Source organism: Lepisma saccharinum, chromosome 27, assembly GCF_977018435.1.
Source record: "Lepisma saccharinum chromosome 27, izLepSacc3.1, whole genome shotgun sequence".
Classification (NCBI taxonomy): Eukaryota; Metazoa; Arthropoda; class Insecta; order Zygentoma; family Lepismatidae; genus Lepisma; species Lepisma saccharinum.
In genome coordinates this window covers 54259089-54381193 of record NC_139255.1, presented here as the reverse complement: position 1 = coordinate 54381193, position 122105 = coordinate 54259089, and the positions used below count along the sequence as shown (strand labels likewise).

Below are 122105 nucleotides of genomic sequence, written 5' to 3'. Positions count from 1 at the left end.
ATAAGAAATGAATGAATAACTAAACTAACTCCCTAGCCTTCTTAAACCCGAAGGTTCATGGCTGCAGCAACACAGGCCTTCCATCTGTCCCTATCTTGAGCAAGATCTATATACTCTTTTCCATCTCTACCGATTTCCCTTAGGTCCGTCTCAACGTTGTCCCTCCATCTTCGTCTTGGCCTTCCTACAGGTCTCTTACCATCAGGTTTCCCAACAAGAATCATGTGAACTCCTCTTTCCTCTCCCATTCGTGCCACATGGCCTGCCCACCTAAGTCTTCTTGATTTAATTATTCTAATAATATCTGGACATGAATACAAATTATGTAGTTCTAAATTATGTAACCTTCTCCACTCACCTGTCTCCTCATCCCTTTTAGGTCCAAAGATTTTCCTAAGGATCTTATTTTCAAATACTCTCAATTTATGTTCCTCTTTCAATGTAAGGGACCAAGTTTCACATCCATATAATACTACAGGCAAAATTACTGTTTTGTATATTTTAACTTTTAGTTTCTTAGATATTAAACGAGAAGACAAAAGTTTATGAAGAGAGAAGTAACATGCATTTCCTGAATTAAGCCTACTTTTTATTTCCTCTTTAATATAATTTTTATTTGTTAATATTACTCCTAAGTATTTGAATTTGGAAACTGGTTCAAATGAGTTGTTATCAATAATGAATGAATAAACTATTCAATAATACAGTATTTTGGAATAAATTATGAAAAAATATATAAAACAGCATTTTATATTAAATATTCCCAAATACAGAAAACCATTTGTAAGGGAACAGTGAAATGTGTTTTTAGTTCCACATACCCCACCACGAACAAAAAATTACTTTTTCTGGCATTTTGAGCATTTTTGCAAAATCCCCTGACTTTTCTGGTTCTATTTATTTAATTATATTTTTTACTCACTCACACTTGAGTTGATTAACAACACTTTCCATCATCGGCAATCATGATATTAACAGAACATTTATCACTAAAAATATTTACTAAGGTTGTTAATGCATAACAGTTGCTTACCATTACATTTGCAGAGTCCAACAGTGAAGCCTTCTGAAAAGCCTCGTAGCCTTCTTGAAATGCATTCTGGGCAACGGCGATAAGGCCCTTATCAACAAGTTCTCGTATGTCAGGTTCCCTAGCCACGCACCCTGCTCGTCTGATCTCCCTCGCAGCGCTGAAGTGCACCTCTGCCCCGCTGACATCTCCCAGCTGGAGGTACAGGCGACCAAGGGCAGACTCGAGGGCTCGTTGGTGGACGGCGTCCTTCTCTATAAGGATCTCCAATATCTTCACTGCAAGTGTGTAGTCCTTTGAGAAGGAGAACAGAGAAGAAACTTTATTATGTGCTTCCAAGTACTACTCACTGAATTCTTTTCAATACAAGTATCCTCTTGGACAATAGTGTGTCTCAAAAGTCACACGCTATTGACTACAGGGCAAAATGTATAACTCGACCAGGCATTTACCTAGAACTATATTTCGCGAGAGGTCTGAATCAAGTGTGTCACATGTAATAATAATAAGAACAACAACAACAACAACAAAGTTTATAAATAAGAGGCTAATAAAATAAATAAGAAGCCATGGTAGATCAGTCGATAGGGTGTCTGACTACAAGGCATTGACTTAAGCTTTTGAGTCCCAAGGCCATTTTCACATGTCCCTTGGTCCCGAGCTGACTTTGAGCAAAATTCAGAGTTTCAATTAAATGAGAGTAGATCGGAGGCTAATTGCCCTAGAGAGATGAGTGATATACCGTTGTACGCAGAATGAACCAGAGATTCAGACTATATGAAATTTATGCAAATTTGGCGTATATGTGGCAGGGGGAGGGGGCTAACTCTCAAAATTCCAAACTTTTGAGGAAAAAATGGGGTCTGCCCCCTCCCCCCAAGGTAAAAGTACATGACAGTGTCGACATGCACATGGAAATGATCGCTGACATGTAAGGAACACAAAAATATTTGCATTATTATCATATGACCAATGTAACGTGAATTATACCCCCAAAAGGAATGGTCGGCACTGATTCAAGCTTCAAAATGCAGCGGTACCTTGAAATGACTTTAGCTCAGAGACTATTTGCCCTGGAGTTATGAACGATATACCGTTGTACGCAGAATGAATCCCAGATTCAGGCGATATATAATTTATGCACATTCAGCGTGCATATGGAGGGGGAAAGGGGAGAAATCCCCTGAAAAATACTTTTATTAAAAAAATGGGGTTTCCCCCCGCCCACCCAAAATAAGGATGTCAAAATGCACAAAATGCAAAATTTATTCAAATTAGGCATACATATGGAGGGGGAAGGGAGGAACCCCCCAAAAAATAAATTTTAAAAAATTATGTCACCACTCAAAAAATATCCTTGCACTTGGGCACAAAACGACACACACCTATGCACAACTTTCACGGACGAAAAACTAGAAAAATGAGCGCAGATTCTTGCAGCTGCTTGAAATTGTATTTTCAGACAATGCAGGGTAACCCCTGTTGCATCTTGTGGAACACTTGTGCTCAAAAACAAAGGTTTACTTCAGTAGGCCTCGAAATTCCATTCTCACAACGCAGATTCAACAACCAGTCTTCCCCCTCCCCCCACCCCAACCCCTGCTTGCGCCCGCACGGAAAACTTTCATTTTGACATTGGATACTGATAAACAAGCTTCCTTCGAATGCACTTAGCAGGAGGGAGTGAAAAGCATTGCTTTAGAACAACAAAGCCAGTCTTCCTTTGTCGGCAAAAATTTTTCCTTGAAAAGAGACGCAAAAGAGAAGTCCCTTTTCCAGCTTTTCCCCCTCCATTTTCATGAAGAAAAAAAAAGTGCAAGAAACATTTCTGTTAAATACATGTGTTAGAAACAATATTAAAAAAAAATCGAAATTCTAGCCAAAAATAGAAAAGTTATAACGTAAAAACTACGACCTTGACACAGCATCTCAATCGAGATGCTTGGGACCACGAGGGTTACATTTGGGTATCTCGACCGAGACACTTGGGACTCAAAAGGTTAAGAAAAAAGAATTTACCATGCCACAGTCTCACAAAGGTTCAGATTCAATTATCTATATATTTTATATGCACGTTCAATTTACATTACGAGCATACCTTTTGATATAGAGCACAGTTTGCAATGGAATAGAGAACTCTTAATTCGCGTGAAGCCCACAACTTCTTGGATTCACTTCGGTCGATCTGGCTCAGTTCAATTTGGCTTCCATCTTCACACAAACCATCTTCTAAATTCTGCACTACCTTTGATAAGATATGAAAAAAATATATTAGCTCAGAGGTGCAAGTATTCAAGAAAAACAAAAATTTCACTTTTGATAATCAGCTGAAGCTTTGCCAATTTTGTTCATTAAATTTTGTGAATTGCTTAAACTTAGACTGCATTTAACAAAATGCAATTTGAAAGTCTTACATAAGTGTAGTTCTTCTTGCCAGCATCCATGACAAAGTGGATACCATAGCGTTCAATAAAGCCAAGGTTTCTAGGTTTGAGTACTGGGCAAGCATGAATATTTCACTGTCTATCTTTCTCCACTGCCACGACATTATCCAGAATTATAATTGATTCATTGAATTGATTTATTTAACTTCACTTTCCAGTCACTTTTGGCTAATTGCGAAGATGAGGATGAATGGTGATACGATGAAACGGATGAAAGGACAATCACGAGGACAGAATGCAACATGTCCTACAAGGATTATACTGCTGTGTGTCCAGACACGAGAGCCTTGTTAGTCTGCAAAATGCAGTACAGGGTGTACTACATAAAAGATGTGTTGGCATTTGGGTGTCTTCACCAGGGTGCGAAATCATTTAAGACTGGTGTGGGGGAGAAAATATTTATCTACAAACCCCCCTCCCCACAAGCATACAAAAACATACATAAATTATACGATATACATATTTATAAAGTCATTAAAAGTAAAAATAAATTACTAAATTAAAAATAAATAAATTTGTTACTTTTAAATATATTAGATACTATAAAGTAGCAAACTATGTCCTTTACTAACTCGTTAAAGATATTAATACATTACGAAATAGTTGAAGTGGTTTTATTATGTGGAAGTTTTTATTACGTTTTTGCTTTATGTTAATATAAATCAATTAGATTTCATAGTTATTATTGTTTTGCATTCTTGTTTTACTTTTACTGTGCATATTGATGTAGATTTGTTAATGATCTCTTGAGAGAGAAAAAGCATTCAACACTCACAACTACACTAATTTGTGTAGGTTTTCGATATTATTCTTAGTACAGTATATTTGAAATTAAAAATAATTGTTTATCTTTTGTTTGTTCTAACAAAAACTCTCCCCCGAAATTTTTTGGTGGTGGGGGGGGGGGTTTGAAGCCAAGATTGTTGATGGGGGAAATCCCCCCGGATTTTGCACCCTGATCTTCACTACAGGTCACCCCTTACACCAAGCAGAATTTTAATCTGCTACAATTTCTTTCAATTGTCGTCAGGCTTCAGAGTCAAAAGTAAAATTTTGGAGCTCTCAGATGCTCTGAAAGGAGAGAATGCCAGTAATTGTCATGCTTCCCGTATTTCACTGCATATTTGTAGCCATTGCACAATTGTCACATTCGTGCATCAGATAAAGAAAGCAATGACAGTGGCACCGAGTTTTCAGTCACAGAAGATTAAATTTTGTAAGCTCATATTTCACAACACTGATGTAAATTTACTCAAGTGTAAAATTTCAAATATAATGTAGAAATTAATAACAACTAATCAACAAACCTGAAAACTGTTCCCTCAACTGTCATGAAGAAATGTGTGTCAATTTCGACTATTCAACTTTAATGTACCAGGTGTCCCAGAAGTCTTTCCCTGATTACAAACATTATTCATATCCGCTATATGCAATGTAGAGATGCGAAAGTGGTGCCAAAATGTTGGAAAACTAACCAAGTTTATTTGTTGCAGGTTTCAGTAATGTGGCTGTAGTGTAGCAGTGTCAGTGCCAAGGAATCCGGAATTAATGCTCTTGACATCAGGTGGCATCTTTCCATACAATGTTTCTTGGACTTGACAGGATTTGCGAATGAAGATAACTTCCATTTTTTAAATACCAACTTATTGATGGCAGATATTCTAGACGAAAGAATTCTGTACATTTGAAAGTTCCTCTGCACTGTTATTGGTGACCGGGTCTCGTGATACCAGAGGACATGCTGATCTTTTTCCTGATTTGTGAACATTTCCGGTTTTCTGGGCACTGACACTGCTACACTACAGCCACGTTACTCAAACCTGCAACAAAAAAACTTGGTTAGTTTTCCAACATTTTGGCACCACTTTCACATCTCTACATTGCATATAGCAGATATGAATAAAGTTTGTAATCAGGGGAAGACTTCTGGGACACCCGGTATATTCACGAGTATCTCATGCATCTTAACCTTGCACCGAAGATAGTTTAATAATAAATATTCATGTAATGGTTGCACCCCACTTTTTTTTCAAACAAAATTTGGCATAAAATCTGAATGATTGTGGGGTGAAACGGGTATATAAGAAAAATGCTCCAGTATTGCAATGATGTGTTGAAATATACTCTAATGCCCTCAAATATGCATTTAGAACTTAGCTAAATTGGTCCAGGTACACTTAAATGAAGTTGTGTACTGGCATCTGTCCTTGAATTATTACGATACTAACCGTTGGCTGGAAAAGTTTTCAAAACGCGCAGGGTAAGATGTTATTACACCACCTACCTTCCGAACTGTCCCCAGCAGAGCATGCAGGCGATTCAGGGCTTCCTGGTGCTTCATCGTGTACTGCGGCAGTTCCGCCAGCACGAGGCGGAAGCTGAACGGAACCATTGAGCCTACCCTCCCTCCGTACAGTTCCGGGTAGAACTGGAAGTACAAATCTGGGCGATCCAAATCACCAAAGGGCTCTGCTTCGACTTCAGCCACAGAAAAGGACCGGAGCTTCACATGTAACGCAATACGTGTGAACCACAGCTGAAAGACAGTAAATACATATATATACATGCCCATTAATTTATTCCATTAAAATTATATTTTAAAAAAATTACACAAAGTAAAGTTTGCTAGACTGCTAAAATATTTTAAAATATTATTTTTCTTTCTCAAATATAAACAATAATTTTCAATTTTCATTTGCACTAATTCATGGGCATATCTTGGGACCTGACTTAGGGAAGGGGGGGAGGGGAGAATCAAAAAGTTTTCTATCCCATAAACAAAATGTGCAGGAGTATCTTGCAAAATAACTGTTACATTTGCGAAACCATAAAAAAAATATTCATTACTTGGCTCCTCAGTTCCCAGGAGGTTAACGTAAGTAGCTTTAACTTGTAAATTTTAAAAAACCTGAAAATTTTGCACTAATAAAACATGCAGATTATGAAAACACAAGATTGTATTCCCGTCCCTCCTTTTTCTGATTTTTGGTAAAATTTTAGAAGAACATTTTAGAAGCTCCATAAAACACAATGTTAAATAAAAAGCATTCAAACTTGTGAAAGTGTGAAGTTACAACATATGCTATGTACGTAAGGTTGCTTGCAATGTACCATAATACAAATAATTAAATAGTATGTAGTTTTACAAAAAACACATTTCGTGCAAACTTTTTATGAAATAATATCACACAATTTTTTTCCAACTTGTGTATCCCGTGAAAAGATCAAAATTTATGACCAGTCTGCTTTAATCTGAAACAATCTCTCAAGTGAAAGGAATAAAAAATGGGTACTAGATTAATGCACGATAAATAATAACATGTTGGTCATTGCTCACTTGTATAGAATGCGCTGTATGCTTGCTGGGGTGCCCGGCTCGACCAGCTCCTTGACCGTACATTGTTAGAAGCCGCCCTGTAAGGTTTATAGCTGCCCTGAAGCAGCCAGCCTGCAAAGAACAAATAGCTATGAAGTTGCCCATTTGAACATAATTGAAAAATAAATAGCAATTCTCAAAGAAAACTAAACTACTGATATTATGGGTGTAATTTTACTTCCAACAATAACGTAAGTGGAGCCTGAAGAACATACTCACCTCCTCATTCAGTGAGTATTCTGACTGGTTTTATCTTATTTAGCAAAAATTGTTGCCTTTGTGTTTCTTAATAAAGTACTGAACTGCAAAAGTAATTATTTATAGAAAAACCAAATGTGGAAAATTATTGGTAATTTTAATATAAAACTATATCGATATGGACAATTATCACCGTATATAACAGCATAATACAATAAATCTTACTTTTAAAGTATGGCTAGTCACGCTACGCTAATATTATTTGTTTCTTTGAATTGTGGTTTCAAGTCCACTCTTTGCACAGAAAGGCTAATTGGGATCCGAACCACTGTGGCATGTGCCTCCACCATGTATCGAACCTGGAAACCCTTGATTACAAGGTGACATTACCACTATGCCATTGGGGAAGCCAAAATACACTAATATTATTATAATATTAGTTCTGAGGAATCAGGACAAATCACCATAAAACAATACAAGCCATTGTAAAAGGAGCATTTATGGCTATTATTTTGTAATATACTATGACGGTATGTTCTTTGAAACATGGCTGTCTTGAAGCCTCTCATTGTCGCATGCTGTGAACATGTTCTCTACAGGCCCGTAGCCAGGCAGGGGCCAGGGGGGGCTCAGCCCCTGGCACTGCCATCAGCCCCCCTTTACATTAGGTAAACTATTTTGCATAATTTGTTTGCAGAGAAGAGTGAAAATGTAGACAACTCACAACTTTAAGAATACATCCACAGAATATGAACAGTATCTATTACATTCGCTCATTTTGTTTATGAGCAGAAGTAGCTGCAAGTATTTAGAATATTCTCTAGACTTCAGAAAGTTTTTTCATAGGGGAGCTTCTTTACCTGTACCTTCACTGTCCCTGTTGCAACCTCCCGTTTAGGCAGAAATCTGTGACTTTGATGTCATCATGCAAGTTCCCTCCGCATCTGCGTCAAAGATCAACAACAGCTCCCAAGTTTTTGGAAGGAAGGGGAGTTTAATTGCTTCGGCCGGGGGTGGAATATACTGTAGGCACTGTGATTAAATATTGTGCGTTTTTTGTGTGTGATATACATATCACAAGCAAAATTAACGAAATTGAAACAAACACCAAAAATAAAAATATCAGAGATTTATATAAAGGTGTAAATAAGTTTAGAAAGGGGTGGCAACCTAAAGTAAACTTGATAAAAGATAAAGACGGTGATTTTCTTTCTGACCCAAGCGATATTCTAAATAGATGGAAGAACTACTTTAATGACCTTTTAAATGTCCATGTAGGAGATAAATCAGAAGTGAATGAAGTACGCACTGCAGAACCTTTAGTTCCAGAACCTAACTTGACTGAAGTTAAAGATGCTATTAAAAGGCTAAAGAATAACAAAGCACCTGGCATTGATTTAATACCAGCTGAGTTAATTAAATATGGTGGAAATTCATTAATATGTCAAATTCATAAATTAATTTGTTTAATATGGAATAAAGAAGAAATCCCTCAACAGTGGAAAGAATCCATAATTGTTCCTGTGTTTAAAAAAGGTGATAAAATGAACTGCAATAATTACCGTGGAATTTCTCTACTCTCAACAACATATAAAATATTATCTAACATTCTTTTAACAAGACTAACCCCATATGCTAATGAAATTATAGGTGATTATCAATGTGGATTTAAACGCAACAGATCAACTACAGATCAAATTTTTCACATCAGACAGACACTTGAAAAAAAGTGGGAATATAATCAAAATGTCCATCAGCTATTCATTGATTTCAAAAAAGCATATGATTCGGTCAAAAGAGATAAATTATATAATATATTAGTAGAGTTTGGAATACCTAAGAAGCTTGTTAGTATGATCAAAATATGCACCAGTGAAACAGAAAGTAAAATTCGTGTGGGTATTAATATGTCTGACAAATTTACAATTCATGATGGGTTAAAACAAGGAGATGCATTATCTCCATTGCTCTTTAATTTTGCCTTAGAATATGCTGTTAGGAAGGTAAACGAAACTAAAGAAGGACTAAAATTAAATGGTGTGACTCAGTTGTTAGCATATGCAGATGATGTAGACTTACTGGGGGATGATGTGAATACAATTAAGAATAATGCTAAAATATTTTTCAAAACTGCTAAAGAGATAGGTTTGGAAGTTAACAAACATAAAACTAAATATATGCTTACAGGCCGAAACCAAGTGTTAGGTAATAATCAAAATATAATTATTGATAACAACTCGTTTGAAACAGTTTCCAAATTCAAATACTTAGGAGTAATATTAACAAATGAAAAATATATTAAAGAGGAAATAAAAAGTAGGCTTAATTCAGGAAATGCATGTTACTTCTCTCTTCATAAACTTTTGTCTTCTCGTTTAATATCTAAGAAACTAAAAGTTAAAATATACAAAACCGTAATTTTGCCTGTAGTATTATATGGGTGTGAAACTTGGTCCCTTACATTGAAAGAGGAACATAAATTGAGAGTATTTGAAAATAGGATCCTTAGGAAAATATTTGGACCTAAAAGGGATGAGGAGACAGGTGAGTGGAGAAGGTTACATAATTTAGAAGTACATAATTTGTATTCATGTCCAGATGTTATTAGAATAATTAAATCAAGAAGACTTAGGTGGGCAGGCCATGTGGCACGAATGGGAGAGGAAAGAGGAGTTTACAGGATTCTTGTTGGGAAACCTGATGGTAAGAGACCAGTAGGAAGGCCAAGACGAAGATGGAGGGACAACGTCGAGATGGACCTAAGGGAAATCGGTAGCGATGGAAAAGAGTATATAGATCTTGCTCAAGATAGGGACAGATGGAAGGCCTGTGTTGCTGCAGCCATGAACCTTCGGGTTTAAGAAGGCTAGAGAGTTAGTTAGTTAGTTAGTTAGATATACATATCTGTATCATCTAAAATAGTATGGGGTGTGTAAGGGATAATTTCAGTATCGGTCAATTAACACTTCGAGAGATGTTTTAAAAGATGTAGAAAAATGTAGTATTTGTGTTGTATATGATATTTATAAATGAATGAGTGCCCCCCTTACACAAACACACTTAATTTACCTTCATTTTATTTTTTTAAAAAATGGACTTGGTTTACAAAGCCCCCTGAGATGAATTCTAGCTATGGGCCTGGTTCTCTAGTTCTCATTATTACATGCTAAAGTAAAATATATCAGCAAAAAACAGTGGATGAAGAGTATTAACAAACACAGTTTGTTAATACAGTAACAATAGATATATTGTTTTGTGATTCAGTATGTCATACCTACATATGCGGCCTCTCTCCGATGGCGCAGTGGTACCGTTGTCGCCTTGTAATCAAGGGGTCCCTGGTTCGTTACCCTGTGGAGGCACAAGTGGTTCGGATCTCACTTTGAACTGTAGGTCCAGTCCCGATTAGCCTTACTGTGCATAAAGTGGACTTAAAACACCAAATTAATGGTAAACACAGATACTGCTCGTCCTGCGTGGAATAAACATGCTGTAAACATAGCTGCGGCATTCCAAGAAAACTGGTTCTGCTCCATGTAAATAACAAAATGAATCTTGAATTAATTATAGTTTTTAAATGCATTAAGGTTTAAATGTTTGTGAATGCATACAATTTGCATGTTTCACCAACTAAAGTTATTAGCATATGTAGCCTATATGCTTCACAGACAAATGAAGTCAAACTTTGCTACACTTTCAAAGCATCGAACACATAACACATTTTTCTTAATGCTTTTCAAGCATTCATACTCGCAGACATCACAAAGTATTCTATGAAATTAGTTCATTATGAATATTTTACTCCAATCTCATGTTTACAAGCTTACATTTTATGTTTCAATGCCACACACGTTGGAATGCCCCAGCTACTGCTCGTCCACTAAAGGTTACACAATGAAAAACAGTATGCAGTTATGCTTTCAGCATGTGGCAAGCTGTATTCCCAACAGACAACACAGATTATGTATTCTTGTCCTCTGCTTCCCTTTCAGCTGCGCTTATCTTAAAACTTATGTTGTTGTTGAGTTGGTTTATTAAGTCCACTTTATGCACAGTAAGGCTAATCGGGACTGGACCTAGTTTAAAATGGGATCCGAAGCACTATGTGCCTCTACCAGGTATCAAACCTGGGACCCCTTGATTACAAGGCGACGACACTACCATCTCGCCATCGGGAAGGCCTCTTAAAACTTAGGAGACACGTGCAGCTAGTGCCAAAGTTAAAACACGACACTCGGTTTGCACAACTTATTTTCAATCAGGATGGTTTAAAGTCCCAAATTACTTCAGCCTAACTTTCTGCTGTAACTCAGATTCATCCCCAATGATTAATATCTTGGTTATTCTGGAAGCAAATATAAGTAAAAAGGTACCTGTATCAACTCCCTCAGACCTCGGTCATCCTGTGTGACATCATTCACTGTGAGAACTTTTCTTTTACTGGCTTCGGCTTCTCCGAGATAATGGCTGACAACCTCGTGGACAGTATCAACCTACACGACAGTAGTAATTTAGTAGAAAAGTATGTTATAATGGTTTCAAAAGTTTAAAAAAAATCACAAATTACATGACACATTACAATTTGATTTCAAACTTTGAAAAAAAAATCATTAAAACTACAAAATGTGTCTTATTCTCCAGCTTTTTTCATATAATTAGCTTTAGGATATGGGTAATTGCTCATTATACAGGGTAATTCAAAATGAATGATGCAACTTTACACAGTTATTATGACGCAACTATTTATGATAGAAAATCAGACAAGGCCTCAATATAAAGAAAAACTATGGAAGTTTTCTTCTTGCTAAGTGGAATTATGCTGCCTTGCCGCTGTTCCACCAGGATCGCCAGTGTTGCAAAGTGGCTAGTGACCAGCAGAAGGTAGATTGTGTGTTGGAGCCATCAAGAACCGATTCACTCACAATGGTACAAAGACATTTCCACATGCATTTTGGTAGTAATGCATATGTTTCACCCTTGCCAAAGTTACAACTGTGAATTGTTAGTGTCTTCGAAACCACGGACAATAACTTGCTGTCTCGTGCATAGCATGTACTTGATTACCGTTTGGACGTTTACCGCATTACACGTGGTTCCCATGTTGAATCTTTCTAATGCGAGTCATGTGAGTAAAACTTCCACAGTTTTTCTTCATGTTGATGCCTTGCCTGATTTTCTATCATAAATAGTAATGTCATAATAACTGTGTGAATTTGCAAGATTCATTTTGAATTACCCTGTATATTATGCAAACTATTAAAACAAAAGGTTTGGGCAGCATTTTTGCAGAGACTGTATGAAACCCTCTGTAAAATTATCAGTGATTTAGTTCACCACTCACCATCTCATATCTTCACTATGTTAAAACTTGATGTAAAACTATAAAGTGGTCCATAAATCAGTTGACAGTAGTTGTTATTCTCCTTTTCATTCACTAGCATAGTTGCCACGACTAGAGCAGTAGCTTTTTGAAGCTACAACTCACTAAGAACATAACCTCAAATAGTCAATGAAGATATGAATAACTGCTGGTGTCAACTGACTTATGGGTCACCCTGTACATGAAAAGCTGAGTACTGACCATCTCCTCTTCCAGCACGACACCAGGCATCGTAAGAAGATCCCTCTCCGGAAAGTACGTTCCCGGAGGACTCGTGGCCATAGCAATCAAAGCTTGGCGCGTCTGTTCGGAAGGGATCCATGCATCACGACGTCGATCAGATTCGTTCAGATGAACAGACTTGGAGAAAACATCCTCGCTCGGTGAAGGGGTTAAGTATGAATCCGGGGTAAAGTCGGGGGAAGTCACCATGCTGCTGCAACTGCTACCTCCCATCTGTTGCTGCGTAAGGTCCACGCCAAGAGACGACTGAACCGGCGACACGACGCTCGACGAAGGAGCGAATGGGCTGTGACCTGAACTTATCATGTCGAAGAAAGCTTTGCTTGAGTCGCTACTATCGCTGGAAATCTCGGAGAAGATTTTACAAACAACAGGTTCTTCCTTTGAGTCTGATTTTGTGTACACGACGGACGGGACTGCCGAAGAGGCACTCCGGTCTACTTCATCCTGACTAGCTTTAACGATTGCACTGGAGATTTCAACGCTCTGCGGCTGATCCGCAGGCAACACCTTGCTCATCGAACTTTCAATGCTGCCGACTTCAGTTACGGCCGGATTATCCATACCTTTGAACAAATTCTGAGCCGACGAGGGATTTCTTATACTGGTCATCATTGCCGAATTGCTTGCTTGCGGAGGAACGATTTGGTCAAATATATTATCTGATGCATTGCTGCTACCGAAATAAGCACTCAGAGATGGTTCTTTGCCTTTTATGGTTTCAGGTTCCAATTTCACTTTGCCAAGGTCTTGCGTGATGTGCAAAATACCCGAATCTCCGCAACCTGCTCCACTCTGGTCCACTACCAATGTGATGTTCTGCAGTGCTGAACTCGATATGCCTTGCGAACTCTTCACAGCTTCTGCTGGCTTTCCCTCCATCGTTCACAGACCATGAATCTGAGAAAAGAGAAAACCCACGGTGAGATGGAATCTAAGGGAGGTTTCAAACCAAAGTGACAAGCGACACGCGGATTTCACACCGAAGCAACAAGTGCTTCTTCAATCTAAACCAAACTATTCACGCATGAGCAATATGTGCAGCTTGTTGTGCCACTTTGGCTTGAAACATTGCATTTATTTCTTAAGGATGTTTTTGAACAGACACGTGTCACTTCGGTCTAAAATCTGTCTAAGAGACATTCCACAGCAGCATCCACATACAAATAGATTCCGAAGTAACGAAAGGTAATGTACATGTACATAGCTTTCGTCCCTCATTTCTCAACAATCTAAAAGGACAACTTCTATATGTCGGAACCAAATCGGGGAGTAATAAAATTAATTTGCTCCATTTTCCTTTCTTCAACCATTCAAAATGGCTTTCTAAAGTTAAGTCGAAATTACTGAATGCATTACCAAATCAAATCAATCAGTCATATTCATCATAGTGATACAAATGGATACTTAACTGTAACAGATGCAAAATAATCTAACATAGTTTATTTTATTTCATCTGTGACGTTTCGCAAGCTACACATACAACAACACAGCCTCACACGGTTAGTTAATCTACACTTCTTAGGAATGAATGTGTGTCCTTATTTGCTCCTAGGTAAACTGGTTTTTCCTTGCAGTTGTTTCAGCTGGCTGTTTCCCCCCCTCCCTTCCATCCTGTAACCTATTCTTCTTGTCTTCCCTCCCCTCCTCCTTCTGTTGGCTCTGACCTGATGGAGGGAAGGTGGAGAAACAGCCAGCTATGATACCTGCAGGAAGAACCAGTTTACCTAGGAGGAAATAAGACACACATTCATTCCTTAGAAGTGTAGAGTGACTTTGTGAGGTTGTTATTGTACAGTAGCGTACGCAGGATTTCATCAAGGGGGGTGTTATTTCGAAAACTTTCTACAAATTCACATTACCATTGTTTTATTATATTTTAATTAATTAATAATAATAAATTAATTAATAATCCTTATAATTAATTAATTAGTTTAATTACTACTAATGCAGCTGCTATTTATGAATTAAATTTCTTTTGTTTCTTTGTTACAAAATAATTGTCTAGTCAACAGTTATTTGTATATGATAAGTGAGATATTTTAAGTGTGAAGAAAATCCATAAAAACAAGCAAATATATTAAATTTATTGAAATAATTGAAATATGAAACTCATTCAAGCATCCGCGCTGGTCTAGTCTGACAATGTCGTGGGAGATTCGGGTTATATTCCCGGAATTGGTTGGAATTTATCCAGCCTTGTCTCCGCACCCAGCCTCATAGCAATGGGTACCTGAGAGCAACCCTGGGGAATGAAGGCTGCCGGAGCATGGTGCTGATCACATCACCTGCAAAATAGTTCGAGATCGAGAATCTTTGGGGCCCACCACACCACTACGTGTGCCTTCATGGCACGGTGCTATATGCACGGCGGAACTTACATTACCTTTACCTATGGAACTCGCCCAGGATGATGATTAAGCGCGAGAATACATGTTGCTAAATTCCACTGAGTCTATGTTTAAGTTGAAAAGTAAGTTTATAGACATTCCAACACATTCATCACTTCTAGGTGATTCACAAAGCACTTCTTCAACATTATTTAATGATGTGGATGTAGACTCAGCATCACTTGAGAGTTCACAAGTGGATGTGAAATCAGTACCGGGAAGAACGTTTACAATAAGGTCGGCACACTGCGACGAAGGAAGGAATTTTCACAATTCTTGCGAGAGTCACTGCGTGACTTTTGCAAAAAAAACTGCAAAATTGAACTTTACGGCCGCTTAGATTGTGTTTGGAATGTTGTGCTTTTCTTCATGCTGCATGGGAATAATAATTCAAATTATTATTATTACTGTCGCAGATCTTTGACTAGCCATTTTTAATTTGTGATAAATTAGCCATTTTTAATTTTTTCTACAGCATTTTCCATAATATTTCAAAAGCTCAAGGGGGGGGGTTAAACCCGGTAACCCCCCACCCCCTTGTGTACGCCACTGTTATTGTATGTATATCTTAGTATAGCTTGAAAAAGTTCTGGGAAACCAGAATGAAATGATAAAATAAAATAAAAACCACTAAAAATAACCGTGTTAGATTATTTTGCATGTATAAAAAGTGGTTATGCGAACCTTTAAGAAGAACATAGATTAAGTGTAACAATCGCAGCAACGAGGATGAGTAAATAATCAGATGAAACTGATGAAGGGGTAGTGACAAGAACTTCAGTGCAAGATCTTAGGTCAACAACTTAACATGCTCGGCTAATGAAACAGCTACAAAGAACCAAAACACCCTTTACAACTGCATGTTTCACAATGACTTCAGTAAAACTGGTGCATTGGTCTCCCTCTAAAGTAAACTCTAAAACAGAAGTCGTATTTAGGCCCAAAGCATATTACATACTGCGTGTCAATCTAGGCTTTTAGCAACAAAACATTGATACTTCCAAAAAGCTTCAGTGCAAATAGGGAGCAATAAGCTGTATACAAATCTGTCATAGAGGTTGTTTCCAGTATATACTACAATTCTAGGTTGTTCGGGGAAAAGCACTCAAGTCGAAAAATGCAATTTATTATTTTTGTTATGTTTTACCCATTCGCCGGCTTAAACTGCTTGGCTGCGATGAGGAATGGGATAATTTACATTCACTGCCCTTTACCAATATTTAATAGAGACTATACAAGCGAGTGGGGAGATGACCACGCACGAGCCAGTAAGATAACTAAACACTGATAATGATAAACCCAAAGTGGCACCACTGTATCTGGTTTCCTTGTGGTTCCTCAGCTGAGTGACAGCATGGTGCTGTGTCGGTCCATCGAAGGTGTCCTCAGTGGATTTGCCTAAACCTTTTAAGTGGACCGACTTATAGTAGCGCCATACTTTCTGAAACCTCGGAAAATACAGGCTTCCCGGTAACGTAGCCTAGCGACATCAGCACCACTGCTCCTATTCCAGGATTTCAAATGCTGTGATGGACCTATAACACTCGCACTTCGACCTCTCGATCAAGACACCTCTCATCACCCAGGCACTGCTGGCATTTTTGAGTATACAGCATTTTATTCCGGTTCGTCACATTTTAATACCAAACATTATGGACACGATATACATGTTGGGTCGTCACTGTTTAGAATATTTGAACATGTCCAATATAAAATTATACTAATAATATTTTCATTAATTCATTCAGTGTGACTTAAATGAGCAATAGAAAATTACAGTTTGTGACTTATGTGCCTTTTCCCAAAGACCCTGTGAATCCCCCTTTAATGCAGGAAAATTGCAAAAACAGAAAAAGTATTACCTCCATCAGAATTGCATCTTATCCTTTATGTTAGTTATCAGCCAACTCCATCATTACTGTGTTTCATTAATGCATAACCAAGCTGCTGTTCCCCCGAATCTGTAACAGGATAAAAGATTCATATGGGCAACTACAAGCTGTAAGAAGGGCACTAACATATAAATTAATTATCTTTAAAAGACAAAATCATAATAAATATATCTAAGTATTTGTATATTGGGTATTTTGCATCGCTTTGCTACCACTTTTGACCTTCATCCATTTCATCATTTCACCATTCGTCCCCATCTTTGCCAAAAGTGGCAGAAAAGTGAAACAAAATTACTCAAATCAATCCAAGCACAAGGAAAATAACAGTGCAAGTAATTTCACAAGTAATTTAAAGATAATGGGGAAACAAGGTGAAATGGGCATCAATATGTCAATATCCAAACTAGTTTTTGAAATGTGACTAAGAGGGATGGTTGTCGCAAGCAGCACGACAGGGAGCCGAACCATGTCAGCCTTAGATACCCAAAGGCTGAGTGGGCAGAAGAGTTACTGGCCTGTCTTCTCGACTCGGCCCTTCCATGCCGAGTAGCTATTTACAAGGATAGTGGCTGCAACTGTTTGGTGCTCTTTTGACAGAATAAACCCATGGTTACAGTTGTTTGGTGAGTAAAAATAAGTTCTAGAACCGTTTACATATGTTTATTCTTTGTATGTGAAATCAGTACAATATTTTCAATAGTTCTTCGTTGTACGTATAAATTCTTTATTTTCAACTTTCCTTCTCCTACACTAAATCCATCAAGTGAGGCCTCACATGCCCATCGTTTCTTTTGTCTGTTCCTATAATCGACACCGCATAAATTCCACACACACTCATGTTCACAGTTCTGTACCATAAAGCTATGTTCATGAGCTTGGACCGCCTCCTATTGTTAATTTGGTTGATTTAAAAATATATATAATTAATAAGTGAACTCACAATGTTGCCTCTATTCTACCACCACAGATTCTATTCTGTCCTCAGAAAGTGTTTACATTGATGGAGTGGTCTGTCAAGTTCACGTGCGAGTGAAATGGTGGAGGAAGCAAATCGGTCATGTAGCTGTCCTCTTTGGACATCCACTCTACTGTCCTGACTACTGGCTCTAGTGCTCCCTACAGTTGTTTACACGAGGGGAGTAGCTCGCTTTGTCCTACACACTCCAGCTACTCTCCTGTAGTTTTCTTCATTCTCACATTGGTAGTCATACAGGCATTACAAGAAGTGAAACATGGTGGCTGGAATGTAGCGTGCTGCCCTCAACTGGCATAGTCTAACAGACAGAAGCAGCACTCCCACAGTGGCATCACCATGTGACAGACCTTTTCTTCAGGGGCGGAGCAAGGGAATTCTTGCACACCCCTTAATTTTCTTCCGCACCACCTACGTTCAACTGAAAACACTAACCCTTAATGTGTCATATGTCATGTCGTCATATTGAGCACCGAATGTTAGATACTTGGTTTTATTTGGTGTTTTAAGTCCACTTTATGCACAGTAAGGCTAATCGGGACTGGACCTACAGCTTAAAGTGGGATCCAAACCACTATGTGCCTCCACCGGGTATCGAACCCAGGACCCCTTGATTACAAGGCAACGACGCTACCAGTGCACCATCGGGGAGGCCTGAATGTTAGATACTGAAGTAAGACTGTTATTATTGTATGGAACAGGCAAGCACTGAAAGAGATGCCGATATACCTAGGCTGGTCATAAATACTGTTACAAACTTTCGGCGTGGACTGCAGCAGCGAAGATATAGTGCAAGCAATGCAAGCACTGCTTGCACTATTAAAATATTATTTAATGTTTTAGCCTTATTTAGCTTCCATCACAATCGATTTCATGGCCTCAAACTCCTTCAGCAGCCCGTTGCGAGCAGCAAATTCTCTGCTTGCGCCGCCGACACAGGGAATCCTATGCACCCAAAGGAACGTATGGGGAAGCGTGAAATCTCACAGAAAAGCTGATCTCCTTAGTGCTTCTCGAAAAGCAGAAGGAAAGATTGCCAGCAGATCAATAACCAATGTGTCTTTTCATAAGCACATAAGATCACAAGGATACTGATAATTAATAATGATAAAATAACTGAAGGAAACCATTATCATTACTCTAAATTCCATGTTGGTCACTTAAATTACAAATTATTTTGTATTTCGTAAATTTTAGAACGTGTCAAAAGTTTGACATTAGGGGTTGACGCAAAAGGTGGGAAGAGCAACCGCTTGTTTTTCCGGGAAGAGGAACGTCTGCACTTTGCGTCCAGCTCAAATTACATAACCAGTGTTGAGAGCTACAAGTTATTTACACGGTAATTCAAGTGAAATGTTTAACAAATTTTACAAGTGAATAAATTTATGGCTTTTGAATAGAAATTGGGGTGGAAAAAAAGTATCTGAAAAAGGGACTATCTTCTGATATTTGTAAACATCACAATTTAAATGGTATACATTGTACACATTAAGAACAAAGAAACATTTTGTTTCATTATGGCACTTTATTACATAAACATTGTATACATGCTCTTTCTGTTATAATGATTCTGATTCCACAGCGTAATTTCTATCTCCCCAAACTAATATATCTTCTCTCGAGTGAGTAAAAAAATTAAGGAAATAGGTTGGTATCACTTTCTGTTGCTTCAGAGCTTTTCAAAGCTTTGTATTTGGGGCGAGAATCTGTGAGGAAGTGAGTGTTTGTGTTCTGAATTAATCGAAACGAACCAGAATTTGGGAGCGGTTGATACGGCAAAGTGCTGGTGCTTTACTGTTTGTTTGAGTTGGGTTATTAAGTTCACTTTTTGCACAGATAGGTTAATCAGGACTAGGCCTACAGTTTAATATGGGATCCGAACTATGGTTGAATGTGCCTCAACCGGGCAATGAACCCTGGACCCCTTGACTACAAGGAGACATTACCACTACACCATCGGGGAACCCAAAGAGGTGAGTGTACTATTTAGCACAGGCAATAAATATGATATACAATGTGAGTATATAGAAGAAGAATAAAATATAATACTTCAGTATTCTTACTTCAAATTTATGTATGATAACATCTCACAATGAGCCATGAAAATATATATGTAAAAGTATTTCCACTGTCTTACCTATTACTAACTTCTGAAACTGTAAGATAAATTTACATGAATTCAACATAATATGTAATTACTGGAAATATTAAAACATTATAATAGTGTGTTGTTCCATGTAGAACATGTATCATAGTCATATTGAAATAGTTTTAACAGGTACTGAATTTTATGTTTTGTGCTGCTCATGTAAATGCATATGGTACAATTATTCTTAGTTTTTAATTGTAATTGTAAATGGTTTGACCTGTTCAACATCATGTACATTTGTACACATTATGATCTAACGGAAAATAAATAAATAAATATACAATTTAGCAGTCACGAATGTAATAAATTAAAACAAATTACTAATAAAATACACTATTATTTTTTGTTTCAGGCTCATGAGTCTAAAAGTAAACTTTTCATAATGCACAAACCATCTACATCACAACGTATAAGGGAAATTGTAAACTTCCACAATTAGCGTACAAAATACTTAAGTACGGTTTGATTAGTTGTCGTTTCGATACTTTGGTACCACTAACGATGTTCATATTAGTTTCCCCCTAGCAGAAGAAAACTTGCGTTCATTTTTCTCCACATGATGCAGGTCAGCATATGCGATGAGCATATTCTCGTTTGTTTTGAATTGTCGGTTTCAAATAAATATATGACAGATTTTATAGTATAAATTAAAATTAGGAATTAGTTAGTCTAGTGGCATTTTTAAACAAAAAGGTTCCATTTTCAGTACAATGAGAAACTGTTTTGTTGTTTACCCTCCGCAGTGATTGCAACAATCCATCATTGGTATCACTTGATGAAATTTTGAACGTTCACGTGAAGCACAATAATGATGAAACATATACTTGTTTAATTTTTAGTCCATTATTTTAATAGGTATAATTTTAATTATTGAAGTATATATTTATAGTTAAGTTTCTATGTAGTCGTTACCGTTTTGCCGTCAGTTCAATAATAAAAACATGGTGTATATACAATATAAAATGCGGTATTGAAAATTAACGACATCTGACGGTACAGAAATGGAACTAAACAACGTGTCGTCAGCTAGTGATTGGGAAAGGAAATTGACTTGCAAAATTGAAGAAAATGGTACACGTGTGACAAGTTAACTGGCTAGTCTGGAACTGGAAGATAGTTCTAATCAAGAACTGGAACCAGTCACTGTGAGAGTACGTAAGGTTTCAGTGAAGTTGGATATTAATTAAAAATGTTGGTGTTTGTGTAGAAGTACTAAGGTGAGGAAAGTAACTTTTTTTTTTGTACTGTAGTCTATGTATTCGATGTAAGAAGAAAATTGCACTTAAAATCTTAAAAATTTCCGGACGTCAAAAACCAATTTTTTTTCTACATTTGCACTTTGATTTTTTAAAATATTTTGTTCCTTTTTTTTTTTGCCATTTTTAGGGACTACTTGCAAATATATGGAAATTCCTATAACTTACTTACATCCTATCCAGAAAAAGAACTCTGTGTCGTGTATTGCCTTTTAATTTTTACCACTGTATTGTAATGATTCCATGATTGTCATATTTCTTCCCGACTGCATATATAATGACATTGCAGTAATGGCGACAGTGTCAAATTCTCAGTTCTTTGCACTATCAGCATGCAAGATGTAAGTATTTGTTCACTGATGTAAGAATAATTACATTTATCCCAGGCGCGGTTGGCCCTATAGTGCACAGGATCAGTGAACCCCCAGTAATATACGATAATCACCTCGAGAATGAACAATAAACAATATCTTAACATTTTCAAATTTTTTCGCTAAAATTTCTACACAATAAGTCATGTATTTGTGTCCGTAATACAGCGATCTCTTTTGCTGAGAAGAAGAAACCGTGAATCGGCCGCCCTGATACAGACCCTCAGTTAAACCCCCACAGGACAGCTCATGCCATTGTGAAAGCTTCGTGCAGGAGCAGAAGCTCAAGGAGGGAAAGGGGCAAAATACATGGAACAGGATACTGGTGAACCTATGTCTCCAACCAACGGTCATGCGCAATTCGTTCTCTCGCAGAAGCTGCGGGACAAGGCTCCGTTCTCTCTGCTTCCTCCCTTCCAGTGTTGGGTTCAAGTTTGAAGCGCACACATTACATATTCAATCTTCTCTTTGTATCATTTTAGCACCAAACTTCTTGGAATAAATGCAAGATTGTGGCAGAGATGCATGAGTGGAAACAAATAAAAGCTGGAATTAAAATAAAGGAGATACATTACCAAAATAGCTCGTGCATGCATTCAGAGGTTTTTCCTTAAAGGTGGAAACACTTCAGGTTCGCGAAAGAGAGAGAATGGCACGAAGACGTGACTCAGTGTCAATGTCTTGAGTTTGTTAGTTTTGAAGTTCTTGGATCCTTGTTGGAAAGTATTAAATGATGGTGCGAGTGAAGCGAGAGATGGACTTTACCTAGGTTATGTCATTTGATGCAGTGTAGGCATTGCTGTCCGCACAGGTAAGAAATGACCGATAGAAATGCACATAATTAACGTAAACAAACTTCCTTGTCCACTGAAAAAAAATGCGTGTGCTGGTCGACCAGCCCCAAATTTGAACAAAGTTGTCGCTCAGGTTCGATTTCTAGTATGTACATTCCATTTCCCTTTAATACATGTAGGACCAGTTCTGATTAGTCTGCATGGACGTCCGGAAGGGGAAAAGTGGGCCGCCCCCATGGAAATTGAATGTCAAGCAAAAATTATATATTACACGCATATAATTTAATTTCAGTCACAGTAATTTATAGTAATTATTATAAAAGCGTTGCATAACTTCAGACTGAAGGAGTGTTTTTGCCCCTCCTGGGAAAAAAATATATTCCTTGCCCCTACTTGAGGATGTCCATGATATTCCAAAAAACATAACTTTTTTCATAAAGGCCCAATTTATTGTAGTTTCAGCCCTAAATTTATTTGCACACCCCTACTACAAAACCTTATACTCCCAGATGAAAAAATTCTGGACAAATCTTTTAAGCCCTCCCCCCATCCTTTTGTTAGACGAAGGAAGTCTATTTGCGGAAACTGAATATGTGTCACAAGACTTCAGTGAACCCCCCAGGTAAATAATGCACGAGCCGCGCCTGATTTATCCTAATGGAAGTGCTCAACCTGAGGAATGCAATCTCTCAGTCAAGAGAATGTTGTGGAATGTCATGTTGGATGCTACATTCACTTGTGCAAGGCTTTGGAGCTGTTCTGCTTCACGCTAAGGTAGCAGATGCATTTTACTTCACAGTAGCACATTTCCGCCAGCTAAAACTGGAAACGTTCATAAAGAACATAATCTTCATAAACCATGCATTCATTTTCTTGATGGGGTACAGAAGGTCAAAGCTACCCGCAGTCACATTTAACCCCTAATGATGTGCACCTATGAAACTAACAAGCATGTATGTATTGTTATTTTCCATTTTTATATTTGGTAATCATTTACAACATGCAGGTTGACTACCTGTTGTAACTTTATAGTTTTACTATTCTACACTTCACCCAATCCAGCCACTGGGGTTTGCACCTCTGGGCACCATGATGCTACTGTCAGGAAGTTGAAAGACTCAAAGAAAATAATAACCTGCCCTTAATGGGTACGATTGCTTATCAATGTCCTCTCCTTGTGAATAAATCTTACATAGTTGCAAAATTATTGACAATTGAAAGGAAACTTCAGTAGACAAGTTGCTGAATAACACTCAACTAATGAAATTATAGAAGAAACAAAAGAATGACACTATAGAAATAAAGTGGTGATGCATGGATGTCTGAAGAGTTTTTTGTCCAGGGAGAGGCAAGAAATATAAGCTTCTGGTGGCTGGGGGGCAAAGTAAGCATACCTCCCCTCCAGAATAGATATTCTCCTCAAAAGACATTGCTTCAGTTTCAAGTTATCATGTTCCTGCAATTACATAAGTGACATATATTATTGTGACTAAATGAAATTATGTGTGTGAAATATATATACTTTTAGGTTGACATTCTTGTGCCCCCTTGCCTCCCTTCGACACCCATGTGGTGAAGGATGGGCGTAAAAATTTGTTAGGCAGAGTGTTAGGAAACAACATGCTACAGTTAATCTTAAAATAATCCAAATTGAGGTTTCACACCTTGCACTGGGTGAAAAACAGTATGGGAAAAACATGCCAATTAAAGCTTACCAAACAGTCAGTATATGCAAATAGCATGAGTCGAGAAAAAAATTCCGTGCAGAATCATGATAGATTATAAAGAATGTGTTATACATTTTTTGAATATATTGTACTGTATAAAATATAAATGTGGACTTATTTGATACGAACACTGAACTAGGGACAGCCACAAAATCCAGATAACGGATATGCGGATTTCAAATTATCCGTTATCTGGATAGTACAGTTTTAATGAAGGCTTTGTATTAAATACATACAGTGAAATACGAACATGACAAACGTAAGAATATGTTGATAGCCCGTAAAATGGGCAAACTGAAAACTGTCTGGATAATGCACACATTCGGATATCTGGATATTTTGAATAATCCATAGGCTATATCCGATGTCGGGATATCTGAAATCCTGCTAGAGAATTATCCAATAACTGGATTATTTTCTTCTGGATTTGGCCATCCCAACACTGAACATGTAATATTGTACTATGCAGCAATTGCTATAAAATATTAATATTTTCCTTTCCAGATAAATTGGACCTCTGTGAGAGAAGGCAGCAGCTATGAGCGACTTAGGGGAATGGTTCAAGAGCCTCCCCATCTTCACAAGATGGTGGCTGGGCCTCACGGTGATGCTATCCCTTCTCGGAAGATTTGGACTAGTCAAGCCCATATTGCTTATGCTCTTTTATGAGCCGTTTATTCACCAGTTTCAGGTGAGTGGGTGGTGTTGTGAATATGTGTTGACTGAAGTTGGCCAAAAAGGGCATGCGCCGCGAAACCAACTACAGTGCACAAATATCTTCCTTTTAGTTCTAATATACGAGAAGGATAATTTAATAAAAACATTTTGTGCTTTAAAATGTGGTAAAATGCCACTGCACCTACTTCACTTGCCATGGTAGTTTGTTTGTAACGAATTTTCCAGGAGAAAGTAACTTAGTTACTTTACAAGTACTGGGCCTGTAACAGAGTTAAATTTTCAAAGAGTAACAGGAACTCTATTACTTGTATGAAGTAAATTTCCATTGTACATGCTGTGAATATGACAATTAACATATTTGGAAATCTGCCCGACCCTGTGGCCAAGTGGTTAGCACATTGCGCTGCGACGCCAAGGGTCCCAGGCAGGGCTCAAAAAATTCTGGTCGCTAGGTTGCCATGGCGACTAAAAATGTCAGCGTGGCGACTGTGGTCTTATGCTGTAATATGTACGAAATTTTGATGATTCTAAGTTCAAATTGCAGTACAGCGTAAGTTAACAAATGATTTTTTTTTTTTTTAACTCAACATTCTGAACATTCCAGTGTTTGAGTAATAATTTTTTACTCTTTGTCCCCCAACACCCCATTTCCTGTTTTCTCGAATGATTTAGCGATGTTTTGAATACCGTGATACTCAGCTTCATATACAGTGTGTTTCAAAAGTTGCACAACCAAAACTTTGGAAATGTATATCATGAAAACCCTAAGAAATATTTACACCGGGTTTTCTGCATTATAAAGTCTCATCCATTGAGATATTTTCCAATGCTTAAAATTATGTTTTCTCCATACAGAAAATTTAGATAAATTAATAACTGGCGGAAGGCAGCATTAACATTTTTCCAGAAATGCACTTTTGAATGAGAAAAATACGTAAGAAATTATTGAAGGGTCATAATTAGATGACTGATGCCATGTCAGTCTATCATTTGTGACCAATATTGCTCATGTGCAACATTTGATTGATTTTTTTTTGGCGATTTTATGGGTTGAGTGAAAAAGTGCCATTTTTTAGATATTATATTGCATTGCTAGCAGGTCGAAATATTGTCAATAAACGCACGCCACATGTGCCTAAGTATTGGCTATACATTTACGTGAAAAATCATAAGATTTTGTGCCGAAATTAGACTCTTGAGAAAATCCTAGTCTGCCTCTGGTTACACTGAATTCTCTTCGCTTACTTTCGACGCTACTATGCCTGTTCTTTTAATTCATTCAGCATGGTGTATTCTTTGGAGCAGCGCGTGTGCATTGCTGAAGAGTATTTTACTACTCATTCTTACACTCATGTGCAAGAGGTTTTCCAAGAAAAATCCCCTGCTTCTGCTGTACCTAACAAAGCAACTGTTTTATGACTAGTCAAAAAAATTGTTAAGAGTTGGTATTATTATTATTGAAGATTAGGCTCACACAAGAGATGTACTACGTAGAAATTTTCAGCGAAAAATGCAGGATCGACCAGGACCCGAACCTGGGTCTCTGGCATACCGTAGAGATGTTAATGCATTTTTCGCTGAAATTTCTACGTAGTACATTTCCTGTGTGTGCCTGATCTTCAACAATTAACACCTCTTCGCTGGGAGGAACCAGGCAACGTCGAAGTCTACTGTGTTTCAAAGGCCTCAGATCCCGTTGCGGTAGCACTGGCAGAGAAGATTCCAGCAGGTATTACAGCAACAGCAAAAAATCAGGCGAGGCCAGGCCGGCTCAGTGGTTAGAGCAACGGCACGGTATTTCAGAGCCCAGTGTTAGAATCCTGGTCGAACCTGCATTTTTCGCTGAAATTTTCTACGTTGGTATATATTGTTGAAAACCAATTCTCAGATGTTTTGAGCAAATTAACAATATTTTTTAAAATAATGTAATTGCTTTTATTTGGATACATGCTAACATAAATTTATTAACCCAGTGATAGCGTACATGATTAGTGTAGTGTAGAAAACCTGGTGTAAATACCTCTTACGGTTATCATGGTATACATTTTCAAAGTTTGGGTTGTGCGACTTTTGAAACACACTGTAGTATGCACAATTGCTAGTAGGTAGTTTCCTGGCACCTGATTTTTGGAGCTGGCGCCTAGCTTTGAAGAACATTTTTCGAGCACTGGTCCGAGGTTCGAATCCTGCTCAGGCTTGGTTGTTTGTGAATGTCCATTCATCATTTTTTATCATTTCATGACTCATCCCCATCTTCGCAAATTAGCCAAGAGGCACAAAACGTGAAGTAAAATAAACTAAATTAATCGATCAATCAATATTTGAGAATCCCAATGTGATATTTAAATGATCATGAGTAAAAAGCAAAAAAAAAATAAAACATTATGTTCCTTACACCCAGGGTCTCCTCGATGGTGTAGTGGTAACATTTTCATCTTGGAGGTGCCAGGGTCAATACCCAGTGGAAGCACACACTATAGAGCGACCACAAACAAAAGGAACCTTCCACGAAAAGTCTCCGTGTACCTCTCCCTTCTTCCGTTCAACTCAGGCCAAAAGGAAACATGCCCCACTCTGCCCCTCCACGTGGGAGTACAATGCACAGGAGTTGCAAGTCTGCCCAGGATTTTTTGCTTGTGGTTCCACTATAATTTGGATCCCACTTTAAACTGCACTTTAAATACAGTCCCGATTATCCTTTCTGTGCATAAACTTAACACTAGGTTTGAAAGTTCTTCAACCAGGGATAATGTCCTCTTAGCCGACCTCCATGGCATACTGCTTAGCACAGTATGCTATGATGCCAAGCATCCCGCATTCAAATCCCATCAGTGTTCTGTGTTACTTTATCAGTTTCGTCATATCATCACTCATCCTCATTGTCGCAATTAGCTTAAAGTGGGCAAAAAGAGATGTAAAATAAACTAAGTCAATCAATCACTGTCGTCATGTATCCAATCAAAAAAATATACTATAAACCAGGGTAAAAGAGGTTGAAAACTTACAGATGGTGTAAAATGTTATTTTACAAAGCATATTTCCTAACTTGTTCAGGTATTTTGGCATTCATTTGACAAGGCTTGGGGGCCTCGAGCCCCCCCCCCCCCAATGTTAACGATGTGGGAGAAGAGCCCCCCAAATAATTTTGCTTAAGAGGATCTAATGTATTATTTTGCTTCTCTTTTAAAGTGTACTCTGTATTGTGCCACATGAACTTAACTTTAAATACACATTTGAAATGTTCTAGACCATCAACTTCGTCGGGGGGGTTATGACCGGAGACAGCAAAACACATGACTTATTACTATATACTAAGTATATAATTATCAGTATTGTCAACGTTTTTACTAAAAAGAGTTTCAAAAGAACAAGGTGATATAACAATTATACCAGTATTTTGTTTAGTGAATTCTGAACAATTTGAGGTTATAAACACGACTTTCAGGCAATATTAATATGTACAATATTTAGTTATTCTCGAAATCTCTTCCCCTAGTTAACAGAAAAAGGTGAAAATAATTCTAAAGTCTTTGAGTGTATTTAACACTGGCTTGCAGTAAAGGACGCAAGGAAAGCTTAAGAAAAGTCTGTATTGCGAAAGCGGGAACGGCTATGATCAAATGCATTATTACTAAAGCACGGTGGTAAAGGTAAAGTGTTCCCCTGTGCATTGCACCACGCCATGAAGGTGTATAGGGGGTGTGGGGGTAACGCCCCTGACCGCCTTTACCCCCCCAGGGTTTCCATCAGGTACACATGTTATTCAATGCTGGGTGGGCGGCGGGGTCGCTTCCACCGTTAGAAAAGTTCCCGGATTTGAACCGGCCGGGGATCGAACCCGGGACCTATAGCATGGTAGTCAGACGCGTTACCGACTGAGCCACCGGGCCACTAAAGCATGGTGGACACATTTCAATGAAAGGCAATTTGCCGCTATTTGTTGTGCTTATTGGCAGAGGACCGCAACACTAGGTAGGCAGGATGGGGTTCATTGTATGAGAGAGCATAAGTTCTCGAAGTCGAAAATGTTTTATATAAAAAAATAATCACACTGAACAAATTACAACTTTGTCAGCAATATGTAAAAAAGCCACAATGGCAATCACACTGTACGAATTATAACTTTGACAGGGATATAAAGAATAGCCATATTGGCAATCGCATTGTATAAAACAGATCAATAGCAGTATGGAGTGATTCTATGGCTGGCCTAATGGAAGCCGTGGTTTGTAAGTAGTTCGTTGCATGTAAAAACTGATTGTTTTCTGACGAATTTCACGCATGTTTGCATGTGAAACATAATAAAAACTTGAAATCACTAACAACAGACTTGTTTTTGGAAATTTGCATGAGTTAGCATATGTTATTTTAAACCTGAAAGGTACAAACCCAAGTAAGGAAGTTGGTCCCCTGCTATTCTCCAGCTGCAACTAGCGAGGATGGATAGGTGGTAAAAATATTAAAATCGCTTCCACCATTTATACCATGCTGACCGAGGACCGACTTTTGTTCATTGAATGATATCTACAAGAACGTACTGGCACTACTGGTAAAAAAAAAAGAGAGAGAGGTAAAGTGCTCCCCTGTGCTTAGCACCACACCATGAAGGTGTGGGGGTAACGCCCCACACTTTCTTGATCCGGTCGTGAGTGAGGGTGATGTGATCAGCATCACGCCCCTGACCGCCTTTACCCCCCAGGGTTTCCCCCAGGTACCCATGTTATTAGACGCTGGGTGGGCACCGGAGCCGCTTCCAACGTTAGAAAAGTTCCCGGATTTGAACCGGCCGGGGATCGAACCCGGGACCTTGAGCATGGTAGACGCGTTATCAACTGAGCCACCGCTACACGAAGACGTAATTTTTATTTTTAAAAAAGTGATGGAGTGAGTTATTCATTCATTTATTTCAGTGATCAGAGCACCCCCCCCCCCCCCCAATAATTTTGACAAGTCGGCTACGGTCTCTTTGTAATGAAGTTCCGGGTTCGATACCAGTGGAGGCACATAGTGGTTCGGATCCCACTTTAAACTGAAGGCCCAGTCCCGATTACCCTTACTGTGCATAAAGTGGACTTAAAACACGAGATCAATCAATCATTTTACATATACAGAAAATAAATAATATTTTTGAATGTGAAATAAGTTTGGTGTGTAGTATGTTTCTGACATATCATTTTCCAATCTTATGTAGCTCGCATTTCACTATAATATTCATATTTTGAGCCAATGCACCCCAAAGCAAAGGAATTGTACTTTGTAACAAAGTCGGTTGAAAAAGGTCAATATTTCATGAACAAACAAAAAGCTTGTAATGGGGATTCCACTAGCAAATGGCATTACATAATGCATAGTTCAGTTGAGATGCAAACATGGTAATTGAACGATATTTTCTTTCTGTTTTCAGATTTGGCGCCCAGTAACAGCGTTATTCTACTACCCCATTACACCATCCACAGGATTTCATTTTTTGATCAATCTGTACTTTTTATATAATTACTCGTTAAGACTTGAAACAGGTGAGTATTAATAATAATTGATAATTTACTTTTTTATATATTTATGAAATAGATAAAATGTATTTCATAAATATGGTTTCTAAGCACAAAAGTAACTTTTTGAGCTATATTTCATGACATTTTGGGCTCAAAAGTAGAAATTGCCATTGTAACTGTGTACAGTACAACATAGAAGTAAATTTTTACATTATTACAGGAAATTTACATAATGCAAGTAAAATGTGAATTCAAAATGCATATAATTAGAGTTTGTCCAGTAAACAATATCACTTATTTTATTTTATGTCTTGAATTTTGTTTTTATGAGCAAGTAATTTGTAGCTTGTTTCTGATAGATAACAGATCTGTACGAAATATTTAAAGGGCATACAGACAGGTAGATGTCTTATATTCCTTTTTGGGAATGTCTGGAGTAAGAGAACGCAAACGTGTACTTGGCGCACGTTGAAGGGTGTGTGCCTCGCCCAATGAACATGTGGAGGGGAGGGGCACGTGCGGGAGGGGGCGACTCGACTTCTCATTCGCGGTCCAGTAGTTCTGTAGTAAACATGTCAGCTCGCTTAAGAAGAGTGTCGCATAGTGTTGACTGTGTTCGAGAACCTATTTGCATGAGGTAAAACAGTAAATGAATGTGATTTTGAGACAGCTGCCCTAATGGGAATTGGGAAATCCACTGTTTATAATATCCGGAAGGAAGCAAGACAATTGCGAGAAAAGTATGGAACATCCCTGTTGGAAACACGGGCAAGAAGCATCCAAAACAAACTCAACAATTTGCAGACTTCGATGAGTTGGCGCTAGAGGCATTATGAAGGCTCATTCACAGGGAATTTTGGATTTTTAGGGTGGCAGTTGTGCAAAAAAAAATAATAATAAAAAAAAAATACATGGGTAAACAAGTAAGTTATGTACCGTTTACAGGCCAACTACTGGCGTTCTTGCATTGCATTCTTAAGAAGACAATAAATGCGCGATATTATTTGTTATTTGTGTAATACACTGGTCATTGTTGAGAATAAAAGAAGAAATTGGCAGCAGAAAGCATTTTGCTTTACGGCCGTTATACCGTGCAGCACTTTGTTGCTTTCATCTACACCCTTCCCCACCTAGTCTAGCCCCGCCCACAAGCTTTCCCCTCTGCACGTCGCTACTCCAGACATTCCGGAAAAGTTGTATAGTTATCCAAGAGCATTGATTTCATAGCCAGTGCTCGGAAAGTCAATGAGGAATCACATTTTCTCCTGAACCTTGGCCACAGTGTTAAAGATAATTGTTGTTTGTTTTTGTTTACGTTGACTAGAACTCTTTTTTTTTTATTTTTGTGGCATTTATTTATATTAATAAAAATATATGAAAACGTAAATTACTTACGCTCAGTGAGTATCATCCGTCGAAAAATGAGACGTTTTGGGGGTCTTACCGCCCCCTTCTTTAGGCTTTCCTTAGGCACGAATCACCACCATGCCACGTCAAGTTGTATCAAAGAAGGAAAAGGGTGCAGGTTGAAGTGGTAAAGCAAATTTTGATAAAACGTGTCTTGCTAAACCTTATCCCTTACAATCTTGCTTTAACCCCACCCCCACTAAAACATATAAAAGCAGTTAAAACTATAAAATTCCTGTCCCCCCACACGGCCGTGTAGCCAACGGCTGTTACTTCCTTATTTTTCGGCGGATGATACTCACTGTGTGACCGCCTACCAATTCTCGTAGCACTTCTGGCAAGTAGAGAATCTCAGGAGACCAGCTTCCTTACTGGGATTTTTACCTTTCAGGCTTAAACCACATACGCTTACTTGTGCAAAATGTCAAGAACAAGTCCGGGGTTAGTAATTTCAGGTTTTTATTAACTTTCACATGCAAACATGCTTGAAATTTATTAGAAGACAATCCGATTGACATGCATCGCAAAAACTTACAAGCACGGCTTCCATTAATCTCAGCCACAGAATATCTCCTTGCTATTACTCTGTTTTATATACAATGTGATTGCCAATATGGCTTTTCTTTACATCGCTGTCAAAGTTATAATTCATACAGCGTGATTGCCATTGTGGCTTTTTTACACATTGCTGGCAAAGTTGTAATTTGTACAGCGTGATTATTTTTTTATATACAACATTTTCGACTTGAGAACTTATGATCTGTCGTAACTAGTCGTAAGTAATTTAGGTTTTTATATATTTTTATCAATATAGAAATATTTTAACATTTGCTAAAAGTGAGTAATTCGCACAATGCAAAATTTGAATTTGTTTGGTAATTTTATTAGTGTTTTCGTGCAGGTTTTTTTTGCATTTAGTCATTGTTGAGGTTTCATAACTTTGTTTCTCCACAGTTGTTATCACTGTTTACTTGTATTAACTACCTTCAAAATCCTACATCGCAAATTCCATCCTTTACTTTGACTCTGGTGTGGTGGGGACACGTCCAGAATCAGGCATGCTGATAGCACAGTTCACATGCATTTTTTTTACACAGTTAGAATTCTCATAATGCCTACGTTGTTAGGTTAGCAGCGTAGGATTACTGCTGTTGGCAGCCTATTTTTGTAACATGTTAGCAGCTGGGTGTGCCTCTCACTTTACCAACTTTGACTCCAGTTCAAAGAAGAAGACCATAGATAGGATGGAATGTAACATTGCAGATAGATTATAATTAGGAGTACAATATTTTCAGTAATTTGACCCACCAAAAATATGGTTAGATATTTAAGTGAAAAACTAGTATTCGAATCTGTGTCTCCGGCATACCATGCCATTGCTCAACCAGCTCAGCTACCATTTTTCACTAGTACCTGTGTGTAATTGTCTATTGTCAGTGTTACCCCAATGGATTCTGATATCGACAATGTCTTTTGCCACCCAGAAGGTGGAGGCATATCAAACAATGATTTGGATTCTGCTTAAACTGTAGGTCCAGTCCTGATTATCTTACCAGAGCCAGTACATGTACATGTCAGCATTTTGACATTGCTCTGAACGGCCATGTAATCTTGCATTCCAATATTGTCTTGCCTATTTAAGACACTGCAAGTTCCTTGTTAAGCATTATCCACGATTAACACATTTCGTTTTGAATTTCAGGTATTTTTGATGGAAGACCAGCAGATTATCTTTTTATGCTCAGTTTCAACTGGATATGTTGTGTGATAATTGGCATAATTGCTGAATTTCCTGTAAGTATTCACATTGACTATTTGAAGAATGATTTTATATAAATTTGTGACTAGCATTTGTCTTATTTTATTTAGTTAGTTACTAGTAATGAGGTATTGCCCTTTTTTTTCTGTGCACTCTTTTGTTTTATATAAATCCTAGCTTAATACAGTCGAGACCAATTATTTTAATTTAATATTTGAAGGGCTCTGGAGTAAAAATGGTGACATTTTGGTCATTAGTGAGTTACAAAGGAAAAAGAGCAACACTTCAATTTTGCATTAGACTCATTGCAACCTCCTGTAAGTGGCAAACAGAACACAAAAACTATTTATCTGCAGTATACCTTTAATAACGTTTCTGCATAAGAAACTCAGTAATGCCAAAGTGTCGCCATGTTTTACCCCCGTGCCCTTCATTTAAAAGTTTGTTTGCTCAGGATCCACACTGCACTTAATTTGAAAAGGAAAACTTGAAACTTATTCATGTTAAGAAAACATTTACTGGATACAAATCTGAATTTTCCAACTGGTCTTCAAACAAAGTTCTAGTGATGTTTTACAATCAAATTCTCTTAGCTGTCACAATTTGCAAGCTTCTTGATCAGCTAACTCACAATCTCGTTACTGAGGGTGAAAACTGGCAGAAAAAGTGATGGAAAATTAGAAAAATGCAAATAAAGCACTGATACTTTTTTGAGCTTTTTATATTTATTTTTCTTACTTCTAACCAAAGCAAGTATTTGTATTTTTATGAGTCATCGTCATCATCCTTCGCAGTTTCCTGCCTCTGGCTGGGTCGGTATAGTAGTCAAGACCCTCCATTTTTTCCTGGTCTTCTACCACTCCTCTCTTTCCACGGTGTTCCAATCTTGCGCTCTTCTCCTAACACTCTCCGCTATCTGCTCTTTCCGCAGACATCTTTGTCTCCCACTTGGCCTTATTCCCACCCCTTGTGCATTGTAAGCTCTTACTGGTAGTTTTTCTGCATCCATCCTCTTCATGTGTCCGAATCATCTCATCTGTGCCTGATCTATCCTGTCCTGAAGCTTCACCACCCCCACGGTCTGTCGAATCTCCTCATTCCTTATTCTATCCCTTCTAGTCTTCCCCAATATACTCCTTAAAAATTTCATCTCCATCTTTCTTTTGTCTCTCTCTCTCTCTCTCTCTCTCTCTCTCTCTCTCTCTCTCTCTCTCTCTCTCTCTCTCTCTCTCTCTCACACTCTCACTCTCACTCTCACATACACACACACTCACAGGGCAGAGTGGTTAGCACATCGCACTACCTCACCAGGGGTCCCGGGTTCGAATTCCAGCCTGGGCATGGATGTTTTTAAGTGTCCATTCACCAATTTCATCATATCATCACTCATCCCCATCTTCGCAAATTAGCCAAACGTGGCACAAAAAGCAAAGCAAAATAAAGCAAATCAATCAATCTCTGTCATTCTTCAAGTCTGCTCCGTACATAATTATTGGCACATAGTATGTGTTATATATTACCTTCTTTCATTTCATAGGTACATCCCTGTTCCATATTAATGTTCGAATGCTTTGATATAGCCCACCACCCATTTGTCACCTTCTGTTTACCTCCTCATCTATTCTTCCACTTCTCTCAATTATGCTTTCTAGATGACTGATTAGATTAAATTGATGAAGAACACAGGTAGATGTGTGTTCTGTAGGATGTAATACAGGGCTACTATAAATGATTCATCAGATTTCAAAACATTATATTTTCCAAAGTATTACACACAATAATAATTGATATATGAAAGAGAACTAAAGGTTGCCAATAATTCAGGTACTCATGTTTTCTGCAAAGCTGTTTTAGGTAATTTCTGTTAATTTCGGTAGCCACTGCCACCATCCTCATTAGAATTCAAAACAGCTTCGCAGAAAATGTGATTACCTGAATTATCTATTACCACGTCTCTCATTTGCATAGTATGAAAAAGGTTACCAAGTTTCATGTGACACACACCAGGTGGCAGCATGAGTGCAGTGCTGTTACAAAATGGCAACAATGCAGGAAAAGAGTGTTGTAATATGCGAGGTGTTCATCTCCTACTGCAGTGCAGCATGAAGTCAGAAGAGAATACCAAAAAGAACCGTCCCCTCTCCCCCCCACTGCTAACAGCACTGGTAGAGCTCAGGGAATGCATCAGTTCTGCTGTAGTGATCATTAACAGGGAAGTGCTACAAAAGGTATGGACTGAACTCTGCTACTGCTTGGACGTGTGTTGTGTGACCCCGATGTGGCACACACACACAACATTTGTAGTATGTCAGGAAAACATGGTGAGTTCACAGTTCTTTTCATGTAAACCTGTGGTGCAAATAGCCCATAAGGTCCAGTGCCTGCCTACCTACAGCCTCACTCCCATTGGAGGTGGTTGATCATCCACCTGGTTGCAGGGTGACATCTGGTGGTTGTTGTAGTTTCCACGCCCGGGTTACGTAGCTCCTCAATTTCCTCACGATGGTGGCTCGGTCCCATGTACTGGCTGAAATCTCAGGAGAGGTTACGAGGGTCACTATTTATATTTTGAGCCTTGGCAACACTGATTGAAGTTAGGCGCGATTTGACGTTTGGAAGGAATCGTCTGGCATTATTGACCATAGCGTACTTCAAATGTTTTGTCAATAGCTTCATTTGTGTTGTTTATGTTGCCTTGGAGATTGCGCGACAACAATAAAATGGAATTAACTCGTGAACATTTTCGTGCGATGATTTTTTACGATTTTCGACGTGGATTATCAAGACAAGAGTGCATCGATCAACTTACTTCCACGTTTGGCGATGAAGCCCCATCCTTTGCCACTGTGAAACGCTGGTATAACGAATTTAATCGTGGCCGCCATTCGCTCACCGACGAGATTCGCGAAGGTCGTCCAAAATCAGTTGTTGTTCAAGAAAACATTGATGCTGTGCAAAACCTAATACTGCAAGATCGTCGTGTGACATACTGTGAGATTGAGGCAACCATAGGCATTAGTTCCACCAGCATATATAAAATATTACATGATCATTTAGCTGTGAGAAAGGTATGTTCTCGTTGGATCCCACACAATTTGACAAAAACTCAAAAAGACGCTCGCGTCAAATGGTGCAAACAAATGCTCAATAAATACAATCGTGGTGCTTCAAAAGACGTATATAAGATTGTAACAGGTGACGAATCGTGGATATATGCATATGAGCCGCAACGTAAACAGCAGTCGACTGTGTGGGTGTTTCAAGATGAACCCAATCCAACAAAAGTTGTTTGCACTCGAAGCACATCGAAACAAATGGTTGCCTGTTTTTTCAGGAAAACTGTGCCTTTGGAGGAACATAGAACGGTCACCTCTGAATGGTACACATCAATTTGTTTGCCAGAGGTCTTCGGTCAAATACGGAAAACAAACAAACGCCGTCGGATCATTCTTCATCAAGACAATGCCAGCTGTCGCACATCTCGTCTAACGACCGACTTTATGAACAGTCAAAAAATCGAATTGATGGGTCATCCGCCGTACAGTCCTGATTTGGCACCCAATGACTTCTTCTTGTTTCCGAATGTCAAGAATAAATTGCGTGGACAACGATTTTCGTCGGCGGAAGACGCCGTTGATGCGTTCAAAAACCATATTATGGAGGTGTCTCAAGAAGATTGGAAAAACTGCTTTGACAAATGTTTCGAACGAATGCAAAAGTGTATTGACCATAAAGGAGAATACTTCGAAAAAATAAAGCAGTTTTCAATGCCAAATTCCTGTTTTTTCATTGTTAGGCTCAAAATATAAATAGTGACCCTCGTATTATGCTTCCCTCAGGAGACTCAAACCTGTGTGCATCCCATAACCGGAGTCCGAAGCTTGCACCTTAGAACACATGGCCACGGTGCAGGACGTTCTCTTCATGTAACAATCATTACTATACTTGTAATACTTTTGAAAATACAGTGTTCTGAAATCCCATGAATCATTTATAGTAGCCCTGTACATTGTATTCTTAGCCGTCGAAAAAATGCAATTGTAATACATTGAAATGTTGAGCAATTAAGAAAGTTCAGCCAGTGAAAAGAAAACAGTTCTTAATATTATTTATATTTCTAGAGATGATGCAGGATTTCCAGCTTAAAAGTATAATAAAATTAAAAATAATAATTTGAACATTGTGATCATATTTTCTGGCAGTAATTTTTCTACACATAAAATAACATAAAATATTTTTTGTATATATACCAAATACACTTCAACATGAGCACCGTGAGTGGTATGACAGACATCTAACCTGTATTGAATCTTGGCCCAGATACCTTAAAGCATTGAAGGTATCACATTCTCGATAACAGCACAAATGCCATGATGTAGATTAGGAAAATCACATGGTCTAGTTGTTTTGTCATACTTGGTGTTTACCTGATTTTTATTGTTCAAAGATTAAAATGTATTTGGTTGCCTTCATGTTTACCCCTTTTTTGTTTTGCAGCTTTTGATGGATGCCATGGTGATGAGCGTTCTGTACGTCTGGTGCCAGCTGCACAGAAATGTGATCGTTAATTTCTGGTTTGGATCTCAATTCAAAGCCATGTATTTACCTTGGGTGCTGTTTGCATTCAACCTTATCATCTCTGGGAGGTGAGTAGTATGCAGATTCATGCTCCATGTATGGTATGCCCTTTATGATAAAAAATTTGAAAGTAAGAAATGAAATATGTTAATATTTTCCTGATAGTAGTGTACCATTTTAGGCTGATTGCTAGAGACCGGATTTTAAAGAGAAAATTTTTGCTCTGAAAAGGACCAAAAAAAAAGGTAATATTATTGCCAAAAAAGGACTAGTTTTTTTGCATTCCACTAAAAATACTAATTTAAATGAAGGCACAATACTGTATATATACAATACATATATAAAAAGGCAGTGGCGGCAATTCGGGGATGGGCAAGGGGTCAGTTGTACCTGGCTTCGTCATTTCACTGACACTCAATACTGTCGTCACTGTCACACAGTTAGGTTAAAATTATACTAAAAGACTTCACAATAAAAGTCTAAATCTGGCAGATATATACACTTTCAACCAAACAGGTGTCCCGCTTACAAAGCGTCGTAAGCCTGGATCGCATTGTTTCAGCAATCGCTGCTACACTCATGGAAGGAAGGTAAGGTAGAAGGTGCTTGTTCTTTCTTTCCTCTAAGCTGCACCAAATAGACAATCATTGAATGTTTTGTTCAGGAAAAAAAACAGTCGTACAAAATATTTGATATCTTGTGAATAATGGGACCAAGGAAGATGTTTTTTTAAAAAGGGGGAAAAGGAATGTGAGCTGAAAAAATATTCAATAAAGGGACCAGGAAGGAAAATGTTTTAAAAAAGGGAAGTCAAAACCATGTAATCTTATTTTCTTGTAGATTACGGTTGTTACAAGCATAAGAAAACAGTTTTCGTTGTGACGTTTCAGGAGAACACATGCTCCCTTCATCAGACATTTAATTTTATTTTGACTAAATATACAGTTATAACAATGGTTAGCAATTTTTTAAACAAAAAGAATCTGTTATATAATGGATGTTGTTAATGTTACATTGTTGTAATATAGCAACCTAACTGTAAAAATAAATGTTTGATGAAGGGAGTGTGTATTCCCCTGAAACTTCACAACGAAAAACTGTTTTCTTATGTTTGTAATAACCGTAAACTACAGGAAAATAATTCTACAATGCAAGCAATGCGTACATACAAGAAAATCCATGTAATCTTGTTGATGGAAGATAATTATATCAACACTGTTTATTTATTCCAAGATCTGTGTTGAAAAATTAAAAAAAGGATTCTCTTTAAAATCTGGTCTCAATTGGTTATGCTGTATCTCATTGGGTATAGTCTTTGTCACATCCATGATAATAAAATTCTACAAACCGATGAATTTGTTTGGTATCAAGTGCAAGACTTTGGCTGTCACAGAGTTAGTTTAATGGTGTGAACAAATAAACATTTAAAACTACATTTTTGTACTCTTAAAATTTACTGTTTATTATAATTTTTTTTATTATTTTTATTTCAGAGGTGTAATGGATTTAGTGGGAATCTTAGTGGGCCACTTATACTTTTTCTTAATGTTCAAATATCCACAGGAGTTCGGAGGTACACAGTTCCTTCAAACACCAGGTTTTTTGTAAGTATCCGAGTGATTGTGTGTGTGTGAACTTATGCTGTATCATCTTACCTAGTCAGCAACTTTTTTTAGTATTTGCCAGTGGGTTAAAAGACTATTTAGAGATGTCATCTTAGCATAGACAGAGTTGTAAGGTTCCGAAGTTCAAGTCCAGGTGTATCCTTCATTATTTCATCCTATTGGTTACGTTTGTATTACTCACTATCTATAAACAAAAATACGTTAGAGTATTGAATTTCGTCTACTTACGTAAGTGAGTATATATTCGTTGTAAACTACGTTTCGGAAGCTTTACTGCTTCCTTCTTCAGGTGGTCGTATTTTAGGCTCGGAACATCAAGCCAAGTCGGAGATGTGTCAAACGAGGATGCTAGGTAAAAGGATGGGGTTAAAAATACTTCATGTCGCTCAACACTTGCAAATTTAAAACTACCTTTGTTAAAAATCCGTAAAACTCACGAAAAAACATGTTAAAATTGCCAACACTGTATGCTTGAGTGGCCGTTGAAAGCCCTAGTTCCCTGCCAAGGTGAAGCGCGTGAGCAGCTGGCGCCGTGCTACGGAGGGACCACTCGTAGGAGAGGAAGTTCCCCACAACTCCGTAGCGTAGTGATGAGATGAACATGACAGAAAAGAAGAGAAACGTAAAATCAAATAAAAAATGAAGGGAGATGTTTTCATGCATTTGCGTTGACATTGAGGGGTTTCATATTTGTAAACCACCCTCATTTTTTTTTGTGTTTGTGAATGCTATCTTTTTATGACAAAAGGATCGTTGGTTTGATTTTCTGTGGCTGCACATTTCATTGGTTCAGAACTCACTCGAACCCAACTGTACTGCTAATACTTCATCCATCTTTACCCATTATAACTTATTACACAATACAACTTACCCACATTTCTAATGGTTGTTGATTTGCAATATTTACACTCATTGCAATTTATTCTCAGAATTAATAGTATACGACAATGTCGTGAATGTATTTTGATGTGTAAATCAATGGATATAAATGTTACAGAGCTCCACAATCAAATAAAATACGGTTTTCAGTGATGTTCGCAGTTCTGTAGTGAAAACAGAGGTGATGGGCAACAAGCAATAAGTGACATACAATATGTGGATTTCACACAAAAGTACAGGTTTGAATCCCAGCGTGGGCATGGGTGTTCTTTGAGTATGTATCTTTTCATCCTCATCTTCGCGATTTGCCAAAAGTTGCAGAAAAGAGAAGTCAAATACACCAAGTCAATCAACACTAAGGTGGCAACCAATAGACAGAGGTGACATAATATACACTGTTGATTGATTGATTTGGTGTTTTAAGTCCACTTTATGCACAGTAAGGTTAATCGGGATGGGACCTACAGTTTAAAGTGGGATTCAAACCACTACGTGCCTCCATCGGGGAAGCCCTGTACACTGTTAAGAACAGCCACGTCTGAGTAACATGCAAGTGACACATGTTGTATGTTATGTGTTGCCTCAGTCTGAAAGCTGCCTTATATGCACAGCAACATTTTCCACCATGTTTGTACCATGAATATAAAAAAAGATTTCATCTAATGAAAAGGAAAATGAAGCGGTGTTATATCTAGAAAGAACTTGGATGAGTGACTGTCTAGTCTACCGAATCAAAACATTTCAATTACTGTTAATTAAAAGTTTACTACATAAAACTCGTCATGTTCGAAGTAAATTAAATTAGGACTATTGCTTCTACTAACTAGTCCTAAGGCAATACGGGACAATAGAAATATAACTGTACAATGTTTCAAGATTCCCATTCGTTCGAAAAGGAATGTAAGAGACAAAAATGAAAATTGCAAACAAGGCATGCAGTTAAGGCCACAAGACGAACTAGATGGCAGGACAACAAAGTTGTTGAAACTTCGAAATAACATAACCCGCCATGATAAGTCTTGATTTTGCAAGAATGTGCAAAAAAATATTGTTAAACACAAAGAAGATACTTAATGCTGCCAAGGGAATCGTGCATTGCTGAAACTTCTGTCAAATTATGTGACATTACCAATGTATAGGGAGACAAATTTATGGTAAATAAAAACTGAGGAGAGCGGTAAATAAAATGTTAGATCAGCGGTATATACCAGCGGTGGAAAAAAATAATTGGCACACACTTTTTCATCATGAGAGGAAACAACATACAAAAGAGCTATAAATTGATAAACTACTTCATTTTTATATACTGTACACATACACAAGTACTTAGCTGTCCAACCAAAAAGAAAACGTCAACACAAAATCACTTCATTTCTAAATTACATATTCAGGGGAAGAAAGGAATGCCACTTGACAGGGAGCGAAATTTTCGAACTGAGATTATGTGAATGGGAAATCCCCAATTTGCAGCATCTTCCTGATGTGATTGAAAGATAAAACGTTCTTCAGCTGCAAGTGGTAGGAAACTATAGGCAAACGTTTCGTTACAAATCGACAGTTTGCGCGCACAACCTCGATTGCCGGTTTTTGCATGTTTTCTACTTAATTTGATGATATTTCACGGTTATTTCGCGAAAAAGCATTCATTTCGTGGAAAAGCACACATTTCACATTACTTCGCAAATAAAACTCATGCATATTTAATCATTGGGGGTGTAGTTACGTGCAGAATGTTCAAAATTGCATCTTTTTTTCACATTTTGCGATTTCGCGCATCGCGAAAATTCAATGTCCCTACTAATGTAATATGCAAAATATTTTTCATGAGGGTGTATTGTTGGAGGATCTTTTAGGGGTGGTCATGGGGGGCTGTTAAGTTGCAGATGCCTGTACTGATAAGAATGCCTAAATCGTACACCATGCATATAAATAGGGTGTTAATTATGAACTCGAAAACTTAACCCCTTTGAGGAACTTGTGTGAATACTACAGTTAGTATTATTATTAAGAACAGGTTAGATTTTTTGGTGCTTTTGGCAGGTATAGGCACATCAGTATAATAGTTTAAACAGTAATTGATATAAATATTTAGTAATCTAATGCAAAATTGTGCCATTTTGTTACGCCCTACTTCCATAATGTGAATGTTTAAGATGCTTAAGTGTAAAGTTTATTTTCAAAGGAAAACCCATTGCGTTCACCTAGTTTACTTCATGAGACATTTGTCATTCTCAAATTGCATTGGTAGAACATCAGTATTAGTGTTTTTAGTGATCAACAGGAACCATTCCATAAACATTCCCTTTGTGCAAGTACACTTGGAGCTATCGAGAAATAATCACCTTTCTTTGGACTGTACAAGGTAACACCTCACTTGCTGAAAAGACCGGGGATATCATGGTAGTAAACACGAAAAGAAGTCCACAAAAATCTGGTCCCGCTTTCGGAAATGTGACACTTTTGCTGAGCAGTGTAGTAGTTTTTCTTTCTTTTTTTTTTTTCTTCAGACTGGAGACTAATAACTAGGGAACGGAACTTTATGTGCTAAAAAACTTAGAAATATTTATTTGTTTATGTGTCATCAATGTTGAAAATATGTGACAAAAATAAAAAAAAGCATTTGGTAACAAAAACAAAATATTACGTGCATTTTAAACACCTGAAATCAGTTTCTAAATGCTTACCTCTTAGTGAGCTATTTCTTGGAAGAGTTGCAGTGGATCACCATAGTCTCTTCCAAATTCTCCATTGTAAATCTGTGACAATTATCTCTAAAAAGCATCTTATATTGCGAGAAAGATCGCTCCACGTCACAAGAAACAATTCTTGCATATTTGAAGCACGAAATGTCACTAATGCTGAAGTTTTCCAAAGCTTCCTCCTCTTCCTCTACGTCATTGAAAACCTTGGTTTTTCCCAAAAAATTCTGTACATTTAGACATTAGCACTTGAGGGTTAGATCCAGTGGAGGTAATATTTTCCCCCAATAGGATCGTAGGCGAGAAATCTGCCAGCGAGCATGTTCAAAGACAAAACAAACCTAACACTTGATATGAGAGAGGTGCGGAGAATAAACATTTTTCCGTCGAGGATTTCGAGGTAGCTGAAGTCACTGAGCGATTTTATGTATTTAAAATGAAAATTCGCAAAATATGTATATACATGCGGAAAACTGGAAAATATGTGTTTTTATGTAAAATAAAATTTGCTGTGTTGACATATAAGGCTATGATCAGAATTTTGGCAAAAACGAGGGTCTCTATCTTATTGCAGAAAAAAACATTTATTTACCTAAAGTTCCGTTCCCTACTAATAACTCCGCTGTTTTCTTATGCCTACTTGAAGAGGCCATGATCCAATACGAAAAATAGAAAAGGAGGTTATTTGTGCATGTTTTGGGTAGATCTAAGTGTTATTGTCCACTTATACCCAGTGTAAATACTAATGAGTGTCCTTTCCTGCAAAAGAAAAAGTTTCAAATTGTATGGTAACTATAGCATGTAGAGGTTAAAAAAATGTAATGCATAGAAATTTTTTTTTTTTGTATGTACACTTGCAGTGTAGAATTAGTTCTCTTGTAGTATACGGTTATTACAAGTATCAAAACAGTTTTTCGATGTGACGTTTCAGGAGAACACACGCTCCCTTCATCAGACATTTATTTTTAGTTTGAAAGCTACAAAATGGTTAAAAAAAATTTTACAAAAAAGGAATCAGGTATACAATGAATGTTGTCAATGTTACATTGTTGTAATATAGCAACTTAACTGTGAAACAGGCAGTCTGTTTTATTTTTACGATTCTTGTCAGGAAAGTAAAGATACAAATGAAAAATAAGATATACAAGAAATGTATTGCAGAGAACTACAGCTACACTGGATACACTGGTACAGAGGCTATTTCTCTACATATGTGCCACCATTGTCTAAACATTTGTTCAAACGCGGAACAAGTTTTTGTATCCCACAATCGTAAAAATACGCCGCCTGCATCTGGAACAAAGTTTTGACTTCTTCCCTGACCTCATTGTCTTTGTCAAAGTGTTTTCCACCAAGCTGCTTCTTTAGCTACAGGAACAGATGGTAACTTCATGAACAGTGTTCCTTGAAACGTCAGGAAACATCATACACAATTCTCTAATTTTCACCCGCCTGTTCACACGAACCTCTGCTTCAATGCGATTGCGAATGTCGTCAATGATCACGAACGACCTCCCGCTCCTCGCTTCATCATGAATATCACACCGACCTTCTGCAAAGGCACGGCACCTCTTCGCCACATTTTGCCGATTCATTACGTTCCCATACACAGTCACTATTTCTTGATGGATCTCCGATGGACACTTTCCTTGTGCCTGCAAAAACCTGATCACAGCGTGCACTTCACACCTGGCGAGATTCGGTACTGCAGCTACCATTTCCAACGCACCCTCGCACAAGACACAGTGCAGCAATGACGACTCACTCCCAATCCTCATCCTATGGATCAAGGTTACTGCCAGTGTTGCCAACTTTGGTACACATTTTTCCCCTAACGTGCAAATGTGCTTGTGTCTTTACTTTCCTGATAAGCCTCGTATTTCAGAAAATGAGTGTTGCTTATAAATAATGAACTTTTGAGCTGTTTCTTATTGTTGTATCCATGAATACTCATAGTGTAAAATCTAATTTCCTTCCCCTGATTCCCAGGTACCAATGGTTTCCCAATCGCCGCAGCGGCATCCATGGTTTTGGCCAGGCCCCGACACCTCGCAGAACGGAAGGTGGGGATGCAGGAGCAAGGGGTAACAGGCATGACTGGGGAAGAGGTAACGTTCTCGGGGGTCAGTGATGTGATTTTCACCAAAAAAAAGTTTATGAGAAAGAACTTGAGTTCATTTCTGCATACAGCCACTTCTCTTCCCCTTTTAGTTTGTCCAAGTTCTTTACAACACTTTACGAGCGAATCGTTTCAACAAAGCGACTTGCCAGATACATTCCTTTGTCTACTCATTTGGTTTGTTGAAACGGCATGATAAAATGGTAAAGAAAGCTGATCAGGATAAGAACAACTTTCAAGACAGTGTACAGTAAGGAAGAGCAACGATTACTGGTTCAAGAACTGTGACCAACAGTGACTTTAAATACAGACATTTTGTGGTGGTAAGTCTGTGAAAATGCATTACTTCTGAGTAGAACCTTTTTAGTTTCTGTGTGATTATTCTGCCATTGATGAACTTACATATTAATATGTATTTTCCCGCAACACATTTTCTCTTGTGTTTTTGTCTTAACATTATCATTCACTGCAGATTGTGTGTATATAGTTTACCTGAATTATTTCATATGAAGAACAGTACTACAAATGATGATTACATATATACTTGAAATTTTGTGTTTTTGTATTAAGAGTACCTTTATCTGATCAAACCAGTAATGCTAAAGCCATTCTGGACTTATGGCCGATGCCAGCAAAGTAAATTTTGAAAATGTCTCTTTTTCGAAAAACCACTGTTTTTAAATTCTGAAAAGTTACATCGGTTTAGAATTTCCTGTGGAGCATTCTCTTGAACCTTCGCATGCTTTGCATTTGCTGTTGTGTAGATATTCCTAATAGTTTTGTGGCTACGTATTTTCCATCACAGATAACTAGACAACAGAGAAATCAAGCGACATAAAGATTCAGAAGAAGGCTCTGAAAGGAATTGTAAACTATAGTGCCACAGTATTTGCTGGAGCACTAAATACGAGGACTATTTTTTTCTTCAACCTCTGATAGGGCATGAAATCAAAACCACAATAAATAGCAAAATGGGTTTATTGACAACTGTTACGTGCACTTATCATCTACTTTTCAAGTAATCGCCAAGAAGATTCAGACATTTATCGTACATATGCACCAGCTTTCCAATACCCTCTGCAAAAAAGGTGCCGCCTGTCTGTTGAGCCAGGTCTGCACAGTGTCCTGAAGCTCCTCATTGGTGTGGAAACGCTGTCCTACCAGCCACTTCTTCACCACTGGGAAAAGGTGGAAGTCACTCGCCAAAAGGTCTGGGATGTAGGGAGGGTGAACAAACACTTCCCAGTGGAATCGTTGAAGGTCTTGGTTTGATGCAGCAACATGTTGTCGGGCATTGTCATGAAGCAAGACAATACCTGAAGACAGCATGCCTCTCCGTTTGTATGAAGCCGCATTGATTGTGCTCCTCGGCTCCACAAAGTCAACCAGTAACACACCTCGCACTTGGCGGGAAAGTCTATTGTAGCAGACATCTCTACGCGCCAGTCGTTCAGCTTCAACTGAAGCGTTGGCCTTGCCAGTGGTGGTGGTAGTGGCAGGGGAGATACCAATCATGCCGCATGATGCCCCGCTTCCTAGCGCTTCACGGGCCACCTGGCGTTGCCATGGGAAGTTAAAAAAACATGGCCTCGTAGTTCGCACGGACAACACTAGAGAGCGTATAAAATTTAGAGCTGCTTCACTCGAGCAAATAATGGTGAAACAGACAAAACTAGCGCTATACACTCAAAACTTACATAGTCATCACCTCATGCTAAAATGTAGTTCAGTGTATCTTACCGATACACAGTCATAAATTGAATTAAGTAGATTATTATGGGCTGAAACTACCAAGGTGGATATTTCACATACATGTGTCTATGTTTATTGTCACATTAAAATGATGTTCCATTGTATATGCTCGAGGGTGGAAGACTTGTACGAGGGACCGAAAATGGTCCCATGCAATATTCTGTTGCAAACATATGTGATGTTTCAAACTTTGGAATATCACAACAGTTTTCTGAAAGGAGAGGAATTTTTGAAAATTACTCTGCTGGTGCAGGTCAAAGGTCCAGAACTTGTACTTATTTGAAGTGCAGATTCAGAAGTTAATACAAAACAAACTGTCATTTGAATGTGAGAGTAAGAAATTAATATCAAGTCCTACTTATTATCTGAACACTTCCTTCTTGTGGATACATTTAGATGTAATTCTTGCTTCTTTGCATTGTTTACAAACAAAGGCAAGGCAATTTGAGAATTGGGAGAAGAGGTACCGTCTTATAAATTGTGATACAGTTACGGACACTTCTGTGTTGTAACCAGTAGTGACATTACAACCTGGAAGTGGCCATGACTGTACAAACAGTGGCTAAGACAACATTAATGAAATTGTCCATCATTATATGTATTTCTTTCTTCTGCATACTATTATTATTATTATTATTATTATTAAAGGAGCGAGATTGTGGCAAAGATGGACCAGATATCCTCTGTTTCGTAGTGCTTGTGTTTCATTCTTAACCTTTAACTGGTGGGAGTCTCTCGGGACAGGAACATTTCGGACATGCTCTTTATGAACATGCACAGGGTATCTAAGAGTCATGTAAAAGTAAATAAAATCAAGTCAATAAAAAGTCAAATTATACGTGTGTGATTGATTGATTTAGTTTATTACTCTTTTCTGCCCCTTTTGGCTAATCGTGAAGATGAGGACGAATGGTGGTAATATAAGATGAATGAAGGGACATTCACAAATACATAGGGATGACAACACGAGCCCCACGTAAGATTATACTGACTGCGAGTCCAGATTCCAAAGCCTTGCTAATCTGCCCAATGCAGTTCACGGTGCATTAATAGATGAAGCAAGTCTAATTTAATTATTTTATTAAATACAGCTTCAGTTTTCATTTTAACCGGCCATTTGGTAGGGGTTTTTCATTCAATAAATATTTATTTTGTTATTTTCCTGTAGTTTACGGTTACTACAAGCATAAGAAAACAGTTTTTCTTTGTGGAAATGAAAATAAATGTCTGATGAAAGGAGCGTGTGTTCTCCTGAAACGTCACAAAGAAAAACTGTTTTCTTACACTTGTAATAACCGTAAACTACAGGAAAATAATTCTATAATGCAAGCAATGCGTACATACAAGAAAAACTATTTATTTTGTTAATTGATAATTTACAACTTTACCTAAGTAGGGGTCACATAATTAAAATTTTAAGGGGGAAAAAAAAGTCATGAGAAAGAGAACTAATTGTCTCCCAACAACTAAAACCACTCCTCTGGCTCAGATTCATTGATGACATTATTCCCTTCTGGACACACGGCGAACCCTCCCTCACCACCTTCCTAAACCAACTGAACAACTTCACCACCCTCAAATTCACCTCGCTCCATTCCAAAGGCCAAGTGATCTTCCTAGATGTGGATATCCATATCATGGGAGACCACTTGGAAACATACATACCAAACCAACCACCTCCAGCATCTTCAGTAGTACAGCTCTTGCTCCCACCACACCAAAAAAGCCATACCATTCTCCTTGGCCCTTAGAGGCAAACGCCTCAACTCATCCCGCCAAAACTACAACCTACGCCTGCATCAAGCCCTAATCAACCGGGGCTACCCCTCCACCCTCGTCAACAAACAACCAGGGCCACCTCCCATGCCAAACAACCCAAAACCAACAGTCCCGCTCTGATCATCCAATACCACCCTCACCTGAAAATCAAACATACCATCCACTCCCTCCTTCACAGTGATCCAGACACCAGAGATATCTTTCGGGACAAACCTAGGGTAGTCTTCTGACATCTCCCCAACCTCAAGAACATCTTGCTCCATAATACACCCACTGGTCCCATCCCCCCACCACCCCTACCCATGCAGTTTCAAATGTAGTTTTCAAGAAATGGCATGTTAATTGCTACCACTAGTTTTCTTTAAACCAGATGTCCACTAAAGGTTAGATGTCACTCAATGAATAGGGTCCCGGGTTCGAATCCCGCTCGGGCTTGGTTGTTTGTGAATGTCCATTCATCAATTTCATCACTCATCCCAATCTACGCAAATTAACCAAGAGGCACAAAACGTGAAGTAAAATAAACTAAATCAATCATTCACTGAATGAATAAATGTGAACAGTTTCCTAATATCTTTGCCAATAGATCCTTAAAAAAAAAAAAACACCTAGCATGCTATACTGTGGTATTTCATTGATGTATCTCTCCCCTCCGACATGAAAGAAATGTAATCCTGAGTCATGAAACTAGGGATTATAAGGATAATAAGTGGATTTACTTAGACTGGCAACAATATAACCCCCTTAAGCCAATATTTTAAATACACTTCCTGCTCAAATAGACCAATCAGGATGCAGATTATTATATACTGCTGGACAAAAAAAACCGGACACTTGCATTTTTTGTGATAACGCAATGGGTCGATAAAAGCTCTGGTACAAGGGCTAACTAAATGTTGCAGAAACTGAATTAAGTACGAATGCATAAACAAAGTCCGAGCCTATGAATGGTGCATATGGTACTACATGATCTGCCGAACATTCTGTAATATACCTGCGAGCTGTTATTGCAATTCAGATGTCAAATATTAAAGTGTCCGGTTTTCATTGTCCAGCAGTATATATTAAGCGCACACAAAACGGGAAACTAATTTTTAAATACAGATTGTTACTAATTAAAACACATTTACAAGAAATTCATTAATTTATTCAAACTTAGAAAATACATTTAAAAAAGACTTAAGAAGAAAACAATACTTTCCAAACCATTTGACAATAAGAATAAAGCATAAAATGCATGCTTTGATTGATATGCACTATTATCAGTCACCTTGGAAGTCTTACAAAATAGCTTCATGCCAAATCACTTTGGTATCAAAGTAAATGCACTATATAGTAACAAAGGTAATTTTGCATTGACTCCCCTTACTAAGTTCATTACATCTTGTTTTCTGACTATAAGGGAGTTATACATGATCAAGAAGTACTTTGGTCTATTAGCAATATTACATTATGACATTAAAAACGTAAAATTTTATGTATAGAATATACAGATTTTTGGTGTGCTGTGCAATAAGTTTATACAGTGTAAAGCTTTGGAAAGACACTAATCAGCAACTTCTTCTGCATTCAAGTCATCATCTGCTTCGTCTTCATAGTCATCATCAGCTGTAGCCTCCTGGAAGTATACGAAAACCATTAACTTGTAAATGTGTGTCATGAAAAACGTTGTGCAGCATATGTACCCTCCCTATAGCATCACTGAATCAGTCAAACTTACAACCACCTTAAACAAAAGCTGCATCCAGCATTATGTAGATGAACATAAGGGTTTCACATAATCCCGAAGGGGAAATATGAGGAGATATAGGTCATTGTTTCTGGAATAGAAAATCACTCAGGTAAGCTTGTAGGCAGTCGAGTGATGCGCCATCGTGCTGAAAAAATTTCAATTTTTTCTTTTGCTGTAGTGCAAATTTCAAGCTGCTTGCCTCCATGGCAGAGTGGTTATCACTGTGCTATGACACCAGGAGTCCCAGGTTCGAATCCTAGTTTGTACATGGATGTACTTTGTTAGTGCCCCTGCCCCTTCATCAATTGCAGAAAGTGTGTTTTACATAAATCAGAAACTAATGAAGATACAAATAAACTGGTGGCAATGACAGATAAACTCAAAAAAGTACACTTCTTGTTTGTTCATTTTGTTCCATGGAGAATGTCAAGACAATGGATTATTTCACACTTCGGGTCATCATGTCAACATCCACAGTAGATATCGCGTTGTTTATTCTGGCTTTAGTTTCATCAGTTTTGTAAGGTTCATTGTGTTTTGAACGAGAAGATGAATTTGACGTGGTGGTCCAATTCCTTGGTTAACGAGATCACCCGACAAAATCCCATTAAACTTTTTTTTCTTTGGAGATATGTGGCAGAATTTTTAGGAAGCAAAAGTGATGAACACATGAACTGAAAGCCAGAATAAACAACACATAGTGACTGTGGATGTCAACATACTGACCCGAATGTGTGAAAAGATAAATTGTCTTGAAATTCTCCATGCAACAAAAGGAACACACACAGAAGACGTGTACTGATACAGGCCAAATTTTTTTTTTAGTTTATCTATTAGAGGCATGCAAATTTAGTTTTTGACAAAAATACAAAATATGAAACAACATGCTGTAATGTTTATTTTTCATGTTTCTGAAAGGTGTGAGGTGCATTTCTCTACCCTGTTTTGTCACAAAATGCGAAATTAACTGCAAAATGTAAAATATACTCTTAAACACAAAATTTACCATTTATATGCAGACGCGACACTTTCTGAAGTATCCTGTGAGTTATGCAATTGATTAATTCTGCTGTAAATATTTGAGAAGCAAAAATGCATCCCTTTACACAGGAATAGACTTAATACTCTGGTAACTACATAAATGTGCTATTAGAAATTTTAAGATAATGGGAGTCTAATACCAGCATCTGTGGACAGTGCATCCTGATGATTTCCTGTAGAATAGAATTAAGAAAAATTCAAACCAAATCACATTCTTCTTGGACCAGTAAAATACGTACTGCAATAAGCACAACATTCAGGAAGTTACATATATTCATGCATGTCTCTTCTCCACAGCACTGAATCTCAGAGTTGGTGTGCTTATAATCACATTGATTCAGAATGTCATAGCCGATGTTTGGATTTAATCATCGATTCATGTGCTGTGATTAAGAACTGTGTCAAGATTTACTCAAATTGTTAACAAGTTGCATGTTGTGCTGTAACACACTAGTTCCATGAATGGTTTTTAATAAAGTAACATAATCTTTGACTTGAGAAACTAATTTTAGTTGTACTGTACTCTTCAACTTTAATATTCAAGAAAACTGTGCAATACACTTCAAATTGCTGGTTTCTTCATGAATTTATGCTGCCTTTGCATGCTGTAAACACAGTTTGCTATCACTGTGCATTACTATTTGCAGGTGCACATTTCTTTTTACTATTTAACTTGTATTGAAAACACTTTATTGTCAAATCATTTAGCATAGTGAATAGCATTCCCCAGGCTCGTAGCCAGAATATTTTGGGGGGGGGGGGGGGGGTGACTGATCCGTCTTCAGCAGCTGCCATCTAAAGATGAAAAAAATAGGGGTAGAAACCCCCAAAGACGAATTTCTCATTGATTTATTTGGTACCCATATTCCCAAAAGCTTTGTATGCACACCTGAATTGTTGCAACATAAAACTTGAATGCTTATTTTATTTGTATTGATATACAAGTGTGGACATGTCACCTATCTTGAAGAATTGTTATCCCTCAAATTATTTCAGCCCATAAATTACGAATGTTAAGTAATAAATACCACTTACTTGATATTGCTGGTACTCTGATACAAGGTCGTTCATGTTGGATTCAGCTTCTGTGAATTCCATCTCATCCATGCCTTCGCCTGTGTACCAATGCAAGAAAGCTTTCCTCCTGAACATGGCAGTGAATTGCTCAGAGATTCGCTTGAACAGTTCCTGAATGGCAGTGGAGTTTCCAATGAACGTGGACGACATCTTAAGACCCCGTGGTGGAATGTCGCACACGGCCGTCTTCACATTATTAGGTATCCATTCTACAAAGTAGCTGCTGTTCTTGTTCTGTATGTTAAGCATTTGTTCGTCGACTTCTTTCATAGACATGCGACCTCTGAAAATTGCAGCGACGGTCAGGTAGCGTCCGTGTCGTGGGTCGCAAGCGGCCATCATGTTCTTCGCATCGAACATCTGCTGTGTGAGCTCTGGCACCGTGAGGGCTCTGTACTGCTGGCTGCCACGGGACGTCAGAGGAGCGAAGCCAGGCATGAAGAAGTGGAGACGGGGAAAGGGAACCATGTTGACTGCGAGTTTGCGGAGATCGGCATTCAGTTGACCTGGAAATCGGAGGCAGGTGGTTACTCCTGACATTGTGAATGAGACTAGATGGTTTAAATCGCCGTACGATGGGTTTGAAAGCTTGAGTGTCCTGAAGCAAATATCATACAAGGCTTCATTGTCGATGCAGTATGTTTCGTCTGTGTTCTCGACAAGCTGGTGAACGGAGAGTGTGGCATTGTATGGTTCCACAACAGTGTCCGATACCTTAAAAACAAAAAAATGTAATCATGTATAACTATAGGAAACAAGTTCTTTTGTAGACAATATTAAATTCTGTAAAACATTTACTTTCATTCTTTTCAATTATCATTGTGAAATAGGTAATAATTTTATTTTATTCATATCTTCAGAATAACTGCATCAGCATTCATTATGTTGTAAGTAAACTGTCAAATAGCTCGCATAAATTTTCAAAAAGTAATAAAAATGCAGATATATTTTGATATGTATGAAAATATCAAAATAAAAATTGTGTACGTAATGAAAAATATCGTAATTGTTAATATAATTAGTACACGTAGATAAGAGTAAGTTAAGTTATAAATATTAATTGAAAACTGTTTAAAGACAATACTATTACAGTTATTAGCATTACAAGTATTTTAAATATTACTACACTGACTACTGTCCCTATAAATATGATCATTGATTTGTTTTCCCGTAGAAAAATAAGGAAGGAAAGATCTGATTTTTACATTTTCTCCACATTAGAAATTCAGCCTTCATAGGCTTCTTTTTTTATTCTCGATTTCATGCATTTTGCAAGTTTTCACCTTAGGCCCCTGAAAGAAGGTATCAGAAACCAAAAGTACTTCAAAAGATTTCCCAAAGCTTATTCAACCTTACCTTATGATTTGACGCACATAGGAGATGTACTGTGTAAAAGTTTCAGCGAAAAATGCAAGCTCGAACAGGACTCAAATCTGGGAGTCTGGCATACCATGCTCAGTAGCTCAATTGATAGAGCAATGGTGCAGTATGCCCGAGAACGAGATTCGAGTCCTGGTAGGACCTACATTTTTCACTGAAATTCCTACATTATTCAACCGTCCTTATACTTTTATTGAAAGTTACGAAAGATTTGATTTTTTTTTTATTTGATTTAGTTTATTTTACTTCACGTTTTGTGCCTCTTGGCTAATTTGCGAAAATGGGGATGAGTGATGAAATGATGAAATTTCACAAACAACCAAGCCCGACCGGGATTTGAACCCGGGACCCTTGGCGTCGCAGGGCGATGTGCTAACCACTCGGCCACAGGGTCGGGCGAAAGTTACAAAAGAAAAAGCACCACATAATTCCACTGTCGACTGACGGTAATTTACCTTGGGAGATGGCATCACTGAGTATGTGTTCATAATTCTGTCCGGGTATTCTTCTCTGATTTTGGATATAAGCAGTGTGCCCATGCCAGATCCAGTACCACCACCAAGGGAATGAGCCAACTGAAAACCTTGCAAACAGTCACAATTTTCACACTCTTTCCTCACGACATCCAACACAGCGTCCACTAACTCTGCACCTTCCGTGTAGTGTCCTTTCGCCCAATTATTTCCTGCTCCACTCTGTCCAAAAACAAAATTGTCTGGCCTAAACAATTTGCCGAAAGGTCCCGATCTGACTGAATCCATGGTGCCAGGCTCGAGATCCAATAGTATAGCACGTGGGACATATTTGTTACCTGAAATTCAAAATATCGTCAGTTACTACATGTACAATTTTCATGAATTCTAAAACAAAAAAAATGTTCCTCTCCCCCCTCCTTTTTATGAAATGACTGGTCATGTCACTGCCTGAAACTTCCATGAAACATCTCGAAATTAACTCCTATAATATCCCTTGGCATAACAGGCCGTAAGGCCTAGGGCCTACCTCGGGGTGACACGTGGTTAGCACGACGAACCCCCAGTTGTTGTAGGTTTCCATGCAGGCCCGTAGCTAGAATTGATCTCCAGAGGGGTTTTGTAAATCAATTCCATTTTTCAAAAATTTAGCAATATTAAATGATGGTAAATTGTGGGTGGGGGAGGGGTCATCACGTTACATAAAATTTATAAATATCACACAAATACTACATTTTTCTATATCTTTTAAAATATATTTTGAAGTGTTAATTGACTGGTACTGAAATAATTCCTTACACACTCGACACTCCATACTGCTTTAGATGTTACAGATATTTATATCACACAAAAAAATGCACAATATTCAATCACAGTGCCTACAGTACATTCCACCCCCGGCTGAAGCAATGATACTCCCCTTCGTCCCCAGAACTTGGTGAGCTGTTGACCTTTGATGCAGATGCGAAGAAAATTTGCATCATGACATAAAAGTCGCAGATTTCTGTCTAAATAGAGGCGGCAACAGGGGCAGTGAAAGTATAGATGAAGAAGGTCCCGCATAAAAGAACTTGCAAAGTCTAGATACTCTTCTAAATACTTGCAGCTACTTGTGCTCATAAACAAGACGAGCGAATGTAATACTAATACCTGCTGTTCATGTTCTGTAGATTTATCCTTAAAGTTGTGAGCTGTCTAAATTTTCACTGCAAACAAATTATACAAAATAGTTTTACCCATGTCAAGGGGGCTGATGGCAGTAACGGGCCTGTTTCCATGACTGTGTTATGCTAATCATTTGTAATTCTCCAATCTCCTCATGATGGTGGGTACCCAACGGTCCCTTACACTGGCCGAAATCTCAGGAGAAAAGGTTTCACGCTTCATCTCAGAACTCGAACCTGCTTGCGTCCCATAGCCCGAGACCAAAGCCTGATGCCTTAGACCCCACAAGACATTCTAAAATCTATTCTGGATGAGTATACTCTTTGTCGGTTCTGGCAATTTTTAATTTTTTTTAAACAAAGTTTAAAGCACTATTTGATACATCATGCTTCCAACAGAATTATGCAAATGTGTACCCAAGTCAGTGTTCAAAATGGAAGTTCCTAGCCAGGGGATGGTTTGTCGAGATTGGGGAAAGGTAGGGGGTGCTTTATGAATTAATATGGAGACAATGCAGTAAGCGGGGAAGAGAGAGAGAGATATAGAAAAATAGAGAGAGAAAAATCTATTTGTCTTTTTTTCTTTGTACCCGAGATAGATATATTCTCTCACCCTCTCCCCTCCTCTGTCTCCTTCTTCCAAAGGAGAGAGAGAGTGTATGCCTATGCAAATTATCCTAGATGGGAGGGGAAATGATTTATAAAAATCATCTTAATCCCCACTGTGAACACTAGTCCAAATGCAAGTGGAGTACGTTATGTTTTTTCTGACCTGCCTAATTTATTTTCATTCCCCGATATTTGTAAAATAATTAAATCAAGGACTTTAGTGGGTGTGTCATGCAACATACAGAGGAGAGGGGAAGGTTTACAGGATCTGTTGGGAAACCGAATGGTAAGAGACTTTTAAGGCCACGACAAATATGGAATGACATTGTTAATATTTACATGAAGGAAATTGATAAGGATGGCCTGAATTTGATGGATCTTACAAAGAAACTAGGGATGCATGTAAGACTTGTGTTGCTACAACCAGTGGCGAAGCATGCTGTCTCTGGAAGGGTAGGCACAGGACGGAGCAGGGATTGGGGGGAGGGGAAGATGTGATTTTTTTTAACAGTAGTATGCTAAAATATAGCCCCTAGAAAATAAAAGATAACATATTGCCTGAATCTCGTCTACTACTATTTGGAAAAGTCAGGATAGTGATTTAAAGGATAATGTAGTGATTAACGCTCTCGCCTTATAATCAAGAAGTAGAAGGTTCGATTCCTCCTGGAGGCATTGGTTCAGATTCTACTTTAATCTAGTCTCGATTAGATATCTGAGAATAAAGGTGCTTCTGTCTCGAAGGTCAGAAAACAGTGACAATGGGACTCGATGTTCTGACCACGCGTCACCCAATGAAAAATCCGTTCTGTCAGGCCCTAGCCATCTTACATTTGTTAGATTAAAGCTGCTCGTAAAAATTATTTGCTACTTCAATAACAGTATTGTAAATGTTTCTCGCATTACAGAAATGGTTGGTTCACTTGATCGTCACTTAGCGTTTATTTCTTATTAATGCTGACCTCTGCGGCGGATTGGTTATAACAGCATGCTACGACAAGGGCCTCAGGTTTGAATCCCTACCTGGGCATACGTGTTCTTTGTGAGTGTCCCTTCATCAATGTCATCATATTATCGCTCATTCTCATCTTCCCAATTAGCCAAAAATGGCAGAAAGCCAAGTAAAATAAACTAAATCTATCAATCAATTATTTCTTTTTAACTCTTTTATGCATATAATTCTTCCTCAAGAGGCGACTTTTTAAAAAAATTATAATATGATTTAGAAAATGATGAAATGCTAAATGAGAACACGGACACCTTTCTGTGTAACACACCGACCAGAAAATGTCAGTAACATGGATTTTCTCTATACGTTTGCATTGTACATACTTTGCTCATTTTAAAAGTAGCGCGTTTTCAGTTATGTCACTAATCATGAAAGGAAATTTCGCCTCAATATCCCTTTCCTCAAAGAAATAAAATACTTTCCCTCTCTGAATCGAGATTGGTGTGTGGCACATTCAGCAGCTAACACTTCGCGAAAAGCGGTTCCTCAAAAGAGCTGAAAGCAACAAACTTAACACTGGTATGCATTATTTGCAGTTAGAATTCTAATAATTCTAATAATGCCTGCTTTGATAGGTTAGGAGGCCAGGCTACATGTTAGCAGCTGGGTGTGCTCCGCTCACGGCACAGCTCTGAATCTTCCATGGAAACGCTGCTTCTCAACAAGCTCTGTAAACTGCCTGCTTCGTCACGCACTCGTACATGATCGGCACTCTTTGGAAGTCAGGGAAAGAGGGTGAGAGAGAGGCCGGCCTCTCAGGTTACATTACAGGCGAACGCACCCCTGAAATTATGCTTTCCCGCACGAATCACATAGGTTGTTATGGGACCAGCTGAGGCACTCTCAGGCGGGTCTCGCTGAATGTGCAGATATGGTTCCAGGCAGGGTTGCAAACTTGCAGTAATTATCGGAAGACCTAGAATTTCAGTTTTCTTTTATTAAGCGTCGTTTAATGAAATTTATAAGTAATAAAATAATCCGTAATAGACAAATATATTAGGGTAGGCCCGGCATCCGGTCCTCATAGGATGCTTTGCCACTGGCTACAACAATAACATTTGGTATTAGGAGTGCCAGTGTGTTAGTTAAATAATTTTTGTGTACAATGGAATAAAGTATATTTGTTTCACCAACCTCACACTTTTAAAACCATAAATATGTAGCTAGAGCAAGGTGATTTATGATCAAGAATATGAATGTCTGATTTATCATAAAATTTGGCCTCGAGTGAATCGTAAAACCTGTTCATTGATTCTAATGAATCAGCGTGACAAAATGCTGGTATTGTTTGCATGTTTTATAGTCTGTGAATGGCATACCTAATTCATTTGCTGTGTACTCCAAGAACAGAAATCAGTGCTACATGTGAATGTGGAAAACTTTCTATAGAAACTAAGCAAATTTTAATTTTGTGTTCAATATGAACATAAGCTTGAACTTCTGCTACAAGCACATGTCTGCATCTGTACATGTTGTTATTCAATTTGAATGTCTTGTGTTAGCATCAACCAAAGCTAACCTCCACCTTCATGTGCCCTTGAAACAAGTTTACATCCTACAGAATCGTCCACAACTACGTTAATTTCTTCCATATATTGTAGCTACTTTTCTTTTGATTTTTTCCCCCTGTGCATCAATGAGGGCCATTTAATGTTGCACAGATTTGAGTAAAAATTCTTTTGGAAGAACTGAGATGTGTTAATAAGCTCATTTTAAATATTTTAATATTTACATTTTATTTCTGATAGATTGATTTGAGATAATTTGGAGTTGCACTATCTTTCTATATGCATCTGCCTCTCTCTTAATTTTGCCTCCTCCCGCCCCCCATGGAATATGGGGGAAAATATATCTGTAACAAAAAATGGAATCAAATGTCTTTAGATGAACACTACCACAATTAACTTACCCAACTTCAAGAGAAGAATAAAAAAATTATACCAAATATGTTATTTTCATGTGATGGATCATGGGGGAGGGGAATAAGTATGATGACCACTCCTTCCATCAGGCTCACCCAACATATTCTCACCTCACTTTTCATATATTTTTTTGTAACAATTTGAAAACGACAAACTATTTACAAATTGCTAACACTGCTTGCTGGCTATGCTCTTCTAGTGAAAATAGTCACGACTGTAATTTACACTTACTCTAGCACAACTTTGGGGTTGTGGATGCAGAACATGAACCTCAGGTTCCAGAAGGTTAAAAAAATTCCCCTAACCTAATTTTTAATAAGCATGGAAATTTGGAGAGCGGGCAAGTGCCTTTCTTGTCCCCGCCAAGTTACGCCTATGTTTACACTGACATGTAAGAAGTGTTGCTCACTAGCAAGTGGGTTTATCCGACCAGTTTTGATTTATGTGTTAATTCCAACAGGAATATGCATCCCCTTCATCTGAATTATTGAAGGGGACGCATCCCCTTCATCTGAATTATTGAAGGGGACGCATCCCCTCCTGTCCCCCTCTAACGATGTTCGTGTACCACAACCACCTTGTCTCTCCACGGGTCTCCCTTATCGCACAACACTTCTGCAACCATGCGTTCTGACATCACTATAGACTGATTTTATTTTAAGGCTAAATACCCAAGCTGTTAGGTTAGTTTTAGCAAGGTTCTTAGAAGTTTAGTTTAGTTCTGTTAGCATAAATAATAAATTTGCAGTTTATTTATGCTAATAGAACCAAACCTCATCTGACGTCAGAACGCAAGGTTGCAGAAGTGTTGTGCGATAAGGGAGGACCCAGTTTCCACTGGGGATAAATTCATGTCAACGACTTACAAGTTTTTTCTTTTTATATACAGCAAATTTTGCAGAAAATGGAATTCGATCGATATTATTCAGCTACTTTTGAGCCGAATTCTCTTCCATTTCATCCAATGTGTCTTGCTTTCTTACTTTGTGATAGTGAATAGTTGTCTTAACGAGTTTACTAATGGTGAAAATGAGTATATCAATATTACGTTGTATAAATGATAAAGTACAATTCGTCGACCCTAGATTATACTTGTCTCACTTTCCGCCAGAATGTGGAATAGGCCCTGCTTGCTTAGGGCCGGTTGCACCATCTCCGCTTAACGTCTTATCCCCCACTTAACACCATTTTGCGGTTGTTCAATGTCCGCCTAACGTTACCTAGCACTTAAAGTCCCGTGTAACGTAAGTATCGGTCGGGGCTCCGCCTAACGCGTTAAGTGCCAGGTAAACATGGAAAAGCAGTACACTGTGCAGCCAACAGATACGTGCATCACTTAGTATAATCTGTGTTTACACTTTTATAGTTGATAAAATGGCAAAGTCTCGATCAGCTGTTGCAAATTGCGAAAGTTTGTTGCATGTTTTGCATTACCAAATAACAGCAAAAAAAGGCGGATTTGTTAATTATCCCAGGAACGGCAATAAATAAAGCAACGTTTGTAAATATATGTGTAGAAATGAATATTAGATGGTCATTTTCGTGTGTTTTCCGAAAATGTTGTATATTGATATTAGCATTAGCAGTTTCACTGTAATTTCGTATGTAGGATTTGAGTGCATGCGGGTACAGAAAATAAAACCAGGTTAAAGTAATGCGTTTGATGCTTGCAAAATTGTATAAAAATGCCGTTCCAAATAAATGAATGTGTGTTTGCTGTAACAATTTTTTTCAACCAAACGCAATACACGAAATGTACACCATGCATCAGTTGCTTTTTCGCAATCCTGGTAATTTGTAATCTTTAAGATTAAAACGCGTGTAATATTATTAGAGTCACTTCCGTCGCCATTGGTGTGTATGTAACATTGCAAATAAACAGTAATGTGTTGTTTCCGAATAACAACTGGCAAAGAATGCAGGTATAATATTTAGCAGTAGCTACTCTTACCGTCCAGTTCATACATATGTACGTACAAGGAACAATTTCCGAATGGTGGTGTGTTTTTTACAAACACACACATTTACAATAATAACCTTGCAAGAAACTACATACCTAGTAGTACATAAGACGTAATACCAATCTTTTAAGAAACGTATACATTGTATATGTGTGATTTTGTATGTTAACTTCCAAAATTGGCAAAAAAAAAGTTTACTGTTAACATTCTTACGATGTTGCCATGCATGTACAAGGAACAATTTCCTACTGGTTTTGTACCTAACCTAACCAACCCTACCCTAATATTCATGGGAGAGCATAAGACGTAAATTCCAAAGTTTTTTTTTCGGTATTTACTACTTAGAGGAAACGTTTTATACGAAGTAACATATTTTTTCATTACATTGTGCGAGATTTTGTACTTTAACTTTAAAACTGGCAAAGAATAATAATAATAGAGACAGGTACAGCAGTATCTTTACGGCGTTGATACGTATATACAAGGAACAATTTCCGAATGGTGTTGCGTTTCGTAGATACAAAGAAAATGCACCATTGTAATAAACCTTGCACGAATCTACATGCCTGAAGATGCATAAAACGTGCACTCAAGTTTTTTTTTTTTTTAACATTCATATGCAATACACATGATCTTGTATTTGATTTTTCAAAATAACTGGCCTAAAAAGACGAGAAGCTAGGGGCAGCATTAGCACCTTTGGAAATACATGCTAACAACACCAAACCTGGCCTGCCTAACCTATCCACGTAGGCATATAATAGCATAAATAAGCATGTAAATAGGTTTGGCAAATTATAATTTGTTTATTTAAGCTATTATATACATACGTGGATAGGTTAGGCAGGCCATGTTTGGTGTTCTTAGCATGTATTACCCAATGTGCTAATACTGTCCCTATCTGCTCGTCTAAAAAGGAACACAGCTTGTACGTATATACAATGTATATTTTCCTGGTGAATATTACTGTTTTTTGTAAAGAAATATATACGTTCTTGCATTGCACTAGCATATAACGTTGCACGAAACTACCTATCTGAAAGTATATACAGCCTGGAGTTTCTTATTTTTTCTTAATAAGAACAAAACATGCGTACATACAGTACTACGGTACTTTACATTACTATTTGATTCTTCCTTTTGTGCTAAGATGATAGTAATTCCCAAAATGTACCTTGTACATGGAACCGTTGATTAACGAATTTTTTTTGTGCTATTCGAATTTGTTTTGAATACAAAAATTTAATTTTCATCTGCATCGTTAACCAACTTTCACAAAAGCTGCATTATAAATAAAGAAACCTATAAGATGGTCAACGTTGATAATACTAATACTCGCTATTCGCTAAAGAAGGGGTTACGGATTGATAAATTATTAACAGAAACGAATGATAAATTAGTAAGAGCAGAATAGAAGATTGCTCTTCTCATTCCGTATATTTACACAAACTCAGATATGTCAGCCTTGCACTAAAAATTGAATAAATGTAACTTGCATTTGTTACGACTTCGTAAAATTTTGGTCACTGTTTAGTAGTGTTTAATATTTTTTAAAAAGTGACCGTATGTCTTACTGAAAGATAAGACGAGGAATATTCTTTTTTGCATTATGTTAATTGGAGTACGTGAAAAATAAATTGAAAATTTTGTAAGCTTCCCACTACTTCGAAAGATTACGGGTTATATCGTATCATATAACATACATTTGATATTATATGAGAGTACGACACATGCATTACCTACTTCTATCAGCTGTTTCATTTTATTGCAATAAATATTTAGTTTTTTAAACATATTTCAGTTGAAAAAGCATGCATTTGGAATTGACAAGCAGATATTAGCACGTAATAAACAAACAAAACGCAATCGAAAACACAACTTTCTCCAGTTTCTGTTGCCAGGTCGTACGGCAAGCAGGAGAAAGTTCCACCTTACAAGGCCGAGGATAAAAATGCTTGGTGCAACCCACCGCCGCCTAAATCTCCCGCCTGTCGTTATCCAACACTTTGTAAAGTGGCAGATTAAGTGGCGATGGTGCAACCGGCCCTTAATCCCTTCAAATGTCGGTGAATGAAGAAGTGAAATCCCTGCAAGTTTTGTGCGATTAGTATTGTATGTAAGTAAATTTATTAGTATTATCTGTAGAACATTTAGATTTATGTAATTAGTTGACAATGAAATAAAGGTAGATGTGAATAGTTCATGACATTGTTAGCATCAATACTGCCATTACTTATTTCTCATATCAGAAATTAATTGTTCTCTCATAATTACACAACGATTTTTTTTACTTGTAAAAAATTCCAAAGCTGGTCGAGCAGTCTGCACCCCGCCTACTGTCCCCGAAAAAAAAATGGAAACTTTTGTGGGGTTCAGAGAGAGGTTTCAGGAGGATCCGGGCTCTCCCTCAACGAAGTCCCTGATTTTTTTGTACATTGAGCTGCATATTAGATGTGACCACACCTCAGAAAATATTACCCCGGCCCCAAGAGATCCGTCACTATTATTCAAGACTGGGGGCCGCGGGTTCGATTCCCGGGTTGGGGGAGGTAAAGTCGACCAGAGTGTGGTGCTGATCACATCACCTCCAAAACGACCGTGATCGAAGAATGTGTGGGGCCCTACCTCTCCTTATATATGCTTCATGGGCATGGTGCAAAGTCCACGGGGACCTTTACCTACTTTATTATTCAAGCCTAGGAGACAGGCCCGTAGCCAGAATTTTATTTCGGGGGGGGGGTCATCCGTCTCCATATAAAGGCAAAAAAATGGGGGGGTAGAATCAATGAAGATGAATTTTTAATACATTACAATTTGTTATACAATTTTTTTAATCCTGCTAAGGAAGTTAAATTAATTACCACTATTCACTATTTAAATTAGATATTTTAATAATTTCGGAGTAGCTTGAGTCCCCCGACTACGTGCCTGCTAGCAAGTGCCGTGGGACACAGGCAACCACCTTTCTCCCAATCTCTACGCGTATAACATACGACGTAAAATTTATGCTAAAAATAGTTTCTCATACCCAAACGTTGCCTCCACTGACAATTCCAAATATGAGCATACGAACAAGCCCTGGCACTTTAAATTTTAAAAATTACAATGGAGCAATGCACTCTCTGAAGGGCACTAGTATGTTGATATCAGTGACATCCTTAAAGTTGCTCCAACCTTGCTTAACCTTCACCAAATGATGTACAAAAATCTCAACACCCACTTCATTTCTGCAGTGGTATTCTCGTAGGAGGGTTCACAAGTCATTCTCCTTTTTATCTTCAACCTTATTTGGAGAAGCAAGTACGTCCTGCTGTTAGGAGCTGAGAAAGACGCCTGTCAAGACAACTCGATGTTAAAACCTAACCTGCTGGTGCAAATAGTCTGCACAAAGTAAATTAGAAATAGTAACTTACTGAGTAAAAAAGCTCACCTGAAGCTTCGTTATAATATACGCTGATTCTTTCCAGTTGAAGGTCCGATGTACCGTGGTATGTGCCAGTAGGGTCGATACCATGTTCGTCTGAAATTACCTCCCAGAACTGCAAAGAAAAAAAAATCATGATTGCAACTCAAATGATTCTATGCTAGCTATAATTGTAAGAAAATGAACAATATGAAAGAATAAAGCAGAACACGTTCTTGAACATTGGCGTGTCACATTATATCCAGAATTTTTTATATCAGCAATTTTTATGCAAAAGGATCAGGATATCGAATGATAAAAACAGTCACAGCCTATCTTCCAAAAGCATGTTCAGTGGTCTACTTCTGATCTTCACTGATGTGTCCTCTCACCACTTTCATATATTCATCGCTCATTCTCGTTGTCGTTCAAATAATATATCTAGAGTAGATTTGATTTGATTTGTTGTTTTAAGTCCACTTTATGCACAGTAAAGCTAATCGGGACTGGACCTACAGTTTAAAGTGGGTTCCGAACCACTTGTGCCTCCACCGGGTATCGAACCCGGGACCCCTTGATTACAAGGCGACAACGATACCACTGCGCCATCGGGGAGGCCATATCTAGAGTAGAGTACGATCATGGACGTCCATTGATTTTTTTTCAGGGAGGGGCAAGGAAGATTTTTTTCAGGGGAAGGGGGCAATCGAGACACATTTCCCCAATAATAATATTGTCCCCTAAAGAAACATTGCTTCAGTATGTTCCTGCAATGCCCTTGCAATAATTAACATGCATTTTATGTGACTGAAATGAAATATGTACTTTTTGGTTGACGTTCGTCTTCCAGGTGGGGAAGCGGCGTGAGTTCATTTGCCGTCGTCCACAGGCATGAATACTTCTTCTCCACTCCCAGTTTGTGCACAACCGGGCCGTAGCTGGGCTCGGCAACAAGTTTTTGCCGACACTGGGTACCATAAACCCATTTCTTAGCTAAATATGGACGCGACAAAAACATTCTTCGCACTTTAAATCCCCTCGAGATGGTTGGTTGTTGCGTTCTAAATGAGGAAAGCACGTCGGGCAGATCTATTCGTGGAAATGCAACCCTCTTGACTGGGTTGACAAAAAAAACTTGAAAGGCCTGTTGCGTTTAGTCACGTCGAGTGTCTGGTGTTGGAAGGATGGAGTGCATGCCCTTAACACTCTTGGGCTTTAACCCTCTTGCAACGTTCGATGTCTCAAACAGCAATGCCGCGGCAATCCTCAGGGATTAGTAATTTCGTCTAAACCAGGGGCGGGTGCCAAACCTTATTTTTTATTACATAAGCGTGGCTATCTGTTTTATTTGTGTAGACAATAATTAATTGAAGTTACTGCTGTATAACAATAAGTATCGTGTGGAAATTTAAGCTATTCTGTTATTTTGATGTCGTTATGTTAAATAAACCGTACAATAACACTAACACTTAACGGTATTTTAAAAGTAAGGCGATTATTTTTCGTCATTAAAACTGTAAATACAGCATGTATATAGCATGGTCATGTTTTTTTTATTGGAGGAAGATGTAAAGTAGAAGGTTCAGAATAGAAAGATGGGCGGGGTGGACAGTATAAGGGGGGGGCTTAAAAAATCTATTTCGTCCGGGTGGAAATTTACTTATATGTGCTTGACTTATTTTAAGTCGCTTTTCCTCCACTTTGGTCAATCACGACGTCATAATTAGCTGAGTGATAGGACAATCACAAACCCCACAAGGAATTTACTGGTTGGTCCAGGTGCCACTCTCCAGAGCCTAGTTTGCCTGCAAGAAAGCAGTTTTGGGAGAGTACCGTGTGCAAATGTTTTTAACTTTCAAGTGCTTTGTTAGAAAGTCGCCCGCCCCAGCATTGTTAAGCTTGGTTTACATTGGTCGAGTAGACGGAAGAGTAGCTGGACCGAGTAGGGTCAAGCGAGCTACTCTCCCTGTGTAAACAACTGGGAAGAGCACTGTTGCCAGTACTCGCTCCAGTAGTCAGGACAGTTCAGTGGCTGTCCACGGAGGACAGCGACTCGACCGAGTAAACGCTTTCTGAGGACAGTATAGAGTCTGTGTTGTGCGAGTGCCCAATGTTCATGGAATTTGTGTCGATTATAGGAACAAACAAAATAAACTACGGGCGTATGATGCTTTAGGTGTAGGAGATGAGACTATGTATTTGGCGTAGGAGAAGTAAAATTAAAAATAAGTAATTTACGTTGTACACAACCAAGAACGATCGAAAATAGAAAAATCAAGTAAATTGGTTTTCTAAAAAAACAACGCCAGGGGCACCGGGTTCGAATCCTGGTCTGCGCATGGGTGTTCTTCGTGAGTGTCCCTTCATCAATGTTATCATATCACACTCATCGCCGCGATCAGCCAAAAGTGGAAGAAAAGCGACGCTAAATAACATAAATCAAATAATATGCTAGATCAAAAAGATAGATTTTTCATCTGCAGGAGGGATCTTGCACCCACACCAAGTGGCAACACTGATCGGAACAAGAAACAAGCCTAAAACCCCAAATGCCACATCTTGTGAACACGTGCAGCTGCGTTGCGACAGACGGGGTAAATTGAAAATAAACTCCGGAAGCCTGAAGTATTTCTTCGTCTCCCCATAAAACATTCTTTTTACCTACTAAAGATAACACCATATCGTATTTCGTAATTTGATTTTTTTTACCACTCTTCCCCCTCTACCTCATGCTGCATCCGGAATTCGCGATTAAAATTACCACCTGAGCGCTAGTGTCGCTTCCAATATGGCCGCTCTAAGTAGGATAGATCTTTGTTTACATTCAGCAGTAGTACGTACAAAAGAGCAGCGTGTTGTCATGACTGGTATGGTAGAAAACGTTTAAATTACGTATTATTTTTAAATATTGCGAATGCGATGTGAATTCCAGGTACTCTAACAAACGTGAAGCTGTACTGAGAACGAAGCATTTAATTATGATAGGCAAAAATAACACGGAAAATGCAGACGAAACTATGTATACGCACTGGTTGTCCAAAGCAGTGCTGTATCATCTGCACGTCATGTAACTGGGGTTCTCGGAAATTATTTGAAAATAAAGGAATTGAAATTGACCTGTACTTGAAAAGCTGGGACAGGAGAAAATTGCGAACATATCGTTGCAGTTCTTTCTCGAAAGAGAAAGGCTGGTTTAATAATAATATTCACGATTTCATGACCAGGCTATACTCACTGAAAAAGGACATCGTACTGAATGAAACAGTAACATTAGCATATCCATTTTTTTTTCTGGTTACATTTGACATTAATTCATTCTCAAACTATTTTCATCTTCCCTCTTAATCGACTTGCACCTGTTCCAAATTTCACACATACGTAACACCGGTAATACATGGACGCATTGGTTAAGACGCTTCATGATTTTTCGGAAAAAAAAGCTTTATTTATAAAGTACAATTTAAAACTTTACTTTCATGGAAATATATTTATCTCTCGATAAATAAAGTAAGCAGACTCGTGCATTCTTCATAATTTCCTTGCCGAATTACAGTGTTATATCCCCCATACCAATCTTCTGTCAATTACGTTTTCCCTGATTTATTAACAAATTTCATTTTGTTGATTCCACGGGGTGGAAACACATGAAAACTTTTAATTTGTTCTGACCCATAAAACTATTTAGAGCAAAAAAAAACAAAAAAAAACCTGAACAGTAGACCTTACTTTCTCGCATATTCACCATGCTTTAAACGACTTCAACACAACGTATCCTACTTAGAGTACTTCCTGAAAATCCCGGCAGATGGCATATCGGTTAATTTTAATCGCGAATAGAGTCTGCCACACTCTTGCAAGGTGCTTGCCTACTAGACTTTTCACAGCCTGCCATACCATACGGCAGAATATGCGTTGTGTTCATGATGAGAGGAACATCCCTCTACAGAGCATCCCAATACTGAACTGAAACAATCATCCCTCACCTAACAAATGTCTGCCCTCAACCATGGCCGTCCGCAGGAATTTCTCCAGGGAGAGGCAAGAAAGGTATTATTTTTTCCAGGGGGGGGGCAAACAAGGCACACTTCCCTTAAAAATAGTGTTGTTTAAATTTGAATTTATGGTGTTCATGCGATAATTAAGACATATTATTGTGACTATGAAATTATGTGTGTGAAATACATAATTTTATGTTGACTTTCATTTTCCAGGGGGGCACGCCCCCCACCCTTGCCCCCCTTCCGGACGCCCATGCCCTCAACGCAATTAGGAAAAAAGTACTATGTCATTTGTACAGTGGGATGCAAAAGTATTGCCAAGGAAATTATCCATCACCACCAGGCCCGTATCTAGAAATATATTTCCAGGGTGGTGATCTGAACCAAGTGTCTAAATAATAATAATAATAGTTTAAATTGAAATAATTATAACTATATTAAATTAATGAAAAATAATTATAATTAACAATTGTATTAATTAAAATATTCAAATTAATTAATATTACATTATTATTACATGAATAGGTAACAAGACGGGTTAAGGAAATAGTGATGTAACAGCACGTATTCATTATCTACCTTACGTATAGGTATAAGGTCGGAAAAATTTGTAAAAATAAAACAAAAAACAACCGCCCTGGCAAGGAAATTAATGTCAAATAGATAAAGAATTTAATATTAATATAAACTAACACACACGTGGGCACACCGAACCTTCCTTGGGACATCACAGACAATTACTTTTTTCCACAATTTGATAATGAAAAATTTAACAAAATAATTCATTTACATTTTATATAATATGTATGTATACAGATCACAAGAGAATAAAAATTTACAAATTTGCATGCTTCTTAGTCCTATCCCATGTGTGTTTGTCCACTGATGATGCAAAACTAAGCATCAATCAACTACTGCAAGATATGACGTCACTTCCGTCTTCCAAAGGTTAAATGTGCAAGATATTGCAGTTGACTTGAACTTTTGTATGGTGACTATGGTTGGAATGAGTTGAAATTTCGCGGTCTTGGTTGTTGATGAAAAATACGGGAGAAATAGAATGTCAATACTTGAACTGAGATAGGATGACCAGACATACTCTTTTTAAGAGTATTATACTCTTTTAGAGGTTCATATACTCTATACTCTTTTCAATTTGCAAAAATCCCCAAATATACTCTTTTCCTTGCAATTTAATTTCATTCATTATTTTACGCTTAAAAATGCGTTAAAATCCACAAAAAGAAAAGAAACAATGATGGGTAAGTGGAGGTCAGTGTACAAATTTAGTACAGGCTGGGTCAGTTTTAAAAGTGATTGTGCCTCTTATAAAATTCTTGTTTACTTTGCCTGGTACAAATGTTGATTGTGTGTTATTAAAACTTATTGGCGAGAGGAAAAAGTACACTCCTGGTGTCAACACTTGAACAAGTAATGAAAGTGAAATCCAATGTGGACATGACCTGTGAAGAGTTGGGACTGGCAATAAAGGACAACTTGAACATACTCAAGAAAACAAAATCATCCCAGAAGTATGAATGATGGTGCCCATTGGTGAGGAAGTATTTGTAATTAGCTAATTACATTAGACCCATAAGTAATTTGAATCTGTAGTGTACGTCTATTTTATAGGGGCTATAATAGACGCAATAACAAATAGCCACCCTTATTTTCTTTTTCTGTTTTGTGCATGCGCACCTTCAACCTATAGACTGCTCTTTTTGGTCAACAAATATCTGGTCACCCTAAGCTGGGAGGATCCAAAGAAAATTAAATCTAATACGGGAGATTCAGGGAAACACGGGAGAGTTGGTCACCCTAATTTTTACACAGAAAACAAATAACTGTTTCATTTAGTTTCTTTCAGTACGCTACGTTCTCTTTCTTCCTGACACAGGAATTATTTTTTTGTGCTCTGTGCTGACAAGCCGAAGACAGATTGGTACCACAGTTTATTCTCAAGTGTTTCCAAATAAAGTTTTGTTATACAGCAAAGGAGTCACTGTGCTAAGTTAGGTTTTTAGGTAGACCCATAACAAATTAATGTTAAATAAATAAAGCAAGTTTAAAAACTAAATCTTTTCTGTGAACCGGAGCGCGTCCAGGTTGCATAAGAAAGAAACTGGTCGGCGCCCTGGGACGACTGCTCCACTGGATGTAGGTGATAATTACTTGCGTCGGCGAACGTTCTTGAATTCAAAAATTGTAGTTTGACGTCATCACATACTTTGGTCACGTGCTCAAAGACGAGCAGTTTAACGGTCGCCAGACTCTATTCCCTGCAATAGAGATCTCCTATTGGTGAAGACAAAGTCCTCCCGGCTGTTGGGCAGACGCGAGGGAATTGAGACTCTTCCCCTCCGCGGGAATGCCAAGGCCAAGGTCCAGGGTCACCCCACTGATCAATTTTCTCGAGGAGGTCAACATCCCACAGCAGTCACCACTGGCTTGCCTCAGCACCTCTTGGATAGAATCATGGACGGCAGTGTTGCCACAATATGAGCACAATGTCCCTTTCCAAGGGGCAAAATTTCCCTTTTTGGAACCAATTTTTCCCTTCACCTAAGCAAATTATATAATAATAATAATAATAATTAGTAGTAATCGTAGTAGCAGTATTGTTAGTGGTGGTGGTGGAAGCAGTAGTACTACGTCGTTAAGTATTCCGTTGAATTTGTTATTCGTTTGAAAAAAAATCGCATTTCAGTTTCATCACTGCCTGACCAGATGTCCCTGGTTTGAATCCTGGTCAGGTATCCATTTAATCGTTAATCCTCATCGTTACTATTTATCCAAAGATGCATAAAAGCAACGTACAATAAACTTAAAGGAGCAGAAACAAGTAGGAATAGCAAAATAAATAAACAACATAGAAATGTGTATATGAAATTCAAAATTAACAAACTGTAATAATGTTGTCAGATGACCTTAACATTTCCCTGCAATTGTGGTATTCTTAATCGAAATTCCCTTTTTCCCTTTTGGCTAAAATTTCGGTCCGAATTTCCCTCCAAAAGGGAAATTTCCCTTCATGTGGCAACACTGATGGACGGCCACATGATTTTTCCTAGAGAGGGGCAAGCAAGGTATTTTTTTCCTGTTGGGAGGGATAAGGAGGCATATTTTACCCCATAATAGTGGTGCCCCCTCAAAAACCACTATTTCAGTCTTAAATTATCATGTTTCTTCAACGAATTTATAATAATTAACAAATTACTGTGACTGAGGTGAAATTATGTGTGAAATATATAATTTTTAGGTGGACATTCATTTTTCAGGGGGCTGTGGCCCCCCCATTCCGGACGTACGTGTTTAGAATCGCACTATGTTATTTATTTGTTTGATTGATTTATTGATTTGGTTTATTTAACAAGATGACGAAAAAGCATAAACAGGAAGCAGACAACTTCAAAATATCCAGCAACTTCGATATTTTTCGTAAATTTCCCATTTCACCGAAAATTGGACCTGGATTCACCCCCTCTGCCAAGCGCGGCACAGAAATGGAACAAGCAGTTTTTCTCCCGCCAACGCTGTTTTCAGCGGTTGAACTGATCTTGCACTCTGTGTGTTTTTAAAGAGCCACTCGCCTACTTACAATCATGGAGGATACGCGGTCGCCGCAAGGGTGCGATAGAGAATGATCAGTGGCTTATATAAACCAGTCTTTAAGTTATTTAAATAATTTACATAAACCTTGTTTAGAAGCTTGTTTTAATAATCCCATATATTAAAAGTTAAATAAATGATAAAAGTTGGTTTACCGGCGGGAAACACGAAACATGGAGAACACGCCCCTGACATGCGTTGCGTAGGTACATCATGACGTGTATGTACACTATCTTTGTCATCTTGATTGATTGTCCACTTTATGCACAGTAAGGCTAATTGGGACGGGACGTGCAGTTTAAAGTGCGAACCACTAGGTGCCTACACCGGATATCAAACCCAGTCTTTATCATCTTAAATTTAAGGTGCGAAACTATACTTTTTTTTTTTGTTCGTGTAAAAAACTATACGTATTTCCGGATAGATGTAAATTGAACGTCAGCGGCGGCTGGTGGATCTGAGCTTTGGTGAAGAGCTCGTGGGGTGGCAAAAGGGCTAATGTAAACAACACTAAACCACCCTTCATATCTTTGTTTTTGCAACCAGAAAATGGAGTTTCAAACAAAACACACTAAAGTATAAATCATATTTCTCTTAAAAATGCAGGAAGGAAACGACACGTGTAACCATTAGGCACTCAGTTCAATTCCTCGAGGGCCAAGTGAAGTAGTTTGCTTTCTTTGTCGATAACTCTTCACTCGCGGTAAGGCTCAAGCAGCGACGTCACTGTTGTCATGGCAACCAAAGTAAACAACTACCCTTGTATGCATGAACATCACTTACCCAGTCGTAGTCATAGCCCTGCACTTCGAGATGAGTTGGTGCTGCAAAACTTGTTTTCGAGGGCACAAATACGTTGTTTTTTTAAAAAATATATACATGATAAGGATAATTTAATAACATTTTGTACATTGAAATGTGGTGAAGTATCACTCCGCCACCGTTGAATGCGAATCTCCTACAACATTCTTACATGCCGGAAACATTGTCGCATTTCTTCACGTAGGAGCTGTTGAATAGCCATTAGCTTGTAACGAATGACTCATGCGCCAATAGCTTTCGAACAATGGCTAATCTTTGTCATTCACTCCCCCCAAGCTATGCAATTTCCTTTCAAAGCAAGAAACAAACAGGATGGAAGTATATGGTTGTCACCAGTCAATACCATTGTTTCCTCAAGCACGTAGCAAATTGTTGCGTGAATCACCGTCGCCTAATATCCCCACAAGATTCCTTGAGACTTCAGTCAGTCTATGTGCCCAACGGGAAGACAATATTTGAAGCTAATCGCTGCTGCAAACGGGCAGAATTTTTATGTATTTCCTTATGGTATCATCTACACGTCCTTGGGCTGTTACAGTGTTGCCAACGGTACGGTCCCGACCGTAAATGTACGGTAATTTCATGTTCCATACGGTCCACACTCATACTGGAAGTACCGTCCTGGAGAAAATGTTACATGTATAGAAAATCCAATATTGACTTGCGATAAGGCATTTCTGATTCTGCGGTTATGAATGAAAATCTGATGGCCTCGCAAAGGTAAAAGAAAATGTTAAAAGTGAACATGGACAATCACAAAAGAACACTCGTGCCGGGGTGGTCAGTTTTTTTAATGGTTATTTTTTTTATCAGTCTGTACCTCGGTGAGGTACCTGACTGAAATTCGCTCCTCCACTTCTGGATCAGAACCACTATGTGCCTCCACCGGATATCGAACCCGGGACCCCTTGATTACAAGGCGACGACGTTACCACTGCGCCATCGGGGAGGGCCTGAAACCGAATTCTATAAGAAAGGGCCCGCCCTACAGCTTCTCTCGAGTCTGACAGCAGCAACTTCAATCGGGATTTGGGTTGATGGCTTCCACGAACTTCAATGCGTGTTGGCATGTGGAGGAAATTGGCACTAGGGGTAAAAAATGGTGTGTGAATATCAGAGAAAACATTTACCCAGAATCCGCAGGGCATTTAGAGAAACTTTTGTCAAGTACTTTCATTCCCCTTCGTCCAACAGACTTGTGTCGTGACAATCCCCACGGCAAATTCTTGCTCAAGGCATGCATAATTCTTGGAGCCACTTCTATCAGCCACAATTATCAATAGGAAGTTGCTGGCAAGCCTTTCCTTAACTAACTAACTAACTAACTCTCTAGCCTTCTTAAACCCGAAGGTTCATGGCTGCAGAAACACAGGCCTTCCATCTGTCCCTATCTTGAGCAAGATCTATGTACTCTTTTCCATCCCTACCGATTTCCCTTAGGTCCATCTCGACGTTGTCCCTCCATCTTCGTCTTGGCCTTCCTACTGGTCTCTTACCATCAGGTTTCCCAACAAGAATCCTGTAAACTCTTCTTTCCTCTCCCATTCGTGCCACATGGCCTGCCCACCTAAGTCTTCTTGATTTAATTATTCTAATAATATCTGGACATGAATACAAATTATGTAGTTCTAAATTATGTAACCTTCTCCACTCACCTGTCTCCTCATCCCTTTTAGGTCCAAAGATTTTCCTAAGGATCCTATTTTCAAATACTCTCAATTTATGTTCCTCTTTCAATGTAAGGGACCAAGTTTCACACCCATATAATACTACAGGCAAAATTACGGTTTTGTATATTTTAACTTTTAGTTTCTTAGATATTAAACGAGAAGACAAAAGTTTATGAAGAGAGAAGTAACATGCATTTCCTGAATTAAGCCTACTTTTTATTTCCTCTTTAATATAATTTTCATTTGTTAATATTACTCCTAAGTATTTGAATTTGGAAACTGTTTCAAACGAGTTGTTATCAATAATTAGATTTTGATTATTACCTAACACTTGGTTTCGGCCTGTAAGCATATATTTAGTTTTCTCTTTGTTAACTTCCAAACCTATCTCTTTAGCAGTTTTGAAAAATATTTTAGCATTATTCTTAATTGTATTTACATCATCCCCCAGAAAGTCTACATCATCTGCATATGCTAACAACTGAGTCACACCATTTAATTTTAGTCCTTCTTTAGTTTCGTTTACCTTCCTAACAGCATATTCTAAGGCAAAATTAAAGAGCAATGGAGATAATGCATCTCCTTGTTTTAACCCATCATGAATTGTAAATTTGTCAGACATATTAATACCCACACGAATTTTACTTTCTGTTTCACTGGTGCATATTTTTATCAAACTAACAAGCTTCTTAGGTATTCCAAACTCTACTAATATATTATATAATTTATCTCTTTTGACCGAATCATATGCTTTTTTGAAATCAATGAATAGCTGATGGACATTTTGATTATATTCCCACTTTTTTTCAAGTGTCTGTCTGATGTGAAAAATTTGATCTGTAGTTGATCTGTTACGTTTAAATCCACATTGATAATCACCTATAATTTCATTAGCATATGGGGTTAGTCTTGTTAAAAGAATGTTAGATAATATTTTATATGTTGTTGAGAGTAGAGAAATTCCACGGTAATTATTGCAGTTCATTTTATCACCTTTTTTAAACACAGGAACAATTATGGATTCTTTCCACTGTTGAGGGATTTCTTCTTTATTCCATATTAAACAAATTAATTTATGAATTTGACATATTAATGAATTCCCACCATATTTAATTAACTCAGCTGGTATTAAATCAATGCCAGGTGCTTTGTTATTCTTTAGCCTTTTAATAGCATCTTTAACTTCAGTCAAGTTAGGTTCTGGAACTAAAGGTTCTGCTGTGTGGACTTCATTCACTTCTGATTTATCTCCTACATGGACATTTAAAAGGTCATTAAAGTAGTTCTTCCATCTATTTAGAATATCGCTTGGGTCAGCAAGAAAATCACCGTCTTTATCTTTTATCAAGTTTACTTTAGGTTGCCACCCCTTTCTAAACTCATTTACACCTTTATATAAATCTCTGATATTTTTATTTTTGCTGTTTGTTTCAATTTCGTTAATTTTGCTTTTCAAGTAATCTCTTTTTTTTACTTCTAAACGTGCGGTTAACTTCTCGCTTTATTCTATTATAATTGTTTAGATTTGTATAATCAGAGTTATTTAACCACCTAAGTCTAGCCTGATTTCTTATTTCTATTAGATTATGACATTCATTATCAAACCATGGCTTACTTTTTCTCGGTTTATGGTATCCTATACTTTCTTTAGCTGCTGATTCTATTGCATTACGTATGTGCTCTCAATTCTTATTTACGTCTGTTTCATTTATATTTTCATCATCATTTAAATCCTGCAAAACATCAAATCTATTTGACAGTTTAATTTGGTAATCTTTCTTAATTCTTTCATCAGTAAACTTTCCTGTATCATATTTTAGAACTTTTAGATTTTGTTGCTTATGATTTATCACTGAGAGTCTTTCTCTTAATTTAGCAATTACTAAATAATGGTCACTGGCACAGTCAGCACCTCTATGTGTACGAACGTCAATTATACTAGTATGCCTTCTCTTATCAATGAGAATATGATCTATCTGATTATGAGTTTTACCATCTGGAGAAGACCAGGTATATTTATGAATATCTTTATGTTTAAAAGTGGTACTTTTCACAATTAAATTCTTTGAGGTTGCAAAAGTAATCAATCTTATACCATTATCATTACTTAATTCATGAAGACTTTCTTTACCAATCGTGGGTTTAAATGTCTCTTCTTTGCCAATCTGTGCATTACAGTCACCTAACAGAATTTTCATATCATACTGAGAAAATTTATCAAAGACCTGTTCTAACTCTGTATAAAAATCATCTTTAGTATTATCATCTTTATCTTCCGTTGGTGCATGTATGTTTATTAAAATAATTTTACACCACCTACCATGTAAAACTGCATATGATATCCTATCATTAATAAATTCTACTGTTTTAAGAGCCGAGATAATTCTATTATTTATGAAAAAGCCTGTTCCAAAATTATGATTTTCAGTACCACCATAGAAAAAAGTATAATTTTTAGTTTTACAATTCCCTTCTCCTGGCCACCTAACTTCCTGGACAGCTACTACATCTAATTTATACTTAACTATCTCATTAACTGTACACTGAAATGCCCCAGGCCGGTAAAGGCTCAGAACATTCCATGTGCCTAATTTAATATCCTTATTCCTAACATAGATCTTATCCTTAGTCCAGGGACCTCCCAAAGTAGTCCCCACCCGGAGATCCGAACGGGGGACTATTTTACCTCCGGAATATTTTACCTTGGGAACATCCATGGCCTTATATTGCTGATTCTTGACATGGATTTTTACAGTGCAGAATTAAAGAAGATTGGTTGATTTGGTGTTTTAAGTCCCCTTTATGCACAGTACGGCTAATCGTGGGACTTGACCTCCAGTTTAAAGTGGGATCCGAACCACTATGTGGTATCGAACCTGCCCCTTGGATACTTTTTGAAGGCAACGGTGTCGTTACCACTGCGGCATCGGGGAAGCCCTGACAGTAAAGAAAATGGGGGTGGGGGAACAAAGTGGAGTCTTTGTACAACTTCGTAACACCTGGATTCTGGTCTGGTTCTGGCTGAAGATGAATAGCGACTGGGATATGGTGGGAACGGAACGGCGGGCCTTCAAGAATGCTCTTTGTGGTGGCAAAGATCAGAGATGGTTCTGATTTCATCAAAGTAAAGAAATACTGAGAAACTGCTGTCAAGTTTGGACCTGTTCCAAGCTGTACTATGCAGGGTTTTCAGTCCTTGGAGACTTCCAAAAATTTACTAAAATGAAAAACAAAACTTTTTCATTTGTAACTGTATTTTGAGTATTTTTTACATCCTTCATGTCTCGAGGTTAACCGCGACGATGGCATTGTCGGCCTCCGTGAGTGAGTGGTCAGCGTCACGCACTACGAAGCCAGAGGTCCCAGGTTCGAACCCTGAAACCATTAATCTTCATCGTCACTAGATACAAAGGCGACGCAAAATAGCCGAAATAGAATGAAATATGGTGAATTGGTCACATAGATGAAGTAAATAAAGAAAGTAAAGTATTCCCCTGTGCTTTGCACCACGCCAAGAAGGCATATGGGGGTGTGGAGTTAGGGCTCCACACTTTCTTGATCACGGCCGAAGGTGGGAGTGACGTGATCAGCACCACGCCCCTGACCGCCTTTACCCCCTAGAGTTTCCTTCAGGTACTCACTTTATACGACGCTGGGTGGGCGCCGGAGCCGCGTGAACAGGTGGAAATAACCCAGGTTCTCCCCCGTCAGGGATCGAACCCGGGTCTCTCGCATGGTAGTCAGACGTCCTAACGACTTTTTTTATATAGATATATACAAAGTAATACCCCTAAGCGGTAGTATTTCCCGTTATTTCACTTCTTTCTCAAGTTTTACATTTCTCAGTCTTTCTCATTTGGACAAATACAATCCATGTCTTACCCGGGATTCGAACCCGGAACCTCTGGCGTCGCAGCGCAATGTAATAACCACTCTGCCACGGAGGTCGACAACAACTGAGCTACCGCCGCTGCTTACATATATGAAGCAAACGTCTATTTGTCATCCAGGACCCCTATTTTCGAGCACGCTACGTCGACCATTCAGCCACGAAATAGCATAACTATTACAGGGAGGTTATTTCAGTCGTTCACCGCCAGCGTGGCGGCCGGTCGTCGGACTCTTCATGCAACAGGTCCCGGCAAATTGCGTTCAGGAAGTCCGTAACAGAAACCGCTTGTTTTGTAATGTTTCCACTTTTCACAATTACAGTTACAATTACAATTGAAATAAGCACGTACCTTGTCGCAAGGATGCTGGAAAAGGTGTCCTCCCACATACAAATATTTCTGGCACCTTATTTCTGACATCTAATCTTAGATTAGACATCGCTACTTAACCTCAGTTGACAGAAAGGAAGACAGCATCCCGGCGCATAAAGCAAACCGAAAGCGTAAAATGATATTTAAAAGTAATAATAATGATGATCACTAACCTCCTGTGTTATAAGAGATGTTGAAAATGACCTACTTCAACAGCAATACAACACGTTTCTTAGGTTCAAGAGATCCTGTGTCTCGTAATTGCCTGACCACTTTTCTGCAAGAGTTCGTTTTCACGTAATTATCGTACATAAAAACTCTTTGTTCAAGACTATATTTGTTTAGCAGAATAACTAATGAATGAATAACAATTAACACACAATAAAGCACTAGCACGCCAACTCAATAACACAGTATAAACAACACACGTACTGATAAATGCAGACAGAAGTGAACATGAGCTTAGACTCTCTAGCTCTACGTCTGGTAGCCGACAGTGTTGCTAACCATTTTCCGGCAATGTCCCTAAAGACGTAGTCAAAATCTCCCTACAACTGACCAAATGCCCTTAAGATAAGTAAAGCGACTAAAAAAAACAACACCTCATTAGCATGCAAAACAGAAGATAAAATATACACATTTACTTACCAAATCTTTCTGCTCGGTGCTTCCACAATTAATGAAGGAGCGAATTTACAATACATGACCCCTCCCCGATTTTTGTAATATTTTGCATACTCACTAATTGAGGCCTCCTAATCACGAATTTGAAGTTAAAATTTGGGGGGTCACGTGTAGAAATTGCAAAATAAGTGACATTGAGTGGTCCGCGATCGGCACGATTGCTTATTATTTACCGGAAGATTTTGTGTTTCCAATACTTAAAAAACGAAATATACATTCCTGATATTACTACGACCCCAAATTTCAACTATGTTTGCCTATCCTAACCTAACCTAACCGTACCTGAATGGTTCGTGGGGCTATCCGTCAATGGTTTGTTGGGCTACCCGTGCATGTTTTTTTCGAGCCCAAATTTTAACTATGTTTGCCTAACCTAACTTAACCTAAACTTACCGAGAATGGTCAGTGGGGCTATTCCTGAATGGTTTTGCGGTAATTGTGATTACGAACCGATAAAAAATATTATTTTCGTAGCACTTTAACGGCAAACGTTCATCATCGAAGACGCCATTTTCGTATCCTGCAATTTTATGATTGATGTACTGTTGCCAAATTTACCTGTAATCAAATCAGTTCTTCTACATCGTGATTGTCGCTGTCACATGTAAGCACGTTCTTTGGGCAATATACTGAAATCCATAAGTTTATTAATTAGCCCACAGCCATCCTCCTGCACACTCCACCTAACAATCTGTACAACATTAACAACTTTTTTACTGTTCTCTTCCGCCATTCTTACACGATCCATGCTCTCCAAGTATGAAATCAACAGTGTGGCAACGCTGTAGACAGCGTAAGTAATTTTAATTTGTTCATATCAACAAATATGGCTACCATACTTGTATACGGAGAATCATTGCGAGAATTGAAAAGCTTATTTTACAACTTCTACACGTTAATGAACATTTTTTCCCCCTCACCCCAACATGTTAACTTGAGATAAATAATCACGAATAATTATTTCGTGAGTATAAGACGTAGCATAGAAATTACAGAAGGGTCCGGTATTGTAAATTCTTGCCTTAATGAATAATAGGGGTGTGCTGGACAGAATTTTTTGGGTCGGGACGGGATCGGGACGGTAATTTTTTTAAATCCCGACATTCGGGACTGAAAAATTTGCAATTTCCCGACCAAGTCGGAAAATTTTCTGGACGGGAAATGTTCGAAATTTCCCGAAGCACTGGAAATCTCGAATTTTACAAGTCATTTTCACTTTAAGTGATTGTTTTTGCATTTCTAGAATAAAAACTTACAACTTTCGATAAGTTCCAGAAACTTACAAGGCAGAAAACGTCGAGAATTAACGACTTTTTAAAGTAAAGAATCCAGCACACCCCTAATGAATAACGTTGAGTCGTTTACTGTTGATTATGTTATTTGAAGTCATACATGCTGCTGCTGTGAAGAGATAGATGTTGGTTGGTGATGCTGTATTTCCTGCATTCTTTAACAATTTTGGTCCCATTTTATTTTCCTTTTTTGTTTTTGTATCACTTAACATTGAAAATATTCTTTCCGTTTCCGCGTTAGAATGCGGCAATGTTAGCACTATTTTCGCGAGAGTGGAAATGTTTTCAAAAAGGAACTTGCCTTGAAAGTTTTTGGTAACCGATAACATGTTCCAAAATTCTGATGGAGATCTGTTAGTTAGTTCTTTTTTCTCCTCCTCGCTAAAGTATCCAGATAAACTAATTCATAAAATGTAATTTACCAAGATTGAAAAAAGTACCTACGTTTTCCCTCATTTGGCAAAATCTGTCCCTACGTTCCTACGCGGGCGAAATTTAGTGAAAAGTTCCTATGCGTAGGGACATGTCCCTACGGTTGGCATCACTGCCGACACGTGCAGTATGAAGCGCCCTCTCGCGGCTGACAACTCACCCAACCCCCGATAAGCTGCCGGCGCTGTCGCGACAACTGAGGATAAAGTAGCGATGACTAATCTAAGATTAGACGTCAGAAATAAGGTGCCAGAAATATTTGTAATTGCGAGGACACCTTTTCCAGCATCCTTGCGACAAGGTACGTGCTTATTTCAATTGTAATTGTAACTGTAATTGTGAAAAGTGGAAACATTACAAAACAAGCGGTTTCTGTTACGGACTTCCTGAACGCAATTTGCCGGGACCTGTTGCATGAAGAGTCCGACGACCGGCCGCCACGCTGGCGGTGAAAGACTGAAATAACCTCCCTAGTTTCCATTCAAATGTAGGAGAGTTTAGTAGAGGAACGAACAGTGGCGGAACTTGGGAGGTGGGGAGGGGGCAGTATGTGAACCTCAGATTCCAGAAGGCTAAAAGGAAAAAAACTATACAATGTAGTAAATTTCAATAAACCTGTAAATTTTAAGGGGCGAGTGTCCCCTTGCCACGCGCATGTGAGAACGAAGTGGAAGGAGAGAGAAAATAAAATAAAAAAACAGGGAATATATCCAAAAAATAGAATATAATAGAAAGAAAGTAGGAAGATACTAAGGCTGAAAAAATATAGAAGGAAAATAAAAAGGGAAGAAGACAAAAAGAAGGAAAGATTCGTAGGTATTTTTTTTTTTTTCATATTCCGGGGAGGTCAAATGAAACTTCTCCCCTTTTGATCATCCCTGTGGTTGCCCATGCATTTCATTGTACTTTTAAGGACCGTATTTGTGCTTCAAACTTTTTAAACTTTTAATACACGGGATAATTTATTCGTAGACCCTAGACGGACGATTGATTGAATGATTGATTTGCTTTATTTGCTTCGCTTTTTGTGCCACTTTTGGCTAATTGCGAAGATGAGGATGAGTAATGATATGATGAAATGACATTCACAAACATCCATGCCCGTTGACCAGGCCGGGATTCGAACCCGGGACCCCTGGCGTCGTAGCGCGATATGCCTAGACGGACGAACATGGCGGTCACTTGAACTTGCCGGTTAGTGTCTCTCAGTCAGAAGGACACTGCCATTGTTAAGGCTTACAACTTAACACCGTATCTTAAAAAGACAACTTTGCATCGCCAGTGGTGTGTCCAAGGGGGGGGGGGTTGGTGGAGGTTGTAACCCCCCTTTGGCTCAGTGTTCCTAAAGAAAAGAACATCAAATGCAGGAAAAGATGGCAAAATGAGGGCTGACTACTAACAAATTTATACCTAACCCCCTCCTTTCGAAAAGCATAGGCACGCCACTGTACATCGCGTATTTCCACCTGAAGTTTACCATTGCCTGGCTTGTCTGACAAAAAGACGAGTGGATACGAAATTCAGAAAGCAAAGGTAGTTTTAATTAAAGTTTACAAGTGTTATTAATACATGTAATTAGTGGAAGTGAAGTTCAATGATAAAACTGATAATAATAATGTTGGAATGGCCCAAAACAAAGGATAGCCTAGGGGACTAAATTTTAACCCCCCCCCCCCCCGAGCGCCTGGGGATTTGGCCTGAGCGTGGTGCCAACCACATCACCTTCACAACTAGCGGAAATAATGTATGTGGGCTGTGTGGGGACTTATCTCCGCACACCACATTTGTCTTATTGATGTTGAGACTTAAAATAAGCAGAATAACGAGGCTCTGGCGTCTGGACACACAACCAGTATACTCTGCGAGGGTCTTGCGTCGCCCTTATGCTTGTAATTGTCCCTTCACCCATCTCATCTGATCATTCGTCACTGTCCACACACCACCGACAACCCCCTAAAACACACCAACATTTCTGCAATACCTCCCCTAACATTTTTGGCTACAATGAAGAACACAGAGAATGTCTCCAATTTCGTTAATTTTTGGTATAGTAACTAAATTCGGCCTTCTAATCACGAATCTGTTGTTAAAATGCGGGGTCCCGTGAAAAAAGTGTACACTTACGTCTATATACGTTGCCACGAAACATGCACGGGTAGCCCCACAAACCATTCACGGATAGCCCCGCAAACCATTTCCGGTAAGGTTAGGTTAGGTTAGGCAAACTTCGTTAAAATTTTGTTCCTAAAACAATGCGATACAGCTGTAAAAAATCCACTAATATCGGCTTTTTTCCCTATTTTGACACATGACACCCGCATGTTAAGACCAGATTCGTGATTAGAAGGTCAAATTTAGTTAGTATACCAAATATTAACGAGTTGCTTTGGTTTGAGTTGCTGTTTTAAGTCCACTTTATGCACAGTAAGGCTAATCGGGACTGGACCTACAGTTTAAAGTGGGATCCGAACCACTTGTGCCTCCACCAGGTATCGAACCCGGGACCCCTTGATTACAAGGCAATGACGCTACTACTGCGCCATGGAGGAGGCCCCAAATATTAACGAAATTGGAGACATTCTCTATATTCTTCATTCACTCGACATTTTTCACAAAGGGTCTATCATGGCTCAAAATTTACGTTTACAAACCTCCCCCCCCCCCGAAAAACCTGGACAAATTTCTACATCCCCATCGTCGCGATTGGCTAAAAGTGGCAGAAAAGGCACGTTTGATTGATTTGGTCTATTTTACTTCGCTTTTCTGCCACTTTTGGCTAACCGCGAAAATGAAGATGAGTTATTGTATGATGAAATTGATGAAGGGACACCCACAAAGAACACCCATTCCCTGGCCAGGATTCGAACCTGGGGCTAAATCAATCAGTCAATGCACAGATAGGCTAATCGGGACTGGATCTACACAGTTCAAAGTGAGATGAGAACCAAGAAAGAAAACAGAACAGGACAGTTACTCCCACATGGTAGAATGCACTGATCGTAGGCGGACTGGTTCAACGAGATTGCCTTTATCGGAAATCCAGCTTACCTTGGCCCCGATTTGGTTACCGCACTGGCCGGCCTGAAGATGAACAATCTCCCTCATTGTGCGAAGGATGTGAAATGCTGTTGTCGGACCTCGAACACGAACCCTTGTACCTTCTCTCTCGGTCGACGGACGCCAACTGTTAACAACGTCAGAAGCAAACGACGATTCTCCCACTCCAGTTTCGAAGACCCCCTATTGGCTAAACAGGGAAACATTCTTCCATACAAGCGACGTGTCTAAGGTCCCCCTCCCCTCCAATCTCCTCCGCAGTGGTGCCAACTCGGAGAAAAATTCCTCGTGGACACGTAAGCGAAACCACGACCGGAAACTTTGTTGAGTAATGCCTATCGGATCGTAAAGCTCAAGCTGGCATCTCTTCCAGAAACGAGAAGTTTTCCATCCCATAAAAAATATGATTATTTGATAAATAAATGTTACATTTGCAAAATTACAAATATTACTATTTATTACTTTTCTCCTCGGGTCCCAAGAGATTAAAAAAATAATAAACCTGAAAATTTTGAGGGGGTCCAAGGGGTCCTGACCCCCTAACCGAAAGACTTACTAAGTACTAAAATTAAATCATGAAATTAATGAAATAATAAAATAACTAAAATTAAATAATGAGTATTTATTTCCGCCGAACTTATTGGAAGGCAAGAATCATACGACTTCGAATGAAAGTACCAAAGAAGATTTATGCAAGATTTATTACTACAGTAAACCCTCGTTAACACAAACTCGCTTAACCCTAGAACTCTACCGTGTTCCAATATTACACTGTAATTACCGCTACGTAAATTTTACGTACATGAAGGAATCTATTTTTAAAACAACCTCTACATCATGAAAACAAATTTCTATTCATTGTGAATATTATTTTGTTTATTTTTCCTTATATTGGAATTTTATTCATTTTAAAATGTATAAACATGGTTTTAATAAACATAGAATATTTTAAGAGAAGGTCTTGCTTGACAAGCCCATTCGTACATTAAGAATGAAAAGTTCGAACAATGAAAAGCAAACAATAATAATATTCATAACGCTGTAAATAAGGAACAAATGTAATTTTTAAGTCTTGCAAGAAAATAGTGCATGTTTTAAACTTTCGTTTTCAAAATCTAAGTATCCAAATCGAATTTACAAATGTCAAAATTACGTGAAAGATATTTCTGGTTTTACACAGATACGTAAAATTGACGTACAGTGCACAACATAACAAACCAAATCAAGATGATCAGAGCTTGCACCCTCCTTATGTGTTGCCTTATGTCCGACAGACAACTTGAGGCACTGTTAGACCGAAGGGTGAGTGGGTGGGAGGTAGGGGAGGAATTTGGGCGCAAAGCATACGTAAATTTTACGTACGGTAGTGTTCCACAAATTGGATTCCCACAGGAGCAGTACGTAATTGTCATCCTCCTTTTCTTGTAGTTGCAGAAAATGCAATACTTTCTGTTCCCTTGTGACGTGGCTGCTACTGTACTTGCCTCTTCCTTCCCCAGTACCTTCAAAAAGCATGAACTGAATTCATGAGAATAGTCCCTTTTCTGAGTTGCCCTGATTGTTGTAGAAGTTGTGAGTGTGAATAATGTATCCATTGATCGCTGCTATGTTGATCATATTATAGAAAAATGAGATATTATAGAAAAATTCACGCAAATCTTACGTGAATACAAATGGCGTTATTACTACATGCACGTCAAGATTACGTGCAAGATTTTTCTTCTGTTACTATCGCTACGTATTATTGACGTACAGAGTCCCACATAACGCACAAACTAAAGACGTTCACTGCTTCCGCCCTCCTTACCACAGTGCTGCCAGGTACCTGACAGAATGATAGAGGAATACCATAGGCGGAGGGGTGCGATGTGGGAGGTAGGGGAGGGAAATGAGCACGAAGCACACGTAAATTTTACGTACGGTAGTGTTCTAGGGTTAAGACGAACACTCGGTTAACATCAACAAAATGTTGGTCCCGGCAGGGATGCATTATATCTTATACTAAGTTTTATCGGTTAACGCGAATTACCAACTGTTTTTTAGTCCGTTGCGTCATTAGATCTCATTTAAAACGAACTTTCAAAGTTTTTCATAACTTTTTTCTGTCATTCCTCTGCTAGGTATGTAAGAAATCGCTCAACAATCTCTATCATCTTGTCAACAATCAACTTATACAATATTGTAACCAATAGATTCAGATCAACAATGTGTTCAAATGTGTTTTTCTATTCTTTAAAACGTAGCCAGTAGGAGTAACATCAAGTTGCAAGCAGACGGGAGTCATGGCCAAGAGGAAGCAGACAGCCATAAATCTGCAACAAAACTGAAAATCCCCGGTTAGCACGATTTTTTTAACACGAACTCTTGATGATTTTTCGGACCCTTGGGTGTACTGTATTTATCTTTAATATACGAGGGTCACTATTTATATTTTGAGCCTAACAATGAAAAAACAGGAATTTGGCATTGAAAACTGCTTTATTGTTTTTCGAAGTATTCTCCTTTATGGTCAATACACTTTTGCATTCGTTCGAACCATTTGTCAAAGCAGTTTTTCCAATCTTCTTGAGACACCTCCATAATGTGGTTTTTGAACGCATGAACGGCATCTTCCGCCGACGAAAATCGTTGTCCACGCAATTTATTCTTGACATTCGGGAACAAGAAGAAGTCATTGGGTGCCAAATCAGGACTGTACGGCGGATGACCCATCAATTCGATTTTTTGACTGTTCATAAAGTCGGTTGTTAGACGAGATGTGTGACAGCTGACAATAGATTCAGATCAACAATGTGCTCAAATATGTTTTTCTATTCTTTAAAACATAGCCAGTACGAGTAACATCAAGATTAAAACTTGGGTGCAATTGCTCGACAATCGCGTCAACAATGAGCTTATACGTATTTAACCAATAAATTCAGTTGTGTGTTCAGATGTGTTTTTCTATTCTTTTAGACGTAGCCCGTACGAGTAACATCAAATGCCTTTGGATCAAGGCATTATTGCTCTTATGAAGAGGTCTTATCGTATCTTGCGAAAGCGCAATATAAAGGAATTTTTCACCAGAAAATGACCTGCGAGTAGTTTTTTAAAAAGTTAATTACTGTAGTACTGTAGTAGTGTTTTCTATGACGACATACATAATACGTATTGTAAATGGTTAATGTGTAGAAAGAACTGGATCGCAACAATAAAATTTGAGTCCCCGGTTAGCACGAATTTTTTTAACACGAACTCTTGAATTTTCGGTCCCTTGGGATTCGTGTTAACGAGGGTTTACTGTACATATTAATTTTAATATGCATAAAATATTACCAGGAACTTAACTTTTCGTCAACTTGATATTCAATAAATATCCAATTCTTTATCTATTTGACTTCCTTGACACATCGTTTTTGTTTTTTTGTTCTTTTTACAAAATTTTGCCAACCTTGACTATACGTAAGCTGGATAATGAGTACCGTCGTTTTGCCTATTCATGTAATAAAAATATAATATTAATTTGAATATTTTAATTTAAACATTATTATTATTATTATTATTATTATTATTATTATTATTATTGAGGCACTTGGTCGGACCCCCGCCTAAAAGTACTTCTAGATACGCGCCTGGGGGCAAGTTTCCCGTTGCCCCCTTGATACTATGTTTCACACGTGATAAACCCGGCGAAATAGGAAGGCAAAAGGCACTAGAAATTTTAAGAAAGGGCATGTTAATTAATAATCATATAATAGTAAGGTTGCCATGTCCCCTTCTTTGCGCCTCCCGGATGGCTTGATGGTAATATCATCTCCTTACAATCAATGGGGCCAGGATTCGACATCCGACGGAGGCATATCAGTGGTTGGGATCCCATTTTAAACTGTAGGTCCAGTCCCGATTAAGCTTTCTGTGCAAAACGTGAACTTTGAAACAAAATTTCAAATCAAATCTCTCCTTTGTCAATACAGAAGCCGCCAGGTTGCGAAACCCTGGGGGGACGGAGGGAATTCCTCCCACAAACAATCTTGGCCTCAAATGCCCCCCACCAAAACAATCCGGGGGGGGGAGTCTTTGTTATAACAACAAAAGATAAACAATTAGTTTTGACTTCAAATATACTTTACTAAGGATAATATTGAAAAGAGATCATTAACAAATCTACACCAATAGCAATATATGCACAATAAAAAAAATAAGAATGTAAGACAAATATATAAGTACGAAATCTAATTTATTTATATTTATATTAATAGAAAGGGAAAAAATCATTGGATATCCACAATGTCCAGATCAGACCCATGGATATTATGGATATCCATTGGACATCCATTAGATATCCAGTTAGGGATATCTAATTCTGGATATTCATTGGACGTCCATGGGATATCCAGAACTGGATATCTAAAACTCATCCATGACACGTTCTTTAGTCAAAAGAACATGATTTAATTAAAAGAGCAAATAGTAAGTTCACATGAAAGACTCGAAAGCATTCGCGTGATGCCTCTCAGGGTATGGGGTAATATCTCTCTGCTAGTTCGTCAAATAAAAATCAAAGTTAAGTTTGCACTAAGAAAAAGGAAAGTCTATTTTACTTCTTTGCAAACTAAATACTTATATGCCTAACATATAATCCATTTTACTCAAAGAAATTAAACTTCTTATAATTCAACTTGATCACTCTATGCAAAAACCGAGCCTCAACTTCCAAAGTCAAGACAAAACACCATCGTAATTGCCATGACAACAGCTCTTAACAAGATAAGTATATACAGGTTAGTCACTATCCTGACATTATCAGTAATAAGTAAATTACAGAAATTAAGATTAAAGAACAATAAACATTTGTACAAGAGAAAAGATAATTAATAACAATATATATTAGTGCAATGGGAAAGGACGTGTCATCCAATTCTGAATATCCAATACAGACCTACAACTTGTCCAAAAATGGATATCCAATAATGGATATAAACAGGATGCGTCTCGGATATTAGAAAATGAACATATATATTCTTTCATACTTTATCGTAGAATTGAAGCAATAGTTACTCTAATTGATTACCGTTAACAAACTTATTTGTTACTTACTATTATTAGCGGTTGAAACTTTTTTATCTTAGAATCAGAAACGCTACAATACCATGGAGACTAAAATATAGTCAATACTCGCTTATAGCGTCACAAATTTCCAAGGGATATCCATAGGATATCAAATCAATGATATCCATTACACGTCCATGGGATCGCACTTTAAAACTGTAGGTCCAGTTCCGTTTAGCCTTTGTGTACATAAAGTGGACTTAAAAGCTCAAAAAAATAGATTACAATAGCGAATTGATATGTGTTCGACAACTGTGAATATAATCCATCCAGTCTACTGTAATATTCGGCGAGCTGCTGTCCAAAGATTTATCTTGTGGTTGGCAACCCTTGTTGCACCTTAGCAAAGGCAAACGAAGAGCTACTAGAACAGAAGTGAAAGAGGAAGATTAGTTGCTGCACGAGTTCACATTTCGTTTCGTCCCAGTTGTCACGCACCAGTAAATTATACCACCAAAAGGTGGATACACTGCTTCTCACAGACCACGGAACAAAAAATGCATTCCAAGAAACTGCCTGGTGAGGTTAGTGAGTGCTTCTGGTCTTCTTTTTTAGATTTTCTAGAAACGTTGGTTTCTTTTTCAGTCTATTTTTCCCCTTTTCACATGGCTTGTCTACTGTGGAGCAAAAACAGACGGCGAAATCTTTTAAATTCCTGTTGTGGTGATGAGAAGAGCGATTCTTTTTTGATGACTCGATTCTTGAATCGTCTACTTTTATGTGAATCTATAAAGTTCCTGAGATTCGAAACCACAGGGTCATCAGAATGCAGGCCCATAGCCAGGCAGGAGCCAGGGGGGGCTGAGCCCCTCTGGAACTACCGTCAGCCACCTTGACATTAGGTAAAACTATTTTGTGTAATTTGTTTGCAGAGTGAAAATGTAGACAGGAGATATTATTTTGCTCACAACTTTGGTGAAGGATAAATTCAGGGAGCATGAACAGCAGCTATTCCATTCGTTCATCTTATTTATAAGAAGTCTAGTAGCGGCAAGTATTTAGGAGATTCTCTTGTCTAGACTTCAGAAAGTTCCTTCACAGGGGAGCTTCTTTATCTGTACATTCGTTGCCCCTGTTGCAACCTCCCATTTATACAGAAATCTATGACTTTGATGTCATTATGCAAATTCCCTCCGCATCTGCGTCAAAGGTTAACAGCTCCCAAGTTTTAGGAATGAAGGGGAGTTCTATTGTTTAGGCCGGGGAGTGGAATGTACGCTAGGCACTATGATTGAATATTGTCCACCTGTGAACCCCCCCCCCTGCGAACCCTTGAGCCCCCCCTGGATATAAATTCTGGCTACGGCCCTGTCAGAATGTTCAATATTCTAGGAGGTGTGAAAATGATTTTTCGGGAGGGTGTTAAATAAACATAGTCAAGCCAGGATTTATTTTGGGGGTGGCAACTTTCAATAAAGTGTGTTGAAAAATTATATATATGGAAGGATATCAACCTGCAATGTACGTGTCATAACGCATATTATTTGTAATTTATGTAATCATAAAATACTGCCTTTGCAAAACCTTAAACTCACAGAACCGTAAATTTACGATATTTGTTCAGTTGTTCTCTTCACAGAATATGTGCAAAATCCAAAATGCATTGAAATTCGAGAGAAATGTTAAAAAATCCGCGCAAAATAATAAATTTTCACTATTTCGTGACTTAGTAGTGAGTGAAAAAAGTGTTTTAAAATTCCATTTTATCTGTTCCAATCAAGGTTCGATACCCGGGGCAGGCACGTATCTAGAAATATGTTTCGGGGGGGGGGTCCGAACCAAGTTTCCCAGGAAAATAATAATAATAACAATAATAATAATGTTTAAATTCAAATAATTATATTAAATCAAATTAATACTAATTACAATACATCAATTAATATTATATTATTATTACGCGAATAGGTAAAAAGACTGTATGAGAATTTAGATATAACAGCGCATATCCATTACGTAGCTTACCTGTAGTTAAGATCGGAATAATTTACATAAAAACAAGTGCATGACAATGAATTAATGTCAAATAGATGAGTGAATTAATGTCAAATAGATGAGTAATTGCATATTTATCGACTAACAAAAATGATGTTACATGTAGTTGGAGAAAAGTAAGTTTCTGATTAATATCTTATGCATATTATTTTGAGTAATAGTGTACATAAATCTTCTTTGTAATGCCATTCAAAGCCGTATGATCCCAATATAATCCTTGCCTTCTAAAAAGTTCAGAGGAAATTAATAACCATCGATTAAGCAACAAATGCTAATATTTTCATTACTTAATTTTAGTACTTCGTAAGTCTTTCAGGGGTCCGGACCCCTGAACCCCCCTAAATGCGTCCTTCCTGTCCTTCAAAGCCGTATGATCCCAATGTAATTCTTGTCTTACAATAAGTTCAGAGGAAATTATATAAAAACGGCTAGACGAATATTTTTTTCATTATTTAATTTTAATACTCGATAAATCTTTCGGGGGGGCGGACCACCTGAACCCCCCTAAATACGTTACATCTTCTTCTTCTTTTCCAAGGCTAGTTTTCGGACTTCTGGCATTGTTTTCCCTTTCTTCTTTCCTATCTTTTCCACATACTCTTCTTATTGAACCAGGGTGCGAAATCTTGGGGTGCCGGGGGATCCCCCCACCAACAATCTTGGCATCAAAAATCCCCCACCAAAAATTTCCGGGAGGAGAGATTTTGTTATAACAAGCAAAATATAAGCAATTACTTTTAATTTCAAATATACTGTACTAAGAATAATATCGAATACATACACAAATTAGTGTAGTTGTGAGTGTTCAATGCTTTTTCTCTCTCAAGAGATCATTAACAAATCTACATCAATACGCACAACAAAAGTAAAACAAGAATGCAAGACAAAAATAACTATAAAATGATAAAATCTAATTGATTTATATTACCATAAAGCAATAACTAAATAAGAACGTCTACATAATAAAACCACTTCAACTATTTCACAATTTATTAACATATTTAACCAGTGAGTAAAGGATTTGCTACTTCATGATATATATATAAATATATATATATATATATATATATATATATATATATATATATATATAAGTAACAAATTAATTTCTTTCTATGTAATTAATAATAATAATAATATATTTTTAATTTAGTAATTTATTTTTAATTTTAATAACATTATAAATGTGTAATTTATGAATATGTTTGTGGGGGGAGCTTGTAGATTGTAATGATGGGATCATTACTGGATCCTTTTTTATGTTATAAATTGTGTATGGCTATGTATTCCTGTACGTTTGGGTTCTTGGCCGTTGGGGAGCGGTAAGTTTCCTGTAACGGTTTAGGTCATTAGCGGGGCCTATAAAAAGTAAGGGCAGGGGAGCAGTGGGTCTCACATGTTTGGCGGAGTACAGCGATGTAAGAGGTATCTTCTTCTCTGGGGGGAGCGGCTGGGCGAGCTTTCTTTCCTTACTATGTGAACCGACGGGGATGTTAACTTTCTTTCTTTTAATACACACACTTGCTCTTTTCACATTATTCCAATAGTTTATTTCATGTGGGAAACCGGGTACACAACACACATACCTTCAGCCACCTTTTTTGGTACTGAGGGTTATATTTTTTTTTACTCGTGGAGCCAGTGGCTACGCGAGTCTACACACTCTCTTCGGGAAGGGGGGACAGGGTACACAGGAATGTAATTTTGTGAATAACGGCCAAGAATTAACTTCTGTAAATATATTATGAATAAACCTATATGTATCTAAAAGGAAATGGGCGTTTAGCTATAATTTGAAGAAGTACGTGTCTATTGCCTAAACTAGCATCCACAGAACTTCAGGTACTGCAAGTTTTGAACCTCGGGACAAGGATTCAAAAAATGTATGGTAGTGTATATTGTGTATGTTGCAGAGAATCAGCTTAAAAGCACAAAATATACCGTTACAAGATTAAGATCTTTCTCCTCCCCCCCCCCTTCCCCCCAGTCTTCAATGATTCCGTACCCTGCATTGAACTCTTGGCCGTTCTCTCCCCTCTTGCCTTCTGGTTGGCCCCCAGCACCTGTCTAGGCTTGCGATTCTCCTCCATTCTTGTAATGTGTCCAAACCATTGCAGTGCCTTTCTCTCTATTGTTTCCAATAGTGGCTTTTGCTTTAACTGATCTCTAATGATGGTATTTCTAACCCTATCTCTCGGGGAGGCACATAGTGGTTCGAATCCCCTTTAAACTGTAGGTCCAGTCCCGATTGGCCTATCTGAGGAAAATAAAGTTAAAATTAACTTTAGCTGTGGACTCGGAGCTCCCAATGTATTGTGCCCCCGATTCCCTTCTTTATTTACGCCCATGGTCCAATGTTAACAAAATAACCTTGTAAATTTTAACCTGAAACTTAGAGCAAGTGCCTCCCTTGTACCCGCCCCTATGCTTTGGGGTAATAACCATTGGTATAAATGGTGATACGAAGAAATGGATGACGGGACAATCACAAACATACATGAGACGCAATACGAACCCTACAGAGGATTGTACTGAATGTGGGTCCACACGCCAGAGCCTCGTTGCCCTGCAAGACTGCATTTACCGGGATATACTACGTGGAAGCAAGGTTGGCTTGTGGGTGCTTTCTCAAATGTCACCCCTTACACCAGGCCCGCACCCAAGATTTTTTGAGGGAGGGGCCAGATTCATGTTTATATATATATATATATATATATATATATATACACACACACACACACGTACGTACATACATACATACATACATACATACAGTGCCGGCTATCTGTGTGGACCTGGGGTCAGTTGCCACCGACTTTTTTCCCGTACTATGGCCATGGACGTCCGGAAGGGGGCCAAGGGGGGCCACGCCGCCCTCCCTGTAAAATGAATGTGTACCTAAAAATTATATATTTCACACATAATTCCATTTCAATCACAGTAAATTATGTTAATTATTATAAACTCGTTGAAGAAACATGATAATTTCAGATTGAAATAGTGTTTTTTGAGAGGGCATCACTATTTTGGAGGAAAATATGTGTCCTTTGCTCCCCCCCCCGGAAGAAATTACTTTGCTTGCCCCTCCCTGGAAAAAATCCTGCGGACGTCCATGACTATGGCCTCTTAATGCTTGTCTACCAAGAGAAAATAATTTTGCTTGCCCCCCCCCCCCTCCCTTTTCCCAGTTTTGGCATCCAATCGCCGGATAGTTCTGAGTTTCGCAAATTAAAAATCTTTTGAAATTTCCTTTATTTTCTTAAACCAGAACCATTGAACAGCCACAATAATTCTATGTTTAGAAAATAACGTATTTATAATTTAAATTATACACATTAGCAATTATTATTACAATAAAGGATTCTAAATGTATTAAACAAAAAAAAAGAGTGAAACACATTATTACCTGCCAAAACTGGGAGGCAAGGACAATTTACTTTCTCTTAGTAGACAAGTTTGAGCTTTTGTTCTAGGTCCACTTTTATGCACAGATAGACTAATTGGGACTGGACCTACAGTTTAAAGTGGGATACGAACCACACTATATGTGCCTCCACCTGGTCTGGGTAGACAAGGCTTAGCATTAAGAGGCCATAGTGCAGGAGCAAAAGTGGAAATAGTTGGGGGGCAACCACCCCCCATGACTCTCCAATCACCGCCACTGCTGGTAGCCTTGCATCAATGGTTATAAAACTAAAAGTACCCAATATTGCAGACTGCAGACTTGTGGATACTGCCCCTCTACACAACAAACACATTCATTTATGCAAGGACAAAATTCAAATTTTTACAAGTTTGAAAAATCGTCGATTTGATTTTCGTAGCATTTTTTAAGGTTCACATTTAGAAATTTCATGGCTCGAGGAGTGGGCCATGGCCTCTCCCCTGGGTACGGACGTGCCTTACACCCAGTGACGGCGCCAACCTGAAATACAAAATACACCATAGATACTACACTCATTACATTATCAAGTCGCTGGATATTCGTATAAATACTACACGTAACACTATTTCTATGTAAACAGTGTGACTAACTTGTTGCTAAAATGAGAAAATGAGCCACAGCAAGAAACTAAGATAAGATACGTCTGTTTTTAAATCCAAAGATTTTGCAAGCTCTTCAAAGGACAGAATAGACAGAGCACTCAACCTCTCGTCACCAATTAGATTTCGAAGGTTTGTCGCAAGCAACCGTTGATGGGGATATGAGCATTTCAATAACACAAAGCTTATAAAGTTCGTAAAAGGAAATTTTGAATGTTTCAATCATTGCAAGCAGCTGCTGAAGGTCTTTATTTTGGCTTCGATTCTGCCTCATAGTGTGCCATGATTCTAAACTGTCCAAATCACAACAGTAGGGAGCGTATAAAGATTGTAGCTTTTCATGCTTCAGAAAAGTGGCACTAACGTAATAAAGTAGTAATAAAGTTCCTCGAATGAGGAACTAACAAACAGAAAAGAACATTGACGGCTCTTTGGATGTTGAACGTTGTCCTACTTAAAAAAATCATTTTACGCATCTGTTAGATTTATTCAGCAATATAGCAATACGATTTATGGAATCTAATAATGTACACGTTTAGCTGCATATGCCAACAATTAAAGAACAATCACACAGCCACTGAATACGTCGGCCACCTACGAGGCAAATAACAGATCTCGTAACAAGTTTGGCTGGCACTCATGATTGGCCCATTACGTAGTATCAAATGGTAGCCACTGCTATCCAGGCATATCTGCATATACTCGTAATTTACTCGTTACGTTTTTTACGTAAATTACGCGTAATTTACTAGTCATTTACTTCGCGTAGAAAACCAGTTTTTTACGCAGATGTAAAAAACTAATTTTATTTTATTAGTTAGTAATTTTAAAAAAACTTTGATTATATTACATTTCATCACAAAAACATTATTTTCTGAAGATTTATTCAGTCACCTCGGGGCGTAAGGGGCGACTAAATGTCAACCTCACTTCTACGTAGTACACCCTGGACTGCATTTTGCAGACTAACGAGGCTCTGGCGACTGGCTCTATGGCCAGTATAGTTCTGTGTGTTGTCCTGTTTTTGTCCTTGTGTGTGCTGAGTGCCCCCCCCCCCTTTGCAGCCTCAGCTTTCAACCGAAGTCAGAATGTTTTAGTATTTTAGTTAACGATATTACAGTTATTTTAGTTATGGCACAATTATGTTCTTATATATGTTTTGGATAATGTAAGGGGCTGGACCGGTATAACGTAACGGGTCCTGACCCACCCAAAAATTCAAATTCAAATTATTCAGTCACCGACGCCCTCACCCTCAATAACAGATTTTTAAAAAATAAATCTGTTGTTTCACATATTTTAATGGATTGAGAAACCTGTTGATATAGGCTATAGGTCTTGCACATAACATAACGATTAACGACAATTTATTTGGATTGGATTTTAAAGTTTTAATAACAGCTTCAAATTCCTTTTCATGCGTATTGTACACTTGCATAGGCTAATTATGATGTGAATGCGAATATGGCAGTTTGTAAAACTCCAATACACATACAAATTCGGAAGGAAAGTTTTTTAAAGCCTTTTTTTTTTGTTTTCTACCACTGCCAAGTGACATACATAACAATAATCATCGTAAAAAGAACATGTTTTCTTTTAATGTTTATGTTTTATTCTAGGTTTTACGTACTTTACGTTTTTTTTACTTATTTTACGCGTAATTTACGTGTCATGTAGAAAATCTTTCTTTACGCGTAATTGCGCAACCATGTACTACACAGTGTCACAATTACAAATATGAATTTTCAAGCGTATCAAGGCTCACAATAACGGTTTTTACAGTCTGTTATGCTGAAAAACAGGTTTCCTTCCATTCCCTGATAACCCTGCGCTCGCGATAATCGAATGAGTCAACATTCAACAACATACCACTTCTGGCTTAACAAGGATGTGTTTGTTCACTTCCTGAACAATGTCTTTTTGATAACACAAAGGTTAGTTTTCAAGTTTACTAGATACAACAAGACTAAGAAGCAGACATTTTTTTTAGTGCAGCGCAAATCCATTCACCCTCACATTTTACCAAGATCATGACGAAATAAAGCTGCATGAAAATTTCGCCTAAATCAAATATTCGTTATTGCACCCAGTACTGTGTGGTTTATTTAAGATTTACCTAATATCGATTGCTTAAAATATAAAGTTATGTGCATTGGCGCCAACAGTGAGAGTCAAGAAGTTGCATGACCCTTCCTGGGATAAGAAAATCTGTTTATTTATTTATTGTTATTTTGCATCCCACTCTCCCCTTGTTGTGTTCTGATATCTGCATTTCCGTCTTCCCTATCGTGTTGACCATTTCCTCACTAGCTTTCTCTTTCATTCCCTCTCTCTCTCTTACTCAGTCGCTATTCTTTCTTTGTAACAGTCTTTCTTTTCGTACTTTCTTTCTTTGACTCTCGCATCCTTAATTATCTTCCTTTCTATAGTTTTCCCTCTCTTACACTACTTTCCTTCTCATGTTTCTCTCTCTATCGCTCCGTTCTTTCTTTCTCTATCTCTCTTTCGCTTCTTTACCTCTCTCTCTCTCTCTCAGGCTCTGTCCGAAAGGTACAAAGTATAGACTTGAAGTATGATCTTGGCGGAAGTGACGTCACCTTGTACAGTTCGAAAGCGCCAAGAACAGAAGTACGCAAGTGCATAGCTTGCAGTAGAGATGGTTGGTGACTAGGTCACGTGGTTTCCGCACTCGTTGTTCATGTGTTTAAAATCGCCGAGGTAGAAAGCCAGCGACACAGGTAGATATACGTTATGGCCAGCATGTTGTTGGTTATAGTTCTTCTAATGTGTGGAAATGTATGTGTACGAACATTTGAAAATGCAACGTGATTTCTATGGTGAAAAACAAGTATTTATAACGTGGGAAAAACAACGAGTACTCAGTTTTATTTACTGATCGTATTTGGCGCTGCAGTCGAAGTGCAATTCGAAAGACAACACTTCCAGTCCACGACTTGAAGACCGCACTCCAAGACCATACTCGGAGGATGCTCGCTTCAAGTACGGTCTTGCACCTTTCGGACATGGCCTGTCTCTCTCTCTCTCTCTCTCCTTCGCTACTTTATTTCCATTTTCTCTCTGTTCTCATTCAGTCTCTCGTTGTATTTGTCCTGTCTCTTCCTGATTTTTCTTTAAAGCATGAATATTTACAACAACCAGCATGTCACAAGGCTTGCAATATGTGTATTAGAGTACTGCATTGGACCCAGGTGCCTGCAGTCTCTTGTCCCTACTTGCTTTTTTGAAGCCAGTGGGCGGAGCTTAAGTTTGTCTGCGTAAGATGGCCGCATCTACTTCAACCAATGACTTAACAGACAGAAGAACATCGCATCGGCTGCTGCAAGCGCATGCGGAAGTATGCTCAAACTTCAAACGCAAACTCGAGGTCTGCTTTACACTTAAATACTACAAAACAAACTATAACTAGCGTTATTTGCTTATGGAATATTATTCCTTCAGGTTTTCTGTCGCCTCTGTTAATACAGCCGTGTGTTGAGCAGGCACCATTGCTTCCTAAATCTTATTCAAAAGTACACAAAATTCCATGCTTTCTTACGGCGTCTTCGAATGTTTTGGTCTGACTTCTCCAGTTCTGTCACGTGACCCGGCTTCAGGAAAATCGCGCTAGGCTTACTGCTCCCCCTTCATACCTCCATGATTGGACCGACCACTTTCGCTCGAAAATACTCGATCGAATCTCTCACGCCATTTCAATGGGACAAAAATCGTACAAATATTATGTGTAAAAATTCGTCGTGGTAGTTTCAGCCCATAATCATATATTCATTTTCATATATTGCTATGTATTGGTAAGATAGACAGTTTCAATTGCACTGAGTCTATCACCTCACGATCCATATTTGAAGCCCCACTACTACAGAAAAATTACGTTTACACGTGAACTACTGGGCTTCGAGCGTATGCCGATCGTTTGAATGTTCGAGCGTTATTCGCTCGAGCGAGGAAACAGTCTATTCCGTAAGCCATCTAGCGTCATCCGTGCGGACTATTAGACGATCGAGCAAAAAGGCCTCGATGCTTTTGTGTACGTTTTTTGTTAGTTTTACTTTTTGTAGCTCTTCATTCGAACGATGAACGAGGCAAGGTTCTTGGCTTCAAGTTTGCCTGGATAAAATCGAGGCCACAAGTTCAGACAAGAACAGCGGAGTTTTTGCAAATCGATCACAAGTTGCTTCGCGTGGGCTTGTCAAGGGCGGGGGAGAACTTCCTGGGTTTGTAAGACGCGACTGGCTCTAATCAGTGGCGTGTCCAGGGGCGGCGGGGGGTTGGTAGAGGTCATAACCCCCCCTTTGGCCCAAAATTCCTAAAAAAAAGAACATCAAAGGCAGGAAAAGATGGTAAAATGAGGACTGACTACTAAGAAAAGTACACGTAACCCCTCCCTTTCGAAAATCCTGGCACGCCCCTGGCTCTAATATTTATCGGGTAGAAAATAAGGAGGCCTGGACGTCTAATGGATTTCGGCTTGCGCAAGGAAGAACTTGCTCTTGCAATTTGTACGAACAGTATTGGCGGTTCGTTCCTTGTATGGGCGACTGGGAGGGGGGGGGGGTCGAAACGGCCGTCGTCTCTCTCCCCTTCCTAAAAAAATGCCATCGTGCATCCCACGTGATTTAGTCCTGAGAATTTGAATACATTTTGTGCAAAGCAACGTTTAAATCTTATCTGCAACGAAAGTTCAACGTTTTTGATAACATTCTGGCAAGACTAATATTTTATGAAATAGTCACAGATGATACCACACAGCAGGCCCGTACCCAAGGGGGTGGCAGGGGGGCCGCCTCGGGCCATAACAAATTTTAATTTGAACGTATAAGAACCTACAAAAATTACATTGATGATTTTTCGAATTTTGTATGAATTTCGATTTTGTCCTTGCACAAATGAATAGGTTGTTTCTGGACAGAGGCAGGCTCTAGAAGTCTGCAGTCTGCAATATTGAGCTATTTTAGTTCTACAACCATTGATGCAAGGCTATCACACGCTCCGATTTAGTCGGGAGAGTCCATTCCTTTTAATCCATTTGCCGACCTTTTCGCCTCGGTTCGGTCACAAATATTTCACATAATTAGAATAGAAGGGAATTTTCTATACTCTTTCCATTATGGAAGAAAGGTTCCTCAATGACTTCAATACAAAACCAACCATATAAGGGACATTTAGCTCTCCATCCGCAACGCAAAGTCTGTGATCCCTTTTCGCCACCACTGAGCAGAAGGAAAAAAAAACCTTTGTTTTCTTTTTCCGATATCAAGGTTTTTCTGCAACTGATGCCCATTCTGCCACTCAATGGGTTAGGGTTAATTAATATTATGTAAATAGGAAAATCCACTTCACAGCAGAATCGTTGCTAGATTTTTGGGGCAAAAAATTGCCTGAAGTACTTTCAACATATATTGTTATTTGTCCAAAACACTCAAGAAATTAAGTACAATATTATTTTCGAAATTCTGCCAATCGGGATTTACTGCAACTTTTCTTCTTTTCTACTTGTAATTGTCTACTGTACAGTGTGCAGAAGACATCAAGGCCAAAAAATTCGATGCTACGAATGGCATTTTCTATCCCACATGTATGCATCCCCATTTAATAGCTTCTTGGTTGCCACTGGCATTTATTTTTACTGTCGAATAAGATTCTAAAAGCGACAATAAACCATAGCAACAAATTTACGCCACCAGACACACTGCCAGGTTGAAATCACTTAGCCGTTCCCTTCAGATAATAAATTTACAGGGTTCGCACTGACTCCAAAGTCCTGGACAACTGGAGGAGTCAGAAAAACAAGGCTAGGACTGACTGAGGTCGTTGGAAACAAATTATTTTAAAAAAAAGCTTTCAAAACCTGGAAAAGTCAGGGGAATTAAATGATTTTTGCTTGGCAGAATTTGTAACCGGAAACACGTTTCGTTTTATCTTACAACAATCTTCCTCCTTGTGTAATATTGCTTATAAAAAGGTTTTTTCATTTATTTTCAAAAATGTTCAACAAACGTGATTCATTTGATTAACTTAGAAAGTTGAAGTGTAACTCTTATTTTTTAGCATGTTAAATCATTACACAGTTATGTAAAATACCTGGAAAAGTCAGGGACTTTGCAAAGTGGGTGTGAACCCTCATCTATCAACCCCACGCACATATGTTGCTTTTCGTAGGCTATTTGAATTGTTAGCATTATGCACACATGTATAGTCTACCCCTATCATACAATTTTATTTTTCGCTCTCTGACAGAAAGAAATGTCAGTGTCAACTGCAAATATTTGTCACGTTGTTGCATACATATAGGTTAGAAAATGCTATTCTTCAACATTTCGTAACAGAATGAGCAAATTTCATATATATATATAGAGAGATAGAGAGAGAGAGAGAGAGAGAGAGAGAGAGAGAGAGCATTCCCTGACATTCGCTACGATACTCGGCGGCAAGCGGCCCGGCGTCAGTGCATGTCTTTCCCGGTGAACGGGGTCCGCGACAGTCGCACGCTACAGTCTGCTTTTTTCGTTCTCCCTGCCTTCGCTCTCTTTCCCTTTCTGTTGACGTTGCAGACTGACGCCAGTATAATCCTCCCTCGGAAGTTGTGTTGTGTCCGTGTGTTGAAGATTGTGAAGATATGGCACCACAAAAGTTTACATTATAACAAAGGATTTATCTTGTCGAGTGTTACTTCGGAAAGAGGAATTGTGGAGAAGTGCGACGACGTCTTGCAACGAAATTTCTTGGTGTTCCCGTTCCACATAGAACCACTATATTAAACCTCGTAAAAAAGTTTATAGTAACAGGGTCAGTTCTGAATAAAAGTGGAAAGAAAAATGGGAAAATAAAGTATACAAAGACAATCCGCACACCATCCGTGAGTTAAAAGAGAGTATTGTACGAAAAATTGAGAGAATTACAGTAGACGAACTTGCACGTGTAAATGCAAATTTCCTTCGGAGGTGCCAGGAATGTGTTGCAGCAGAGGGACATTATTTTCAACACCTTCTGTAGTCAAGGTTAGTACACAATATGAAAACTGTAATTTTAATAGCCGACTTTACCGACTGTAGCGGACCCGTTCCCCGGGAAAGACAAGCGCTGATGCCGGGCCGCTTTCCCCCGAGTCTCGTAGCGAATGTACATACATAGGGTGTACCAAAAGTCCCCTTACCCCCCTTTGAATTGTAGACAAACCTGCAAAATGTTATTTTAAGAGCATGCTTATGATGAGAGGATGGTATACCATTAAATCAGACCAATGACCACCATCTACTCCGGAGGATCTGTGTGCACACCGCCATTTTCATGGCACAGTATTATTCGCCTCCAGGCGCGATGTGAAATCCTCTGTAACATAAGATGTCAGATCTGGATTTCGGGGTGGCCATTTTAAGAGAATTCCTCAATGATATGTTCAGAGAGAAATGGATTGGACGAGGATCGCCAAATTTACCAGCACCTCTAAAATTGCCACCCCGAAGTACAAATCTGACATCTTGTGATAATGCGCTATGGGGCACATCAAACAGAAAGTCGCTCATAATCGTTATCAGACAACTGAGGAACTTCAAGAAGCTGTTCGCAGTGCGTTTGCTTCCCTCACGCCAGCCAAGTTACGGAGGATTTCACATCGCACCTGGAGGCGAATAATACTGTGCCATGAAAATAGCTGTGTGCACACAGATCCTCCGGAGTAGACGGTGGTCATTGGTCTGATTTAATGGTATACCATCCTCTCATACGCATGCTGTTAAAATAACATTTTGCAGGTTTGTCTACAATTCAAAGGAGAGGGGGGGGGGTAATGGGACTTTTGGTACACCCTGTACAGTGTATAATATGAGAGAACATTTTTTTAAAATTCGCCTATGTGTCTGCTACCCCCCTCAAAAAAATCCTGTGTACGGGCCTGCCACACACCAACAGATGTACGTATTGAAAGATGTTTAGTAGTATCATCCCCAACATTTGTTTCAAAATTATTTTCTGTCGGAAGCTGGGAACCAACTGAATAAAAATCTTGGCTACGCCACTTGTTTTATGTGAAGAAAATTGTGTTAGATAATGTGTGTGTGTGAGATATATATATATATAGGCTAATCTGTACTGGCTGGACCTACAGTTTAAAGTGTCATTCGAACCACCATGTGCCTCCACTGCGTATCGAACCCGGGACTCCTTGATTACAAGGCGAGAACGTTGCCACTACGAGATCGATGAGGCTCACTTACGAAAATGATAAATTAAGTCAACAAAACACATATATGCCTCTAGATATAGGTGAACGATTTGATAGTTGTTATTTATCGTCGCTATTCTTCTACGTTTGGCTAATCGCGACGATAAGGCTGAGGTTGATGTGACAAAAATTGATGAAGGGACACTCAAAGAACACCCATTTCCGGGCAGGAATTCGACCCCGGCATCCCTGACGTCGCAGCGCGCAGTGCTAACCACTCAGTCCACGGAGGTCGGCAAGTAAATAGGCGAACAAGTATTCCGCGCGCTGGAACTTGAAGAAAAGGGAAGAAACGTGATCTCATCGTAGAAACGTGAGAACGAAACTCAAACATTCGTGTTTTTCTATGAGGGCCAGTGTGAATCAGCCCCTGCTGGGCGCCAAAGTGTGCGTCATAGGTTTTCAGACTCATTTGCAATCGACTTGTTGTCCAGGAGAAGGGGAATGGGGGTAGGGCTTGTGAAGTAAAGAACAACTTTCCTTAGTCACAGTAATGCGACGAAGTTATTTGGCTCTTATCAAAATGAAAGTTGTTTACCCTTATGAAGACAATCAATGACATATTCTACATGCTACCGCATTTACGGAAGGTGAACCAACTTTTTTCAATTTTGCTTTATATATACAGTAAACCCTCGTTAACACAAACTCGCTTAAGACGAACACTCTGTTAACATGAACAAAATGTTGGTCCCGGCAGGGATGCATTATATCTTATAGAAAGTTTTATCGGTTAACGCGAATTTCGGTTACCACGAATTACCAACTGTTTTTTAGTCCGTTGCGTCATCAAAGTTTTTCATAATTTATTTCTCTTGTTCCTCTGTCGTTCCTCTGCTAAGTATGTAAGAAATCTCTCAACAATCTCTATCATCTTGTCAACAATCAACTTATACAGTATTGTAACCAACAGATTCAGATCAACAATGTGTTCAAAAGCGTTTTTCTATTCTTTAAAACGTAGCCAGTAGGAGTAACATCAAGTTGCAAGCAGACGGAAGTCATGGCCAAGAGGAAGCAGACAGCCATAAATCTGCAACAAAACTGAAAATCTCCGTTTAGCACGATTTTTTTTAACACGAACTCTTGATTTTTCGGACCCTTGGGTGTACTGTATTTAGCTTTAATATATGGGAAATCGCTCGTTGTATATGATGTAGACTATTAAAACAAGCTTTTGCACTCGAATTTTATAAATTATACAAAGAACTTCAAGACTGGTTTATGAACGCCACTGGTCGTTCTTCATCGCACCCTTCTGATGACCGGGTTTCCTCCCCGATTGGACGCAGGGGAGGGGGTGAGGGAGCCGAAAAAAGTGGGCGTGTGGCTATTTTAAAACCACACCCTCACTACGTGGCCAGTTCCACTACTGAAACAGTGTTGACAGGAGAAAACTGCTTGTTCCTATCCTGTTTCTGTGCTGCGCTTGGCCGAAAATATCGATTGCCGGACAATTTGAAGTTGCCAGGCTTCTGTTTATGTTTTACTTGCATGCTATCATTCTGTTATGTTTCCATTTTATCTCATTTATCTAGTTAGAGGGTGTATAATAAATATTAGTTGTTGCGGTAAACCAGGTCAAATTCTCAGGTGAGGATATTTTTGTTAACCTCCTCATCCTGGGAACTCAGGAGCAAAGAAACGCAGAGAGAGGCAATGCGTATGCTAGGCCTGCTTTAAAGATTCACCGAAATCAATAATCAGAAAGCACTTTCCATTTACTTCAAGACATTTGTGTCCCCCATTCTAGAATATTGTTAACCAATCTGGAACATGGCTGCCCATTCTCATACCTCCAAGATCGAGCGTGTTCTCAGCTTTTTCCTCTCCATCGTTCGATATAGAGTGCCTGCCCTGAGACACCTGCCTAAGAGAGATCTGCTTGTAAATCTGCACATTAATACTCCAGAAACTCGTAGATACATTGCAGATATGAAGTTGCTATATAAGATCATAAATGGAAACTTAAGATGCAGCATCCCACTCCACGAACTCTCGCTCAGAGTGCCTAAGCCCCGCGACAGGTTAACCTTGCAGCAACTTTTCACATATATAGACCCAAACGTGCGCGCAGAAAATAGTTCCGCTGCAATACTGCGGATTTTCTCACTACCTGTGATATGAGCAGCTCGGCGGTTAAGGTGAGACTGGCACGTGGATGCTGAGTGCCGTTTTAGAGTGGATTGATACATAAAACCTGCTGCAAACTTAACCTGTCGCGGGGCTTAGACACAAAACGCGGAGCAAGGAGACTTTCCACTGCAACTCCCAGACTCTCACTCGTACAACGTTCATTATTCCATAGGCTACCGAATCAGTTCAATATAATCTCAAACCAAATAGATATATTCACCTCATATTCATTTCTTATCAGCAACATAGAAAAAATTGTACATAAGTAATGCTTTTGTGAAACTGATCTTTTTACCTTGGTACTTTTTCGGCTTGTTTTATTTTTGTTTATTTTATGTTATCCTTTCTTTTGTTTTTAATGTTAGTCTATTGATTTACTGTTGTTTCTTTCTGGTTTAAAATGACTTCTGCTGTACTGGAAATTTCAATAAATATATAAGTATCAGTTATTTAGAAAAATAATCATGGCCGCTAATTTTATAGAATGGGAAACTTTTCGATTCTGACTATCCACAAGATTGAGCCCCAAGTTCGATTCTGCACCCCCAAAGTTAGATCACAAGTCACGCCCATGGTGGTATTGATTTCGATTGATTGATTTTGTGTACTTTACTTCTGCCACTTTTGGCTAATCGCGAAGATGAGGATGAATGATGATATAGTGAAATTGATGAAAGGGACACTCACAAATACCCATGCCCACGGCGGGATTCGAACCCGTCCCCCCTGGCGTCTTAGCGCGCTATACTTACCACTCTGCCACAGAGGCCGCCGCCTGTGGTGGTATGATGCAGTGGCATGCCCAGGATTTTTTTCTGGTAGTCAGCCCTCATTTCGCCATCGTTTCCTACCTTTGATATATTTTTTTTTTAGGAGTACTGAGCCAAAGGGGGGTTATAACCCCTACCAACCCCCCTCCCTTGGGCACGGCACTGGTATGATGCATTAACTTAATGAAATGTAAGGTTGCGCTATTTTTGATTCAGTGATCTCAGTGTTTTTTATTGGTACAACATACCTACATTTTTCAATACTTAGCCAAGTCCGAAAAAGTGTTAACTTTGCACTGTAAAGACATATTACAAATTATTTTCCGTGACTCGCCGAGAGATGGCAGAGTGCCCAATTGTCGCCTCTTGGGGCCGCTATGCCAACAAATAATGAAAAAGTTTTCTGAATCACCCTGTTGTTGGATGTAACTGCGTTCTAACAATCGAATCGGTCAACTGAAGGACTGGCTACCGTCTTGAATAGCAGACTTTGTTCGCTGTTCTGTACGTTGTGTCATGGATTTGCCCCGTTGCGCACAATGTGGCATCTGCAGTGTTGCAAACCCGATATAACGAAATGTCTCTACCACCGCGCGCTGAAATTATAACCAAGAAATCGAATTTGACCGGAAGCAAGGACCAAAGTTTTGGGACGCCAGAACAACCGCAGAAGGGATTAACCACGAAAGTGAAATTTTCCCAGTTAATCCGATTGTCGGTTGTAGCTTATTTCGGTTTTCAATTTTGGTTTCTCGCTTAATCCGTTCCGCTGTGATTCCTTTCGCACTTATTTCATTTCACGCTTAAATCTTTCGCGTTTATTTCGTTCGGGCTCGTTCCTCTCGCCTTTCGCGGTTTGTCTGCAAGGATCTCTTTTTCTCCTTCTGTCTTTGTATCTTTTACGCTTCTCTTTTCTTAAACCTCTTTTTCCTTTGTTTCTCTGTCACTCTCTTTTTCCTGTTTGTTTATCTTCTCTCTTCTTTTGCATCTCCATTCATTCCTTAGTTTCTCTTTCTGTATCACATTTTCTTACATGTGTCTCTTTCTCCTGTTGACTTTTCTTTCTTCTTTCACACTTCTCATTCTCCCTTCTCTCTTTTCCCCGAATATTTATTTCTTTCTCTTCCATTGTTTCTGTATCACTGTCATTTGTCCTTTCTCTCTTTCTCCTGTTCATCTTTCTTCTTTTGTATCTCTTTTTCTCTGTTTTACTAACCTCTCACTCCGTTTGTTTCTGATTCGCTTTATTTCTATGCTATCTTATTTCTTTTGTATCTCTATTTGCATGTGTTCCAATATTAACCACAGCAATACCAAGAGGGGCCTCTCAAGTCCGCTGATTCATTTTTTGTGTATTACATGTATATCCATCAATGTAAAAATTCATAAAAAATAGTAATTGTTCTTTGCAATAATTAGAATGACATCGCGTGATTTTTCCCAAAAAATGTTCATTAAAGAGTTACTTTATTTCGTTGAAATTGTTTATGGGCCTCAAAGGCCCACCCTTTGGGATTTCTAAGAAAATATTTCGCAATGATATTTTAAAGGTGTTTTAATACATGATAGGACATATTCAATTGCTAAACTATAGTAACAATTTGAAATAATGAACGTATGGGTAGTAGAAATAGAAAAAAAGATAACTTTGCTACAATTTTGCACAGTTTAAGCATTGTTCCAAGTATCAATATCGTAATTGAAGAAAAGTAATAAACGTTACAGTGATTTACTATAGTTACTTAAAAATCATTATGAAATTTATCTTTCATGTATAATCCATAACAAAACATGGAAGGAGTTTCTAATTAGTTAACTTATGTGTACAAATGACAGAAACCACACATCAGTCCAGTTCAATTGAACTTTCAATCATGGGCCTCTGAGGCCCCCCCCCCTTTTTGGTAATTCGTGCAACAAAAAATACCTTGGCATTGCTATGGTTAAATCGATATAAATTATTAATGACTATAAGAGCAAATGGAATTCGCCTCCCACGTTGTGGGTTGTCTGAAACTCAGTGGCGTACGCAAGGAGGGTTACCGGGTTTAAACCCCCCCCCTTGAGCTTTTGAAATATTATGGAAAATGCTGTAGAAAAAATTAAAAATGGCTAATTTATCACAGTCAAAGATCTGCGACAGTAATAGTAATAATAATAATAATAATAATTTGAATTATTATTCCCATGCAGCATGAAGAAAAGCACAACATTCCAAACACAATCTAAGCGGCCGCAAAGTTCAATTATGCAATTTTTTTTTTTGCAAAAATTCGCGCAGTGACTCTCGCGAGAATTGTGAAAATTCCTTGCTTCGTCGCAGTGTGCCGACCTTATTGCAAACGTTCTTCCCGGTACTGATTTCACATCCCCTTGTGAACTCTCAAGTGATGCTGAGTCTACATCCACATCATTAAATAATGTTGAAGAAGTGTTTTGTGAATCACCTAGAAGTGATAAATGTGTTGGAATGTCTATAAACTTACTTTTCAACGAAAACATAGACGCAGTGGAATTTAGCAACATGTATTCTCGCGCTTCATCATCATCCTGGGCGAGTTCCATAGGTAAAGGTAATGTAAATTCCCCCGTGCATATAGCACCGTGCCATGAAGGCACACGTAGTGGTGGTGGGCCCCAAAGATTCTCGATCTCGAACTATTTTGCAGGTGATGTGATCAGCACCATGCTCCGGCAGCCTTCATCCCCCAGGGTTGCTCTCAGGTACCCATTGCTATGAGGCTGGGTGCGGAGACAAGGCTGGATAAATTCCAACCAATTCCGGGAATCGAACCCGGATATCCCACGAAGTTGTCAGACTAGACCAGCGCGGCTCCGTGAATGAGTTTCATATTTCGATTATTTCAATAAATTTAATATATTTGCTTGTTTTTATGGATTTTCTTCACACTTAAAATGTCTCACTTATCATACACAAATAACCATTGACTAGACAATTATTTTGTAACAGAGAAACAATAGAAATGTAATTTTGTTCTATTTCTTTCATAAATAGCAGCTGCATTAGTAGTAATTATTAGTAGTAATTAAACTAATTAATTAATTATAAGAATTATTAATTAATTTATTATCATTATTATTAATTAATTAAAGTATAATAAAACAATGGTAATGTGAATTTGTAGAAAGTTTTCGAAATAACACCCCCCTTTATGAAATCCTGCGTACGCTACTGCTGAAACTAATCGTAAATCTCCAGTGAAGTTAACGAATGGCAGTTTAGAAAAATATATAATTTATTCCGGGTCCGCTCCTACAAGTCAAGGCCGTTAATCTCTTGCTGATACGAAATCTAATATATTTTTTTTAAATAAAGTTATTAAGTTTTATTTCACTTTAGTAGGAATAGGCTAATCAAGTCTGGGCCTACAGTTTAAAGTGGGATTCGAACCACTATGTGCTTCCTATCGAACCCGGTGCCCCTTGAGCTTCCCTTGTTTTAGCACGGATCTAGTGTAAAAGGTTAGTAGCTGGCAACAGTGGAACCGTTGCAGCTGTACGGGTTGAGTGACTGATCTCGCCGGGATGACTCATGGGCCGGCTCGCTTACTGTCTGGCACGTTGCAGAGAAACCAAGAATCCAATTCTGTCGACGCAATTCTCGTCGGGGGAGCAGGAGGAACGTACGTGCATTAGCCTCGAGTGAACCTTTCTGTGTCTCCATGGTTACAGGCTGGGTCACTCCGCGAACCGGACCGTGACTTTTTTATTACCCGGAGAACACCGTTCGATGGGCTTCGGTGGTTCACGCGGAGCTACCACCGTGACAGGCTATGTCACCACCAAGAGCTTCTTACATCGATGCTAACAATAAAGAACTCCTTTTCTTAATTTGCAAGCGTTTCTGGATCATCCACAGGTTGTCGGCTTGTAATCGAAGCGATCCCGTGTTCGATTCCCAACAGAGGCACATTAAAACTACGGTGTTAAAGAACTTAAAAATCATGACTTTCATGTTTCCATAATTATGTATCAATTAGTACAGTACTTGTCAAAATTATTTGGGGGGCTCTGATCACTGAAATAAATTAATGAATGACTCACTCCCTCCCTTTTTTAAGTTTTGGCCTCAGTGTTCGGAATCTCGTAAAAGCCCATGAATTCCTCAAAAATATCAAAATTTTCATTTACAGTTCGAATGCAGAATGTCAATTGTTCACGGATGGATATGTCACAAGTTTCGTGAACCATAATAGCAAAATATTCTCGACTTTTAATATCTGCTACCACGGAGCGCAAAACAGATCTCCCTAATATATCAATGATCTCGTTCTGAATGTCGTGAGAGCCATTTGTAGCCCAAACGTCTTATCCACTCCTCTAGTTCATGCACATCTTCTTTTGAAACTCTTTTTAGTAAAAATGTTAACAATACTCATTGGTTTGATTTGCTGTTTTAAGTCCACTTTATGCACAGTAAGGCTAATCGGGACTGGACCTACAGTTTAAAGTGGGATCCGAACCACTTGTGCCTCCACCGGGTATCGAAACCGGGATCCCTTGATTACAAGGCAATGACGCTACCACTGCGCCATGGGGAGGCCCTTTAACAATACTCATAATTATATACTTAGTATATAGTAATAAGCCATGTGTTTTGCTGTCTCTGGTCACAGCCCCCCCCCCCCCCAATTGATGATTTAGCGGTCTCAGCCCCCCAAAGTTGATGGTCTAGAACATTTCAAATGTGTATTTAAAGTTAAGTTCATGTGGCACAATTCAGAGTAAACTTTACAAGAGAAGCAAAATAATATATTAGATCCTCTTAAGCAAAATTATTTTGAGGGTCTGACCCCACATCGTTAACATTGGGGGGCTCGATCCGTCCAAGCCCCATGGAGTCGGCGCCTATGAATTAGTACACGTATTTGTTCAAACAAATAGCTATTTTATTTACAAAAGTTTTTTATATGTTTTTAATTTAATTAAAATTTTTGGTGCCTGACAGGCACAACCCGTCCAGTAACGTAACAATTTCACCAGTGTACTGAAGGGTTAAGTTCAGCTCACGTACAAAAAATTAAATTTGCGAAATATTTTCTCCGTCTCACAATATCCCCTAACGCCTTTACTTTTATCGTGTACCTTGTGAAACCTGACACCATTTCCCCGAAAACATCAGATTTCCGTGACAATAATCAAAGGACATAAAAATGGCTCTGTTTCTGCAGATAGTGTATGACGAATCTTGACAGATCACGTGATATTCCATTCCTTCCAAAATGACATTTTCCCATGTCTCTTCGCGTGCTCTTTTTATCTGCTCGTGTTAGAAAAAAAAATTGAAGGTGTTTTCTTCCACAAAATTGACAGCGCCTGTTTGGCACAGCGGTGACATTTCTAACACAAACGTTCTAACTAAATTCATCATAAATGACGTCATTTTGAGGAGCAAATACATTTCGGCAAAACTTTTCACACCGACAGGAAAGTCTGTTAATTTACATAAAATTTCCAGACACACACACATGCCAATACTTAGGCACATGTTGCCTGCGCCTATTGACAAAATTTCTACCTGCTAGTGTTGCTACCTAAGGTGACATGCCTCTAAAATGGCACTTTTACACAACACATATAATCGTCAGCTCAAATATTTTCTGCTAATACTTTGGAAGTAGTACATCTTCATCTTCCTTCTAAAAAATTATACCTCTGATATTATTGTCCTTTCCTGCGATACAAAATCTAAACTTTTATCTTTGTTGAAAAACGAATATTAATAGTTATAGCTCTAAATTTCAGCCATTTGCATTAGAGATGGTAAAGAAAATTACTGATAACAGTGGCGGAAATTAGGGGTTGTGGGTGGTAGTTGCCACACACTTTTGTCACTTTTTGCACCCGCACTTGTCTACCTGTTCTTCCCCCAAACGTTTTAACAGCCAATCACCAGTACTGAATGAAAACAATGGTTTCTAACCCAGCTTTCTATCATTTTTCTCAGCTGAGTTATCAAATTTATCGCAACTGTCTGCAAAGGCCAAAAGCCATGAAACAAAAATGGCTGCCATTTTTAAACGAAGCAATGTAAAAAAGAAATAATGCCTGTTTAAACTACTCTTGCATTGGACTTAGAAGAACAAGAAAATATTACTATTATTATTATTATTATTATTTGACCATTTGATATGGATTGATCCAGAAGTAGAGTGGGATTGTTTCCATAACATCTCTCTCTGGACGTTCTGCATTTGCAGCTTGGTAGCGAGTCAGAACTTCCGAAGCATCCAATCAACTTGTGAGACGATGACGTGACCTCAACACAGCACCCATCGTTTACCCTCTTGCTTAAACTGTTCGTCCAGTCCCAAATAGCTATCTGATACGCTCTTTACAAAGTAGATTTAAAAATGCTCGTAAGTGGAGGATTAATGACCTTTCTTTTAGCCTATCCACCAAAAAATACTTCCGAAAGAACAAATTTCGGCCCTGATAGACTGCTGTGAAGGCGATAAAAGAAGCAATTAGCTTGCGAGACGTGCTTCTTCATGTGTGGGCGATGTAGTACTTGGTGGAAACGATTCTAATTGGGGAGAAAAATAACGGTTCGCCGATGCAACGCACCAATTCACAAGTAAACGAGGCAAAAATGTTAATGCCATTTTGCACTAACTCGCTACGCAGGGACTAAATCGTCTTCGAAAAGAACAGTATTGGCGAGTTAACACGTTATGTTATAAAAAGGTTTAACAACACGTTTATTACTCTTCAAGTCATTCCGACCTCGGCATACTAAAGGTAACGGTCTACATGTCCATCAGTCATTCCTTATTAGCAATTCTGCGCCAGAAAATGGAATTATAAACATTTTTTTTACATGAACATTCTTTTCGTAATATAAATACCGGTATTAGCAGAGTTCAGAACCTGATACATAGTTCTTGTTATTTGCAATGTTTGCAAATAAAGCATATGAATATTATTTTGTTCAAATATTTAGCCTGGGTATAGTGACGTCAGAAAATATTGACGTGCCTTAGTATCTACATCTTGAACTCGCGTTCCCGTGACAATAAGTTTGATTTGATTTTAATGTATCGTTGATATATATTCTTCCACTTTTTGCTAATCGCGACGATGGGGATGGGTGATGATACCATGATATGTTTATTTGTGTGGACAATATAACATATGACCGAATGTTGTAAAAACCTGAGAATTTGAATTGTGAAAAGTAATGTTTTAGCACAAAAATTCCAGATTATACCAATAAGCAGGGTGTGAAATCATTGAAGTCTAGTGGGGAAAGGAAGATCTAAATTTACACATACTCACCCACATACACAAATAATAAATTATGAATTTAGGAGACCAGATGTTCTGATTTAATAGGGAGTGAATATTAGACATTATTATCAAGCATGCGCCCTTTAGGTCGTCCCTTTTCGTCCCCCCTCCCCAATCTGCTCTGTCGCCGCCATTGTAAGGAAGATTTCACACCGAAACCACAGGCGACACACGTGTCGCTTAGGAACTGGCTAATTAGCAGCAAGGTTTGTAGCGGCATGACAGGCTGCACAAGGCTACGTTCGATTGGTGATATTTTCAAGCGACACGTTTCTCCCTAAAGAAACTGCCAGATTGAAGCGACTCATGACAAGCGACAAGCAAAACGTGTGGCTTGGAAACGAAACTTTCGAAACTGCAAACTTTCGAACTGATGCGACAAGAGAAGCTGCACGTTTCGCTCGGACTGAGCCGTTTTTTAATACCGTATATCGTGTCGACCCGGTCTGTTGGTAGCATGTGTGCAGAAAATGCTCTACAGACTGGTTGGGGTCCGTGGCGCTTGTCACTTTGGTGTGTAACCCCCATGCCGCTTGTCGGCTGTCACGGTTTGAAAGCTACCTTATACTAACGCATATAAAATATTAGAAATATACATTCAAAATTCAAGTTAAAGAAATAAATTACATAAGAATTTCTTTCAACTCCTCTATTCTCTTCCCTTTCTCGCTAAATAATAAAATTTCGCACTTCGAAAAGATATATCCCGACAAATGAGATTTGTAGAGTAAGATGCATAAGTATTAGCAAGCTAATTGTCCATCATCATGTTTATTCTGTTTGTTTTACGCAAGGAGATAGCTTCGAGAATTGAGACAAAGCACCAAACAACCTGCTGACATCTGTACCAGTATACGCAAAAACCCATTCTTTAAGAACACGTTGAATGGAAGAGAAAATGTATTTATTTATTTGTCTTTATTCGGTAGAATAACCGTAGAATTCCGTAAAATAACCCTGGACAAATCGCATCCTACTGTACTGTACGTGTAGTGAGACGAGACATGTATAAGTTCACTTATTGAACGATAGAGGCGCACCATGTCAAACCGCTACTGGCGCCTCTTCCGGCCATAATTTGAAACAAGTGAGTTTCTTGCATAGTAGTCTATTCCCCTTGTAGTTACTGACATCTAGCGGACAGAGGTCCGAAACCTCGCCTAGGGTGAATGACCTTGGGAAAACGTTGCCTCTTGGGATCGTTCGAATGCCACGCCCAACGAGGGTTTTGAAGGTCAGGGAGGAAAGTGAAAACTGAATTTTGGATCTTTTCCCAACGCAAGTGCTTTACGCTTACAGGTTTCACAGCCCAAATTAGAAGTTCCTTTGTTGTCTGAAAGCAACTGTAAAAGTTGGCAGTATAAATACATTTAATGGTGATAATATCTTCGCAAGTTTGAAACGGTTAGCTAAGGCAGGGACTTCTTAAATTTCATATTTAGAGCATTCATGGCCGTATATAAGGGGAGGATAACGGATCCAAACTCCTCCCATTTATTTAGTAAACATTTTGCATCTAATCAATTCAACAATTAATTATTTCATTATCATATTATCTGGAAAAAACTGAAAAAAAGGAATATGGTTTTACAATGGAAGGTCATATATTTTTCAATTACAATAATTGTTTCAGAATTTGTTGTAGAAAAAATACTATATTTTGCAATAATAACCGATAATTGTATGTAGTTTAAAAAAGTAAAAATTCAGACATATTTTTCCCGCAATTGAAAATATATGAATGCCTCCTATAATAAATATAATGAATCATAATAATAGTAATAATAACCTTTTAACAAATATAATCATTAACATCAAGCGGTCAAGAAATTATTATTATTATTAACAGTCTCTATAACCTTCTGGCACCAATATGTCTTTTCACCGAAGAACTAACAATATACATATCTTCTTAAATCCTTTTTTTTTACATTCATATATACATATCGATTTAAAAATTTTATAACTGTTCTTGAAGTACATACATTTTATGACCGTTTCCACGTACTGATCTGCAGATAAGCAGTGATTAATCCTGCAGTTAAATATGATAAAAATTTGTGAGAATGTGTTTTCCCCAGAACTTGTGTTGTGAAACATGTTTTACGATTTCAAACTCCTTTTTATTTAGTAGGCGTATCAGGAAGTTCTTTAGATGCAGAATACGTAACCAATCGAATGTGAAAGAAGTGAACACTGGAACATGACTCAAGGAAAGAAGCAGAAATACTTTCACCTGGTTTAGTTTAGTTTGCCTTCTATGCAATGCAACTCCGAGCTCTAGTTAACAACACATCTTGAAGTTACCGGTTGTCGAAGATAAACTAGAAACAACGTCAATTTCTAAATTGATGCGAAACGCTCTACAAACTAAGGTTAAACTCTAACAATAATAATTGGGGCAGATTATGTCGAATCACAGGAAAAGGAATATTTCTTCAGTGGAAGAATCTCAGTTCTTGTCGGTATCGTACTTAGTAATTTCCCTCAATTATTATATTATTATTATTATGGAATTACAAATACTTCGGATAAGCAGTATTTTAATACCCATGCCAGATTATTATTATTAATCTGAAACGTCAATATGTACATATTTAATAAAATATATATGATATTTATGAATCATATAGTATGAATTAATTATGATGAAACGATTTATACGTAACAGTGTGTTCCCCTTTAAGCATAAGATTTGTTGTTCAAACCTACAATCAAAAGTTAAATAATAAAAATAAAGGGAGGTGAATGGTTCGTGGTTATAGGACTAGATGAAATTTCTGATTTCGTAAATTCATATATTTCAGCGTCAAATTTAAAACCATTCTCCAGGAAAGATATGAGGCGTTGCGGATACGAAGGGCGAACTCAACAAACGTACATTGTGAGGGAAGTGCGTTTCAAGTTGTCAGGTACAGTTCGAACTCCACAAAAACTTGGTAGCAGCAGTAGATAGGAATGTTTCATGCGTGATATCCAAAGTCTTTTGTTGGATAATGTCCACAATACTTTGGGACACCATGAGAGTGTGGGAAAAGTTAGCAACACTGCAGGAGCTACTGACAGTGATGTGGATGTCGCGTGATAGGCTATTTGGGTCAACTCAAAAAACTGGTGGTGCTGGCTGACTCAAGGGAGTGAACGTTCGTGGAAAAACACATCTGCCTCCTGGGATGGCTTCCCCGCCCCGATCGATAGGCCCCGCTCATTTCGACTCCGTACAACGCAAAATTTTCACCACCGCGCTGAAATATCACACAACGTTGCCTGTGTACGTAAGCGCCCAAACGCAGCACGCGCTTTTCAACAAACATCTTGCGAACGATATTGGCTCATCATCATCACACAAATATCCGAGGTTATTTTTTCACTGGCAACCCACCATGTAATTATGCACAACGCCTCATCGGAAAGCCCCTCATTGATTGCCAAGAATATTTCTTAGTATTACGAACGATTCGTGGTTAAATTATAAGAGGTGATTTAAGGAAATACTCTTTACCCCATTTTATTATTACTTTATTTCGCCTTTCTGCCACTTTGTAGCTTCTAGTGATGATCATTTTGATTGATTAATTGGGTTAATTTAGCTTGTTTGCCACTTTTGGCTAATCGCGAAGATGAGGATGGATTGTGATAATTTTCAACACTTTCTATTCAATGAATTCCATGGCTTTGGAATCACATGTCGATTTCCTTAACTTTTCCTAATTTCCATGCCAGTGGAAACCCAATATTGTACATCAGTTGGGTTGTTATTTAGTAGTTTATTTTTAATTAAAGATATTACAACTTTTATTGAACGGAATGTTATTAATATAAGTAGATCTAAGATTATTATAACAATAATATTTGATTGAATGTCTTTAAAATTTTTATAGGTTTAGTTATATATATATATTTTTTCAATAGTTATTAATTATAGTGAGTCTTATATAGAGGACTCGCGCATATTCGACGTGGCCACGTCTTGTACGCTCGCATGCGTGACCTTCGGCCATGTTGTGGGCGCAATCATGTTATAGATGGGGTTCCTCAATGATCTTAATGACTTTGAAAATGTCTGCATGTTGTATTGGATGATGGGGAACATGTGTATAAGTTCACTTATTTGAAAAGTTTAGAAAGTAACTTTATGTGTGTATGGGCTCTAATAAGGTACTAATATTCAAAATATTATTGTCTATTTTCTTAATAATAAACTGAGTAAGTAATAACAGTTTCAAGATAATTAGTTGGATGTTTTGTATAAACGAATTCAATAGCGACACTAATTTGGAAATGCAATATTTACGTCTTTTGTCATTTTCATTTTTGAACGTAATTGGATAATAATTGTTTTCCGTCATTCCCCTCAAATTCCTACCTTGCCTCTGTAATAAATTCTGATGCTCGCATTTTGAAATTCGGAAAGTCTAGCATAATTCCCTACCAGTAGTTTTCGGGGTGAAAATAATATTTCTTTAAGTTCCCTAGCAACGTCCGTTTCCATGGACAACAACAAGCACGGCAAGCTCTAAAGATTTGTTTGTTATCATGCCTCTAAACATATAGTTAAAACAAGCACGATGTAATTAGATATATTCGCATTGAGTATAATAATAATATATATAATTGTATCTGTGCTGAATCTTCTTCTTGTAGATGTCACCGTTGTTTGAGGCACCTTTTCAAAACCAGGAGTTCATTCATGTGTGTGTGATCTGTGGGACGATTTCATGGGGAGTCGTAATCGGGCATTTTTTGCCTCCGTGGCTTCCTTCATGGAGAACATTTGTGTCAGTGAGTCAGTCAGTGGTGGGATTGGGATGATTATAATATAAATTGGGTTATTACTTTAGTTTTATTATTTGTTTTATTAGTAACAACTTGATTGTCTCAGTTGGCAACCCGTGATGAGTCACCGATCCTTTAAGCTCTGTGCAGCATCATTGCAAGTACGAAGGGTAGGAACATGATGAAGTTGCAAACTTTCACTTCGAAGTGATCAACATAAACAGCGCCCACAAACCAACAAACAAACAGTTCTGCTACAATGAAGATTTCTCCAAGCTTGTATCCTGCTCTTCGTTTTTTTTAACAATAAACCTGTTGCTTGCTGACTTGCTCCACCTTTCTTGTTCTAGAAACCTCATTCGCTCGCTTTGGGGATTGTTGCATTCACAGCTGAAGCAGTGATATTGGCTTTACGATCGTTTTTGTGACTCATTTAAGCGCTCTTGTACAGTGAGTGGTCTGCACTAGTGAAGGGACTACTGAATAGCAAGTTTTCCCACTGCAATTGAATATAAGCACAATATTAACGACTTCATTGTTAAATTTTCACTTGCACATTTGCTGCTGAGTCCGCTGGGAATACTCCTTGTGCAAAATCGTTGCTGTTTATTACCACAGACCGATCCCCGATTGTGTTCACAGTACGCAGTGGTGCGGATCATACTTCAAAATTATATGTCCAGTCGCGATTAACCTATATATGAACACAAAATGCACACATGACAGCTGGCGCGAAACTGACACAGACACCAGATTCTAGAAATACGCACCGAAGTTACCAGGTTCGATTCCCGGCGTGAGCATGGGTGTTCTTTGCTAGTGAGGGTGATCCCATCAATTTCATATCATCATTCATCCTCATCTTCGCGATTAGCCATAAGTGACAGAAAAGAGACACTCATACATAAAGAACACCCATGCCCAGGTCGGGATTCGAACCCGGGACCCTGGGCATGGTGTTTCGACCCTGGCGTCGTAGCGTGCTGTACTAACCACTCCCTCACGGAGATCGGCTTTTATGGTGGAGCTTTGGTTGCAATGTTTTCGAAGACGTTCAAAAGTTGATGCGGAACTCGTATTTTTCAAACAAGGTAGTAATTTTCTAGGGTTAGCAACACTGGAAGAGTAGATCCTGGTCTCACCTCATTATTTCATTATGAAATAAGTGAGTCCGAGTTAAGGCGGAAGTCACATAAATATCTCATATACGTAAAATACTGCATTTGCAGCAAAATGTTCCTTATTCGTTTAAGAAGAGAGTCTGCTGCGCGTGCCGGCGCTTCTGCAAAAGCACAGCGACTCAAAGAAGCACCAAATCAAGATCTAACAGATAAGAGTTGGCAACACGACACACCACTGCACATTTCAATTGCAACGTTTTGCAGCATAATCTCGGTTACTGTACTGTGACCAGATTTTCTGAAACGAAAGGCAGGACATCCATGGATGCGTATGGGGGGGGGGGGATTGCAGCTATAACTAAACATACGTATTTCCTGAAATATTAACAATTCTCTTTATTCAGTTTTCTTCTTGATTTGATTTTTGTTATTTATCGTCGCCTTTCTGTCACTTTTGGCCAGGCTGGGGGGAGGGGGTGGAATTCCCCCACCAATGATCTTGTCCTGAAATTCCCCCCACCAAACTTTTCCGGAGGGGAGAGAGTTTTGTTTGTAACAACAAACATAAAGAATTAGTTTGGGAGTCGAATATACTGTACTGGAATAATATCTAAAACACATAAGGAACGGACAATTTGATTTGATTTGACTTGCTTTATTTTACTTCGCCTTTTGTGCCACTTTTGGCTAATTTGCGAATATGGGGATGAGTATTGATATGATGAAATCAAGGGCGCCGACTTTCCAAAATTTCTGTGGGTGCATATCAATGGCGGTTAGATCTGTAATTATCAAGTATTGTATACTTCAAACAACTTACATGCACAATGATTGCAAGAGGCAATGATATTATCAACATGTTACTAAAAGAAAATACCACATTCATACAAATAAAAATGAAAAATCTGCATAAATGCAAATAATTTTAAGTGTATTGCAGAATGAACTATGCAAGGATTTTGTTGTGAACAGAAACTACAAAGTGACTAACTTTATGTACCAAATAATAATAATAATAATCATGGCATGTTAACTTTCAATATAAAACACATTCCTTCTTACGTCATTTGCACTTCTGAATTTGTTTGTAATTTTGGTAATGTCAATATTTTTAGTAATTTCTTTATGAACATGCAAAATTGCCAAATCATTCAATATTATTTGGGTCATTGTTGACCGCAAAATGTTTTCAATCGTCCAAGTGCTGAAAATGACCGCTTAGAGGTACAAGAAGTAACAGGTATAGTTAAAATCACCCGTACAAACTTCACAAATTCTGTGATCATTTCACGCATGGGACCACTGTTTTCTCTACTTGAAATATTTGTAATGTCTGACAAGTTGGCCACTTTTTCTTTGTTCGTTCTGCACACATCTAGAAACATGTCCCTGTCCAATGTTAGCTTGTCTTTATCAAAGTCTGTCCCATCTCAATGTTTTAATTGCTTATTATTTTTTGATAATGGCAAGTGAGAAATATTTATTTTATTTTGTTTTTATCAAACTAAAAATCTTGTGGGTGCGGCGCCAGGATTCGAACCCAGGACCCCTGGCGTCGCAGCGCGATGTGCTAACCACTCCGCCACGGGGGCCGGCAAGGAACGGACAACAAAGAGCCTCATCTATAAGGGCTCTTCTGAACCCAGCAATTCCTGGAACACAGAAACTAATCCGACTTGTTATTTCTTCTCCATTTCTCATCGCCTTTTGTCAGCCACCACAAAGTATTGTATATAAATATATTGATAAAACACGTAATAGAATTTAGATGTCAATTTTATACAGGAAACAATGACCGTCTTAATTGTTGCCCCTTACCCACGCAAAGCATTGTTCATTGCATTCGTAGTATATTATAATCTAAAATTTGCAATCGAATTTTTAATGGGCAGTCGATATAATATATTGTATGTTTTATAAAATAATTTCATTATTTAATAATTGACACATATTTAATGACGTTATATATATATATATATATATAATAGTAGGTTTATATATTTCTCTTTTCATTTCTCTCTTGTTCTTACTGCTTTTTTGTA

At 38.3% G+C, this 122105-nt stretch overlaps 3 protein-coding genes across 4 annotated transcripts; 1 reads left to right on the top strand and 2 right to left on the bottom strand.

Moving 5' to 3' along the window:
* Nucleotides 1-937: 937 nt before the first annotated feature.
* Nucleotides 938-20622, bottom strand: LOC145980258 (trafficking protein particle complex subunit 12). The gene is made up of 8 exons (XM_083113267.1): nucleotides 20535-20622; nucleotides 16924-17022; nucleotides 12630-13571; nucleotides 11422-11541; nucleotides 6812-6922; nucleotides 5759-6010; nucleotides 3129-3275; nucleotides 938-1324 (listed from the first exon to the last, which is right to left on the bottom strand). Exons 3-8 carry the CDS (start codon nucleotides 13551-13553, stop codon nucleotides 938-940), a joined length of 1941 nt encoding a protein of 646 aa, XP_082969393.1. The 5' UTR covers nucleotides 13554-13571; nucleotides 16924-17022; nucleotides 20535-20622.
* Nucleotides 20623-21077: 455 nt separating this feature from the next.
* LOC145980401 (derlin-1-like) lies at nucleotides 21078-46009 on the top strand. Of its 2 annotated transcripts, none has more exons than XM_083113474.1 (7): nucleotides 21078-21226; nucleotides 24728-24914; nucleotides 30306-30417; nucleotides 33503-33594; nucleotides 38057-38205; nucleotides 39631-39741; nucleotides 45330-46009. In XM_083113474.1, exons 2-7 carry the CDS (start codon nucleotides 24762-24764, stop codon nucleotides 45469-45471), a joined length of 759 nt encoding a protein of 252 aa, XP_082969600.1. In that variant the 5' UTR covers nucleotides 21078-21226; nucleotides 24728-24761; the 3' UTR covers nucleotides 45472-46009. The 2 variants fall into 2 exon arrangements, with proteins under 2 accessions (XP_082969600.1, XP_082969599.1); XM_083113473.1 differs by having other exon boundaries at nucleotides 21078-21292.
* A 4145-nt stretch (nucleotides 46010-50154) lies between these two features.
* On the bottom strand, nucleotides 50155-84731 carry LOC145980400 (tubulin beta-1 chain-like). Its single transcript, XM_083113472.1, has 5 exons — nucleotides 84578-84731; nucleotides 64788-64896; nucleotides 54676-55031; nucleotides 52799-53554; nucleotides 50155-50608 (listed from the first exon to the last, which is right to left on the bottom strand). Exons 1-5 carry the CDS (start codon nucleotides 84632-84634, stop codon nucleotides 50537-50539), a joined length of 1350 nt encoding a protein of 449 aa, XP_082969598.1. The 5' UTR covers nucleotides 84635-84731; the 3' UTR covers nucleotides 50155-50536.
* Nucleotides 84732-122105: the final 37374 nt, after the last annotated feature.

Coding starts and splice junctions, on each gene's coding strand:
- LOC145980400 (XM_083113472.1), bottom strand. CDS start 84,634: ATGAGGGAGATTGTTCATCTTCAGGCCGGCCAGTGCGGTAACCAAATC. Junction 64,897..84,577: donor GTAACCAAATCGGGGCCAAG/GTAAGCTGGATT, acceptor TTTTCTTTGCAG/TTCTGGGAGGTAATTTCAGA. Junction 50,609..52,798: donor CAGAGTACCAGCAATATCAA/GTAAGTGGTATT, acceptor GTATACTTCCAG/GAGGCTACAGCTGATGATGA.
- LOC145980401 (XM_083113474.1), top strand. CDS start 24,762: ATGAGCGACTTAGGGGAATGGTTCAAGAGCCTCCCCATCTTCACAAGA. Junction 33,595..38,056: donor GCATAATTGCTGAATTTCCT/GTAAGTATTCAC, acceptor TTTGTTTTGCAG/CTTTTGATGGATGCCATGGT. Junction 38,206..39,630: donor AACCTTATCATCTCTGGGAG/GTGAGTAGTATG, acceptor TTTTTATTTCAG/AGGTGTAATGGATTTAGTGG.
- LOC145980258 (XM_083113267.1), bottom strand. CDS start 13,553: ATGGAGGGAAAGCCAGCAGAAGCTGTGAAGAGTTCGCAAGGCATATCG. Junction 6,011..6,811: donor ATACAGCGCATTCTATACAA/GTGAGCAATGAC, acceptor ACTGTCTTTCAG/CTGTGGTTCACACGTATTGC. Junction 1,325..3,128: donor ACTGTGCTCTATATCAAAAG/GTATGCTCGTAA, acceptor TCCTTCTCAAAG/GACTACACACTTGCAGTGAA.